Source organism: Cyprinus carpio, chromosome A17, assembly GCF_018340385.1.
Source record: "Cyprinus carpio isolate SPL01 chromosome A17, ASM1834038v1, whole genome shotgun sequence".
Taxonomy (NCBI): domain Eukaryota; kingdom Metazoa; phylum Chordata; class Actinopteri; order Cypriniformes; family Cyprinidae; genus Cyprinus; species Cyprinus carpio.
The window spans coordinates 12,838,270-12,982,448 of NC_056588.1; the positions used below are offsets into that span (position 1 = coordinate 12,838,270).

The 144,179-nt window shown below is 36.6% G+C and overlaps 3 protein-coding genes and 2 pseudogenes across 7 annotated transcripts; 2 read left to right on the forward strand and 3 right to left on the reverse strand.

Annotated features, from left to right (window-relative positions):
• Nucleotides 1-1,114: 1,114 nt before the first annotated feature.
• LOC109088602 lies at nucleotides 1,115-6,222 on the reverse strand (annotated as a pseudogene).
• A 13,260-nt stretch (nucleotides 6,223-19,482) lies between these two features.
• On the forward strand, nucleotides 19,483-62,112 carry LOC122148168 (leucine zipper protein 1-like). The gene is given in 7 exon segments (XM_042774151.1): nucleotides 19,483-19,791; nucleotides 48,403-49,031; nucleotides 49,034-49,137; nucleotides 49,140-49,170; nucleotides 49,173-51,562; nucleotides 56,965-57,148; nucleotides 57,307-62,112. Coding segments are annotated over 5 exon segments (3,090 nt in total). The 5' UTR covers nucleotides 19,483-19,791; nucleotides 48,403-48,622; the 3' UTR covers nucleotides 57,121-57,148; nucleotides 57,307-62,112.
• Nucleotides 62,113-64,367: 2,255 nt separating this feature from the next.
• Nucleotides 64,368-80,047, reverse strand: LOC109081340 (lysine-specific histone demethylase 1A-like). 5 transcript variants are annotated; one of them, XM_042774156.1, is made up of 22 exons: nucleotides 80,007-80,047; nucleotides 79,804-79,909; nucleotides 78,682-78,966; nucleotides 75,075-75,240; nucleotides 74,790-74,923; nucleotides 73,730-73,808; nucleotides 73,470-73,562; nucleotides 73,083-73,189; nucleotides 72,917-72,998; nucleotides 72,699-72,793; nucleotides 72,175-72,192; nucleotides 71,743-71,885; nucleotides 71,531-71,621; nucleotides 70,427-70,561; nucleotides 68,354-68,427; nucleotides 68,131-68,242; nucleotides 67,822-67,954; nucleotides 67,553-67,740; nucleotides 66,412-66,526; nucleotides 65,826-65,953; nucleotides 65,453-65,599; nucleotides 64,368-65,366 (listed from the first exon to the last, which is right to left on the reverse strand). In XM_042774156.1, the coding sequence occupies exons 1-22, from the start codon at nucleotides 80,030-80,032 to the stop codon at nucleotides 65,178-65,180; spliced, it is 2,646 nt and encodes an 881-aa protein (XP_042630090.1). In that variant the 5' UTR covers nucleotides 80,033-80,047; the 3' UTR covers nucleotides 64,368-65,177. The 5 variants fall into 5 exon arrangements, with proteins under 5 accessions (XP_042630090.1, XP_042630088.1, XP_042630089.1 ...); XM_042774154.1 differs by having other exon boundaries at nucleotides 75,063-75,240; XM_042774155.1 differs by having other exon boundaries at nucleotides 75,075-75,243.
• Nucleotides 80,048-80,926: 879 nt separating this feature from the next.
• LOC122134085 lies at nucleotides 80,927-86,338 on the forward strand (annotated as a pseudogene).
• Nucleotides 86,339-119,553: 33,215 nt separating this feature from the next.
• LOC109107853 (5-hydroxytryptamine receptor 1D-like) lies at nucleotides 119,554-121,845 on the reverse strand. Its single transcript, XM_019121016.2, has one exon. It carries the CDS (start codon nucleotides 121,203-121,205, stop codon nucleotides 120,063-120,065), a length of 1,143 nt encoding a protein of 380 aa, XP_018976561.2. The 5' UTR covers nucleotides 121,206-121,845; the 3' UTR covers nucleotides 119,554-120,062.
• Between the last annotated feature and the right edge of the window lie 22,334 nt (nucleotides 121,846-144,179).

Sequence of the window (144,179 nt, forward strand, 5' to 3'; positions counted from 1 at the left end):
TCACCCCAAAATAAACATTTTGTCATCACATTTTGTGTTCCACAGAAGAAGAATAAAAATCATGCATGTTTAGAATAATATGAGGGTGAGTAAATGATGACAGAACTGTCCTTTTTTGGTGAATTATTTCTTTAAGAGACAAAAAGATTTTAATCAATTATGAGGCTGAAAAAGCTTAAAGGGGTCATATGATGCGATTTCAACTTTTCCCTTCTCTTTGGAGTGTTACAAGCTCTTGGTGCATAAAGAAGATCTGTAAAGTTGCAAAGACTAAAGTCTCAAATCCAAAGAGATATTCTTTCTAAAAGTTAAGAGCCAACCACGCCCTCCTAAAACGGCCCATTCTAACATGCCCCCACATGTCTATGTCACAATGTGGGAAGATTTGCATAACGCCGCCCAAATGTTCACGCAAAGAAAGAAAGTGTAACTTTTATTCTCGTTGTTGCCGCCACCGCCATATTGTGGAGACGCTGTGTTTCATTGTGAGAGCAAAACTACTTTGTTTGGCCTTCCCAAAGAGGACAAAACTAGAAATCAGTGGTTAGTTGTATTTACAACACTGTTCTGGAACAGTTCAACCCAAATATTTTCAGAACAATGAGCTTTGTAAAAATAGACGCGTTTCAGAAAGGCGGGGCACAGAGGAGAAACAATAATGTATGGTATGTGGAAAATAATGTGTTTTTTGAAACTTAAACTGCATAAACTGCATTACACCAAAAAATCTTTTTACAACATCATATGACCCCTTTAATAATTCAGTATATAAAGCATTTATCATATGCGTTGAATAATTTGAAGAGTTTCAAATTCTCCCCCGTTTGAATGTAATGTCTGCAAAAGTAGCAATCAACTGAAAATCATGTCAATCATTTGATTACATCAAATGAAAGTTCTGTCATCATTTTTTAGGAATTTTTTTAAATATCTTTAAAAGAGAGAAAGAAAAGTCATACAGGTTTGGAACGGCATGAAGGATAAGTAAATGATGCCAGTATTTAAATTTTTGGATGAAACTATCCCTTTAAGAATCCAAAAGAACCTAAATTAAATCCAGCTAAAATCTGAAACTGGCTGAATAAGATTCTAATTAGAATAAGACGACACCAAGTATTTCTCAGCCTTTTATTTTTTCCTTCAACATTCATAATTCACTCTGATTTCTGATCTTCAGTGACATCATCGTGCTTAATGTGCTGCGTGAGCAGTGTTTTTTATTCTTGACCTTTGTGAAATGATTCTGGATGTACATGCGGAACTTTGTGGTGGCGAAACAATACACCAGCGGGTCCAGAAGGCAGTTGAACCCCATAAGCATGAGGGTGATCTGGTGAGCATCGTTTAAGCTTTGCCGTGTTTCTTTACTCCAATCTTTGTTCAGGTACAGCACTGACAACACCCAGGGACCCTGCACCACATGGTGGGCAGGAAACAGACCACAAAGACGCCTATGACAGCACACAGCATCCTCAAAGCTCTGCGCTTGGTACCACCGGGACGCTTTCCTGTGCTGGCTCGAGGCTGACTGATGGATTGTGACAGAAGAGCTCGAGCGATCGAGATGTTGCAGATGATCACCATCAAGAAAAGAAGAAAGAATAAGCTAATAATGATGAAGTGCGTGATGGCCATTGCATATTTTGTAGAGTCAGGCTCGTTTTGATAACCCTCAAAACAGCGAGAAATGTTGTTATTCTCCGTATTCTTCGGAATTCCATCATCAATGAGAGATTTAACTGATGCTGCTAAAGTAATGACCCAGATGAGTGCTGAGACGATTGCTCCTCGTTTCCAGCAGTCAGAAGAAGCAGCCACCAGCGGCTTGGTAACGGCCCAGTAACGGTTAATGCTGATTATAGTAAGGAAGAGAATAGAGCAGTATGTGTTGATGAAGAACAATGATCCTGTGATACGACAGAGGGCATCTGAGTTCTTCCAGTTACCATGATTCTTGTAGTAGTCAATCCAGAACGGTAGAGCGACCACAAACAGCAGGTCTGCAATGGTCAAGTTGGTCATGTAGATTCGAATCTCATTCATAGCTTTAGACTCTCGCATACGGTGCAGCACATAAAGAGCGTAGCAGTTGGCCAGCAACCCAAAGATAAAGACCAGGCTGTAGAATATAGGAAAGAGAGTGTAGCGAAACTCTGAGTCAACGAATTGGTTGAAATTACTGTTATTTCCAGTGGTGGGAGGAGTCAATGCGGTGGGAGGAGTCACCATCTTGTGCATCTGAGAACAAAAAATGACTGAAAAGACAATATACAATTAAATTTGGTTCCTTCCAATATACTTTAAAGTAGCCATCTAAAATGGAGGAGGAGTTATTCCCCTGTTTGTTTATAATGGTTAAAATTTATTAAACACACTAGTTTTAAGGTAAGTGTTGCGCCAAAAGTAAAGTGTTTAATTTCTGCTCCATTTCATGAAACTGAAATTGTTTGAAACTGTTTTCAAACAGGTTTCCCAAACACCTGAACTCCCTACTGCTACTGGCTGGCCAAATGAACAGTCCTGCCCCAAACTCAGACACTGGTTGGACAATGTTTTGATACTCTCACAAAACATGATGTTTACGCCTTCACCCCTCAAATGGCTTTCTTTTAGGCCATTCACACAGAACACCTTTTTGCACTGGAAAAATGCAAGCAGTGGAACGAGAAAAAAAATGCTTTTAGAACACCATGTCATGCCCAAGACACTGCAGAAGACTTTAAAAAACTGAGAAACTGAGAACAGAGGCGGTTGGTTGCCTAGGACACATTTGAAGGGTGTCATGCCAGTGGCAGGCTTCTGGAGGGAATTTTGTGCATACTCCGCCCACATTAAGAACTTGCTCCAATCCGTTTGGTTTTGGTGCAGATCACACAGCACACGTACAATACTAATGACAATATTTCCATTACATGCACTGTAGCATACATGTAAAAACTTTAAATATAGGCCTACTTTGGGCTTTAGAGTTGTCTCTGCAGTCTGCATTTTAAATAGGATAAGTAAAAATGGCACACGTCACTTTTAAGTATTTTTTTTAACCAGAAATGTGGGAGGGCAGCTTTGAGAGTGGTAACAACTATTTCTCATGATTACATGTTCTGGAAAGCATTTTTGTTTTCCTCTCGTCATTGCATATTTATCTGCAATCTCTTGCTGAGAGCAGGAAATGAATACGTATGTGAAGCCTTTTTGTTTTTAATGAAAAAAAAAAAACCACAGACACCATATTGCATCAAAATGTTTTTTCTTATCAGTAGATTTGCAGGACTTACAATGTCAGATACTATCAAGTAGCCTACTTTTCGTTCAGAATAAAAAAAAATAAAAGTTATTCAGTTTATTATTCTTCAATATATAATGCAGAAATAATGGAGAAACTATCAATAAGACACCTTAAAGTCTTGACCTCAAATCAGCTTGTGAACATCAGGAACTTCACTGACCATGTTTCCCGTTTGTGGCATGCAAAGGAGGCATCCTGCACTACATAGCATATTGTCACACAGTATGTGTAAGTTGTCACAATGGAACCTGCCAGTAAACAGTGGCTTTTCAGCAACAGTAAAAAATAAAAATTTATATATTATACAATGTCAAACAATAAAACGGTGACAACATTATATAGTAGACATTTATCCTTAATATATGCTTTTTTAGTGTGGTTATTCGATATACAACCCCTGTGACAACTAGCCCTGGTCTCCTCTATAACTGATTACAATAGAAATTAAAAAAAAAAATGCGTAATTGTAACCATAAACACACACAATATAGTATTGCTTATCTGCATTACATCACAATGTTTGCAGTACACTAATAATAATAAACTGTTCATTTGTACATATAAGTTAGGGTAGAGTGGGGCACAAAGTAACACTTTTTGACTTTCTCAGTTTGTGTACATCCACATGGGGTTCAGAATATATATATATTTTTTTATCCACAGTAATTTTACACTTAGTATAAATATGTAGCTTTGTTTAATAATTACAGTGTATACTGTTTTCTTTAAACATGGAAGTGAAATGTGACAACATGCCCTGTAGGTGGGGTACATTGTAACATCTGAGGGGCACTTTGTAACAAACTAAAATATTTTGTTAATAAAATAATAACAATGCCTTGGAACCACCCACGTAAATGAGCAAAAATTTTTACATGTCTTGAAATAATAATTTCTAAACATTAAAAATGGACTGTCAGTCTTTTATTCACCTGTTTCTCTTGTGTTTTCATTAAAATTAATTAAAGTAAATTGTTTTCTCATTAAAATTAATTAAAGTAAATTACATCGCTAATATCATAGAATGGCACATTGTAACGCAGTGTTACAACCTATAGTCTATGGTTACAACGTGTCCCATCTGCGCAACTGGAATTTAAAACTGGTAAGTGTCTTCTGCTAGTTATCAAACCATTAAAAGCTGATAAATAACAGATTGGAGTTTAAAATAATAGCATATTTGTCTATGAAAAAAAAAAAAAAAAAAAAAAACTGAGATGAAAAATTTAGTTAAGCCAGAATTTTAATTATACTATGGTAAAATAAATGTTCAGCGATATCTTCAAAGGATTTTTTAATTTTGGCGCACATTTATTTTATATATATATATACACACTACCGGTCAAAAGTTTGGGATCAGAATGATTTTTTATATTTTTTACAGGAGTTTCTTATGCTCATCAAGGCTGCATTTATTTGAACAAAAATACAGGGAAAATATGTAATATTGTCAAATATTATTATGATGTAAAATAACTTTTTTCTATTTTAATATATATTCAAATCTAATTTTTTCCTATGATGCAAAGCTGAATTTTCAGCATCATTACTCCAGTCTTCAGTGTCATATGATCCTTCAGAAATCATTCTAATATGCTGATTTATTATCAGTGCTGGAAACTGTTGTGCTGCTTCATTTTTTTTTTTTTTTTTTTTTTTGGAACCTATGATACTTTTATTCAGGGATTCTTTGATGAATACAAAGTAAAAAGAAGAGCATTTATTTAAAATAGAAATATTTCTAACAATATACACTACCATTCAAAAGTTTTGGGGTCATGTTAAATTTTTATTCTTTTTTTTTTTAAGAAATTAAAACTTTTATTCAGCAAGTATGTGTTAAATTGTTGAGAAGTAATAGCAAAGGTTTATATTTTTAGAAAAGATTTCTATTTTGAATGAATGCTGTTCTTTTTTAACTTTTATTCATCAAAAAATCCTGAAAAAAGTAATCACAGTTTCCCAAAAAATATTTGGCAGCACAACTGATGCCAACATTGATAATTCTAATAATAAATCAGCATATTAAAATGATTTCTTAAGGATCATGTGACACTGAAGACTGTAGTAATGGCTGATGGAAATTCAGTTTTGCATCACAGAAATAAATTATATTTTAAAGGATATTAAAATAGAAAGCATTATTTTATATTGTAATAACATTTTGCAAGATCACAGTTTTTTTTCTGTATTTTTGATCAAATAAATGCAGCCTTGATGAGCAGAAGAGACTTCTTTAAAAAACATTACAAGCCTTACTGATCCCAAACTTTTGACCGGTAGTGTGTGTGTGTGTATATAATGTTGATATGGTAACTAATAAATACTGTGTGGAAATATTCAAACCACGTGTGTTACAAATAACCCCGCGTTACTCTAATTATTGGACTGTATGACACATTTTTATTGCATATGAACCATGCAGTGGGCTTTTCCAGTATTACATGTGTCAATATTTCATCCTCACCAAACCGTGGGGATTTTTGTCTTCTTACAACGTCAACGACATGTTTCGCAAGCTGAACAAACGACATAAAAATATTGTAGTCGATACTGAAACATCAACAAACTGTTGAGTTTTACATAACAATAATGCTGCTGCTCTTGGTTTGTATCTTACACAAGTTTTGTGTATACAGAAGATAACTATAAAGATAACACGCGGTCTATACTGCGCGCAACGCCAAAATTATCTATCATCTAGTCTGTTGCACATGAATAAACAAACGGTTATGTGCTTTCCTTCGTCGCGTTACTAACTTGCAGCATAGACACAGTGTGAATAGCTTTTAAATGAGCAAAAAATTATGTTTATTTTCTAACCTACCTTGTAATTCCAGTGAATGTGATGGTCCAGCACTGCGCTCTGGGCGTTCACGCTTGTAGAGTTCAGCTTTTCACACATAGTCACACCTCCGTAGTCACTTCCTATTTTTTTTCTTTTTCTTTTTTTTTCTTCTCAGAGAACTTTGTGACAAGTCTTTGGATTCACTATGAATAAAAAAAAAAAAACACCACATAACACCACCTCATCATACAACAAATCATAAAAAACTAATAAAAAAATGAACAACAATATTTGAACCAACTATTAATAACAACTTTTGCCTCAATAAACTCATGAATTGTTGGTTAGAAAGGTAGTTGTTAAGTTTAGGTGTAGGATAGGATAAGGGATCTAAAATATGGTCATGCAGAATAAGGCATTCATATGTGCTTTATAAATGCTTCAATACACTGTAGTTTTCATTTCCACAAAGCTATGTTTCTAAGGTTGTCTATCCTGATTTGTTTGTTGCTGTTTTGTCACATCTGTATGTCAGTATATTTCCAATAGTGTGATGTATTTTAAGTGCTTAAACCATCAAGACAATCCGCAGGAAGTGCAGGAAATGCTTTTTCCATGTCCTGTGATCAGTGGACTGTGAAACACATTTGAACACTTCTGAACGTAAAGGAACAAGACCCACCCTTATTATTTTGAAATCAAGTACAGGCCTGGAAATGACTAAACAATTATAGATTCCCAGAATCCCTTTATTGTTCAGTGGTTTCCTAATGGAGGATGCAGCACATCGACATTAACCACAGCAAGAGATGACTGCAGATCCTTTCTCCTATGTGCTTTTGCCTCTTGGATCAAGGAACTATGGTGTTTAATTTCATTTGTATGCTATCTGCTGACTGTTGACTTAGGCAAACTGTCATTTGAAATCCTGTCATGAATATATATAACTATTTTCTGAGTAGCTTATCTCTGAAGATTCTCTTAATCAGAACATGACATTTCCAAAACTGTGAGACCAATGGTTCAATTGTGTCTGTTTATAGAAGCCCAAAGTTGAAATCAGTCACTGAGCTCACTTATTTTTCCTCCAGCAAAAACAGTGCATGTTGGATCAAGGTATTCAATAAAAACCTGGCAGATGAATAAAGGTGAAAAAGGTTCTGCTTGTATTTACTGTTTATTTAATGAGATGAATGAAATATGCATATCAGTTCTCTTTAACAATAACTCATAGTCGATCTTGTAACATGCAAATGATGTCTACAGCAGAGATGCACCTAAAAATCTCTAAATGAATATGTACAATCTGCTGATGAGAACCCAAAAACAAGTTTTACATATGTTCACAGTTATTTGGGTATGTGAAAGGCAAGCCTTGTCATGTCATGCAGATTATCAAGTTAAAACATGCAGTAATGGGTTCACCACATGACATTTCTGAAAAACTAATTTTTTTGCTGTTAGAGTTTAGTTTCAAATGGAGATAGCTGATGGCAAAAACCTCCATAATTACTCGTATGACGTGTCCTCTTTCAAATAAAGAGAACGGATATTATGTGATAATTAGACCTCTAATGCAGTGGTTCTCAAATCTCACATTTTGTGCAGAGCTGGGGGTACTTCATGGAGAGGTTTGAAAACCACTGCTCTAATGGGTCTTTAATGACTCACACAAGGGCCAGTGAAATTATCATCATCTATGCAATGCATCATTAATGGTTTGAACACACAATATACTCACAGACCTACTCTATCCCGAATGTCAGTTCTAAACATTATGCTTGAAATACAATTACTTCACCTTCTGATGGGCACACCCAGACAAACAACAACAACAACAACAACAAAGTTTTTATTAGCACATCTTTATCATTGTTGTAAAGATGAGTCAGAGGAGTGAAGATCCATCTGCAGCTTTATTATCACAGTCATAAATATAGTACAAAGGCAACAATTCAGAAGAGGTAGAGAATTCACCGTCCAGATAACAGGTGAGAGGTGGCAAAGTTTGCCGAGGATTACCGAAAATTCTTTTATTAAATTACATTTTGTTAAGCGAAATCAAGGCATTTATAAGACTGGTTTATTCATTCTTTATACTGTAGACATGTAGAACATATCCGCATTTGTGCATCAATGTCTGTAATGTGTGCTGTAGGTGTGGAAATTTTAGGAATCTTATCCAAGTTGTAGGCTAGTCAATATTGGGCAAGTCGTATCTGACAAACATAAAGGATCCGCGAATGAAACTGTGACCACAAACAACATTTACTTAAGTGAATTACATGGTAATAATCAACAATATGCTTTCACGCAAATTTGAATGTGTTTTGAATGTGTCTTTATTTGTTGACACATATGACTTATTTGAATTTTTCATTGATACAACATTGCCCTGAGATGTTAGAAAAGAAATGCATAGAGTCATTGCTTAATGACGTCAGGAACCAATGAATCTGCTTTTTGAATCGGTTCAATGAGCCGATCTGTCCTGAAAGAACTGGTTCGCAGAAATGAATCAGACTTTGCATCACTATAACAGGAAGAGGGTCGAGGCAGGCTGAAAAGATCAGACACGAGAATACAGTCCAGGTTTAAACACAGAGAAGGTAATGCACAGAGGAACGCTCAGAAATAACCACCATAGCAAATCAACCCTTCGCAATGAGAGTGTGAGTGAGCAGTGCTTAAATGCGTGTAGCGCAATCAGTCCTAAGAATGAAGGCTGATGGGAATTGAAGTCCGAATCAAAACAGTCAATACTCAGGTGAAGAGGCAATACGGGGGCCACACTTAGTAACAATTGTACACTGTACTGTAATACTGTATACTTCCTGTAATGTTTCATATTATAGTAATCCACTTGCATTTTACATTATACAGTAAATATACTTTGTAAAGATATACACACACACACACACACACACACACATACACACAGTGCTTTACTGGTTTACTATCGTTGTGGGGACTTTCCATAGGCTCAATGGTTTTTATACTGTACAATCCATATATTATATCACCCTACACCAACCCTACACCTAAACCTACTCTTCACAGAAAACTTTCTGCAGTTTCACACTCTAAAACACACACACACACACACACACACACACACACACACACACACACACACACACACACACACACACAAAACATTCTGTATGATTTATAAACTTGTCTCCCCATGGAGACCTCAATTTAGTATATATATATACAGTACAGGTCAAAAGTTTGGAAACATTACTATGTTTTTGAAAGAAGTTTCTTCTGCTCATCAAGCCTGCATTTATTTGATCAAAAATACAGAAGAAAAAAATTGTAATATTGTGATATATTATTACAATTTAAAATAATTGTTTTTAAATTTATTATACTTTAAATTATCATTTATTTCTGTTATGCAATGCTGAATTTTTAGGATCATTATCAAAAAAAACTAAAAATATCATTCTAATATGATGATTCATTATCAAAGTTGGAAACAGTTCTGCTGCTTAATATTTTTTCAGAACATGTGATACTTTTTTAGGATACTTTGATGAATAAAAAGTAAAAAAAAAAAAAAAAAAAAAAAAAAAAAAAAGAAGCTATGTTTTTAAAATATAAATATTTTGTAATAACAATATACACTACTGGTCAGTAATTTGGGGTCAGTAATTTTCTTTTTTTTTCTTTCAAGGATGTGTTAAATTGATAAAAAGTTATAGTAAAGAAAATATATTATTAGAATATATATTATTAGAATTTTTTTTTTATGCAGTTCTTTTTAACCTTTTATTCATCAAATATATTAGACAGCAGAACTGTTTCCAACACTCATAATAAATCAGAATATTAGAATGATTTCTAAATGATCATTTGATAGACTGGATGTTACATGTGACACTGAATGCTGGAGTAATCATGCTGAAAATTCAGCTTTGCATCACAGGAATAAATTTTTTTTTTTTAAAGTATATTCAAATAGAAAACTATTATTTTAAGTTGTAATAATATTTCACAATATTACTGTATTTTCTGTATTTTTGATCAAATAAATGCAGGCCTTGATGAGCAGAAGAAACTTCTTTCAAAAACATTAAAAATAGTAATGTTTCCAAACTTTTGACCTGTACTGTGTATATATATATATATATATATATATATATATATATATTATATATATTTATATATATAGTCATGTGAAAATGAAAGCACACCCTATTGACTTCCATGGTTTTCTGTATCAGGGAATATTAATAGTAATGAAAAAAATAATAATAATTAAAAAAGATTCTGGTCCTAACTTTTGGAAAATAAAACCTCAGATGAACAGCAACACACGGCATATTGCACCGTGTCATTATTTATTTAACCAAAACAAAGCCAAAATGGAAAAGCCATGTGTGACAAAGTTAGGACACCCTTACTATTAACATAGGAATAAAGAGGTTAAGTAACGGTCAGACACTGCTAATCAAATGCCAGTTTGATTATCTGATCATCAGCTAGTGTGAGCACCTCCATAAAAGCAAACATTTTGGCAGTTTGCTGGACTAGAACCTTCAGGTGTGTTAACACAATGAGGAAAGATATCAGCAATGATCTTAGAGAAGCAGTTGTTGCTGCTATCAATCTGGGAAGAGTAATACGAGCATTTCCAAATAACTGAAGTCCATCATTCCACAGTGAGGAAGTTTAAGTGGAAGTGATTCAAAACAGACAACAATCCTCCCAGGAGTGGATGTCCCAGCAAATTCACCCAAAGATCAGACCGTGTAACACTCAGAGAAATGGCAGACACCCCAAGAACTTCACCGCAGACTCTACAGGCCTCAGTTAACAGGTTAAATGATAAAGTTCATGACAGTACAGTTAGAGAAATATGGGACAAGTATGGCATGTTTGTAAGGGTTGTCAGAAGAAAGTCTCTTCTCTCTAAAAAGAACACGGCGAGAAAGCTTAGGTTTGCAAAGTTGCATCTGAACAAACTATAAGACTTCTGGAACAGCACTCTTTGAACAGACGAAACCAAAGTGGAGATGTTTGGCCATAATGCACAGTGCCATGTTTGGTGAAAACTTAAAGAGCATATCAGCACAAGCACTTCATACCAAAAGTCACAAATGCTGGTGGAGGGCTGATGATTTTGGGCTTGTTTTGTAGCCACAGGTCCTGAGCACCTCAGCAACGTGGGCCAAAATTCCTTCAGAAGGATATGAGAGACTGATAAAGTCATACAGGAAATGATTGCTTACAAAGTTATTGCTGCTAAAAGTGGATCTACAGGCAACTGAATCATAGAGTGTCCTAACTTTGTCACACATGGCTTTTCCATTTAGGCTTTATTTTTGTTACATAAATAATGAAACGGTGTGATATGTCATGTGTTGTTGTTCATCTGAGGTTTTATTTTCCAATTTTTAAAACCTACCAAGGACTAATTTTTTTTTATTATTATTATTATGTCCTGATATAGAAAACCATGGAATTCAATAGGGTGTTCTAACTTTTTCACATGAATGTATGTATGTGTGTATATATATCTATATGTCTTGAAAATCGTAGTCATAGTTTACATCAGGAAATGCAGAGTACACTGTTACATTAACAACATGAAACACTGGAACTAAGGATTTTGATCAAGTTACAGGCTTTTGCAGGTAATCCACTGTGTGGTGCTGTTTGTACATATTGTTTAATTTGAAAAAATGCACATACTGGTTTGCAGATGATAATGGTGATTTGAGAAACATACAAAGTGTGCGTTTCCAGGAAGTTCCGTCTTTATCAACTGAGTTTATTTGCGACCACAGCTGGCTGATGATGCTTTTGGGAAACGCAACACAAGTGACTGAGAAAAACTATAATGCATTTGACAGAAGTTATTTGTTAAATGTTTGAAATGAAAGATAAATCGGATTACTGAACTAAATAAATGATTATTTAAAAAACGTTTTATGCTTAAAAGCAAAATATATTTTCACAAATATGAGTGAATCAATCAATCTTACATCAAACTAACTTGCTATAAATACACACATGTTTAAAAAAAAAAATACTTTTGGCATGTAGTTGATTCCATCTGTTTTTCTATTTTTTTCTAAAGCTTTTTTTTAAATTTAGGAAGTATGCCTGGTTTTGACAAATTACCCAAAACACGTTTATTTCACAATATCCTGAATGATGACTGTAAATATGATGAAGCATTTTAAAGTGCACCCAGATGCGTTGAAAAATAAATAAATAACAGGATGTCTTAACTCAAATTGTGCCTTTAAAAATCAGTTGAGGGGCCTGTTAAAGGGTTAAGTAGAGTAGAAGCATGCAATCACGCATTGGCCACCGCACCAATAATTAAGGTCTCTAATCTCTGTCTCTCTTTTCAATTTATAGATCTCATAGTGGCCACATGGAGGCACCAATGAATCAACAATATTGTCTCATGTATTTAGTTCTGCACTGATTTCAAATGTTTCTCTTGTTTCCCCCAGGACTGTAGAAAGCCATTAGTATAGGCCTCCTTGTTATATTTTTTAAATTAGTATGATATTTATATTTTTGAGCCTAAAAAATTATAAAACCCAAAAAGCGAAATGTTCCCAATTATAGGATCCCATCTAGGGTGAGCCCACGGCATCAGTTACAATATTCCATTTTTTAAAAGACTATTTCATACTACAAGTGGAGTGCATGTAAAACAAGCAAGAACACACTACGACACACTATGGCAAATATTAGCATAAAAAGTTCAGCTATGGCTATACAACAGAAAATCAGATACACAGCAGAGCTGCAGCTACTCCCCCTTCAGGCACAACAAGACAGAGATCAATCCAGAATAAACCAGTATTTGGAAGATGAAGAGACATGCAAAAGACTAGGACAACAACATATTCACAAAATTATGCAACTTTCCTTTGTTTAAAGAAGCTCATAAATATAATAAAAACAGATGGGTGGAAAAATACTTGAGTTTATGGTTAAAGTGAGTTGCCTCATGCAATGCTACTTTAGTTTTAATAGATAACTTTAACAAATAACACACAGCCCTATTCCTGATGGAGCCAAAGGCTAAATCCTGGATTAAGGTTAACGATAGTCTTTAACCAAACTGCTGTTATAATGGGTAGCACTCCTTGCAACAGAGATGAGAAACATACTGATGGAGCAGAACAAACCACAGGGCACAATAAAAACACACTCCACACTCTTATCTATGAGCCATCTATTTGAAACGTTCTCACTGTGTTTTTTAGAGTCTCTGAAATTATTATTATTATTTTTTTAATGTTAAGAACTTTACACATTGGTGGCACAGAATCAGAATAACAAAAGGGTGTCTTATATGTAGTTTTATGGCATTTCAGCAAGTGAGGGATTTTTGTCCTATTGAATAAATGTAGGCCTGTATGCATGTAAAGTTCTCTAAATGACATTGTTTCCTATAAAGTTCATAATCATAACTCACATCTGTCTGCCACCGTTTCAACCCTGCTGATAGTCCAACCACAGGTTACATTGTTACACCGGAAGCTGGTGACTGTCTTTATGAGTGAGTCACTGAATCATTCATTGAATCGATCGAAAACTCTGATTCATTCTGGAATGAAACCAGTACTGCGCATTGCTCTGAGATGCATAAAGTTTATTCTGCTGTGGTTTTGTATAGAACCATTTTTGTTCACAAACTTAACCGGAAATAGTGTGTCTAAAATGGCAAGTCACATTTATTTAGGTAACACTTTATATAGTACAGATTATTTCAAAGCAGCATCACATTAATAATAAAAAAATAAAAACAGTGTAAAATAAAAACTTCAGATGTAAAGCAACTCTACAGAAGACAGTGTCATTATTCAGTTACGCTCAGTTTAGTTCAATGTTAATGTTGCAAAGTTTACCAATTATGAAACAAGTTCATTTCAGCTATGAGCAACTTCACAAAAGGCAACAGTGTAATTTTTTCAAATTCAAATTCAATTTTGATTCAAAAAGTTAATGCAAGTTACTCAATAAAAATTGGAATTCCACATAACTCAGGAACTATGTCACTTTTGAGTGATTACTTTTAAAATGCACTCTGTCTGGGCAATACACCATCATTTTCATCGCATTTCTTAAAATTTCTTAAAACTTCAATCATTCCTTACAGAGGGCAGGTCCTGCAGATGGAATCTGGGAAAGAGATGGGGCAAATGCACCCATAAGGAATGTTGGCCTGCAGCCCAAAAGGATAGACTGAGCCACATACCAAAAGAAGCTGAAACACCTTTCACTGCATACTGTTCATCCCCTTAGTTAGATGACATAACAACATGGTTTGCTTATGTCTCTGGACTGCGCCTTTGACAATAAAGAAAGTCATAAAGAGTCGTTAGATTCTAATTAGCAGAGAGTGTTAATACGCCTAGAGCCTTCTCCGAGTTTTCAGGTATTAAGGATTATTCACAACTTGCACTAAAGATAAAACTATTTGTATAAGTGCCTAAGTAAAAAAAAAAAAAAAAAAAAAAATTAGATGAAGCATGATTATATTCTGCTCAATATAAATCTTTTCTCCTAGCATCTGCAACCCCGCATTTGAATGTGGGAGAGACTGAAAAATATACCAGCACAAGAGAAAGAGACAGAATACTCAAAACCTCCTTGTCGTGTTGTGACACACTGATACCTGGGCATGTCCCAGCATGCCATGCTTTTGTAGCACGCATTTCACATGACTGAGGCTGTTCTTTTCAATTATTTAACATCAGAATGATCGAACAGATTTTTTGGGATACAAATGAATGCACAATTATGTAAAAAAAAAAAAAAAAAAAAAGAAAAAAACCTGAACGAAAATATATTTTGTTTGTGATATCCATACATCTTTAATTTTATTTATACAAAGTAATTCCACCTTGCAAACAAAGCATAAAACATACTAACTGTGTATATTCTTCTGTGCAAGACAATAACCTAAATAACTGGGGTGGTCATGAAAAAGTGTCTAGAATGTTATATAAGAGCATATTTTCCCATATTTTATTTAGCTCACTGTTTCGCTAAACATTGTGAGCTTGTGATGTTCTCCCCACCTACAGCTTTTCCTGCTGTGACATGCAGTGGCCTTATATGAAAGTAATTAAAGAGTGAAGGACTTTGTTTTGATTTAACCAATGACAGCTTGTGTAGGAGTGAGAGATCTGAAAGCCACTTGTGCTTTTTTCCTTGACATTCAAACTCATAACAAAAAATAAAGGTGTTCAGATGTGCAGATGAAAAAAGCAATAGAAAATATTGCTATATTATCTTCATAGATACATATTTTGCTAGTAATTTATTTCAAACTTAGTTCAAACCTTTCTGAAGTAGTCATCACTGAGTATTGTTGTATCCTATATGGCATCCCTGCGAACCTAATGTCTGATGCTTGCAACATGAAAGTGAAAAGTGAAGTGACATACGGCCAAGTATGGTGACCCATACTCAAAATTTGTGCTCTGCATTTAACCCATCCAAAGTGCACACACACAGCAGTGAACACACACACACCGTGAACACACACCCGGAGCAGTGGGCAGCCATTTATGCTGCGGCACCTGGGAAGCAGTTGGGAGTTTGGTGCCTTGCTCAAGGGCACCTCAGTCGTGGTATTGCAGGCCTGAGACTTGAACCCACAACCTTAGGGTTAGGAGTCAAACTCTCTAACTATTAGGCCACGGCTTCCCCAAGTAAATTCAATATTCAATAAAATATAGATATAAAAGGCTGTTATTTGACAAAGAGGCTAATAAAATACAACATAATTTTCCTAAAACAGGCAAATCAAAGTCGATGAAGATTATTCTTCACTACGGCAGGTGTAACTATTGGCTGGTCACACTTCAGCCACTCTGAGGCCACTAGGCTATTTTTAGAATTTTATTCCTGCCATGTGCTTATTCAGGATCACTGCCACTGGAGAAAGAGTCATTTTAACTGCCACGAACAGAGTATATATGAAGCTTGGACTGTAATGAAGTGAGCCATGGTTCATTGATGTCTACTGACTTGATACATAAACATTTGACATGACTGGAGTGACTCTTATCTTATTTCAAAGAATCAAAATGAAAGAAACAAAGAAATAAAGAAACAAACCTATTCATTAGTTTAGTTGTCAGTCCATTTAGGCTACAGTACATGGACCTATAAATTCCAGCCATGACAGCTTAGAGTCTGTTTGTGGACTACATGATGAAGTTGTTTGCCCTTCCATGGTGGGCAGCTTTTACTGTTTTTTATACACTTTTCATGTTATAATAATACTAAATGTGCCTGGTTCACTGAGTTCACCGAGTACTTAAATAGTAAATTACAGAACTAAGATAAAACTTGGCCACCACACTAACATACTGTTGCTCTCAGAATTGTTGAAAATGTTTTCCGTGCTTTTTGGACCAAAAACAGGACCGTTTGCATTTGGAGAGGATATAAATGTTACCATTGAAAATAACACTGTCACTCCTCTCATCTTAACATCTACCAAAAAAGTTGGTTTTCTAATGAGAAACCGCAATGCATTGCTTTGAAATTACTCTAATGAAGAGTAAAAAGAATGCAACCTAAAACAGTGTTGGTGTTAAAATTATAAGGGTGTTTGTGATTTGGTGGTAGCTTGCGGGCTGAGGCTGTAAACCAGCAATCAGATGCTGGTTCATATCCTGCTTAGGAATCCCAAATAAAGCCAACATTCTACTGGACTGCTGCTTTTTCAGCAGCACTTGAACCATTTCTGACCACTACTTTTGTAAAAGTGTTTAATTGAGACATCTAATATCATGCCATTCTATACTGTTTATGGAAATATGTTTATTTTAGCCCTGTACTGCACTGTTGCCTAACAAATACATTTTCTTTTCTTTGCAAGCACAAATTATACATAAATACATATACATAAAACATATACATATATTTTAACACATATATTACGATATGTTTGCAGTAAAGTTGGATATGAAAATTTTAGCATTAATATTAATTTGTGTATTTACACTACAAAATGAAAAAAAACATAACATCATTAAAACTTTGAATTGAATAAAACATCACACACTACACAATAACACACACTACACAAGTAACACTTTTTCTAAACAAAAACATCACATCTTCCGTTTAGACACAGAAGAGCGTACGTAGTTTGCGTCAGCGGATATTCTCCAAAACAAAACGGTGATGCGGAGAGACGCAGAGGAGACGAATTGTTGAATAAAGTCATTATTTTTGTTTTCTTCACGTACAAAAAGTCGCTGGAACATGGCAGATGCTTTGCCGATGTGGCAGATGACATCTTGTTCTGCATCCCCATTTGAGGAGACGACACTGCCAAGATAAGTGAAGTTTGCAAATTCCTCCACTTTTTTCCCATCAGTTGTAATCAGTACTCTCGAGTTTACATAACCAGTGCGAATGAATTTGGTCTTCTGTCCATTAATTCGGAGTCCTGTGCTGGCCGCTTGATTTTCTAGGGCCAGATAGAGCACCCATAGTCAAGCCAATAACAACAAAATAATAACAAAATCATATACAAACAAGAGAACAACAAACAGACCAACAAATGCCAAAGTTAAGCCAATCAATGTAGTTGATCAATCAACTAACGGGCAACGAAGTCGATGACAAGGATGAATAACTTTGGTGAAAGCACACAACCTTGTTGTACGCCAGTTTCAATCTCTAACAAATCAGTTATTCCTTCTTTCATCCATACACAGAATCGAGAGCCTCGGTAAAGGTTGCAAAAGATGTCTACAAATCGAGATGGATTCTTGTATCACAGAGACAAACCACTTAATTCAAAGGCCTTGACAAAGTCAATAAAGTTCAGTGATATCCATTGTTGGTATTCCAGCGATTGTTCAATCACTTGTCGCAGAACATAAATCTGCTCAATGCAGGATCGGTCACTTCGGAAGCCTGCTTCTTAATCTCTAAGGCAAGCATCGACAGCTTGTCAGATTAGAAGGACAATAGAAAATACCTTTCCAGGTACTGATTGAAGGGTAATACTCCGCCAGTTATCACATTTGGAGAGAGCGCCTTTTTTTGGGAGCGTGATGTTTATACCTCATTTCCATTCCTCGGGGACTGCTGAGGTTGCCCAGCAAGCATTGAGCAAATCTGTTAGGGCTTCGACAAGGCACTGGCCACCGTATTTAAGTAGTTTAGGATCTCATCCAAGCCTGTAGCCTTGGCATTCCTGAGTGCCCAGATCGCATTTTTTGTTTCGGCTGCTGTGATCGTGTCTAGGTTTACTTGCAGATCGGGTATAGGATTTAGGAGGCTGGGATCGTATGATGAACGAAATTTGCGGCTTCCTGTGCCTCGGTCGCTTTCTGATCAACCCATTCACGCTTGTCACACCTGCAACTTTGCTTTACTTGTCGATCCATGTCCCTATACTTCATCTCCACAACTTTCTGTTCCATATCTATGCTTGCTTGAGTGCAAGTCATCATAGAAATAGTCCTTATCTGCTTCGGAGGCATCTTCTGTTGGTGCATAGACCTGAACAAAGGTCAGCTTCACATGTATGCCTTGCAGCTGTACGGAAATTATTCTGTCTGAGACAGGTCGCCAACAGAATAGGCACGATGCGGCTCGGCGGGACAGGACAATCCCCACACCGTGGACAGGCCATGGTCGTGGCCGAAGTATATGAAGGTCTTATCATAATTTATCAACTTACCACTGGCCATCCAACGGGCCTCACCAATGCAAAGGATGTCAAGATGGTAGCGATCAAATTCTCCCAGGAGTTGTGCCAATTTTTTCCGGTTTGGTATAATGTACGGATGTTCCAGGTAGCAAATCAAATTGATGATTTGCCATTGAGGAACTTGCCATGCATCAGGGGTCAGACCTTCAAATTACTTTGTTCCAACACCGTCATCCATGGTCATCTCCACCATCAAAAGCACAAAAGAGGTCACTTCTTCTCATTTCTGTAGCAACAGAGGTCTTTACGGCGTGGGTTCATTGGCCCCATGCCCCAACCCTCCCCATTGTTTGCAGAGTTTATATTCATGTAATTATTATTTATAATTTTTAGTGAAAAAAAAAAAGTTTAAATAATTAAGAACCACATAAACTACTTGTATGCTACACGAAACTTAAATGCTTTTGTTATTAATGCTTATTTTTATTGCCTGACAGTGGAATGGATTATTGCTCAACTTTGCAATGAAGTCACATTAATTATAGGCTACATAATTTTTTATACAAATTTTTACCTTAACTATAAATTTTAATCGATTTTTTTACATTTTTTAAGTTTAATGTTTTAACACCTTTATTAATTGTTGTGCAAAAAAAAAATGTCCTGCTCTACATGTGAACTGGGTTTCCCGTTATTCTTCAAGCTTCCTCTAGAGCTCAGCGCTTGTCTGACCCGTCGCTCTTTCCCTAATCGGGGCGGGACCGTTTTGCCGTGCAGGGCGTTCTTTCTGCGGTCACAGGCGGAGTAGTCGTTCTAGGGGTGGGTCTTTCTTGGCAAAGGAAAACCCACCTTTTTCATTGTTTGGTTCTCGAGAAGGAATGTAATGGTTTGATCTTGCGGTGCAAGGGACGGGGCTGAGAGAAGGAACTAGCGAGGACCCTGCTGAGAGCTGCTCTGTTCATCCTCGAAAAGTCAAACGCGACTGAGTAGTTAGCCCTTCCAGAGAGCTACCAACGAAAAATTGTCACCGTTCTTCTCCCGTTGTTCAAGGTAAGAGAAACCCGAAGCGGGGCTAATTTAGTGGAATGGGAGCTTAATGCTGGATTCTTGCCACCTAGACACAACTCCAAACTGCGGCAACTTTGCCACCCTCCTCCCCCTCCTGTTCGCTGCAGCGGAGACGCTCGATAAGCAGGACAGCGGCGATTTTAGTCATGCTATATTTTGTGGCAGATGTAAGAATGATAGCGTCGTAGAGATGCGGGAGAAAACTTAACCGGGAGTTTCCAAACGGCGGATGTTTAGTAGCCCAGCGGTAACTAAAACATAATTTTTAGGAGGCTGAACCAGAGATTGCCTCTGTATTCTGATTGAGACGTTCTACTACAGCAGCATCACACCATGTAGCGAAATAAAGTATACGTTTACAGTATTTAAGCTCGAATTGCACTTTATTTGTTGCGCGCGAGCATCGAAATGTCAAACCGATTTCAATTCCTCGCCACGTACACCAGACGTACCCAAGAATTTTGTGTTTTCAAACAGGAAAAGTCGCTTTCTCTGAGAACAATACAGCAGACTCCGTGGGAATTTGGCTCGGTTAACTTACAAGCCAGAGTCTAAATAGTTTCATTCTTACAGAAAGCAGTTTTTTGTACTTAACCTTGAAAACATTTTCCCCCCCTTGCACGTTTCTGCCGAATAAGCACGCAAGAAAGCAATCGTTAAGGGCTTCTGTTATGAAGCTCATGTTCGCCTTTCAGATATCCCGTGTTAGATTTGGATTTCTGTATCGTAACGTGTAACTTAGCTTTTTTGACGCAGTGTGTGTCCCGACCTGTATCACTGTCGGTCTGGACGCGAATAGAATATGTATTTCAAGCCGTGGCTATTAATGTTGACAGCTGCTATTAGAGAAGTGAGGTGCGTTCACACACGGTGACAGACACAATTAAACGCGTTTGATGTCTTTAAACCATGCATGGCTCATATTTAGGCTTATATTAGAAATTGAAAGTCTGTTTTTGCCTTGGCTTAAAAATATGGTGTTTATTTTTGACTTGCGTGCTGTAAGGAAACAGTTGGATGTCGAGTAGAGGTCAGGAAGACTGATGCTTTCCTCATGTGTTTTGGCAGTCTGTGCATAATAGTGTATGTTCATGTCCCAATCGAGAATACACACACAAGCACATTTGTTTCATCTCAGTGATTTGAATTCTTTCACAAAAGGTTTGTTCTGATTTGTTCAGTGACTCTTTGTGCATGTTACATCTTTCCGCCAGTAGGTGGCGAGAAGTGAGTCCCCGCTTCTCTACTAGGCCAACATAATATGCAAAAAGTAGTTGAATGGCTGAATATTTGTGAAACAAAAATACTTTACTTGCCAAAAAACACTTTACTGCTTAAACATGGCAATTACTCCCCTATCCCATCATGCTACAGGGGGCTGAGAAGTCATCAGATTTAAAGAATGTAAAAAAGATTGATTTGTTCACAAACTAATTCAAAAAATAGTTAAATTGGTTGATCATAAAACAAACATTCCCCAGTTTTTTTTTTTTTTTTTTTTTTTTTACTTTATGAATTTTATGTCCCGGATTATTCAGTTTGTTCAGAAATATAATGTTCCAGTTTATTTAATTGTAAATGGAAATTAAATGTCTTGTTCAGTGTTTTAAATTTAGGTGTGTTTAAAATTTCTTAATTATGCACTATTCATTGTTGCTTTGTCGTTTAAGTAGTGCAGGTAGCATGTTCACACTGAAAATTCCAATAAGAAAATACTTTAAACACTTAACACTTCACACACTTAATTAGACATGTACTGTATAGTATGGGTTAGGGTTAAAAAAGGGTTCATAGCCCATACTCAGATGCTATTTGTTTGCACTATAGTTTGTATAACCAATAGGCTGGAAATCAGTTGTAAGCTTCAAAAAAAAAAAAAAAGAAGACTTCAGTAAATGAAATAAATAATTAAAAACCCTGATTCATTCATGGAAAAGAACACTGCTACCATATATACACATCAGTATTCATTTGTCAGGTAAGCAGCATTGGTTATGGTTGGGGGGGTTGGGGAGCTGACAGAAAAATGAAACACTAAGCACAGGGAGAACAGCAACCCCCATACAAGCTCCATTACATTAGGCAGGTGGGGCCCATAAAGCAAGAGAGAGAGGGAAGAAGCGTACAGAGAGGACCTGCCATGACCTGTTCCAGACTCAAATGCAGAGCATTGACAGATTTCCAGTAAGGCTCCAGAACACTTGTCTGTGTGTGTTTTAGTATGAACAGTAAACTTACCCACTCTACTAAACAGTTTACTGGCACTAGATAGTCTATAGGATTCCTTATATCTGGCTCTAGCCGTCTTTGTGTTGATACAGGAATTTTATGGAGTCAGTATTAAATATTTGCACTTTCTTGTGAGTTGCTTTGATAAAGCAGTTTCTGTGCGTCAGTGCGTTCATTTGAGTTGCATTCAGTGACTGATTAGATAAGACAAGACAGAGAGACAGAATTGGTGTTGATTCTGAATAGAAGTCGACGGGATTGTATTAAACCAAGGGGAGATTCTGTACTGTCTGGAGTTAAAGCTCATGAAAATGCAATTTAGGCTATGTTTACACGACAAAAATGAAGTCAAAAACGGAAAAGTTTTTCCCTTGCATTTTTGAAAAGTATCACGTATACACAACAACGTTTTCAATGATTCACATTTACACATATCTGTGAAAACGGGCAAAAATGCTTTATTACGTATGCCAGGCCAGTAGTTGGCACTGTCACCTTGTTAGTAAACAGTACCTGTAGGGAAGTGACAATTATATGTTGTATATGATGCCTCTCTGCTGTTGTAATATTGGTGAAGTAAATCCACACTTTGCTGAAGAAGCGTTAGCAAACTCTTGAGCAGCAACAACAGTACCATGTACTCTGCCATTGTTGTATATTTTTGTTTACGCTTGCCTTTAAAATCGACACGTACTGCGCATGTCTACATACCTAACACGTACTACGCACGTGCATGACATCACCGTTTTCAAAGATTCCCGTATTGGGTGTTTACACGGAAACGATAACGGTGGTATTTTCAAAAACTTGCACTTTGAAACCCATTTTCAAAAATATGCGTTTTCAGTCCCCAAAATGCTGTTGTCGTGTAAACGAACAGTCAAAACACATAAAAAGTTTCCAGTTTTTGGCTGAAAACGTTGTCATGTAAACAGCCCCTTAAAGTAGTTGAATACAGTTTCTAGAGCAGTGGAGCACTGCTGGTTTTAAACCCCAAAAATTGGGTAACACAGTGTTCTGATAAGGTAATGTAAATGTAAAAATCTTTACTGTCACTGCGTTCTTGCTGAATGAGAGTATTAATTACCAATACTGAAGGGTTGTTTGAGATGCCATCATCCTCAAAAACATCAACAAAACTACATAGGGTCAAAGAAACTATGACCCTGTCCCTGACTGCATTAAGCATTAAATATAGCTACTGTGTTTGGTTGGCACTTGTAAAATCTGGTTCCTGAAGCAAAACTAGCTGAGAGAGATCCACTCTACTAGAGTATGTTCAGCTGGAGATCTGCACTGCATTCTAGCCGGATGTATTTGCTTTTTGCCAAAAGCCGGCCGACACTCTTGTGTTGTTCTTTGTCTGTTTCTATTGTAGCTTATCTCTCTCTCTCTGTCTCTCATGTGTTTCATGACCTGCTCTGCCTTTTCGCATGTCTCTCACCTTAGACGGGCAAAGGTTGATATGTGATGAGCTGTTATTGTTGGTTATACAACAGTACATGTGAACTTTGTCAGCTGAAACAGGATGGGTGGGAGTGAAGGCAGGGGCAGTTCTCATTCAAGAGAAAATTAGAAGACAGTTTGCACAACGATCAAGCGATGAATGCTGGTGCACTGTAATTCCTGCCCTCTCTCTCCACTTTTCTTTATGAGCATGCCCTGCTTCTGGTTTTGCCAGTCTGCTGATTGCTTTTCCACTTGGAGGAAGCATGCAGCAAAACGCTTGTGATAGTTATCCGTGTCCAATAAGAGTAATTACCAGACTTAGCACCAGACCCGAGGATTATGGAGAGGCTAAATGACTAGTTTGAGGTTTAAATTGAATATTGCGGTTCACTCCTGGTGTTCCCTCTCTTAATCTTTTCTTTTTCTTTCTTTCTCACGCAAATGAACTGACAGATTCTGACACCACATTGTCAGTAGGTCTTCATTCTGTTACAAAATCGTAGTTTTACAGGAACATTATGGGACAGTTTCGTACTTTACATGACATCATTGTTCTTCTTTTTCTGTGAGAATAAGGCTGAGATTTGACACTTCTCCTTAAATGCAAAAGGAAGTGAAATTTGTTGTGGGTTTTGCCACATAGATGTATTTCTTGCATGTCAAATGGTAAGGTTGTTGTAAACGTCATTGGCAGATTAGCTTTTGGCACTCAGCAAACTTATTCCCAGCACTGCTCTTGACATTAACAACCAGTTGTTTTAACTTATCTTGAAAATGGCAGTGGAATAGTATACATGATCTTGAAAAAATGATTAAACTCTTTCAGTAATTATTTGTGTTCCTGTGAACTCTGACCTATAGTGCGGTGTTCATGGGTAAAGATGACCAGATCTGATGCACAGCTGAGTGTCTCTTCAGTTTTGTGCTGTCAGGGAGTGGGAGAGCTTGCTGACAGACATCTAGCTTGAGGAAGAGGCGTTAAAGTGTGAACAGCTCCTCCCACACACAAACATACACTGAACCAATCCAGTTGTCCCAGTCTGCCCTGAGGACTGATCTTCACACAGTACCAACAAGACTCTTCCGTAGCCCCTTTCACACTGCACGTTGGACCCTGAAAATTGCCAGAACATTGCCGGGTTGCCTTCTGTGTGAACGCATGCAAACACGTCCCTGGATTGATTCCGGGATTGATCCTGGTTTGGGGACCTAGTAACATTGCCGGGTTCAGTCCTGGAACGAGCTCTGTGTGAACAAAAGCCAGAACTAATGGCGTAAAGGGTGTGTCATAGTGATGACGCGCGTTATCGCGCAACTCTTTTAACGGGTGTTTTGAAGGCAGATCAACGTTTGCGACGAAAAAAATATGTGCAAACTGTAACGAAGCAGAGATCAGGTAGTTCCTCACTTTCCGCGCTGAAGCTGAGATCGTTCACCAGCTTAAGTGAAAGTTAACATGCCTAGCGTTTTCGACTCGTACATTGCACGTCACACCCTGATGTCACATGTCTTTACGGGACCTTTACGGGTTGTGTGTGCACGCACATATTCCGGGTAATCACTGGCAGTGTGAAAGGGGCAAAATCTAGCGACCCGGGAACAATTGCCGGGACACATTACCCGTGTATTTTCCGGAATTGCAGTGTGAAAGGGGCTCATGACTGTTTACTCCTGGTTTTAAAGGGATTATGAAAATTCAGTCATTTATTCTTCCTTATATCGTTTCAGACCTGTATAATGCAAAGAAAGGTATTTTTGTTGGACTCCATTGACTTTCTGTGTGCAGACAATTGTTTTACAAAATAGGTTCTTAAAATTTCTAGATTCTGATCTGGAAAGCCATCTGATCATAAGTGTGCTAAATTCAGGTATAAAAATGGTCCAGAATGTTTTGTGATCAAGTCGAAAAAATATATGTGATCAAATCACATGCATTTTAGCAGGCATCATCTGTTCATTTCAAAAGGGATCCAAGCGATCGGGAATTTTGTGTGGGAGGTAAAATATTTGTCCACTCAGATTTTTGGATTCAGGTTGGTCACACAGATTCACAGAAAGTGACTTCTGCTGTTCTTCATAAATCACTTCACTATTGACAATAGACACTGGACCCTTTTTATCTGCAAATTTTAGCCAAAAGTTCACTAATATGACCACACCTGTCTTTCCATTTGATAGAGGTGTATTAATACCAGCTGTAAACTGCATTTGAATTACCCAAACAATGCCTGCAGAATTTGTTTAAACGAGTACAAAGACATTTTTATCTGACAGTCGACTAAGACAAACCTTTATAGAGCGCATGACAGTATCGACAGCCTACATGTAATGCATGTTATCAAATGGAGTATACTTAGAAAAAAGGCTATGCATTCGACTGGACAAATACACTAGTGTACACGTATGAAAATGAAGTATACTTTGGCCTTAAGGGAGAAATAATTACTGGAAAGAGAAAGTGTGTATTTTTGGTCTGTAATCCAGGTTAATGTCTAGTTGATGTAATTGATGTCTTTGGAGTTGTTATTTGTTTGGCGTATGGTGTTCCAGGCAAACATTGCCATCATTCTGTCTGGTGATATATATATATATAGCATGCGCTGCATGTCATTGCATGCGCTGCATGTCAATATGTTTTAAATGGGTGTTCATTGACATGATGCAGTTTTGTTTATCTGCATCTGGGATTGCTGATGTGCTTGGATCTGCTCAGACCTGCTCCTTCTGTGATGTTTTTACATCATGAAAAATACTTGTGAGATGAACTCATGAGATTCTCCAATTCTAAGCACTCAAAGTCATCTATAAAACGCCCCACCCTTTCACTTTCTCACCTGCGAACAAACACGCCCGTGTTTACATTTGAGCATGTGTACAGAATACAGAAGATTTAGTGTGCGTTAAAGAGCGGGTGTGTATTTTTATGGTATTTTTACACCTGGTATTAGGATCCATGTCAGTGACCAGATTGCAAGTGGTCAGCCGAGACAGATCGCTGTTCACACCTGGTATTAACGTGCATCTCAAATGCTTGTCAGTCAGCAAATGATTCCTCATTGATCTTTGACCCTGTTTTTTTCTCCCCTTCATGACAGTATCAATGCTGCTGTTGAGGAGTGTGGGTGCGAGAGTGAGAGTGTGTTAGAAATATCTCTAAGGTCTCCTGAAATAGCTCAGTGGAACTGGAGTGATGCACACACAGCAGCCCACATGCTCTGTGATGGTGTAATGTTCGCTCTGTATCCGGGAATGGCATGCCGGACACAGCTGCAGCACTCTGCCGCTGCAGAACCAAATGGTTATATCTAAGTTCATTAGCTTCTGTGCGTGTTTGTGTTGGGTGGAGACAGGGAATTCCATCAGGGATCTGGCTGATGGCTCTCAAGCACTATCCTTATTTCCTTCTCCTGTGTTGTAAAGTCTAGTGTGCTACAGAGGGCTAATAGGCCTCTTACAGAGTTTTTTCCACCTTCAGTCTTTGAATCACTAGGACTGGATGAGATACTGGGTATTCACAATATACTTGCATTGATTTGTGTTGCTATATACAATTAAATAGTGATTCAAATAAATTTTTTATGGACATTAAGAAAGAAACCTAATGGATTTTAATTAAGAAAGGTAATGTCCAGATAAAAATGTTAGACTGGTTTTGCAATTCTTTCTTGTCTCTGGACATTTGTTATTAACAATGTGAATCTGTTCCAACTGCTCAAACAATTTGTCATTTGTGTTGTCACTCAAAAATATTCACTTCTCTGAATGTTAAAATAGTATTAAAATAGTTGTTTATCACCATGTATTGTTATATTGATGCATATAAATGGAAATTATTAAATATCATTTTTTCCTCAATTTGTCAATTTAGTGAAAGCCCATTTCTCAACTATTTTAACTAATCATTATTATTATTATCATTAAATAATTAATTAATTCATTTTAATTAAAAAAAAATTCAATTGAATTGCCTATAGCTGTTTGGTCAAGATGATGGCTCCTCTGATTTACGATAAAATCACTTTTTTTTTTTAACAATTTCATAGCAAATGCATGAATAAATGCATGAAAGGCTGAAAAAGACTGAGAAATATTTAGATATTATTATTTTTTTCTGTATTATACTCTTTACTTTTATAGTAATATCACCTACCCCTACAAATCACATGGTTTCAGGACTTACTTTCATGGCTGTTGTTTTTTTTTAATTCTTCACTGCACTGCCTATTTTTGCCCTCCACATGGAAACACAACCAGAGATTCTCGGGTCCAGCACTGACCTGATTTCCAGTCTAGCAGAGGGGTTCAGGCATGGGCAGGGAAAGAGGATGTGCCCTTCCTCCCTCTGCACTATTTCTCACAGATGCACGAATTCTAGTTTTAACTGACGTTATAGCCACGTTGCTGTCTACACACAGTACTATAACGTTCAGAGTGAGTGTTACTGAACAAACACTGAATGGACCCATCTGTCAGACATCTGACAGTTTAAAGATTTTTTGGAGAGTGAGCCGTTGCTTTCGTAATACTTTTGTTTACTGCAATCGGTGAGTAATGCAGCAAGGAGAATTTAGGAGAATCAGATTTTGCTTTATCTTGAACATCTGCCATCACCATTATGTGTTCATGCTCTATAGAGGATAGCAACATGTGCCTCCAAAGTCCACACTGATATAATGCTGGTTAGTAGTCTAGGTTAGTATTGGTCCTTGGCCATTACGACAACCTCAAGTTCACTCCAAGTTCACCATTTTGGACATTGTTTGTATGTGAGATGGAGTAATGTAATTAAACCAGGGTCATTTGACATGAATACTGCTTTTTTGTTAGTATCAGATCAGATATAAAAACAATTTTTTCCACCTTTTTCTGTTTTAGTGGCTGAAATTTCAGTACACCAGTTGCCTACTCTTGGTAACCATTTATATTTTATAGCAGTTATTAAAATAAATGCATTTTCTCTATAGGATATTTATTTTAAAGTTATTCTGCTACTTCACTTTTGCACGGCATGTGCAATCTAAGTGTTTTCCATCCTACACACATTCTCACAACAGCCGCAAGCTTATTTTTGTAATCAACTACTTGCAAACCCATAATCTGTTTAAAAATGAAGGGGCCTAAAACATTGCCCAGAGGGACACCACATATCAAGCTAATGGGAACATGTTAGCATTTGATTGGCATTTTGAAGTACTGCTTAGAATAACAGGGGTAAAAGATAGAGAACTATATCAGCTGCATCCATTTACTGGTCATGATTCAGCATCATACTGTGAAACCGTATAGGCTGAACAATTTTTTTTGAGGAACAACATAACATGTCCTTTTCTCATTCTTGACTTTTGCACTTACAGATACACCAGAGCTAAAAGCAAGGTGCCTCTAGTGTGCTTTATCCGGGGACAGTGGAACTGCATTATCTTTTATTAGAGACAGGATAGCTGTGACCTGTGAACTGTGCAAACATATTGAGAAAGTTAAACTGAGGCTGATACATGTTTGGTCTGCCCTGGTTCGTGGCCTATTCTCCCTTATCTCTGATAGAAAACATGTTTCTACTGTGACACTTGATTGTAAACATTTTCCTGAGTTCTGTAATGGCTTACATATGGTTGGGAATTTTTGCTGTTAAAAGGGCATTTCAAGTCTAAAGCTTGAAAATTCTGCCCTGCATGTCCCTTCTTGTCCTTCATACATGGTAAAACTTACCCTGCTTTTACTTTTACACCTGTAAAGCGATGGAAAAAAATACAGTTACAGTTATTAGTTCTGTAGACCTTTTTCTGTCAAAAAGATTTTATGTATGAAACCTCACAAAAAGCAATGTAATATTTCAAAACCAACTTTTTGTTTCTTAGTGTACTACAAAAACTCTTTTAAGGCAAAACAAAATAGAAATTACCTCTAGGAATGGCACACATTGTGTGCTAATGTTCAGACTATTGTTTTCCCTTTTCTGAAGAACATTTATTTGAGAAATGGACGAAATGTGAACATTAGGAATAATGTGTGACTGGATGGAACAAGACTTCCTTTGTTCACAGTCAAAATATATTATTTTCTCCATCCGGATTGGTTTATTTATGATTAATTGAACACTAAGTCTCACTAGTACATCTCTCAGATGTTTGCTCTTAAAAAACAGCTTAAAGAAGATTCTTAGGCATAAAGTGGACAAGATGGCAAAACGTGAGAATTCAAAACATTTAAAAAAGTTCAACAGTATCGCTCCCAGGCAGTAATCATTATAATTGAGCTTTACGTACTTTTAAGTAACTGAAAATTGAAAAGTATTGAAAAGTAATAACACTTAGAATACACAGGTTTTGTGAATAGAAAAGGTCTGGGGGGCCTTGCAGTATTAATTCGGAGAGGAGGGGGGCTTTGGAGTAAAAAGGGTTGAGAACCACAGCTCTAGACCATCTCATATACAGTATTTATGTCTAAGGCCTCTGAGGGTTTCTGTCAGGTCTGTCCAAATCTGTAAGGGCTGTTCTCTCTCTCTTTTTACAGTCATCAAAGCCACGAGTCAGCTCAAACTGGGCAGTGCAATGATTTCTCTTCCCTTCTCTTGTTCTCTGTGTTCTTGAGGTATTTTTGGAACTTAATGAAAAGAGAAATCTGAACTGTTTGGCCTTAAAAGGGATGTCTGGGTCAGCTGAGTGGAAAGTTGTTATTAATGCGTTTGACCGTCTCTCTTTTTTTTTTAAAGGGGCTAGAGAACACAGGAATGCTCAGGGTTGGATGGTTAAGTTGGGCTGGACTCAATCTTTGGAAAACTTGGGAAAAGGGGCATAGTTAGCATTTTTTAGAAGCCTTTCCAGCTTGCTTCAAGGTCCACTTTTTGCCCACTGGGACATGCTATGGAAGAGGCTTGTGTAACACTCAGAATCCTGTTCTGTACTGAGGACTTGAAAGTAATTTAAAAGAGCTTTTACTAGAGAAAAACGGCATGAGTTTTGCCCATTAAATGAATCTCTCTGTCTCAGCAGAAACTTTGGGTTTTAACAGCTCATCATGTGGATACTGCTCTCTTTCTTGTGTCTATCCCATGTATGATCCCGTAGAGATTATTCTGGAAATTGTACTCAGTTCATAAAGAAGTATTTTGACTATGGGTGACTGTGTTACAGTCCATTTACATGCTTATTAAAAGAATGGATTAAAGAAAAGATTGTTGTTGAGATTGGAGCATATTGGTGGTTTTCCATGATTATTATCTATAATTGTGATGAATTTACAGTATGGGAGCTGCAGAAATGAGTCTGTTTTTTGAAACACAACCGTGTACTTTGACATGTACTCTTTGTATTCCAAAAATTTTCATATAGTTTAAAAAAATGTTTGACCTTTTTCAAAACAAGTTTAAATTTAATGATGCCAAAAATGTGGTGTAACATCAAATAAAATTATATTTGGATTACATATTTTTTTCTTTTACCTTGAGTGTACACAATTATTGCTTTTATTTTAATTTTTCAAAGGAAAAAGTATAAAATATCATATGATATCATTCATTCATAAATATCAGTTGTTTTTGAGGAGTCGCAATACATTACATATTTTAAAATCAGAACTAAACTTGCCTTGGCCAAATTATCATTTTAAGAGACTTATTGACTCAGTCAAGACAAGGGCACCAAATGAATCTGATCTGGCAGTCAATATCTTTCAAATGTTGATAAGCAGTGAAGCAGTTTTGTAATTTCATTCAGAAGTTAGAAACTTCGTAACAGAGGTGTTTTCATCATATTGTATTTTTTTTTTTTTTTTTTTTTTATAAATGAAAACATCTGGAAAATTGACCCTCATGCCACTGACTAATTTAGTGTTAGTAGTTTAGTGAATGTTCTGCTGTGTAGTTCAGATGCTGTGTTCTACTGTTTAGTAAATGTCTCGCCGTCGCCATGCATCACTGCAACAAGACTGTTCTTATCTCACTGAAACAGGAGCGGCCGCTGCTGCTGCCACTGAATAAAATTATTTAAAAAAAAAGCGATCACTGATGTCATGGTCACCCTGACAACACACAGGATCAGACCAAGCTCTCAGAGCCCTTGTCCATGTCTGGTGACCTGAATTTCCATAGGAGTGGTTGGCGTACGTATTCTGATTATCCCACTTCCTGTCAATTGGTGACAAGGTGAGTGGGTCAAATCAAATGGATATGAGGTGAAATGGGATGAAGTAGGATTAAATGGGTAGAAAGAGGTTAAAGAGCGTCTGGATGTATGTGAGAGAGGGAGAAATAGGGGCAGCGCATGCACCAGTATCAACATCCTGAAGCTGACTTTCATAAATCCTGTGCTGTTGTTGGTAGGATAGATTGAGAGGGAGGGGGGTACCAGTAGAGACACACTGAGACAGGAAGCAGCGCATAAGCGGAACACATGGGAAAATTAAATGAAACATGCTTTAGTAGCTATGTGTCTAACAACAAAGAGACAGAGCAAGAAAGAAAGAGTGAATATAAATGTAAAGAGGAAAAATAAAGCAATGGGTTAAAATAAAAAAAGAGAAATCAGAGCTGAAACTTGTCCGGAGTTTTTCTCAGTGTTTGGATTCCAGCACTGCTGTCAGGCCTTGTTATGTCATCATCCATCATCAACTCTCAGTCCAAGAGTGGGACAATAACACCATGCCTGTTTCTCACGTCCAACTTTCCATCTGTCAACGGTTGCTCTTTGATTAAAAACCTCATTAGACACACAATGTTCAGCCGATTTGTTTTGATTCGCCTGATTGAGTGTCAGCAGCGCTTTTGTCAAGTATTTCAGCATTTGTTAACATGTATAGAGCAACATGTTCACATTGATTTAAGAACTTATTGACTTCATGATTAATTGTAAGCAGAGCTGGAGGCACCTGTGCATATGTTCGCCACCAAAATAAGAGCTTTTTGTCACTCTCATACTCCAGTTTCACCAACACACAAGAAAAAAAGTGGCCCTTGGCTCTGTTAAAATGAATTGGCTTTGTTCTGGCCTCTTATACATGCTCAAACCAAAAATGTTGGAAAACTTAAGAGGTGTGAATTCACCATACATGAGAAAACCATCATCATAATCTAACCCACTCAAATCTTTTGTCTATAGCCTGGCCTTGTACAGTGAGGTCTATATTGTAAACTTGGAAATAAATAAAATTGTGCTATGCTGGATAACATCAGGTTTTACATACTATATTTGGAGTTATTGATTACAAAAGATAAACCAAATGCTAAAACATTCCTAAATTCACTTATTGTTAATGTATATTTATTTTATTTTATTTAAAAAATGCAAAATAGATAAATTAGTCTCATATGCTCAGATGTACTCTATATTATTGCCATCTTCATATTTCTCGTATAGTAGAAAAGCTCTGGTTTGGTTTGCTTTGAGGTTCTTGGAGGTGAGGGGACTGATGCTTATGTGTGCCTGAAAGACCCATAATTTTTCTTCTTCTTCTGTTTCTCTCTTTCCTTGAATGCGATCTCATGGCCCTTCTGTGCTGTTTTTTTTTCTTTCTGTGATCAGTGAAAATATCCATTTTCTTAGAGAGAGGAATGTACAGGCTAACATGTACAGGTATTCTGCCTCTTTTCTTTTTTTTTCTCTGATTCTCTCTGAAGTATAAAGCAGCATGGAGTTAGCAGACCTTCTACCCCCCCCCCATTTCCAGTCTGATAAATGTGGTGGTTTAGGCCCTTGTGACGAGGCATTTGGTTTGTGAATAGTTTTAGGGGCTTTTTTGGCACCGCTGATGATTCAAAAAGAGGGATGTTGTTGATTTTGGCTTGCGTTAAGTGAGGTTTGCTGTGTCTGCACACACACCGACTCATAAACACATGTGAATCTTCATGGTCTGACCATCTGGATGACGAGGCATCTTGCTTTCCACATTCCTCTTCCTCTGTTATGCACTCATTCTTTATCAGTCTCCTTCTCTCCCCCATACACACTCATCATTTCCTCTTCATTCCTTTTTATGACTGTTTTCTCAATCCATTTAAAGTAGTTAATTAATTTTCTTTATGCCTGACGTCACTGTGGCTAAATCTAAGTCTGTCTTGTCTAGCTGATTAAAAGTGTTCGACGTCCTCTTCCCTGTCATTAGTTGCTTCTTGATATTTATAACCAAAAAAATACCTGTGTTTAGTTGGTAGAATTCCTTACCGCATTATGTCATTTAGAACTCTGGAACGTCGTTAATCTGTCGGAATAACGGCTTGTAATTCTTCTAAAACGAAAATAAATATAATTATCTATACATATACATATCATTTTGATAATATATTACATATGTCTTTATTAATTAGAAACAAACATGCAATTCAATTATGTGTTATTCAAAAAAAGAAGTATGGAAGCTTGACATCTAAATTTATTGAAATGGAATTTGAACAATTTCCTATTGCTTATTTACTTACCCTGTTCCAAACACGTATGACTTGCATTCTTCTGTGGAACACAAATGGAGATTTTTCAGACCATTCTTTTCCATATAATGAATGTGAATAAGGACATCGGCTGTCAAACTCTAAATTGATAAAAAAAAATTTAAAAAAATAAAATAAAAGTACGTCTTGTGTGATGTATTCTAAGCCTTCTGAAGTCATACGATAGCTTTGTGCGAGGAATTTCCTTAAAAACCTGCCCTTCCTGTGAGCTGTTAACAGCTATGGATCGTTGAGGAGAAGTGAAAACTTGGATCAGTCCAATTTTTGGATGATTCAGACTGTTTTTGAATTGTTTATGAATATGTGTCTGCTGATGTATTAAAGGTCTGACTCTGAGAAAAGAACAATTCATTCACTAAATGGCATCTCAGGAATGCTAATAAACCTGCTATGGAGAGTTTGGGCAAATGGCGAGATTTTCAGTGAACAGTGATTTAAATTAAAATCTGTTCCTCATAAAAAGATGTTGTATGACTATAAGACTTGGAATTTAGCACATGTTTTGTTTGACCACTTTTATAACACATTTAGCATGCCTTTCTGACATTTTGGACTTTGACAGTCCTTGTCCTCTAATGGAGAGAGTAAATAATGAAAAGAATGTGTGATTCTTAAGAATTTTTGTTGTATTTTGTACAGACACAAGACTCGCTCTGTATCATCATGTCAAACTCTGGTCATATGACAAATAGAGCAGTCATCAGTCTCCCATAAATGGTGCAATCAGTCAGTTAACGATTATTATTTCAGTTTCTACCCGCGGCCCCAAAGCTGTCAGTCTGTCAGCCGTGCTGCCTGGAACTATGTCAACATGACTCTGACCTGACTCATTCCCACCTATAATAGGATATGGACACGGCCTCCTGCTGCGGCATCAGTGCCTTATGCAGAAGCCTCTGTCTTTGTCCTGCAAAACACACAGAGACACAGACACACACACACACACTGATATTTTTCACAAGTGTTTGAATAGTATACAGATTCTTTCACTTTGATAAACAGAATCAGGAATTCTTTAGGAGCGCGAAGCAGCCCAAGTCCTGATGGATATCAGAATTCCCAGACTGTTTCCAAATGTCCAGTAACTTCACAAGATGATGAGGTAGTTCTCTGCACAGGAATCCCCTTCATCTGCAGGTTGTAGTTTGTGATTAGTGTTACCATGTCAATAAAGTTGTCAAACTTTTTGTTGTGAAAGCTGTTTTGCTCATTTTTTTTCTTTAACTCTATTCCACACTGAATATGCTCTCCTAATTAGTGTTAGGGGTAACGCATTACAAGTAACGCGAGTTACACATAATCAGATTACTTTTTTCAAGTAATTAGTAAAGTAACGCATTACTTTTAAATTTACAATGAAACATCTGAGTTACTTTTTCAAATAAGTAATGCAAGTCACTTAGTTTTCCAATTTATTCACTGACACCTCTCCTGTTCCACATTGAGAGAAATTGGGAGCGAGGTGCAGAGGCACTTCCTTCAGCCTGAGTCTTATTAATTTTATTTTTCTTGTGAAAGGGACTTCCCAGTTGCCAAAAGTATTACTTTTGAGATTGTTTGTTATTTGTTAAGCAAGCCCAGCCCAGGGGCCCGTTCTTCGTACGTGGATTACTCAGTTAGCTGGATTTTATTGTTGACAATTTGACATGATCCAGGATCGTTAGGTTCTTCGAAGCTCATCCCAGAGCGGCTGTCATGGCAACAGGTCCATTAGCTCAAACCTGCTCAGGAGAAGGCTTATTTCACATAAACAGGATTAGATTGTATAATTTTAAGTGAAGATGATGCTGAAAGTCTGTCCCAGCCACTGCTAATTTCTTACAAGTGTACCTTATTAAACCAGGAAAATTTATTTTAAAAGATGATAATTTAAAATAATTAAAATGTTGAGTATCTATAGACACAAGCTGTTTTACTTATTGAGCGATTTATTTAAGAAGGAATAGTTATCTCATCATTTTATTGCAGTCATGCACACATTCTTGTTTGAAGAACCAAATTAGCCAGAGATCAGTTATCAGGATTAAAAGATCTGGGATCTGGGATCTGTCAAATTAACTAATTATAATTTAACAAATTAAGCGAGGTACGAAGAACAGACCCCAGGTGACAAAAAATTACATAATGCATTACTTTGCTTGAAAAGTAACTAAGTAATGCAGTTAGTTGCTTTTTTTTATGGAGTAACACAATACTGAATTACTTTTAAAAGTAACTTTCCCCAACACTGCTCCTTAAGTGTGCGCGCGCATGTGTGTGTGCATGTTTTCAGTGTGTGTGTGTGTGTGTCCACCCAATTATTGAGGGCAGTTTGGAGAGCTTTGTACAAACATACCACACATACAAGCCATTCTTTTTTCTGTTCATTTGCTTTCCGTCTGTTTTGTACCCCAAAGTCAAGACAGAAAACGGTGCCAAAGGTCAAGCATATTAAACACCCACTCACTTTGATATATTCATCTCTCTCTCTCTCTCTCTCTCTCTCTCTCTCTCTCTCTCTCTCTCTCTCTCTCTCTCTCTCTCTCTCTCTCCTGCTCTGGAGAATGCTGTGTAAAAGATGTTGTTTTATCATTTTGGGCTTCTGGTATTGTGTTTATAGGTCATGCCAACCAGATGGATTTAGAAGGAAAGGGCTTTTTATTCAGGCCTTATAAGGACATGAAGTCAAATCTCACATTTACCATTTGCACTTGGCATCTCTCTTTCTCTCTCATTTTATCCACTCTCCCTCCACAGCCAGGCACTTCACATGGATTATAGAAGCCTGCCTGACACTATTCCTGGTTTTATTTGGAGAAAAAAAAATTAAAGCATGTGCCAAGTTCTTAGCAATGTACTCCCAGAATTCCTGTTGGTTTCATATGCTTTTGAAAAACATTTTTTTTCCTAACACCTTGAATATTTGGGAGTGCACACATCTTAATCATCATAATCAAAATACTACTTAAGAATTTCTTAAAAAAACAAAAAAAACATTCTTCTGATTAGGCTTTTTCTTAATTATGATATCAGGACAGTTGTATTACCTTGATGTTTTTTACAATATTCCCACCATATGCAAAAAACCAAAAAAAAACAACAACGACAAAGTGACAGTGAACAGTGACGTGACATACAGCCAAGTATGGTGACCCATACTCAGAATTCGTGCTCTGCATTTAACCCATCCAAAGTGCAAACACACAGCAGTGAACACACACACACCGTGAACACACACCCGGAGCAGTGGGCAGCCATTTATGCTGCGGCACCCGGGGAGCAGTTGGGGGTTCGTGCCTTGCTCAAGGGCACCTCAGTTGTGGTATTGCCGGCCCGAGACTCAAATCCACAACCTTAGTCAAACTCTCTAACCACTATAACAATAATTCCACCACTTCCCAAATGACTGTCATGTCTTTGACCCAAGCTTTTGTTTTGTTTTACTTCACTTTCATCAGTCTTCTGTAATTGCTCATCCAGTTGTGAATGCAGCCTGTCATTTAAAATCACACTCAGGTTAATTCCTCGGGAGGTGGGTGTGAGTGTTTTGCATGCTGCACAGAATGTGTGTGTGTGTAATAGCACATTGGAGAACACGTTCTTCAGGTCGGACTCAGGCGTTTTATTCAACATTCCTGTCTGTCAGAAAATACGAACATGAATAGAAAACATTCAGCTGCCAGCCTAATGTGCCAGTAGACAATAAAAAATGGATTCCAAAGATGTTACAAGTTTTTTTTCTTTTCTTCTCTTTAATCACCCATCCACTCACTCTTCCCTCCCCCCTTAATTCTCTTGCACTCTTTCTTTCTCTCTCCTTCGCTCTCTCTCTCACGCACACTCTGTTGTTCGTGCCATCTTTTGAACCACGTACCTCTTTGGGCGTCCTGAATTCCATGTGTTTAATTCGGGCATTCCTTCCCTTCACTCGCAGACAAAACAACAACAACAAAGAGAGAAAATTCTCTAGACCGTGAGCTCCCCCCTTCTAATCACTCCCAGGAAATGGGTTCCTGTAAAGCATGAGAGAAAGAAGGCAAAACAAACTTTGGATATATCGTGTGGTGCTTCTGAGTACATGGAGGTCATGATTGTTTGTGCTCCGGTAGGTTTGCTTTAAAGTTTCTGTTAGTGTGTATTTTAGTTTAGCTTGTGTAGTTTTTGCAACTGGTTTCAGAATGTGATTCCTAGTAGTTGTTCCTGATAGGTTGGTTTTTGTTCCAATCAGCTCACTTGTTGTTGGCACACTAAGCTGGGTTTGGTCGTATCTGCACGTCCATAATCTGCTTTTAGGCTTCTAGTTCCTATCCAGATGGACACATTACTGAACAGATAGTAATGAAAGTCGTCGGCTAAATTATTTTTCTGGTTCAAATATGAGTGGTTTTTGCAATGCTTATGGAAATGAAATGAAAACATGATACAGCAAGAGAAAGAAAGAAAATAAAGCAGCACAAGTGCTCTGAGTCTGTGTGTGTGTGTGTGTGTGTGTATGTGTATGTGTCTGGCAGACCTGTGTTTACCTTGGCCAACATCTTACAAACTGTTTACTCACGTAAATATGAGGGAACGCAAAACTACCAAACACACAGACTTATATGGAGATCTAAATAAGGACATGCCATATATTTATTTCTTTTTCAAATAAAAGCTAATTATAAATACATTATTACATTTAATACAATATATAAAAAAAATATACATACAAATACATGCATATACTACCGTTCAAAAGACAGTCTTTTTTTTTTTTTAAAGAAATTAATTTAGGAAAGACTTAATCAGAATCTGTGAATGAATCAGAAGTTGCAGTAATGAAATTTATAATATTATAATGATATACAACAACAACAACAACAAAAATCTAATAAATTATATTCTTTTGAACTTTCTATTAATCAGAAAACCTGGAAAAATTATTAGTATATTAGAAAAATCAATTGAAAAAGTTACATTTTAAAATATATCAAATTATGTTATTGTTTGAATGGTTTTGTCACATTTAACTTCTGGAGATAAAATTCTCCTAAATGTATTGCTAAGCAAACCCACTCCCATGGACATGTTTCTTTTTGTTTGCATACTGACAGTATTAATGATATAGTTTTAATTGTATCAGCCTAATTAAAGTCATGGACATTGAGTCAGTTGACTTTTGTAGCACAGCAGGTTGTGATGACTGATGATAATAAGGTGATTCACTAATTTTTTGGTGTGTCTGAAAGGAAGAGAAGAGCACAAATTGAAATGTGTGAAAAAATTAAAATGAGTGAGACACACCAAAGCTTGAACTCAATACTTCATAGCTTCATGTAGAGGGAAGGAACAGTGGCGCCGGGTTTAAAGGAAGTCACTCACAAAGGCTTTAGATGGACTCTGAGACCATATACACACTAACAAACCATTTCCTCCTCACAAACGTACACACATTGTGAACATATTAACCGATTACACTAGCCATGAACCTGTGGTTATCTGGACATCAAAGTAAAAGAATGAAATGCACACACAGTTTCGGAGATTGCATCCTTTTCCGAGTGTGTCAGTAAGGATGATTTAGTTATTAGTACTGTAGATCTGTAAACACACACACACATAACAAACAAGATAATGAAGAAACACATCACCATCATCACCATCAACAGTCTTTCTCTCGGTTTCTCTGTGGACAGTAACCTTTGAACTTTGACTCAGGGACGCTCAGGATTGTTTTGTTTTGCATTGTTGGCATAACATTTCTTGTATCTTGTTCAAAACAATCTCATACTTCCCAAGTGATTGTATGAGTGGCACGAAACTACAATGCCATGTTTTGTGGCATTTTTTTGTTGCTAGGTTGTGTTCTTTGAGTCTGTACTTTGTTCAGGTGCTTCTCCATGGCATCTGAGGCAGTCATAACTGACATGAGTCTTTTAGTCTTTTGGGGTTAATAAATATTAGTGAACCTCATGGACTAAAACTCAGAACCCGGATGAGATCTATAGATCTTTAAAGTAATAGCTGTGGTTTTATTTAGGCAGTTCTGCTGTATTATATCCCGCTGTGCTGTAATCCACAAGCAGCAAAAGCAGGTCACCTAAACAGAGCAGATGTTTAATTTCTGTGTCATCCAGAGTGGAATCAGGAAATGTGAAGTGGATACGATTTCACATTGACTATCCATTTCAGAAGTTTGGGATTTTTTTTTTTTAAGTCTCTTATGCTCACAAAACCGGCATTTATTTGATAAAAATACAGTAAAAACCATAATATTGTGGTGTGTGTGTGTATGTATGTATATATAATTTTGTTTTGTTTTGTTTTGTTTGTGACTTTAGTGATAATATTAGCCTCCCATTCTGTCATTCCCTGCTTTATCACAGCCCAACCTTTAAACCTTACGTCATTGTTACACCTGTGTGCTAAGCACAATGAAATGCACACATTTCCATTTCCTTGACTGATTTGATCATCACTGTACCACTTTATGTTTTTATTAATTTTGTATTTTGGAAAAACAGAAGGTGTCTGCATGTATTTGTGAAAAAGGCATTCAATTGGTGTCATATTACAGTTGTTCAATTTTCCTGTGAGTGATTTATGAGTTATTATCGACAGGTTTTGCTTCAGGGGCCAGATTTTATATTTGATGCTTATTGTACAAGAGTGTACAAGAACATCCTTTCACTCAAGCACTGAAATTCATTGTTAAATATTTATTAAAGGACTCATATTCATATATATATTTATTGTTTTTACATTTTTAGAAGTTTTGTTCATGTTTTATGGGAAGGACAGCCTTTGATATTAACAACAAAAGCCTGTTATTTTACTATTTAAACTATGCACGCATATGTGGTTAGTTGCTTTTAATTATAAGCATTTTTCCCCGCTGTCCATAGTCCTATCAGAACAGGTCCATTTTCAGGTCATGACCTACCAGTTGAAAACCACTAGTTAATGATATAACAGACATTGTTTTATTCAGTTCCTTTCCTTTCCTTTCCTTTTCCTGTTCACATTGCCAAAACTAATAATGAGAAACAATTAATCTCTCTGATGTCATAATATTTTTTTTTAAAGAGGCAGACCTTCTCTTACAGCTGTTATATGGCACAGAAACGTATTATATAGACTCACAGGTTTGTAGCCCTTTGGTTGATTGTAAACTGCAATTATGCATGGTTTTCAGTATTATGACAAATGTAGGGCCCTATGATTTCCACGATGCTGAAAACACGGACGGAATCGCGGAATCCAGTCATAAAAACGGAATTTACAGTTTAACGCGGAATGTCATGGAATTTGTCAAATTTTGAATGAATTAATCAAAAGTAGGTATTACACTTAAATCAAATCGCGATATGGATTAATATCTGTAAATATTAAGCCGGAAAAGTCGATTTTAAATATGAATCCTGCATGTTCTGCATGTCTCTGTTAATGAATGCCGCAGGAGCGCGGTTGAGTTTATTACACACATATGGAAGCCCGCGTGACACTCGTGGTGATTTCAGCGTCTGCCGTCTCATTAAATGAGGACGTAAACACATGAACAACATCTCCAGTACTGCTCTGAGAGTCACTTCATGAGAATTTGACCGTTTGATTTGAGTAAAACTAGCATCATATCACATAAACAGAACTGTAAAGGTATTCAAAGCAACCCGTTAAAGTATTTGCCAGAAATGTATTACTATTGTTCAGCAGAATGTACATAGCCAACTACTACTACTACTGCTAAAAAGAAACAAACATTATTTTTTAATGAATAATCACACATTTCTTCGATGTTTTAATTTTAATAGTAAATCAGCTTTGTTTACCAAAAAATAAAATTTGCTTAATTTTCAATAATTAAGAGATACATTTAAATTAATGTTTTATGCCTTCATTTGATAACCAGAAAAATGTAAATACCCAACAGAATTTCTGAAAAAAAAAAAAATAATAATTTTTTTAAGGCTATTTTAAGAAAAAAAAAATGAAGTTGTTTTTATGCATTTGAATAATTAGACATGCTAAAACAGAATTAGGTAACATTAAAACATGGTGAAGAAAAAATAAAACATTTCATAGGGCCCTAAACATGTAATTTTTGTTAAAGTTTTAATAAATTGATGTGAAAAGTTAATTAATGAAAATTTTTTGATAATTAGAAATGCTAATTTGATTAATAAAATTCGAGATTTAAAACAGAAAAAAAAAATAAAAAAAAATAAAACAGAATTTGGGAAAAAATAAAACAGATTTAATAGAAAAAATAAAACAGAATTTGGGAAAAAATAAAACAGATTTAATAGGGCCCTACAAATGCTTTAGAGTTTAGCTTAGCATCTTGAAATACACTGACACAGCATGCAGCGCTTCAGAAACGCCAGTGGAATTTTGTATCCTTGCTTTATAGGGACCTAAACTGGTATTCTCAGAAATGCACACTTAATTAAAAGACAATTGCAAACATACACACAGTGAGTGAGTCTAGACCTCACTCGAAATCTCCACAGAAACTCAAATAACAGCATAAATTCTGCTCAAGTACCTGAGTTTATAACAAACATATGTGGCTGATCTCTCTCCCTCTCTTGCTCTCTTCAGCCTTTCCTGTTTAAGTGTGTTTGTTGTGCTGAAATCGGTTCTGGAGTTGTGCTTTGTTTGTGTCTGGGGGGGTCAGCGACCGGTGGGATGGATTTGTCTCTTTACTAAATCAAAATTGACGAATAAATGTTTGCTTGCTGTGAGTCAGGAGATATAAACCTCAAAATACTGAGGTAAATAACAAGAATGTTTGTTGTTCAATCTATCTGTCCCAGTTGTCTAGGAGATGGAGGTAGGGATGAACCAGTGAGGCCTGTTCTAACCCCTCACACACTTCTGAGCTTTCATGTTTAGTGTATTTGATGTGCACTTCTGTAACTATCACTCATTAATTTATTGTTTACTCTTATCTGCAGTCAGACTATCTGAGACGTTGTTGTTATAAAGTGTCGCTGTGGGTTGCATCTTGCTTTGGATTTGACTGATAGACTGGCCTTCTGACACCCCGAGCATCATGCTTTCATCATGCTTTCCCGACTTTTTTCCCTTTATGTTGCAGTTAATCTACTTATTGTACATATAAAATACAAGACGTTCATATTAGTAGTCACTAGTCACATATTCATGATTGTGACCACATTCCGTTTACAATGTCTACCATTGTAGCATGTTTACATCTACACTGTCTTTATACAGTGTGTGCATACACACATAGAGAGAAAGCATATCTTACACACACACACACACACACACACACACACACACACACACACACACACACACAAGATATGGTCACAGCTTTGATGTTGCTGAGCTGGTTTTATCATTCTGCCAGTAATTCAAAATCTGTACCCTTAATTATCTCTCTATCTCTATCTCTTTCTATGTCTTGCATTTCTCATGTAGATATTTTAGCATTTTCTCATTAAAGTTGTAGTTAGTAAGAAAAAAGTTTTGAATTTTTACATTTATGATTTGAAATGTCAAAGTTTGCAGTGTTTCATTTATTAAAAAATAGTGTAACAATGTAACAAAAATGACATGTTGTGTTGTACTAGACCCCAAATGTATTTATTTAGACACTAAAGTTACAATAAAAAATGTAGGCCCTATGTCTTTGTAACAAAATCTAAAATCAAAGTAGTCTAAAGAAAGAAAGCACAGCAATATTTTTCAAGCAGAACATTTATCAAGTAGTATAGCTTGTTAGATATAAAATGGTAAAATACAGAACAGTTAGTTCTGAGAAAAGCTTTAGCATCACTTGTTTGCAGATGTCACTTGGTTTGATATGTTTTTATCTAAAGCAATAACATTCAGATAATTTTAAATGTGTTTTAATGTGATACTTTTTGAACCGACTGAATATTTATATTCAATAAAATTGGGTAATCTTTTTTTCTTATTTAGACCGAAGATGTTGGTATTTTGGCATTATAAAGCTGATGCAAAAACCAAATTGTCTTTAAGTTAGTATGCTGAAGGGTTTGTTTGCTTGTATAGTGATTTGTGTCTTTCTTTGGTCTGATGGTGCTTAAAGGAGCCTTGTGTTTTTTTTTTTTATATATATTTTTTTATCTTTGACTCTTGTGAAAGACCAAACAAATCTGAATTTAACATGTCTTTATTTTAAACACTAGACTGTTCTTTTCTCACCAGAGTCTTTTTGTAGCCCTGCTGTCTGCTTGGCAGTTCTGAAGTACAGCCCCACAAACATCAGGCTTCCTCTCCTTACTTTTCCATTTCTCCAAATGCGGTAAGGCGAGGGAGAAGAAAATGACATGACTGCACAGGAAACAACAAACTGAACATTATAGACTGGTTTTTGCTTTCATGGAAAAATGTAAAAAATTGCTGCTTCAAGATTCAGGTTGCCACTATTTTGTGGTTTGTCAGTTTCTGCCAGAACTGCACGAGTTCAGAGGAGGCCAAACACACACTCATCATCATCTCTCTTCCTTGCTCTCTCGCTCTTTTCAATTCAGTGTGCTGTCTTGGCAATACTTTTAACCCTGCAATATTGACAAAGCATTCAATCAATACAGGATCACCATTGTTAATGCATAACACTGATGTGTAGCAGAGAAATTAGCCATTTAAGGTGTCAAGAGCGGCCATGACAGTTAGCGATCTGATGTTAAGAAAAGTTGATGTGATGCAATGACTTTCATCAAAAGTGAAGATACACATGGTCCACATATGATCTGCGTCCTTTCAGATAATGTAGTCAGTTTCTGAAGAAATTCATGTGAATATAAATCATTTAACTGTTGTGTGTGGTTTCTGCCCACATACAGAAACAAACTACTGCAAACTATTTAAAAACACTTGAATTTTCTTTTAGCTGCAAATTAATTTAATCCTTTTGAAAGTAGAATGATGTTTTTTTTTAACAATAGAACAACATTTTATTTTTACGTTATGTATCTACAATTAATCTTTTTTTTTTTGCTTGTATCTTGACATTTGTCTCAGTTGGGGTAGTGTGGCTTTAAACCTCACCTTGTAGTGATCACAAATAATTTTTCATCTGGAAGCCATGTTTATAAAACGTGCACTCCCTCTGTCTCTTGTTGGTTGTGATTGGCATGATTTCTGGGATTGAGGGATTATTAAGGGATGTTAATTAAGAATAAAGAGCTTCAGGCTGGCCAAACTGATGTCAAGTGCAGGGGAAAGTCTTTTCCCCCCTTTCCTCCGGGGGAACAGAATGTTCAGGAGGCCAAAAAATCGCTTTGCGTGGCTAGGACTAATGATATGGTGCATGATTGCATGTGTGGTGCTCTTGAGGAAGAAAGAGAAAGTGTGCGTATGAGACTAGAAGCTAAGAAGTAAGAGAAAGAAGTATTTCCTTTGCATTTAGGTACTTTACCATGCCTTTAGTTTCTGTGCTGTTTTTTCTTATGGGTCTTTTTCATTTCTTTCTCACCACTATACTGCCCTACAAAGGCAAAAGACCTGAACTCGCTAGAGTGTGTAACTGAGAAAAACGACTTTAAAGTTTTTTACTTGTCCAGCCAAATTAATTGTAGGTAGGACACTGGGAATTTAACAATTAGATGTTTTAGTAATGAAAATTATCTACATTTAAAGAATTGTGAGCTCAAACTTGATTTTTATTTTTTATTTTGAAGTTAATGTACTCTGTCTTTACATTGTCTGCAAAACGTGAGAAGTCACACCAAGGCAGTAAGACTGTAGGATATGGATTTAATTGCGAACTGTTTGTAGGCTACTGATTTTATGATTAATCATGCTAGCTACGGCATTTGAATTCACACGCATCCAACTAGAAGTGATAGCCTGATGAATAATCTGCATTACAAAAAGAAAAAGAAAAATCTTTAAAACTTATTCACGATTACGTATTGCTGCCAAGGTATCTAGTCTTTACAGTGCTTTGTTATTTGGAGCTGTTTGGTAGATCGCGATCTATCTAATTCGTTTGTCTACACCGTAATTAAAATTCGGCAGACTTTAATGGACAGTAAAACAAAGGCAGAACACTGTATAACTCCAAACTGGTACCGTAACTGCATATTAACGCGTGGCTAAACAAAGGCAGAATGCTGTAATTCAATTTGAGCATTCCAAACAAAGTGAAAGAGTGGTAACTGGTGTTATACAGTGCTCTGCCTTGGTTTCTCCAGGGCTTTTCGAAGTTACGGTTGAGACGACCCATTATTTTCTCTGAAAAACAATGAAATTGACTCAAGATACTTATACACATGATAAAGGATGTCTTTAATGTCCCAAAAATATCAATAACTAATTTTCGACAAATATTGAAGTTACTGTCTTTTGCCTTTGCACGGCAGTATAGTTGCCTTGAGAAATTTGAGGACTTTTACTTGTCATGCAAAATGTCTTCTCATGTATTCTAGATTGAGGTCTAAAGACATTACATGATGAGACATTAGATTTTATTCTCATTGTTTGCACCTCAATCTCTGGTGCAAGGCAAACCTCTGAGTCTGATTTAAGAGTATAGCAAAATTTTAGCCCAGTTGTTGATCCACTATAAGTACAGTATAATAAATAAGTTCTTTCAATATGATTTTTCTTCATGTTTGCCTGATTAGGTGAAATCATGTTTGTGCATTTTCAGCATTTTCAAGGGGAGCGAGTGTCTTATCACGTTTAGGTTTAAGGACCAAGTCATAATTTCCTGACACGTTTTTTTTTTTTTTTTTTTTGCTAGTCTCTACACTTAATTTCACATTCTCATTCATTTTTGCAAAACTTTGTTTGATTGTCTTACAATTCACATTTCACAATTCATCTCATTTTTATTCTGACTGCTGTTAGTCACATGTTTTGCTTCTATCTGTTAGATTCTCAGCATCTAGGTTTTCTGTGATAACCGCCTCTCACTCGCACATCACCACTATTGATTTTAGTGTCCTTCATTACATAGTTAAAAATGGGGCCAAAGGTTAAGTCATAAACTTAACCCATACTATGCATGCCTTAAAGTGTTAACCCTCACTTCGTGTGTCCTGCGCCCTTGTGTAGAGTGCTCCGTTTATTTATAATGAGAAAGAATTACTGTTGTGGCACATTCGTAACAACTGTATTAAAAGTTGTAACAATAAATTACAAATTTGTTACTGACTGGATAGGGATTTCGCCATTGATGGACAGTTTGAAACCGGCCCATGAGCCTGTAGTTTGAGACCCATTTTGTAGATTCATACTGTGCAAGTTTGTTTGCATGTGTCCTTGAATCGTTATCCATGGTAGGTAGTCATTATAGATGTGCATATGTTAGTTTGCTCTTGTGTGCTTGTGAATCATTGTGTGTGTGATCCTGACCTTAGAAGCCCCTTCACTGAGGGATCTTGCCAGAGTGATTATGAATGTCATGTGTCATGGAAATCTGCCTTAGATGTGCTGGATCTCCTTCCTGCTTGGCTGGTACATTTACTGGATGACTCGTTTCCTGTCTAAACCCCGAAATACTGCTGCCTGTGCCTCGCACACCATAAAATTATGGGATTATGAAAGTATTATGACAGAATTCCTGCAATCCACACACAGCAGCTCATTCATTTGGGCCCGTCTCCATCTTGGTGGGCCTGCCAGTTGAACTGTCATACCGAAACTCACTTTAGATTAAGTTGTATAAAAAGCTCTACTACCTCTGGACCCGCTGTTACTGTGAACTGATGACTAAACTGACAACTGCTATTAAGACATTTTGCATTAGAATTAATGTTATTTGATGTACATGAATGTAATTTAAATGTACATGAGATTTTAATTGGTAAATTAAAATTAAAAGCAGTAAATTAGTAAGGGGTAGTGGTTCACAGCATCAAATTTATAATAAAAAATGGCTACACCATTTTTATTTTTAGTTTGAGAAGCACTGTCCTTTAGGCTACTTATAGTGTGCGTTGCTGTGGCCAGAACTGTCCTTGGGGTGTTAAACATTCTAAATCTTGCTCAGCATCTTGAGGGCATGATTAGGGGTGGCTGTCACTATGAATGTTGCCATAGAGACAGGCACATGGACAGAGGGCAATATCAGAGAGTTGTGCTGCTGTCAGCAAAAGTTCAGCAAGAAATCGATGCTGCAATTAGCATAGGTTGTTATGAGGGCCAACAAAGCAGTGTATGTCCCTTCTCCTTTGTCATCCTTTTCCCCTTCCAAGGTCTTCTTTAGCTTAGTGGCTTAGCTTTCCTTAGTTAATGTGTGCTCTGATATTAAAAAAAAAAAAAAAAAAAATGGTTAAGTTGAAGGCTAAAACTGAAGGTTTATGAATGTAAAATCATGCACAGATGTAGTATGCATTCAGGTTTGGTTGATGTGGTTACGCAAACCATAGTTTAACTTGTTAAATTATTCAGATGGTGTAAACTTTGCAAACAACTTAGCAATTACAGACATTTCTCAATTTTTTTTTCATAAATATGCTTGTATTTGTTTAACAACAGGTATTCAAGCTTTATGTTCTTTTCTTTTTGTCTTGCAGGTGATCAAAACTCGGACACGAACTTGGATCACCATTGATAGCGGAGACAAGGCTGAAATAAAAAGTATTCGAAACTTCCTCCTAAAGGTAGGAGGAAATCATAGGGACCTATCCTATTTGAAGTACCCGGAACCATTTAGAAAACACCACCATACAAATGTGTACCCCTCCATCAAACAATCATAAAGACCTCACAGTAGATTAGCATTAGAAAGAAAAAATGACAGACACAACAAATCGCCATCTGAGACACAAGTTGCAGAGCTTCGGACGACGTCTGGATGAGCTTGAAGAGGCCAGAGGCAAATTACAGAAAGCTGAAGATGAACTTCTTGACATTCAGGACAAAATCATTCAGGCTGAAGGGAGTAATTCCTCACTGCTCTCCGATGTGGAGACAATGCGAAAAAGATTGCTCAAAATTGAAGGCAAAGATGAAGAGGTCAGGAAAGCGGAGGATCTTTGTCGTGAGGTTAGAGAGAAATTAGATCAGGAAGAGACAATTACCAAGGATCTCAAAGTAGAGATTGAGCGTCTTCAGCGCAGAATGACTGAACTTGAGAAGCTTGAAGAGGCATTTGGTAAAAGCAAGTCAGACTGTACGCAGTTGTGCCTTAGTCTTAATGAGGAGAAAACCTGACCAAAAAGCTTGCAGCAGAGCTTGATGCCTTGAAGGCCCGTGTCAAGGAAGTGGATACCTCTGAAGCTCGACTAGACATGGCAGAAAAATCCCTTCTACTGCAGAGATGGAGAAACTAAAGAGTCTCACTCAGACATTGTGACTGAACGCAAAAGACTTCTGGAAAGGCAGAGAGAGGATGAAAAAATCATTCTCAAGCTGACTGAGAAGCTTGAACGTCAGAAAAACAAACTAGGCCCAGCAGACCACAGCCGATTTGATTCTAGAGATCTTCGAATTGAGGATGAGTTCTCAGATGGCCTTACGTCCAAACTGGCCAGGAAGAAGAGTTTTGACTACTTGAAGCATCCAGATGACCTAGATTTGAGAAATGAGTCAGAGAATGAGAAAAATAGCTTTGAGGGGCAAGAAGATAATAAGGTTAAAGACCTCAGCCAGGAAGTGGAAAGATTGAAGAATCGTTTGAAGCAGATGGAGTTAGTGGAGGAGGACTTGAAAAACATGGAATCCAAGAATGCTGAACTGACAGAAAAGTACCAGCAGGAGAGGAACCACAGTCAAGCTCTCCATGACCAGGTTGAGCAGATGAAAATGCAGCTCAATGGTTGCAGCAGTAGTAATGGAAACTCTGCACTTACCAGCACTACAAAGGTCCTGGAGAATGGCAAGGCAGAAAATGAAGAGATCCATGTACGAAGCTTCCGACAGGAGAAACCTAAATTACTGAACAAAAGTCCTGCTGCTTCTGAACCAGTCACCTCAAAGTACAAAAGCAGAGAGGCATCTCCTCAGCAGAGGCGAGAAACTAAGCAGAGGAACAAAGACCTTTGTCACTCTGCAGAAAGCTCCCCAAAGACTGTACGAAGGACTCTTAGTCCAGCACATAATGTTAGAAAAGGTATAAAGACTGGTGCTTTCAGTACTATTTCTGATAATGGGACAAAAGATGGAAAGAAAGATGAAAAAATTGGAAGTGCCTTAAGTGCTCTCAATGAAAGCAAGAAAGTTTCAGTCCTTAGCCGCTATCCTCCAGCTGCTTATGACCAAAAGTCTTGGAAGCAACCGGTCAAGCAAAATGACAGTGATAGCAATAATAGTCGAACAGAGAAGTTGTCCAAGTACCCTGGAATTGATAGTAAATCAAACAACTCTGATGGGTCACTCATAAATTCAGCCAGTGCTGCTATCATTGCTTCACTTGAGAAAGGACTAACCGAACCTGAGAATTTAGATCAGGATGCTTCTGCAATGTTGAGTCTGTCCAAGGCAAATGGATCCTATACTGCTTACAGATCCCATGTATCTTCATCTGTTCCGAGTGATCATGGTTCTGATGGTCACTCCTCAGCCTCTGAAACCGAATCCATTGGTTCCAGACGATTGGCAGGTGGGCAAAATGACCCCCTGATGTCAAGCACAAGTGGAAGAACATCATCAAAGTACACTAGATACTCACGGCTGCAAGAATCTTACTCTGATGATTCCTCAAAGGGCCCTTTCAGTGAGGAGCAACACAGGCCTCTTACAAAGGAAGGTGATACCCAGGAAACGATGCATACTACCTCAGGTATTGAAGTCCGCAGAGTATGCAGCCCTCGTGAAGCCCTCCAGTCAAAAGCTGTCATCAAGCAAGCCATTGTTGAGATTGACAGAAAGGAAGTGATGTCAGGGGGAATCACAGAGCCTTTGACCACTAGTGGGAAACCCAAGATCTCCACTAAGCCAGTATTGACTAACAAGATGACCAGCAGTATCACCTTCTATCCCAATGACCCCAGCTCCTCTCGAACAAGCAGTCGGAGCAGTAGTTTATCAAGCGAGCCCCCTTCCAAGGAAAGGCACACTTCCACAAGTAACATTGTGATCAGTCCCAGTAGTGAGCACAGAGGTAGCATCTCTATACCTTACGAAATATCCATCCCTAAGAGTGAGATCACTCTACGTCAAGGTGAGACTGATACTGACTTCTCTGAAACTCACAGTTACCTTGAGACTGCTCCCGTGGAGGTAGCCCTCCTATCTCAAAGCAGTTTCAGCCTCCAGTCTTCAGAAGCTTCAGACTTGAACAATGACATTGAGTCTGGGTTTGAGAGCAGAAGTAGCAGCACCACCGTGACCAACTGGAAAAGCCACCACAACCACCACTCATATGATGACAGTTTGCCAGAAATAAGAAACGTCACTGTCAGGAGCACTTGGAGCAGCAGTGGGGCAGCTTCTGTGGATGAATCTGCTCGAGCACTCAGGCAAGATGGCTCAGAGGATGAGGGTGAGTCTGCAACCACCTGGAGAGCATATAGGGCAACTACAGTGTTGGACACTACATCAAATTCCAGCACTGTTGCTAAATGTGGAAGTAAACCCAGTCCAGGGGAAGTATATATGCATAGAATCAACAATGCAGCACCATCGGCCCATGATCTGGGACGACGGAACAAGAAGACTCCTTCACCAGAGAGAGCTATTGCACATGAGCCTGTCAGTGCACAGCTTCTACAAAGATGCCGTAAACAGCCCATGGTGAGTACTGACTTTTTATTTTTGACCATATTCAATAAAAATATGAAGATTCCATTCACAGACTGGACAAGTTTAGCCATGCTAACTTTATTAAAAAAAAAAGAGATAATTTTATAAACGTATTTAACCTTTAAATGTTTCTTTAGACATTTATGTAACCTTTTACAGGGCTCCAGACTGCTAAAACGGTTGCATTTGTGACCAAAAATACTCATTTGCGAATTATATTTTTGCTGAGATTGCCACTGGTAAATTTTAAATTGACATGCTATGACAAAAATTTGCATTTAATGCCTTTTTTCCTACTTGTTTTTATGATCACATCTTTTGTTATGTTGATGTAATAACGACATCTTTCAAAAAGTCCTCATCTCTGCCGAACGCCAGCGCTGATGGCACACCTGCTAAAAGCAGCTCCAATTTTCCTGCACGAGAGAGATTGAATATGACGGTGACATACGAAGTAAAAGTGCAGAAAAGCAGTGTCTATTTTGTGCACAACTTGAGCAAACTACAAAAGGAAAGCCTGTGTAGCTGTGTGTGGACATATCGATAACAATTCTCGTTTACAATATTTTTAACAATTCTAATTTATAATCGATACTATGGCTTCTTGTTATCAAGATCTTTAGTCTATATGCTTGGTTCTGTTAATGTGTGGGCTTCATATTATTTGTAGTGCACTTGCTGTCAAATCGCAATAAGCAATTTCTATAAACAAAGTAAAAGCTTTAAAAATATGCCAAATTCATAACGAAATTCAAACAATAAATGCCGTTTTGTCACTCTTTAAAGTGGCGTGAGTGATCTTTTTAGCACCTCGTATTTTTCTCTTTACTAATATAGTACAAAATAAACATGAATGGGCACCAAAAGGTATTTTATAAGAGAGCCCACAGTACAACTTGCTGAAATGTCTCATGTTATTGCACATTCAGTGTTTCAAACTGTGGAAAGCATGTAAAGCTTGTAAACAATGCCACCCCAGGCTCAGAATAACCATTTGGTGTCCATAAGCTCATTAGTCAGCTAAAAAAAAAAAAAAAAAAAATAAAGAGGATAAATATATGCACTATATTACCTATTCATATTTTACTTAACCCGTTGTCTACATGATAAGAAAGCAAGAAGCTAAAGATACAATTCAACACAGATGTAATTTCATGTTACTTACTAAAAAAGACAAACAGACTGGATGTGTGCATGCATATGACAACATTTATAGGATGCATTGAGGAGGAGGCCAAACTACAATTTACTTATGTTCAGCACTTCTTTTTTTTTTTTTTTTGAGCTCTCTTTTAATGTTCAGCATAGGTTCAGGTTTATTTTGAATTCTCATCATGATATTTGCTAGTTTGTTAGTATGAATGCATTTCTTGCAAATTGTAACCTTTTTACTGTATGAGATTTGCTCAGTCCACTGATGGTCGTTTTTCACCGTGGTCAGTTCTGATCAATGAAGATAAAGATAATCAGGAGCTAGTTATTGCTAGCTAATATTTCTGTGTAAGATATTGATAGATGTAAAGGGTGTTGAAAGGACAGGTCAGAGGTCATGCCTTTGTTTTTAGCAAAGCTGTTAGTCAGGTCAACTGGCAGTTTTTGTCTCAGCAGCTTAACCAAATTGATTGTGGGGTCACCCCAGCAGTCAAAACAAAACAGGGAAAGCAGGCCCTTTTCACTAACTTTCACCCTTTTTCATTTACCGAGAGTACAAGTAAGAGAATAGAGCTGTATCCTATCAGTGCACCAATTACCATCATCCTTTCATTAAACATCTCAAACAGCCCAGCCCACAAATTTACCCACAAAGACCTAATTAAATCACTGAGATGGCCTTCAAACATGGCCCCTTCCTGGCACACGACTTCAAAAACAAAAACTGCCCCTTTTTCTTCAATCTCTCTTTCTCACGTTCTATTTCATGCCATGTTTGTTTTCTTTGTCTATTGCTCTGATGGATGGCAAATGCCTGTTCGTTTATCTGAGAAAGCTGGAAGATTTATGCACAAGTGAATTCTAGCACTTTCATAACCAGAGGTCAGATCATTTGTCTTACTCTCTTCTCCCTATCACTCAGTGAAGGTTAGCTTTCTGTGTATTACAGATGGTTCTTCATGCTGTCATTGCAGCTGTAAGTTAATATACTACTATTGTGATCACACAATCATTCATTCGCTCTTATTTCTCTCTGTCGGGGATTCTCTGTCATTAATCTTTTATCTCTTTCAGCTTTAAAGCGTCTTTCCATCTGTAGAAGTAAATGTGATTTGTACCATAAACCGTTAAAACTGAACGGTTTTGTGAGTAAAGATATGTATGAGCATGACCTTTTCTTCAGTTGTGTGTATTTTTTGACTTGTGGACATGTAAAAAATGACCTCAGTCAAAACACTCTCTCAGTAGTTTTATTTTTCTGCTGTTTCCAACAGTTATACTTATACGTCTCTGAAGAATTCTCTGTTTAGTCGTTTTCATTTCCACTACAGGGTAATTTCTGCCATGATGATGGGAATGTTGTTTTTAACATTTTTAGAATAAAATGACTCACTCCTTTGTCTTGCTAAGGGTATTTTCATAGCTAGCATTTTACACAGAATAATATACTTTTTTTGTGTAAAGATTGACTTTTTTTTTTTTTTTTTTTAACATACCATACTGTAAATGTCACTCTGTTTTAGGTACAGTAAAAAAAAAAGATATATTTTATAGTTTAAGTTTGAAAGTTTGTGACAAGACTAAAACAATAAAAAATCTATACATTAAATTAATGAGAATAGTAGCATAAATAGGCAAAAAATGAAATATTATTTCTAATGCAAATCAATTCCTGGGACATAAAAAATGCCTATAGTCAAAGAAGCACCTACATGTTCTCAGTCTAGCAGGCTTCAACAACTGACTGAAAGCAATCTCCATCCATTCCCACTCAATCTGGAGTCCATTAGCAAGGATTTATCTAATCAGCCATGGTCAGGCATGCATTCAACTTTATCTCCAACTCATGTGATTATTTTTTTTTTTTTTAACCCTGAATTTAAGACTAGTCATCTCAATAAATACCTCAAACTCAGGGCTATCACTATGATTGTGACAAACACAACATAATCAACTTTTAAATGAAGAAACTGAGAATTTTGTCTGTTTTTCAGCTGTTTGTAAATCATTACGTGTTGCATTGTAAAACTCCTCCGACTTTAATTGCGGTCACAGCTGTGGATGCAGTATTGAATTGGTGATTCCATTATTTCTATTCATTTCTTTGTATCACATTGCATGGCTCTTTTTTATCCCAGTGTATCTACAGTGGAATAGCTTGACTGATGTCTTTATTTAAACATTCAGATGGATTTCCAGCCTGTGTCTTATATAAGATCAATAGCACAGTGATTAGAGGGAGATTCAATCTGTCCATCAATGATGTGGTGTCATTGTGCTGACAGGGACAGGTTTTATCTCCTTCACATGTACATGTCCAGGAGTGTCCTCACAGATCATGGTCATCTGTTTCATGTCTCTGACACAAAGCCTATGTGAGTCAAATATATGTGCTAAAGTCATTAATACTCCTGCTGAGAAGAGCAGTATGAAGTAGTCCTGGTTGACCAGATGTCGTGTTATGTTTAGAGCTAGTATGACTTTTCTTCCCTGCGTATAAAAATACACAAATCTGGAGAGATTTATGGAGGAATTTTGATCACAGGTTTATATATATTTTTTTTCTCTTGAAGTTAATATGGGACAATTGTGCTTAGACCGACAACCATAGCTGCTTATTAATATAACACTTTGCTTATATTATAGCACTTTGGTTAATGGCATCGATGTAGTGTGATTTTTAAAATAATTTAACAGCTTGTCTGGACAAAATCACCTTGTCATTTTTTGGGCTTGATTCTGTGATTCCTTCACTTTGGGTGTGCTTCCGCTTGTTTAATGTTTCTTAATGAAGACACTTCCAGCTAAGTGGAAAAAAAGTAACACTTAAAGATTTGGTTATTCATTTGTAATATTTTCACAGATTTAATGTGGCAGTACTACTGTATACAGTAAGCATATCAGAAGGTAATACTATAGTACTCTGATATGCAGGGTGTCATGGTTTTGAATAATATGTAACTCACATAAGCACAGATTACACATACTTGAATCACATAAATCACACTTGATATAAAATAATGGAATTGATTTCATTAGCTTTTTTTTTAAAGCTAGCATTTCAAAATGTTTTGTTATAGGCCACATGATTGGTACTAAGTACACTTGATCTATGTTAGTAAATTTTTTAATAATAATAATAAAAAAGAAATCTAGACATTTTTCCATTTCAGAACAATCACTACTAATATTCATATAATGTGCTTTTGGACTTCCTGTACCGTGGATTTACATGGAACCCATTCCGTCATGACATCTTTCTGTAAGATTGTGCTTGGGTCATTTCCACCCGTTGCCCCTTCCTGAGTGACACAGGAAGTTGCAAGGTTGCGCCTGCCCATTTGGCAGCCAATGCATCGTAACTGGTTTCCTGTACACCCACATCTTGTATCCCAGCAGTTCTCAAGCCCTATTATGGACAATTAGCATCTGTCTGCTGTGTAAGAAATTCCACAGCAGTGTGTGGTATATCCTGCTGCCTCATTTGAGAACTTTTTATAACTGACGTCATAAACCATTTGGTTGGCTGTGTAAAGTCTCCACCTCCATGGTAAAGAAAAGAGACAATAGTCGTTCTATATTAGGACTTGTTCTGCAGTCCGAGAAATTTCTCTCCTCTGACGTGTTTGATAAGTGTTTGGTCTGTACAAAAATGAAGAATTCTTATACTTCTTTGGAACTGACAATAAAGATTTTAATTAAACATCTAGGACTGTTTAAATGTAATGTTTAAAATAGTTATCCTTGCCTGGCTTTTTTTTTTTTTTTTTTTTTTGGAACCCAGCAAACTTGAAGGATATATACGTGTGTTCCTAATATCAGGGAATTAAAATAAAAAAATTGCAATTACCAATATATTAAAAAGTCATACAAAAATCTGGGAAATTTCTTATTTTATCCCCTTGAAAATGCTCTTTGTTATTCTGTGAGTCTCTATAAAATTAATCTTGCAATAATCACAATTGAGTAGAAAAGTCATTGGTCAAAAAGTATTATATATTACTAACTAATTCGTGGCATTTCAATATCTGCTTTAAATGGCAGTTACATATTGCCATTTAAATAAAGGAATTTTATGTACACAATATTCACCAATTAGTCATATTGCATATAATAGATTTAATTATGTGACTGTGACAGGCCTCTGAACCTTTAGAGAACATGGTAGAATTTGGTGGATAAATCAGTTGAAATTATTAGTAAACTGTATCACATTTGTTGTATGTTTATTCTCCTCCCAGTCTGCAGATGATCGAGAAAGTGCTCCGTCCTCATGGCGAAGGCAGCCTGGGGGTGATGTGGAGTACGATAGGTCTGGGAGTCGTGGGGCGTGGTCTAGCAGGAACCGCACAGCTGATGGAAGCCGGTCTTGGTCAGATCGCCATCTGGACAATTGACCCAGATTACCCACATTTCTAACAAGAGGTACGTGTTTTCTTATAACCTTTTTCAGCTAAACTTATCTAAAGCTACACCCCATAGAGGATTCTGGGTTATGCTTAATTAAAGCATGCTAGAAGCTAATTACTCAAATGTTAATGAGTCCTAACCTAAAGTATCCTCGTGTGTTTTTATTGCCTTAGCTCTTACATCTCAAAGTGGCTCTTGTGCACAGGGAATGAAGCTCATCTCCTCTCTTCAGTTGCATCATATCTTTAAAAACCCATCAGATTACCAGGCAGTGACTCCCTGGAACCTCCTCGTCGTACTTTTACATCAACCACACCTGTATGAATTCACTATCTTCCAGCTGTCGCTTTGGGAACAGAAGTCACATATTCCTACAGCGATGAATCCTCTTCTGCTCCTTGTAGTTTATTGAAGTCGTCAGATGTGACAAGGGAGAGGCTCAGACTTGTGACTGTCTTGCTGTTGGGAGGATGTAAAGGGGGCTTTGGGACATTTATCACCATTTTGAGAACCCCACACAGACCTCTCTAGTTCCACAGGTCCTGGTAGATGTCCAAATTTGAGTTTCATGTGTTATTCTCACAAGGAGCAAGTTACAGCGTGTGGCTTTCCAAGTAGTTTGACAATCTCACTTTTTTTTCTGGATGGTGGTTAATTCAGGAATTCTTTGGGATTATTGCACACAACTAAAATTCATTGATTGTCCAGGTGTTCACAGGTAGAGCCAGTAGACAACTACATGCTTAGAGTATATGCCAAGTCTTCAGTATGCATTCATGTAATTAAGCCCAGTTTTTCACCCTTAAAGCTCCTGGTGTCCAAGTTTTTTTTTTTTTTTTTCTCATTTGTAATCTGATCATGTTCATTGAACTGTATTCTGTGACTAGTTTGTTTAATTCCTTCATCTTCTCTTTAACTGAATTTGATGGTTGCACAACCAGCATAGCGAATGCACAGGACCACCAACACTAAAATCTGGGAAACGCATCTGCATGGTGACCCTTTCCCGCCTCAGTAGCTCTGAAGGGATTTTGGCTTTGGATTCCAAACCAGCTGGAGAAGAATCCAATCATCTAGAGCTCATCTCGATGTGACCTCGTCCATCTGGGTAGCTAACCGGGATTAACCCAAATGCTGGACATTTCTGGAGGATTTTAAGAGCGGTCTCCTCACAGCCGCTTTGTAACTTTATTCGCAAACTTTGCACAGAAAGACACTGATCCAAACTCTCAGTGTGTCACAGGAAACCAGTGTTAGGGATTCTGCTGGTCCGAGTCAGTCCCTAGATGGGTCGTGTTTTCAGTTATTTCAGCCGTAGAGCTTGTTGAGCCTTGAGGGTGGCTAGCATGATACAACAGAGGATCCAGAATGCTTAAGTTAGAAATGCTTGTATCTGGATAAACGGCCTCACCATTGAAAAGCATCGGAATGCCCATCACTTTGTCCTCATGCGGTTAGTACTTGTTGAAATATTATTGAATAGAGCTGCTGCAGTTGAAATGTCTTGTACTGTTTCTATTAGGTTTTTAAACTCCAGTGCCGCCAATGATTCATTTTCTCATTCAGGCTCAGATTCCTCTTGTCCTTAAAACCTACGCTGAAGTATCTGTGTGTATTGATATCGCTCTTATCCAATTCCATGTCTCGATTGAACCCGACGATGAGAACGAAGGGTCCATTGTCCCTCGGCCCGCCAGATGATCTCAGTCTCCAATGTCACTGGAATTTGGGATGTTTTATTTTTCTGTTTCAATCTAATGCTGTACATATAATTTTCTGGGAGCTGATGTTCAGGTGGGCAGTTTGCTTTCTTTGCAGCACCTTACTTGGTTATTACAGCTTTAAAAAGATCCATGCCTCACCATCGCGGTCGGTTTTGCTTCGTTCTGGTTTCATGTGCTTCTGTGTCCTGTATAGTCTCTGCCCTCTGCTTGGGCTGGATGGAGTCTTTGAAACACAAGTGGAAATTTCTTTTTGTCTATTGGTTTATCCATTTAAAGTCATTCTAATGAATTTATAATTGCACTTAAATCATCATTAAAACAGACTTATGAAGTAAAAAAACAAAACAAACAAAAAACAGACTATATCCGTCTGAAAATGTCATTTCTGATGTATAAATAATGTTTTCAGAGCTTTGGTTTGGATTATACCTCAGAAATGGAGACACTACACATAATTGACGTGGCTTAACAGCAAAAATATTTAATGTGTAATGAATAATATAAGGAATTTACCATCCAATTTAAAACGGATATAATTTTCTAAAGCTGCCCATATAGCATTTATAGCATATATATTATTATTATTATTATTATTATTTTTTTTTTTTTTTAATTTATGAAAGTTTCTCAGTAACTCATTTGACTTCGGCCAGTGGTTTGGCTTTGTACTTCACAAATTTTGGTTTGTGCTTTTTTCTGCACAGTAAAACCATTGTGTTTTTCCAAATGCCTTCCCCAGACTTCACCTCTACTTCCTGTTCAGGGGTCTTGGGCTGAAGCGAACATGCTGGTTCCTCTATCTCATGCCCTTGCTTTCCCAGAATACCTTAGTGCTCTAGGCTGCTGTAATCCAAGCTGCCGATTCCTAAAGCCATTTTATTAGCTGGCTAAAGCAGTGGCAGCAGGCCTGAAATACGGCCCCAGGGTTGGCTTGCAGGTCGGAGGTTAGTGCTTCATTTGATGGGCTAACTTCTGAGGGAGGAAGTGAGACAAGCTGGCAGCAAAAAAAAGCAAAAGAGGAAGCAGAGAGGGTGAACGGCCAGCTAGCTGGGATGGTGTCCATGCGTGGTACCAAGAAGAACAAGGAGGTTCACCCTGGATTCTGTAGAGTTAGCAGTTTCTCAACTTCCACAAATAGTTTAAGGCATTATGAATTGTAAATCCTTCTATAATAAATTTGTGCCTCTCAAAGCTTGAAAACATGATCCTAAAACTGCAGCATGACCCAAATCGATGTGATGATATAGTGCGAGTCTACCAGCAGAAAATACCAGCAGACTCTTCCCTCCCAACCCCCCGGCCAGGCAAAGGTCTCTCGGTTGCTTCAACGCGCAACCGCAGCTGTCAGGAACCGTAGTTTTTATATGCTCTGAAAGTTTCTGAAAGCTGTCTTTTTAAACCGCAATTCTCAAGGAATTCTTCCTCATTTGTCCACCCCATTTACTAATGTGTCAGTGTGCCGTTCGCCCTCAGTAGTCATTGAACATGTCTCTGATTTTCATTTCTCTAATTCTGTTTTTAGCAATAATGGCTGTGAGATTTGATTACATGTCTCAGGACGAATCAATGGTTATAGTTTCACATATTGTACGTTTGAAAGAACTAACATAAAAATAATATATCTTCCTACATCAAGGTTTTCCCATCTACATCTCTTTTGTGTACATTTAGGAGGTCAACCTTAACCTAGCTGTGACACAAGTCAGTAAGCATTACCATGTTTAACTTCTGTCAGTTGGTGATGACTCAGAATGGTTTTTAATCATTGTTGGTGACAATTTTCTAAGCCTTATTGAGGAAAGTAGTTGTAATTATTTTCTAAATGTCATTTATAAGCAATAAAGTAATATTGAATGTACAGAAGAGACATTTTGAAGGCTGTGTTATACCCGCATTGTGTGCCAGCATTGGCCCTGAAAGGTCAAAAATAGTTCACTGTGTCATGAAAAATCACTCCAGAATTGCACTTAACCAGCACTTAACTTAAATGACTCTTTTGACCTTTTCCTTAACATTTATGGATTTCATTTTCTAATGAAATTCTACCCCCCCACCACCCCCACCCCCATTTTTGTATCACTTTCCCCTTATTAAGTGAATGTACAGCCATCAAAGATGTGTATATATATACGTGTGTTTGTGCACTGGCCAGAATGACAATAATTCACCTGCAGCAACTGTGAGACAGATCTTATATTTTTGGGGGTTGAGACATGGACTGTCCACATTATTTTTAAAGACAGCAAAGTGTTTTATTTTCATTTGTGACATTATTCTTTTTTCTGTAAGGCCAAGTGCTCTGTATTGTCTGTTTCAGTTGATACGTAATGTGCCAAAAATCATTCCAAGATATTTTTGTAGTTTACAAGGAAACGAAAAGCTTCTTAAGCATTATTGAAATTAAAAGGGTAAATATTTCTGTTGTCAAGCTTTTCCTTTATCTGCTTCTTTTTTTCAAACTACAATCGGATAGGTTTTATTTAAAAGTATCTTGTAATTTTGTAAAGTGGGCCATGTTAATTTTTTTTTTTGTTCGTTGTGTAGATGTGTACCTTATTGGGCTCCTGGAGAGTGTTTTATGGATGATTAATCTCAGTGTTCTATTTTATTCATAATTTGTATCAACTATTAAAGTTAGCAGACTCAGTTAAGTGTGTTAATTCACCAGCTTTTCGCTTTTTTTCTCCTTTCATTCTAAGGGAAGTGTTAGGGTAAGTAAGATGGACCTGTTGAGCCAGGGGCTCAGAATGGTTCAGTTCTGTACTGTTCTCATCTTTTATTAACCGCTCAGACTGTGGGTTTCCCTTCTGTTCATTCATCTCCTGTGCCGTATTAAAAGCGCTGCCAAAGACAGATTTCAGGCCTTAAACACACATACACAAACATGCTGTAACACACAGTCACTGAATTAAAGTTTACTGATATTTGCTTACACTGCACATATAACTACAGGCCTGCATCGTTAAAGAAGGGAGACAAAAATTGAGAGTGTCTATGTGGTGATTTCTCTCTCTGATCAAGCAGATGTTGGTATTGCGTGAACCTGCAGTGAGGACACAGGTGAACATGCTCATTGTATTCAGCCTCTCAGTGTCACCAATAACACTGTTTCAGTCTTCCACCTTTGTACTGTAATATTTGTGCATGTTTCAGCTTAACATGTTTCACCAGTGTGCATGGAGCTTGATATCTCTTTAGGCTGAACTGCAGACTCTATGTATTCCAGCTAATATAATAAAAGCAACTTGTTTGTAACAGGTTTGGTTTTGTGTTTTTTTCGAGTGGATAAATTTCTTGGATAATCCGCTGGCAGATGGTTACTAGACATGACTGATGGACTCAACGTACATTCCAAGAAGCTCTGCTGTCATTTAATAGATTTATTGGTGATAACAGTCTAATAAAAACACAAACCAAAGGAATTTGATATTCAGTATTTTTGACACTGAAACCCCTTTGGTTTCAACTGGCGGAACACACTCTTTGTGTGATGCCAGATAGATCAATCTAAATACAACTCTTCAATTAGAATAAGCAACACTCATGAGGCATTTTAGGCATGTGGGTTTTCCCATTGGAAATTTTATTTTTTTTGTACGGTAAGTACAAAGAGAATAGTTAAGTCCACGCCACAACTATACTGATAATGACACACAGCAGCAACATTGATGGAATCACCTTTTGAGAACATTTGAAGTGGATCAAAACCTTTCATCAAAGTTGTCGTAAAACCAAAATGCATTCTTTTCTTAGGACAACTTTGATAAACTTTAAATGCTGACTGCTGTATATAGATAGATAGACAGACAGACCGATCGATCGGTCGGTGGTGTGGACACGCTTTTTGGTGTGAACTAAGAAAGTCATGAAGTTTGTAATAACACAAGGGTGAGTAAATGACTTGAGAATTGTTCCTTTATTTAAAAGCATAAGTACATATTAAACGTATGGTCGGCATTTTTTGGCTTGGTACTAATAATAAGCAATACTGACAGCGAGTTCATAACATAGCAATGTGCCCTTCAACACAGATTTTAAGTCGTTGTAGTGTGTGGGTGATTAAGAGTAACATCTGCCTGTAAACAGGATGAGTCATGCTCGAGTTCTGACACGCTCATGTACCCATTACTGCAAAGCGCGTGCATAAAAAAATACCCCTCCTAGTTGACATACTCCGAGTCTAACGCAATGAAATATTGATCAGAGATCCCAGAAGGCATCCAGGTGTCTTTGAGAATATTACAGCACGTCAAATGTGTTAAAATACAAGTTGAATTGTCAAGGAGATCAAATCAATTTTAATATTATGCAATCAGATTATGGAGTCTGTCCTGAGGGGGTGCAGCTCGCATCATTTCCTGCTACCGGCTAACGTTGTGACTCTAGGAAAGTCAATAAATCTAGAGGAACTGGTCTTGAAGTTGTCTGCAGTTAACAGTTCAACATAAAAGCATCCACAAAATACCATATCATCTAATAGACGTGATTTGATGGCGATTCAGCCCTGCGGTCAGTGAACCGAATGTACTCACATTATCAAAACCACTGGACAACTGCAGGATTATGAATTAAAGTATGGTTGTGGCATCGTGGTGCAGGCTGCTCAAGGCTCTAATCATGAACCAAACTGCTGGGGCCAATATCAGCTAAGGTCCCTCAGCACTCCCACAATGCAGTGCAGCTGCCAGGGCCCACACCACACAAACTGGGGCTGTGGCCAGAGGCCTGGAGGGGTTATAGCAAGAACAGAGAGCGGGAGAGAGAGAGTGGCCAAGAAAGCCTCTGGGCAGCATGGCATGGGAAGAGACTGGATAAACTAAGAATAAAAAAGCAAAGCAGACAAAAATGGGAAGGAAATGGCCACAACCAAAAGAAGATTAAAAATGAGACCATGAAAAGAGGCTAAAGAAACTTAAGAGTGCCTGACCAAAATAAGTAAAATTGACAAAAAGCTGTTCACTCCAAACAGCAAGACACATAAATAAAGTTGTGACTTATTATAAAATCTGCTTGGGAACATCCTTTTGCCCTCAGATAAAATCCAGACAGTGTGGATTCCTAGAGAAATTAGCTAGATCTGAATGCATGCTTGAGGCAGATTTTAAGAAAGGATCGTGGTTTAAGCAGACTAAATGATTGGAGTTGTCCAGCAGAGGGAAGGCTGTCATTTCACTGGAAGATCGAGTTATGACATTTTGATTAAAAATGGTAAAATATATAAATAAATGAATGGTTTCACAAGATCAGGAACATGCATTCAGAACTTCTATTATATGGCAACTTTAACTTGACTTGCGGAAGCACTCATGAGAGAGTAATGGTGGAACACAAACACGTTTTGTATGAAACAGAACTAAGCAGGCAAACTTGAATACCAACACAAACAGTGTGAGAAATAGCACTGATGAATGGAAAAGAACAGTAGGTTCTCAACATGTTTTACAGGACAATGTGAAAATGTACATAAATATATCCACAAAGAACCATAAACTACCAGAAAGCTGGGGGTATGAAGCAGACTTCATATTTATTTTTACTACAAAAAAAACAAAAACACAAATATAAAAAAGATTGCAATGACCATAATTAAACAAATAAAAAAACTTCAGAAAACCATGAACTGCTCAAAAAAGATACAAAGCTATAACTGATATTCTATTTTAACAGACCTATTAGCAACACAATGTGAATTTCAGATAATAAGCAATTTTTCCTAACCAAAACATTCAAACTACATAGAAAAGTCATGACATTTGCTTTTGATTTCCTTTTTATTATTATTATTATTATTATGAAAAAATAAAAATGAATGGGTTGGGTAGGCAGTTGGATTTCAACTAATGCATCCATATCCATCTCCTATCTGGTTTTTAGAATTGAAATTTTAATGCTCTGCCTTGAAACATCTGATCCTTTGTGATTGAAGTCTTTGCATGAGTTGCGTTGTGTGTGAATAACAGCCCCTGTCCTCTGCGGGGAACAAACCATTCCAGGTAAATTCCGACATACCTAGGAATTCTTCTGGAACCATCCACCTGTCCTTTCAGATGACTTGAAAGTTAGCCAGTAAAGCTGCTACAGCAGAAGGCAAATGAGTGAAGGGTTGTTTTAAATCTCCAGCTCCCAGATTAGTGAATTATTTCCCTAAAGGCATGTTCTTAAATGCAGACAAACTCTCACATAAACACACATTCCCAGTCTAAGGAGTCACCCGTCGTCCTTACTTGACCTGCCCGCTCTTTATCTAACAAGGCATTCTTTCACTGAATATCCCCAACTCACATTCTCTCTCTGTGCACATCATGAGTGGGTTTAGACGTTTATTGGATGCTGGGGGAGGGCTGTGGGTTTGGATTGGCAGTGGCTTGGCGTGGCATAGTGTACATGGCTCCCAGGAACTGATCAGCGATCCTTCCTGCCTCCCTCAGCCCACTCAGCAGAGCACCATGGACCGTTGCGGGATAGTTTCTGATTGTGTGTTCACCCGCGAAGAACAGACGTGGAACAGGCTGCAAAATGCACACAATCAGCATAACGTCTGCTTCTGGTGACACAAGCATCTTGTGGAAATGAGCAATAAGCTTATGACACTCACCTGTGAGGCTCCAGGTATGGCAGGACCAGGTGTGATGGGCTGGGCCATGAGATCATAGTCATTACCAGATGAACCGGCCGCTACATACGAGTAAGACCCACGAGCCCAAGGGTCGGCTCGCCAGCGACTCACCACCGTCTCCTTTGGCTGCCATGACGACAGAAACAACACACAGTCAGTTTGTTGTTGTTGGAGCAGAGCCAGACGCTTCATACCACAGGAATGAGCCCCAGAGTCTCAGTGTGTGATATATTATAGACATGAATTCTTTTCATTAGATTTAAGTTGACGTTTCCGCTCTACTCACACAAGCTTTTGTTGCACAGTGCGGAACTACAAATTAAATAAATTTCTCTAGCGCATCCAAGTTCACCTGAGGTACTGCACTGCTTCCAAAGATGCCCTTGAGGATTGCCAAACAACGGCCAACGATGACATCATCACTGATATTCTCCATAATGCCTGCAGCCTCTCCCGCCATCAGAGCCAGCAGTATGGGAGCTGAGAAGACACAAAAGGTCAGATTCAAAGTGAGCTCTGAATGACAATTATGCAACTATAATTATCTGAGAGAATTTTTCAACCAATATATTTACTACTGATATATGGTCAATATTGGAAACTTCATTGTGCAAACTCATTTATGCCTATTTTTTTATTTATTTTTTTAACCACCAACACTTAGCGCTTAAATACACAAATAGTTAAATAGCAGGGTAAGACGTAATCTTCAGCAGATCTCATAATGACTATTGAATGAATTAATGTTTTTATATATATATATATATATATATATATATATATATATATATATATATATATATATATATATATATATATCTATCTATATATATATTGTTTTTTTATTTCATACATTATCACCCATAATATCAAAATAATTAACAACTTGATAGCCAGGTGTTTAATATGGAAGCATCCCTAAACTGAAGGATGATTACCTTTGTAGAGATTCCAGAAGAGAAACAGTTCCCCTCGACTGGCCGTAGTACTTCCCACATGTCCAAAGAGGTTAACACTGGGGTCCCAGAATACTCTATCGAAACACAACACGACCTAGAACAAGGACAACAATGATTAGGACAGAATGGGCCTTTTCAAGTGCAGCTGACTGAGTTTCTTCTGTGGAACAGTATATTTCTGGACAAATTTCTCTTTTTTTTGCCCATTCAATGGAAGTCAATGGGCACCAAAACTGTTTGGTTACCAATAGTCTTCAAAATATCTTCTGTGTTCCACAAAAGAAAGTCAGTCATACAGGTTTGGAATGGCATGAGGGTGAGTAAATTGACAGAATTTAACAAACCCTTTAATTAAGCCCCATTAAATGTCCAGTCCAATGCCGCATCATCATAATTCAAAGGTATTCAAGTCCACTTACGAGCCTCTATAAATTACACCATGATAATGCAGTTTTTTTTTTTTTTTTTAAATTGCATGCACATATTTTAGCAGATGCTTACGAAGCAAAATAACTTACAGTACAGTGCACAATGCCACAAAAAAACCAAAAGCTATTACAGAGATTATTTTTGTCACTAAAATGATAAAAATAAAAAAGCACATGCAATCTTAAAAAAAAAAAAAAAAAAATAGCTGATGCTTGCTTTCAATGAAGTCAATGAAAATGCATTTCCGTGAACATTTCTGACATCCTGCAGTGTATGCAGTCAGCTGTTTCTGATATAGCAGCACTATGAATGAATCCGGTACCACACTGTGCCCTCTTGTGACAAAAACAGAAATGGTGCAGGACAATTGCATAATACTGCAGTATTTTTCTGCTGCAGCTGAGGAAGTGAGGGGAGAGAGAGAGTGCAGAGGAGGAGGAGGATGATGATGCATCCTGGACACTCAATATGTGTAGGGGTAAATTCGTTGAAGACTCATTGCGCACACGCCTATATCAATCATATTAAATATGATTTGACCTAACCAGTCCAACCTTAGCTTCACTCTTTATTAGCCAAAGTGGATTTGTTTGATATACACACATAAAATGTCCCATGCTGATACAGACCAGCATTGTCATGACATCAACACCCTCCCGTCTGTGAAGGAATAAACTGAAATTATCCACACCTTGTTGAGGTTCCCAAAGCCCATTCTCTGGACGGCAGCCGTCTTCCATTCTGGCAGGGGAGGCACAAACTGCACGGCTGGTGGCTGCTGCTTCAGCACTCCCAAAGGAAGAGTACATAACACGGCGTCACACTTATAAATGAACGTCTGGGTAGTGGAGCGAGTATTCACCGCAATCACCTCACAACCTGTGATAGGGAGGAAATGATGGTCATAAATGTACATACACAAACACACCAAAACAGCAGGAGCTGGTCTGACTGACTCACCAGATGATGTGTATCGGACTTGTCTCACTGCAGTGTTGAGTTTGATATCCAAACCCTCTGCAAGTGCCACTGGAACGCATGAGTATCCGTTCCGCACCGTTAGGTGACTGCCCGTGAACTCAAAATCATCATCCTGCTCAAACACAGAAAGAAAAGGGACAGGCTGCAGAAGCAAGCTTTGTTTTCTTTCTTTATGCATTTGACTGGGAATGACATTTCCATAGTGAGCACTATTCTCTACAAGTTGAGTTACACAAACACTATTCAGACAAGAAAGGTGATTTGCAAAACAAAGTGCCCGTGCAGTACCTGATCCCAGTGTTTGAGTGAGAGTGTTGAAAGAGGTGTAGCGTTGGCAAACTCAAGGTTTGCAAAGTGCCAGTCAAGAATCTGTCGGTCTCTCGAAGACAGATAAACATCACTGAAAAAGAGATCCACGATGACATTACTTGGACAGTATTTGGAAGGACAGACAGGTATGTTAATGCGACCTCAGTGGGTCTGATTATTTGCATGGGTTGTATTTGATTACCTGGGTGGGTTGGCCTCCAGCTCTTGCAGTCTCTCCTCTAATTTTACCTGCATCTCCACCAGCTCATCATACTCCTGCAGCCCAAAGACAGGATCACAAATCAGCACACGTGGGTTTTTAAATGAAAGATGGTAATACCAGTATCTAGAGAGCACGGTGGCCAGTGGCTGTCAGAATACATATTATAGTAATGCAATTTAAAGATAGCATATGTGGCAATTAAATGCACGCTTTTTACACAGTTAAATGAAAAAAAAAATTGGTTTGACCACAAGTTTATTCTTAACAGTGAACACAGAAGAGTTCAAAATAAGACCTTCCTCTCTCCACAGCACCTGAGTGTGAGGTTTTCGGATGTGTAAACTCATTGCTGAGATCAGCAGTGGTTTCATCCCAGAGGGCAGAGTCATCCCCCTCCAAGAGGGCCAGCCGTTCACCCATCTAACCAGCACGGGAATATTTAAAGAAAACCCTTCCCCTAAACCACATCACACAACTCTGAAATATCCTGCTATAGTTTCTCTGTGTGTCAGTCTGTTACAGTCTACAAGAATGTGTTTTTAGTTGCAAGAAATCCACAAGCACACTGGCTAGTATTATTCTCTACAAGGTGAAAGCACATTCACTAGCATGTGCTGTGCACTAGCTATCTTACAGGCATAGGTACACATTTCTGTTACTCTCGTGACTTTTTACAGGCATATATACACTACTGTTCAAAAGTTTGGGGTGAGTATGATTTTATTTATTTTTTAAGAAATTAAGAAATTAATAGTTTTATTTAGCAAGGATGTATTTAATCAAAAGTGACAGTAAAGACATTTATAAAGTTATAATAAATGTCTGTTTCAAATAAATGCTGTTCTTCTTAACTTTAAATATTAAGCAGCACAATGGTTTTCAACATTGATAAGAAGAAATGTTTCTTGAGCAGCAAATCAGCATATTAGAATGAATTCTGAAAGATCATGTGACACTGAAGACTGCAGTAATAGCTGCAATTCAAAACAGTTATTTTAAATTGCAATATTATTTCACAATATTTCTGTTTTTACTGTTTTTGATCAAACAACTGCTGCCTTGTTAAGCATAAAAGACTTTTTAAAATCTAACAACCCTAAACTTTTGAACAGTAGTGCATATCATAGAAAAAAAGATTTTTTTTGGCCTCTTTAACGACTAATAAGCCTAGACATATTGATTTGTAAAAGGTAACATTTCCCTCTGAATTTGTTTTTATTGAGTATATGAAAATGTGAATAACAGTTTTAATTTTTGCATATCTGAAAGCCAAGGCTTATGGCTACATCTAGACAAGAGTCGTGCACTAAAAGTATACGTTTTAAAATGAAGTCTAACACCAGTGTGAGCAAGCAGGCGTCGAAATTCATGTTTCAACCGTAAATGGTTAGAACACCTCTAATGGGCTACAATTGAGAGTGATTATGTGAATTAACATGCTAAAAACTCACCAGTGAAGACCGTTTAAGTTAGGAATTTCACTTTTTGGTCTGTGGGTGCTTAAGAGAGTACAACCGTGTTAGGCTGTGGTTTGGAATAAGTACTAAAACAAGCCAACTGAAACAGCAGGCTGAAATGGTATTATGCGCCATTACCAAGCGCAGAGGTGTTTGGCATGGCTGGAAAACACGGCTGTGCAGTAAAAAGATATTAAGATTGAGCATGATGGATCCATAGCTGTCAGCAGTCACTAGCAGAGGAGATGCTTGGCTGCTGAATGTGCGATCAGCATTGTTGGAGAGTTAGTCGGCTTCTAGGACAACAAATAAGTTCGAACCTTAGTTTGATTAGACTTCGACTTTAATTTGACAAAAGGGATGGGCTGAAAGGGACAGAAATACAATTTTCCCAACCCATGTTTACCAGTTTTTTGGCCACTGGAATGGAACTTGGGAAATTAACCAAGCCAGAATCTTTTGCAACAAATTGAATTTGTCATTGACATGGTTTCCTATCAGAATTCCTATCTGTGTTAGCGTGCACAATGTTTATATGGTCAGTGTGGGGTGAGGTCATGTGGATTCGGTCAATGTGGGGAGTTTGGTCTACTACCTTGCAGAGTGCTGTGAGGTCTCTGTGTTTGCTCTTCACCAGGAACTCAGCTGTGATGTCTCTGGGTGGCTTTACCTCACTGGCCTCTTTATACTGCTGATGCAGCTCCTTCACTTTCTCCTTAGTAGCCACCATCTGAACAAGAGCAGACACAATCAAATTAATAGGGATATAATGATTAACCGCGAGCTGGTTGAAAATCGATTCAAATATGTGATGATTCAGATCAGTTGAGATTCTAAACAAATCGCTATTCATTCATAGTTTATATGAATGCATGTCTGAGGGGAACTTACTGTCTTTAGAATTAAGATGGTATTTTTTCTTATTATCTTGCCTCTATATAATGCATATTAAAGTTCAAAAGTGCAGCGCTGGAATTGTTTACAGCGGAAACCAAGGAAACGATTTAAGCGCCACCTGCTGGCAGAGAGTGAATCTGCGTCTCATTCAGCTTGTCTGCTGTTTCATGCAAATATTTTTATGCATAGTTTAAAAAAAACTGAAGTCAAACCATTGTGTTTTTGCTTCAAATTTCGAAATTATATAATCTAATTTAGACGAAAAACTGCTCGTGTTGCATGTATGCAGCATCTTTGTTTGGATCATGATTAAAATGCAGTGGTTGCCTCTAATTTTAAATGGAAAGAGCACAGACAAAGCCTTATTTTGTTTATATGAAGAGATTTATTTTATTTGATTTTGGGCTTGTTTTAAAATTTCAATGTAGTTTTGTTATTTACATTTACATTAAATTAAAATTTTGCTATTGTCATTGTTGTTTTTATCCAAAGCGACTTACAAATTAGGACAATAGAAGCAATCAAACCAACAACAGAGCAATAATATGCAAGCGCTATATTAGTATAATATTATAGTGTTATATTTCAATTTCACAATGAAATGTGCAGCATTTTGTCCAAGCAATAATAAAAGGACACATTTAATTTTTAATTTGTCTTAAATCTCATTTTGTATGTGAATCGAATCGTGAAATCAAAATCGTGAATCGAATCGTGAGTTGAGTGAATCGTTACATCCCTACAAATTAATTTTGTGTGATGAGTATGCTGTAACTGATGGAAGTGTAAATGCATGTCTTACCTTGTTAAGAAGGTCCTTAAGCTCCTCTTGAGTCTTCACAATCTTCTTCCAGTGTTCAATCTGCTCATCTTTCACATGTTTCTCCTGCAGCCTGAACACAAATGAGTGACATGTCAAAGCCTACTTTTAATGACAAGAACAACTTTTATTCTGATGCTTAATTTTCAACACTCAGAAACAAAATCTGAAGCAAATAAACAGCGCTCACTCACTGTATAACTACTTCAAGTGCTTGTCCCAGAGACACAGGTTTGTTGTTAAGAAAGTTGAAGTCGAGCTGGTGGCTGAGGTATGACGTTGCCTCTAACAGACGATTGAACTCTTGCTCTACCATCTCATCCTTCTCTTTAGGGACCTTCAGCAGAGTTACAACCATGTAACTTGATATTATGGACGATGATTTATCCACATATACATTGTCACAGTATTAATATGTAATGCGTATATATACATAAATGTGCCAGGTGTTCATTTTTATCAAGTTTTCGGGTAGCAAACTATACTGAACAGGAAGGTGTTCATAAATCATAAACCTGTATTGAATATGCAGTTATCATTGGGTGTTGCTGAGTGTGTAAATAAATCCATTAGAACAGTTCCTCTAATTACATATGTGGTATGATATTATAAACAGAAATACTTACACTCGTGCAGCGCTCTCCCTGTATAACCAGGACAATCCATCAGTTTAAGAAATGAAAATGTTGTGAAAGCGAGTGAGATAAAAAAAGGAAGGGATGTAGCAAAGAGAAAATGTTTAGAGGTTAAGAGGGGGCAGAGAGTGAGAGAGAGAAAAATACCGTTAGATTGTTCTTTTCTCTAAATAGAGTCTGAGTGCTTGACTTTAAACATGGTTAAGATGCCAATCAGAAGAGAATGGGAGGAGCACTGACTTTTCATGTCTGATTTAAAAAAAGTTAACTGGTCTGAAAAACAACTGCATAACATTGTAAACAGAGTGAGGTCTTAAGGGATGCCAAACAGTATCATGAAGATCAAATTGTGACAGTTTTTACATTATATCCTTATTTTAATACATTACTTTTTCTTTTAATATATTACTTCATACTAATATTTCTACATATGATCAGAATATTAGCATATATGTATATTAGCGTATGAACCCTAAAATGATGTGCATCTGTTTATATGTTTCAAGATCACTCACAGCTTGTCCATTGGCCTCATAGAGTGGACACTTCTGTTTGATTTTAGCCAGCTCCATGTTGACCTGTTTGCTGACTACGGCCATAGGGTTTCCGCCAAAGACATACACATCAGTTTCAAACTGTTGCAAAAGCTTCAAGAACGCTGCCAGAACATGTGACTCTCTTTCATGGTCAATAGTGCCACCTCCTGGAGAGATGAGTATCTGATATTTCTTACCCAGTCCAGTCACCACCATAGCACCCAGGTCAGCTACATAGTTCCCTTTCCTGAAAGTGGCTACTCGCCCTCCCACACGATCCTACCAAGAAAAATCAAGCATTGTAAAATAAAAAAAACTCTTCTCAGCTCTACTGGAGAGAGTATCAGAGCTGCATGTACTTACTCTTGATTCCAGAACAGTTACATCCATCCCAAAACTCTGCAGCTGTCTTGCTGCTGCCAGCCCTGACACCCCACCTCCAATCACTATAACTTTTCCAGTTTTCTTTGCTACGAGAACATAAGAGAGTATCATTTGAACAACACTGGAGAACAGAGTGCTTTCTGCATTGTGGTTTGTTACTCTGTCTTTGCATTAGTACCATTTGTCTGTTTAAATGACTGCTGCAAACAAGCTGTTATATATTAATGAAAATACAATACATCAGAATCTATTCTACACCAGACAAATGAAACGCAAGTGTGGTAAAAGCCTTGTAATGCTGTCATCCTGTTTGTTTGACATTAATATCTCTAGATCTGCTCTGTAGTAACATCGAGTCTCAATTACTTGGCAGAGGCTTTACTCTCTTGTAGACACCAAAGTTGATGAACCCATGTCTCTCCAGGTAGCTGTGTATCCGGTGCACTAGGACAGCATCACCTGCAGAGAAGAACCACCGCAGACCAGTTAAAAATATACACATGCATATTTAAACAAATACAACTAAGTCTATACATTTGGTAAAGTGTATACATTTCTTAAGATTAAATAAAATTCTCAGAGAAAGGATTTTGGAATCAGAGCAGTGTCAGGTGAAATAGACTCACTGTTGTATGGAGCTTCTAGCTGCTGCACGGTTGCCTCAAAGGTCAGCTGAATTTTGGGGTTGTCCAACCACAGTTGAAGTTAACAGTCGAGAAAAGACATTTTCACAACTGACTGGAAAACACATGATTCTTGTTGATTCTGAAACATTTTTGTTGAATCAACTTTGAATACAACCTACCCTATCATTAAAAACTTTGGGGTCAGTAAGACTGTTTAATGTTTCTGAAAGAAGTGTCTTTTGCTCACCGAGGCTGCTTTTTTTTAATCAAAAATACAGTAAAAACAGACATCTTGTGAAATATTACAAATTAAAAGAACTGCTTTCTATTTTAATATTTTAAAATGTAATTCATTTCTTTGATGTCAAAGCTGAATTTTCAGCAGTCATGTATTATTATCATCAGGGTTTAAAAAAAAGTTGTGCTTAATATTTTGGAGGGAAAAAAAAAACATGATACATTATACAATTTTTTTCACCATCTTTAATGAATTGAAAGTTCAAAAGAACAACATTTATTTGAAATAGAAAACTTTTGTAACATTATAAATGCCTTTAGTGTCACTTTTGACCAATTTAATGCATGCTTGCTGAATAAAAGTTTTAATTAAAAAACTACAGCTGAAAAATAAATAAATTCCATCAGGTGTGTGATTTCACACAGAGCAGCTTTTACTACACAGAGCCGTTGTTAACTGACAAGCTGCGCAAATCCATGCTGATAATGAATGTTGATTTGCACAGCTTGTCAGTTAACAACGGCTCTGTGTAGTAACAGCTGCTCTGTGTGAAATCACGCACCTGATGGAATTTACTGCTGATTAGAGAACCGGCTTTACTGACGAGATGCACATTAATTATCAGCTGATATTTATCGTGCACCCCTGTAAAAAACTAATGACCTCAAACTTTAAAACAGCATAATATTAGCCAATAAGACTTCTAATAGAGTTTCTACCATAATAACAATGTCTATTTGGCTCCTGTTTATCAGCTTTAAAAAACTAAATTCAAACGCTTTAAATATGATGTCAAAATGATGTCTCCAGCTGCAAACTCACCGTTCGGTTCCGGATGTACAAGAACACTTTCTGAGTATGCTGTGGTCCACTGATAATGTCAGGGAAGCATGCAGCTTCCTGTGATGTCATACGGTCATGTGGGAGACGGCTCTGGAAGGCTGCTCCCTCTACACCTAAGAAGTCACAACATACATTAACACACAACTATTAGTACCACCATTTTCTCCACTTCTATAAGCAAGATAAAATAATAAAGTATTTCAAAGTATTTTAAAGTTCTGTAGAAGGTGCAAATATTTAGATTAGTCCAACCTCTGACTATACCTGACGGTTCCTCAGGTTCGCTGTCATTCTCCTCCTCTATTGGTGGGGCTGGTGGAGGAATTACCTGTTTCCTTTCTTTCTCAGCTTTAGCGTTCCTCTCTTCCTCCGAATAATACTCATCCTCCGACAGATTAGCGAGACTCTCGTCCATCTCCCTGTACTCCACCTGCAGCAGGAGGCACAATAAAAGCTTCATTAAAACCTTGTTCTGCTTCAGCTGGGGTGAAACATGACGATCACAACTGTTTGTGTGTGTGTTTGTAGTAATGGTCTATCCAGATTTTATGTTGGATTTTTTTTAATCTAAAATTACTATGTAGTATGTATTACTGCTGGTTAAAAAATATTGATTTCTCGATTTTAATAGATTCTCTTTTTTATGAAACTATATCAATCAGAATCAATTAGTCTAGCCTGTCAGATAATGAACGGAACATTGCAGCATGCTATGGAAGCATATGGGTAACAAAATTCATTTTGAAATGTAATATGGAAAATGACTATGCAATATGTAAAACAGCGATGTGTTTCAGTATTTAAATTTACATTTTCCAATACATATGTGCAAAATTTAGTGCAAAATGAAAATTAAATTATTTAATTTACATTAGCCATTTCCTACACTAGTTTTAATATGTAAATTAAAACCATTTTAACGCTCTATAAGTTGCAGACTTAAAATAAAACTGTATTACCCAAATTGATTTGATATGTTTAACATGACCAAGCAAAAACTGTAGCAAAATTATAATTTAAATGCCATTTTGAGGCAGGTAAAACGCGTTTGGTCAATGGTGAATACTGACCTATTGTGCGTCCTGTGGCTGAGTCCTGCCTTGATATAATGATTGACAGGTTGGGGGCGTGATTGGCTTGGAATGCATTTTCAAATCCACATTGACTAGTCTACACTGATTGCAGGGTATTTAATGAAAATGCAATTCAAACCTCTTAAGTATAAGTGTCAATGCATTTAAGAAAAATAACAGACATTTAAATCACCATTTTTGCTACCCTTTTGCTGTACATTTGGCTCAGAATGCATTTTGAAATTAACATTGCAATTTGCTACAATTATCACATGGTATCACGATGAAAATGCAATCCTAATTAAAGTGTCCTACCCATAAGTCTAAATGCATTTAGGAAAAATGGCATTTAAATTATAATTTTGCTACAGTTTTTGCTTGAACATGTTAAACATCTACTTAATTTGGGTAATACATTTTAATTTTGCAACTTATACAGCATTAAAATATGTTTTTAATTTACAAATTAAAACTAGTATAGGAAATGACAAATGTAAATTATATAATTGAATTTTCATTTTCATTTTGCACTTAATGTTGCACATATGTATGGGAAAATATTAACCTAAACATACAATTCCATAGCCACCTTCCCATAAAATAAAATAATTTTGCATATTACATTTCAAAATCAATTTTCCTACCCATATGCTTCCATAGCGTGCCTCCCTTCCAATAAATTGCAATAACCTTTGTGATTGGTTACTTTTTGATATGAAACCGTCCCAGATTTCAAATTCTGTCCATTTTATAACAATATTCAAATATTAAATGGCATTTTGGTGCTGTTTAATGTGGAGTGACAGATCACTGTAGCGCCTCGGGTAGAAGCAGCAGCATGAACTGATCGTCTCCTCCGCTTTAACACCAGCTACAGAACCAAATAAACATGAATGAACATCTGAAGGTATGTTAAAAGAAAGAGTACAACTTACCGAAATCTGTATCCTGTCTCATGTAATCACTCAATCGGTGTTTCAACCGCGAGAAGACGACAACAGCTTGTAAACAATGTCACGTAACATCACATTTACCACAAAAGAACACATTCGACAATGATCTCATTAGTCAGCTAGAAAAAATTTACTCTAGAGAGGAGCATTTTGCTAAATATAGGCACCATATAACATATTCATTTAATTTAGTTTTTTACTGTTCTTCAATATTTAATTTTGTTTGAAAAAATCCGTCAAGTTTTTGTGACAGCCACCATTTAAATGTTTAATAAAAAAAATTGGAGTACAAATATAATTTTGCAATTTAAAAGTTAAAGGCTAAAGAGTTTTTTTTTTATTAAAATATCCAAAAACCACTAGAACAGTGTTATATATTTTGCTGACTTGTGTACTTACATTACCCCAAATGAAGAGTTTAGCCCCTTTCACACATACAGGCTTTACTGGTAAATTACGGCAAGTTACCATTAAGAGATCATGTGTGAACGGGACCTTTTCAAAAAACCCGGTAAATTTGTTCTGGCAAACATATCGTTCTTATGGAGATGACATGATTACTCTGAGCTGTTTACAAAGCTCCGCTATTTTTTTTATTAGATTTCTTATATAAATATGTGTTAGATGGACATCTTTGACCATTCGGGCCTCGTAGCTTTTTCAACGTGTTGCGCTTCTCCATTCATCAGGGCTGTGACTCTGCAACTGGATACTATTATGCACGTCTCGTACTTATGAGCAAAACATTTTGATTGACTAGTGATGTTAGTTTGGCTGAGAGTGAAAGGTTTTTTTTTTTTCACAGCCAAACACTGCATGCCGGAGATCCAGCACTGTGCTGGAGAACTTTAAGCACTGATATATTTTAAGTGTTTGTTTACAAATCAGCAAATTTTAACCTTACATATTACTGATTCTCAGGTATATTTTACAGCACTAGTTGAGAGATTTTACTACTTGAGAAAATTTGTAATTACCTGTACCTGATATATATCCAAAATAATCGATACTGAATCGAATCAAAATCAAATCAGAAGCTTGTGAAGGATTATTGAATCGAATTGTGAAATTTGTGTCAAATCCCAGCCCTACTATGTATTCAGATTAGTAATTAGAACAAGTTAAAATTTCAGAGTAGTGGTCGACTGATATTGGTTTTTTGACAGCCGATGCTGATGCCGATATCTTGGAAAGCAGGAGGGCCGATAGCCGATATATTTATTATAATTTTTGTTTTTTTTTATATTTAAGAAATTTGAAATCATTTGACAATGGATAAAAAAATAAATGTGTAAAATAAACTTACTTATACTTTAGACAACAAAGTATTTTTCACAAATAAATAAATATTTAATAAAAATATAATTAAAAAGGAAGTAAACACTGTAACCAAGTATTCTGGGAAGTTTGTGTGCATTGGGAATCATATTTTTCAAATAAAGCCAGGGTAACACTCATTTTACTTACAGCACACAGAGAAAATGACAGAATATGACAATGGGCAAATGCATAAAGAACAGCATAATTTGAAATCACGAGTTTAAGAGGGAGAGTGTGCTCAGGCGCTGCTGTTGTCAGCTCCGTCAAAATAAAAGTCCTCGAACACATCTGCCAAGCAGAAAAACTTATCTGCCGATGCCATTATTTGAAAAGTGCCAAATATCAGCCTTGGCGATATATTGGTCGACCACTATTTCAGAGCAATAAAAAATAACGTATTAATTAGTGCCAATAAATTATTTCACTTCACTCAGTTTTTCCTGTCTCAGTTGACTTAGCTAAATATATAGGCCTGACTCAATTATCCCTGTTCACAGAACAGGAAAAGTTCATAGAGATGTTTACCTTTGCTCTTTTACGGCGACTGGTCCTGCGTCCCTCTGCAGAATCTTGATCAACCCCTCCTGGTCCAGGAGGGTGCAAAAGAGGAGGTCCACCTGGTTCTCCACTTGGAGAAGCTCTCTCTTTCTTTTTCACATCTGCTGAACCTGGGCCAGAGGGGCCGGCCGGACCAGCTTGAGGAGCAGAGAGGGTTTCAGGAGCACGGTCTCCACCATTACCCCCTGAGGAAGAGGAGGAACCTGGGTCTAACTTCTTATTGGACAGCATTACAGATGAAAGAAGCCTTTCCTGAAATGAGGAAACAATTGCTGAAGGTAGGTGTACAAACAAAAGGTGATCAGAACATATAAACAGAAAGAATCCAAAATGCTCTCCATTTATACATCTGTGGATCCCTGTCATAACTCATAAATGTTTAAAGATGAATAATGATCAACTTAGATTCCTTCCACACAGTTTGGTCCTATAACTAACATAACGAATGTACCGTTTTCTATCACAGAGCACATGTACCAATGGCTGTGAAAGCTCAAAACAACATGAGGTTTGCAGAACCTCACTTGTGCACCTGCTCTGAACCAGCAGGCATTGTTGGAGAGACCCAAGCTTGCTAAACTTACGAATTTTTTGCATTATTTCTCTGCTCAATAGACCGTGAGCATACCGTTATCAAAACATGATCACAAATCCAGCAGTACCAAACCTAATTAAAGCTGTATTTGAAGCAAACTGACTCTTTTTATCAGAAACCAACGCAATAAATAACCGGCTTGGATATAATTAAAGTTTAGCGTTGTTAATAGAGCTAGCAGATAAACGATTTAACGTTACTGCACATATTTAGAAAATGTAAAACGTATTTTATCAAACGGTCACAATTATTATTTTTTAAACTAAAAGAAATGGGACAATTACTGTTGTGCTCATGCACTGGTTAGCTAATATGCTATTGCTAGCGACACGAGCTGTTCTCTCTGCTTATCAAACTGCAAAAAAAAAACTCAATTCTTCATTACCATTCTTTACAATTATGACATAAAATATTAAACATTTATACATCTTATGCGTTAGTCTTATTTACCGTCTTGCGATCTGTTTATTAAAAAAAATATTATTCATATTTACCTCCTCGCGGCTATGGGGAGTGTAGCACAAAGAAAGAAACAGACGGCTGTCCCTACCGGAAGCGCACAACCAATCCGGGTAGGCGACGAGGGTACAGAGGCGGGATCTAAATTGCCCAGTGTTGTAATAGGATAAAAGAGCAATCGATCAAATGTTTCAGAAAGTCAGGTTTATTTTATGCATATTTGGCATCCAACGTTCACCTGTATGCAAACTTAAAAGGTTCCATGCATTCAATTGACTCAAGTGGATCAGGGGCCCTCAGGGCTCACTACTAGGACCTCTGTAAATTTGCAAGGGAGACACAGATTGTCTTAAATTTATTTAAAATAAAGCTCATCATAATTATATAATTCGACAATGCTAAACAATTTATAAGTTCAACATGGACATAATTTATCATGCCACTCTGTAAAAAACTGTGAAAATATTTTAATAGAAACGAGTTGTAGCCTAAATAGTTTTTTTAACAACAAAGCTATATTTATGAATATTAAATTTAGTAAATAACAACGTTTAATACTTACAAACAACATATTTATATATTTTTCTATGATAAACCATCATAATCCACCGGACAGAAGTGGAACTGGGAGGAGTCGTTAACGGATCCCACAGGAATTTGCATTACATCTAGCAGACGCTTTTATCCAAAGCGACTTACAAAAGAGGACAATAAGAGCAGTCAAAACTAACAAAATAGGAGCAATATATTAGTGCAAATGTAGATAGAATAGAAAAAATAGTAAGCTAGTGTTTTTTTTTCTCTCTCCTTTTAAATTAAAAAAAAAAAAAGGGAAAGGAATGAATGGGAAGTGCCATAAGCTGAATCCCACCTGTCGCAAAAAGTCAGTGACTTCTCTTATAAAACAGCTTTTTTTCGTGGTAAACTCTAAAAATAGTTCAATCCAAAAGTATTACTTAGCGTAAAACATGTTGAAGATTAGCTTATAGGCTGTCGTTTCATTAAATGATAAGCTGTTCCTCTAAAAGCTGTTTATTCAGAGTAGTGAAGCATCTCTTCCATTGACATCCATTCAAAAAACCTGCCTCTGGTCTCCTTTCCCGCGTACTTCCAGACCGGAAGCGTTAGCCGTTACGTTTTATCGTTTAATGGTCGCAGGGCTTGCCTTGTAGTGGCTTTGGTGCGTATTACGCAAAGCGGAAAGGCTGGTCCAGACAGGTAAAACAGGTACGGTACTGTGTGAAACTGTGTGTCTTCGGTCGATGTACAATTTTCCCGGTTTTATAAAGCAAGCACCTATAATAAGAAAAACTGACCGCGCTGATATTTGTCTAAAGGTGAGTTTTGATCTGATATAAACCTTTAACGTTTCTACTCTCGGAGTGAGTGATTGTGATCGACATTCTGCTGGTTTCCTGCGACGTCACCTGTTGTTGTTGTAGTTTCATTAATGTTTTTCATCTTTTTTTTCTTTTTCTTTTTACATCTGAATATTTCTCATTGTATTTTTCTGATTTATGACAATAATTAATAATAATAATAATAGTAAATCTTACAAACATCCTTTTTTGTTTTTATCATGTTAACAAAACTTTTTATCTGTTTTATATCCATGGGCATAAACTGAGAATTAATGGATTTATGAGGGTCCATAACAATTTCAAACACTTTCTAATATCTTTAGACTATTTACTTGTCTTCATTGTACAGTTAATATACATTGTCAGTAGACATGTTTCAAAGAATTATTGTATTTTTTAAGTAATCTTCACCACATCGCAAATCATGTATCAGTTATCAGTTTTTTTTATAAGAAATTTAAGTTTTTTATTTTATTTTATTTTTATTTTGTCATGTCATATTTGATCTCAAGCATGCTGTATTGCACTGTGAGGTATAAAAATGTGTATGAATAATTTTCACACAATAAATCTTAAAATGGTTTACAGTAGTAGATAGTTAGCATTAATTCATCTTTTTATATTGAATTTTCATATTTTAAAATTTTAGGACAAAGCTAAAATAATACAGTACAATACAATGATCCATAAAAAGTCCTTCAAAAAGCCACCAATGGCGAAGGCATCATAAAAATAGATTCCAATACAGCTTTAAATGTAACCTACATATAACAAAAAGATAAAGGGAAAAATCTGTTCTTTTTAATTAAATATAAACTCCTGGGTTATAAAAGTTCCCAAAGATGAAGAAACATCCAGTGTTTTATGTATTATTTGTTGCATTGCACTTGATATTTTTTCCATTGGGCTTATAAAAGAGTATCATTATTTTATCTATGAAATATAGGTGCACACAGTAAGCTTGTCTTTCCTTTCAGAGGACATCAGGATGAAGAACGAGGGAAAATCAGCTCAGCGGCCTGACAACACGGCATTCACGCAGCAACGGCTTCCAGCATGGCAGCCCATACTCTCAGCTGGCATCGTCATTCCCGGCTTTCTAATCATTGGTTTGGCTTTCATAGGCATCGGAATTGGCCTCTTTCTGACCTCACAGACCATCCAAGTGCAGGAGGTAAGCAATAGCATTTACTGTGGGACAACACCAGAGAACAGTTCTCTGGGTGGATGACATGGGATTGTACTGTAGAGTTTGTTCATCCTTTGATCAAGTAGCATATCTATTAGCTCAAACAAATGTACTGAGGTCTGTTATTGGTTGTTTGTTAAAGGATAGACATCACAGTTTAAACATTTAAGTCTGTTTTATAGTTAATGAACCCCTGGCTCTACGTTAGCGCCTAGTAGCTGAGTTAGTTTGAAGGTGATGTCATGCCGTGGTCTTTTGTGCAAGGTGACAGACATTAATTAAAGATTAATGCTCTGTTTTCTCACCATGTCACAGATGGATTACACAGGCGTTGAGAAGGATTCGCCCTGTTTCCGCTGTACGATCCCGAGTAACCTAAACTGCACCTGTGAAGTCACATTCTCCCTCAGCACATTATTTACGGTAAACTTTGTTTTGAAGCGTGACTTTTCTTTCTCTCTCAGTTAGAAAGTGACTGATAATGTCTGTGGTGTTTTCAGGGCCCCGTCTTCTTTTACTATGGCCTGTCTAATTACTACCAGAACTTCAGAAGATATGGTGTGTCAAAAGACTATAATCAGCTCACTGGCGATACACGATATTTCAAGGTTTGCATTTGGCATGAACGATCTTTTAAATGATGTTTTAACTTTTGGATCTTACTTTTTGTGTAATGAGTCCTACTCTCCTTGTATTTATTTTCATCTGACTTTAGTCTAGAAGCCCAGAAGAAGATTGCTCTCCATATTCGTATGACTCCAATAATAACCCCATTGTCCCATGTGGAGCTATAGCGAATAGCATTTTCAATGGTATCGTTTCAGATTTGTAGATTAACTTTATGAATGAATTTAGCTCTGAAATAGAGAACTGATAATTTGTTTATTTGTTTCTGCAAAGACACATTTGAGCTCTACCAAATAATCAATGGAACGAAGAAGCAGGTGCCATTAGATGGTAGAGGAATCTCCTGGTGGACTGATTACAACATAAAGTACAGGAATCCTTCACCTGTGAATGGCTCCTTGGCAAAAGCTTTCGATGGTACTTTGCCCTAAAGTTTTTAGCTTTGTAAAAGTAGCTACGAGATTTGATTTGAGACTTGGAATAGAACTGAAATTCTTTATCTTTATTAATGCTGATTGACAGGTACAGTGAAGCCCATAAACTGGCCCAGGCCAGCATATGAGCTGGACCTCACAGACCCAAATAACAACGGTTGCCTGAACCAGGACTTTCTTGTGTGGATGAGGAGAGCTGCACTTCCTCAGTTCAGGAAGCTGTACCGGCGAATCACAGATGGTGATTATGCCGCGGGGCTCCCTGCTGGAAACTACTCTCTGACAGTGCATTACAGTATCCTTCTCATAAAAGTCAGAACTCACTCAAGACATAGGGATTAATAATAGGATTCTCATGTTTTTATTCATTTTACCCAAGTTCTTAAATTTGTAGGACTTAAAGCCTCATCATGCCTACAATCAGGAAGTCTCAGGACTGCATATGTCATCATTCCTTTTTCACGGATGTCTTTTAAACCATGTTTGCCTGTGATCCAGGAAAACAGGTTTTGCAGGTTGGGTGTGGCTTTTAGCTGGTCCAGTGTAGAATGTAGAAGAAACAAACAAGGGTTTCAAATATGTAGACAGTCAAGAAGTTTGTCTTAAAGGTACACGTTTGTACATTTTTTATAAAAAAAATTTTTCTCCTTATACACAGAAGGAAATTAGTTTTTACTTTTGAAAAAACTGTTTAACATCATGTAAACTACCCCCCCAAAAAGTAAGGGTTTGTAAGATTTTTTTTTTTAATGTTTTTAAAAGTAGATATGCTTACCAAGGCATTCATTTGATTAAAAATACAGTAAAAAACAGTAATATTGTAAAATATTATTACAATATAAAGTAAATCTTGTCTATTTTAATTCGTTTTAAAATGTGATGGCAAAGCTGAATTTTTAGCAGCCATTACTCCAGTCTTCAGTGTCACATGATCCTTCAGAAATTCTAATACGCTGATTTGGTGCAACATTTCTTCTTATTATCAAAGTAGAAAACAGTTGCGCTGGTTAATATTTTCATGAAAACCATGATCCATTTTTCCAGGATTCTTTGATGAATAAGAATTTAAAAAAAAAAAAAAAAAAAAATTTAAATGTATTTTGTAACATAATTTTATAACATAAAGTTGTTACTGCCACTTTTGATCAATTTGAATGAAGTATTAAGTTCTTTAAAAAGGGACCACATGACGAAATCTCCTTTATCTTTTTAACCCTCCTGTTATTGTCATTTTTGCTTGTTTAATAAATGATTTATGGCTGATAGTGAATAGAGTATTTCAACAAAGGTATTGGTGACTAAAAACTACCTTTCCTCCAGTTGTCAAATGTGACTGCCTGTGCAACATAAACACCTTTAAGGCAAAGTTTCAGAAGCGCTTGTTGTCTGGGGAAACGTCAGTTTTTAATTTTTTTTTTTTTTTAATGCAATAGAAATGTTCACATGCAGCATAAATGAACCATGTTTGTTTCTTAACCACATAATTTCCAGACTACCCCGTACTGAGTTTTGATGGACGTAAGAAGGTGGTCTTCAGCAACGTGTCTTGGATGGGAGGGAAGAACAACTTCTTGGGCCTTGCTTATTTTAGTAGTTGGCTCTTTGTGGTGTGGTCATGTCAGTGGTTATGCTAGTTGTTTATGCCAAATTCAAATTCTCAGATGATGATGATGCATGATGATGCAAGGTAGCTTTGCTTATAAAAACTATCTCGTACATGCATCAAAAAACAAGAAAGAATAGAAATGAGGTATTCATTAAGATGGAGCCAAATGTTATTTTCAGACAAAAACATCATGGTCTACAGAATCATTTTGCATTCACATGTTAGAAAGTTTTAACTTCAGGTCATTTGTTTATTTTTAATCGGGAATTATTTGTTTACTAAAAGAACTTTAATGTTCTAAGAGTGACATCTTCAAATGAGTTCAAGAATCTGAAGATCATAATTGTTATCCAAGGTCATCTTTCAGGGAATGTTACAGGTTTCTTTTTGTCTACTTTGACTCTCTCAGGTATAAAAGATGAATTAGCCGTTTAATTGGAGATTTTGTTTAGTTTCTGGACAATACAGATCAAAGCTTTTAATGATTTTTAAATTTGTTTAAAAACTTAGACTTCTTGACTTCTCAAGAAATGTTTAACAGATATATGGACAGAGACGATCTCAGGTGCCATATCTACCTGTCAAATTCATAGCTTGGTTAAAGCGTTGCGTATGTTTAATATATGGAGAATTAAAATGTGTTGCTGCTTGTATATGTTCTGTAATAGACTTAAAATGCTGTTTTATAATATTAAAACGTTTACACAAGCATTTTATTGCTTTCTTATAATATTAAGCCATAACAGCAGCATTGATTTTTTGTGAGCTTTTAACAGTTTCAGGCATGAAAGATTTTATTTCCAAGCAAGGGAAATGGTGTGCTTTTACAGTGCCATTTGTACTGGACAAGTTAAATGAAAGTGAAGGGCGAATCTTGACTTCGTTTGCACGCATCGGTGATATTGATCCCTGTTAGTGAAGGAGCTCTTATTTGGGAGCAGTATTCTGTGCAGGGTTTAGCTCTAATTCCACACTTTGGTTAAGTGTCTTTTGAAATACACTGTTTGAATAGTGAAGAAGATAGAACAGTATTCAGATTGAATCTGCTCATTATTATCACTTTGACCATATTTTTTACTATTTACAACTTTTTGATTATCTGGAGCTTATTTTTTTTATGTCACTTAAAAAAGGCTATTGTTCGCACATGGGTTTGGCAAGTAAAGATGACATAATTAAGATTTGTGATAAATTCAAATGAAAAATTGGTGAATTACTGAAACCCTATGTATCCTTCATTTAAGATTAGGCTGATTCGGGGGGAACCTATACTATATGCTACCCCCCCCCCCCCCACAAAAAAAAGTTTGGAGTTGGTAACTGGTTAATAAATTTGAACTCTCTTTATGCTCACCATGGTTGTATTTACTTGATCAGAAATATTGTATTATTTTGAAATAATATTACATTTTAAGGCTACTGAAAATTCAGCTATTACTAAGTTTTCATTGTCACATGATCCTTCAGAAATCATGCTAATATGCTGGTGCTTGAGAAACTTTTTTTGAATAAGTGCTGCTTATTATTTTTGTGGAAATCATGATTAATTTTTTTCAGGGCTGTTTGAGGAGTCATTCAAAATAACTGTATTTTATTTGAAAGAAATATTTTGTAACTTTCTATATTTCTTTACGGTCACACATTTTTTTTGGAATAAAAATAACTTTTTTTTTTAAAAATAAAAATATTATTATTAATTTTTTTTTAAATATTACCCCAAACCTTTGAAAGGTATTATAATATAATAGCTGCTATAAATAATAAAGAAGAAAATGATAGAATTTGTAACACTGCTGTATGTGCACTAGATGGCACAGTTGGGTCAGTGTAGTAGCACACATGCTGAATAGATAGGCTACTTCCATCTCTCACTTCTTCTTTTATTCTTTATAAACTTGTAACTGTTGTTTAAATAGCTTAACTATGTAAATAACAATTTACCTTCCGAGCTATATGTTGGAATCCCTTTATTTGGGACTCTAAAATCCTCAACCCCCTCATTTGTTATATTAAAAAACTCAACACTCCATGTAGTTATATTTAATGTGATAGTGCATGTAGTGGAGGTTCTCCCACTGATGACTTTGTCGTCTAAACCGACAGTTTTGGCCGTGCTGCTATCACTATTTTTGTATTATTATCCTGTGATATGGGTGCCTTCATTTCCTGTTCTTTCAGATGGTTGAAGCATGCCTGATATTGGAAAGCCTGAGAGGAGAGAGCAAAAAACAACAAGGCCAGAGGTGCATCTCTCTCTCTTTATCTTTTATTTCTTCGCCTCTCTTTTCTTAATATAGGCATTGCATTATAAGTGGTGATGGTTCGTGTGGTTGTGTTTTTTAACTCTGGAGAGCAAGGGTCTTTATAAACAGAACAGATGTTTATTTAGACATTATCCTACTGGTTCCACCCTTCTGGAAAGCTCCATATATATTGTTTTACTCTTAATAGCCATTTATTTGTCGGACCTCGGCCAATAATGCAAAGCACTGTGTTATTAAAGTGATAAGTGTTGCCATAACAGCACATCCTGTACGTAATGGCCAGTTTCATGGCCGTTTTTATTTCCGAGCGAGGTAGAGCAGAAAGTTCCGCTACTGGACAGCTTGAGTCGAATCTTTACTGACTCACAGGACTTATAGCGCATGTCGGTGGTATTAATGCTGTAAGTGAGTGGAGGGAATTTTAGCGAGTAGCTATGCATTGTACCCCCCTATGTTCTGCATAGTGATTCATTCCCGCAGTGTTTGCAAAATATTGATAAACAAACATCAGTTGTAAAGGATTCGGAACTCTCGCCGCACATCCTGCGACAACACCCTTATTTAAATAAGTGCAAACTTCACTCAGGCTCTAATAATAGATTGATTCCACACTATCAAGCAATGACAAACCCGTGTTATGGTTTCTGAGGATTCGGCATCACAGAATGCAGAATGTCGAACAATTAGACAGCCAACGTGACTGCAAGCATTTTATGTAAAACAGACGCGATCAAATGAATTCAGTGATGGTCTGTGTGTCTGGATAAGCACCCATCAGTTTTACACAGCATGCTCTTTTTTACTGTTTAGATATAAGATATATGTATATATATTATATAAAGCATTACATATATTATATATATATACTTACATATATATACATATAAATATACATATATATAAAGCATATATAGGCCTAATTATATAAAATTATTATATACATAAACATACAACAGTATACATAGCCTACATAAACGCCTTTAATAAAAAAACATTGTAGGTTACGTTAGGCCTAATAATTGTAATGATTTTCATTTCCACGGTTATTCAAAACAACGAATAAATTATAAAGAGAAAGGAGCTTTTGAAACTCCGAATTAGTTAAACCATCTCGTCGCAAAAATAATTCACTGTTTCGAAGCGCTCCAATCGGATCGCGTATCATGAATCATTTCGTTTTCAGATCGGGACGTCGGAAGCGGGTTCGCGGGGATATTTTATCCCCGCCACAGCCTGGGCCACAGAAAATAATTCAGCAGAGAGGCATTGTTAACAATGATCAATGTCAGATTATTAGCAGAGAAACAACAACACTCATCTTAAAATGTGGGTATTAACAGGACTGTCGGTCAGAAACTGCAAAAAAATAAATAAAAAAAATAAATAAAAATAATTCTATAAAATCTTCTACAAATTTTTTGAATGACAGTTATAGCTTTAAAAAAAAGACGAAAAAGGCCATATACATTGCCTTTCTCGTTTGAACAAGTTGAAAACTTTATTGCATTTTGTGCAATTGCAAAATGTAAATATAAACCAAAAATGTGTAAAAAAACTCTAAAAATTATTTATTCATGAATTTGGATTATTGTGGCATTCCATTTAGCATTGATTAAAATGCCATGTCATGTTCGATGCTGATTTATAGCTTCAAAAGGACAATCACTTGTAAAGTGAAGTTACCAAAAAATGATAAATACCTAAACGTATGCATAATACCCTGAAGTATTTAAAGATGTCCTCTTAAATGGCTGTCAATTAATATGAAATGAACTGTCTGAGAACTGGCGCCCTGACGGTGAGTTTTGCAAGTATCCTCATCTGACGTTAATTAGAAAAAGATTCCCACACAATGGGACGCTGGTCTTCAATCTCTCTGGCCACCTTCATTTAGGAACTGAAACTCCTGTCTTCTGTCATCCTATTTTGGGGGGGGAGACATTTTCATAACTCACTCATTAAAATCATTCTAAAAGGTAATCTATTAATAGATAATAATATATATCTATATATATATATATATATAATATTACATATGTGCCCCTTGTGATATATATATATATATATATATATATATAGATAGAGTTACTATATCAAGGTCCTTCTCAACAACATTAGCAATTGTGAAAAAGTTCATTAGTTTCCATTATGAATGATTAAAACATTAAAACTTTCATATATTTAGATTCAGTGCACACCAACTGAAATATTTCAGGTCTTTTATTTTTTGTAATACCTGGATGATTTTGGACATCGACGCTTCTATGAAACGCGAGAAATTACCGATCTCAATAAAATTAGACATATCATGGAAAAGGTTCTCTAAGAACGAGCTAATTAACCTAATCATCTGAATCAACTCCAATTAACTCTAAAAAACACCCTCGCAAAGCTTCCTGCCAGGCTTTTAAAAAACTTCCAGCCTGTGTGCATTACTCAAAAACCGCAAATCATGGTAAGGACTGCCGACCCTGACTGCTGGGCCAGAAGGCCCATCCTGACACTCAAGCGTAGTATGGTTAGTGAGGGTAGACAACAGAAATGAAATTCTGTCTGATGGACTAGGCTGTCCCTCGCGAGTGCTGTATTACAGGCACTTCTACAGTGGGGAAGTCTGTGGGAATACCAGGATAAACAAACGTTGTTTCTGCAAAAAAACGCTGCACGTGCGCGGAACGAGAAGATGGTGATCTGGACCTGAGGAAAGATTGTGGGAGAAAGGATCCGATTTCCAAGACCTTGGGTGGGAGCCTGCTGGATTAGCAATTGGACTGAGTCTGGAGTAGAAACAGCCAGAGGCCACCGTGTGCACAGGCAGGCGCTCGAGATGCTTTGAACCAGAAACCGCGGGCCGAGAAAGCGCTGCCTGGCTCTACAGAGACAGAAGCAGCACCGGACTCTTGGATCAGTGGTGCCAAAGTACTTTTATCGGAATTGAAAAGCAAATTTTGAGACATGTCATTCCCGGACAAATCCACAGGGTGCCAGAGGTCTGGAGGAAGAACTGGGGAGAAGGATAAATGCCAAAATGCCTGAACACCCTGCCTGTAACAGGTCCAGTGTCACTGTACCCACAGTCAGTGATGTCTGCGGTGCCATGTCCAGATGGCTGGTGTTGGTCGCCACTGTGTTTAATCAAGGGCTAGGGTCAATGGCAGGCTAAGCTATCACGGAGACTTTTGGAGCACTTCATTCTGTCAATCGCGCCTGAAAAGCTTTATGCGAGATGAAAGATTTGATCATCGTCAATCGTGTTATCAGCTCGAGTCACGCGCTGGCACGCGGTCACAGTGCCAAAACCACTGTCACATGGTTACTGACCATGGTACTTACTGTCGCTCAATTGTTCCCTTACTGCCAATCTCCTGACCTGAACCCCCATAGAGGAATCTGTGGCTGATATTGTGAAGAGAAAGTTTGAGAGACGCAAGAGCCCCAACATCTGGATGAGCTTAAGGCTGTAACTACGAATAGCCATCATGGGCCCCTACGCAATAACCAAATCACCAGTCCCTCAGCAGTGCACACATGCGGCGAATTGCCTCCCATGCCACGCCGCCATGAAGCAGTCATTTCTGCACAAGGATTCTCGCGAAGTAATTGACGTGCAGACATGGAACAAAACTTATTTGCAAGGTTGCCGCATTAGTAACTGAACATTCACTTTCATTATTGGTCGGTTGCACTTTTTTTTGTATGTAAGAAACGGGGGGGCCTTTATTTGGTTTTCGGGAGCTGTCTGCCAACATGCTAATTTTTTGAAGACAATAAAAGCCTTGCGAAAATATTTCAGTTGGTGGTGCAATTGGAATCTATAATAAAGAAAGTTTAATTTTTATATATTACATTGTTACAATAAGGTCTCATTTGAAAAATACTGCTGTTTGTTACCTTCTATTTTTATCAAAGAAACTTAAATAATAATAATAATACTAGCTACTAATAATACATTTTTCTATAAAAATATTACACCACAACAGTTTTTAATAATTTAACTACATTAGTAATAAGTAAAAGATTTTATAATTATTTCTGAAGCGACAATTAATTTTAAAATATATTCAAATTGAAAACGGTTTGGTAAATGTTAGTACATTTACAGTACCTGTTTTTACTGTCTTTTTGGTCCATAAATGAACCTTAGAACTAATCACACTTCATTCAAAAACCCTATAAAATCTTCTACAAAATTTTTGAATGACAGTGTAAGCTTAAAATAAGAAAAGGTCATATACATTGTCTTTCTGTTTGAACTAGTTTGAAAAAAGTATTGCATTTTGTGCATATAATGTAAATATAAACCAAAAATGTGTAAATAAACTCAGTTTATTAATGAATTGGATTATTGTGGCATTCCATTTAGCATTGATTCAAATGCATGTCATGTTCGATGCTGATTTATAGCTTCAAAAGGACAATCACTTTGCAAAAGTGAAGTTACAAAATGATAAATACCTAACGTATGCATAATACCCTGAAGTATTTAAAAAGATTCCTCTTAAATGGCTTTTCAATTAATATGAAATGAAATGTCTGAGAACACTAAGCCCTGCGGTTGGAGTTTTTGCAAGTGATCATCAATCTTGGCGTTAATTAGAAAAAGATTCCCACACAAGTGGACGCTGGTCTTCAATCTCTCTGGCCACCTTCATTTAGGAATGAACTCCTGTCTCTGGTCATCCATTTTGGGGGAGACATTTTCATAACCTCATAAAACACTATAAAAGTAAAAAAAAAAAAAAAAAAACAAATATATATATATATATATATATATATATATATATATATATATATATATATATATATATAATTGAAGTTTCTTAATTGCCAAACATCATCTCTATAACAAAAGTAGCAAAATTTATGATGTAATGATATCTGGAAGAGATGTGATGGGTAGGAACAAAGGGTTTAAATTGGGAGAGTGATAATACATTTCAAGCAGTAGGAATGAGAAAGATTGAGAGTCTTGACCTCCAAGCGTCACTTTAAGCAGGTCTGGATACAGTCTTAAATTTGCATTAACATTCACGATTTGTATCATCTTTCTACATTGTCTCTCTCATTAAACCCTGATTTGCCTCTAATTAGAAGTAAATGGCTGGCAGTTCAGTGCTAATCACTGTAATTGTTGTCTCATTTGGTGTGCTTGATAACTGGCCTGTTCTGACTTCATCAGCCACCCAAATGCAGAGGAGGGGTTGAATTATATTCAGTTTGTTTTTCAAATAAATGCTGATTTAAAGCAGGGGACAATTCATGTGTTTTACAACACCCCTATCAGACAGATTCAGAGGGGCATCGTGGGAAAGCACTGCCACAGTGCTGTAGTGGCCCCTAAATTCAGTTATAAATTTGGGCTTGTGTTTGTATGTTGAGTTGCTTAATATGAATTTGTTATTTTTTTTTCTCCCAAGTGAATCTGTGAAGTAAACCTACACAACAGATTTGAGGAAGTGTCTTGTTGCGTTGCTCTGTGTGACGGTAATGAGAATTGTCATCTTTATTTTGGATCCTTGTGAGAACCCACCGGTTACCCCTCATTGCATGACTGAGGGACACAAAGTTTGTTCTAAAAATAAGGGACTGATTGTTGTGTTTGACTGTCTGTTTGTGTTCTGCTTCTTTCATGTCACATAGAGCCAGAGAGATGGGCTGAGTCTATGCAAAGCAGGGTGTTAGTAGCGAGTCCGCATGGATAAATTTAGCTTCTTTGTGTCACCTCACTGTCATTCGATATAGGACATAAACTCACTGGCTGAGTTTGGGATTCAGGCCATTGTGGTTTCTAGGTTACCTTGTGAGGATTTTGTCTGTTTTTGTGGCAGTCCTCCTGAGATTTTCTGCTGTTTTTATGCACTTATCAAATCTATAAAGATAACTGATATGCAACTATGTATAAGTTGTTTTCATGATGTACTTTGCTTTCCATTCTCAGTTTGTACTGATAATCATGTGCTTAAAAAAATCATGTTATGGTGTCAATTAGGCCACAGTACAAAATTGTCACAATCCTCACCATTCCATTCAATGCTGCATATTTATAAAATTGCATTGGAAATGTAACTTTTAGTTATTACTTACTCAGTGGTCATTATTATATATGATGCAATGTCATCATTTTTTGTTTGTTTGTTAGTTTGTTTCTTTTTCAGACCTGAAAATTACTGCAGTTCATGAGTTTACAATGCATTGTTGTGGAAACAAATTAGCTAGTCACGACTGTTTCTCAAACACGGTCCCATCGCCATCATTTGAACCACATTGATTCAACATTATAAGGCCATTGTTAATGACTCAACCGCGCATGTGGTGGAGTAATAACGTCTGCTAATTAATTGATTCGAGATCTCTGAGATGCTGATGTGTTGAACATGGCACCTTGGGGCCAGCTGCATAAAAGGTTTAGACTATTATACAAGTTAGTCATCTAATTTTTTACATTTGGTTACATAAAAATGTAGATTAGTTTAAGTTGAATCCAAAAAAAAAGACTGATTACCCTTTGGCTAACCACATGTTCTTAAGACACTGTCTTAACATAGAGGCTAAGTTTATGCAGCTGACCACTGATGACCAATTACAACTTTTCTCTGGTCATTTTGCTTTATTTGATGTTTGATTCATCGCAGGTTCCCTTTCTACGTCATACTCCAGGGTTTTTTTATGCACATGCACACTTTTCAAAAACTGCACTTATTGAGGATGCACAAAAATACATAGATTAAAATGCATATATTTAGATAGAATGGAATTTATAGATTGTACTGCACATTAGCTTGCTTATTGTGCCCAAGAGTATCATTTATTTAAGTCTATATATCTTACTAACAAGAAACTATGCTTCTAACCACAAGTCGAGAGCTGTAGTTCCAACCATGTAAGTTTGCGATGCTGTTTGCGAATGTCATTTTTGGCTGTTCCTCCCAAGGTTTTTTTTTTTTTTCTGGCACTTCTAGTCTTTTTTTATTGCAGTGACCTTGTGTTAGGTCACTTGATGACTTTCATGATTTCTAAAGATGTCTGCTTTGTTGAAAAATCTATTTGTTGAAAGACCAATTTACGCAAGTTGAATGTTAATTAGAAAATCCATTTCTGGCCAGATTGATCTTCATTGAATTAATACTCACTGTTTCCAATGCTGCTTCTCTGTGAATGCATAGAATAAGTACTTTGTTGACCTTACATGTCTGAGTTTTCTTCTTCTGTACTGTGACAGCAGTATCTGTTATGTGCATTTCTCCTCTACATTCACACGGCTTTTAATCTACTACAGATTGTTATCTCACGCTCGGCCGCTGTCTATGTCTATAGGTCCCAGTAAGTGTTTTTGATAACATCGGTAAGACTTCACGTCTACTAAGTTTTTATGAACACAAACAGAAAGATACTTGGCTAAAGTGTTTTCATTGTTTGAATCTTTATTTGTGCATCTCAGCTTCCCACACTCTGAAAGGTCCAAAACTTGGGCTTTTGAAAAACTTTTCTTTTAGAAAAGTTTTTTGTTTGTTTGTTTGTTGATTTGTTTTTCCAAAAAGGACAACTTTGTCCCTTCTTAGGTACTATATGTACACTAGTACTATATGTATTTTGAAGGACCCTGTAGGGAGAGAGTGTATGGAGAAATTTTTACTCTTGCAAATGCTCAGGTATTTGTAAAGAAGGTATCTGGATCTCTCCAATAAAGTGTTTTCTTGTTGTGTTTTTAGGATGGAGGTTTCAATCTAAATAGAGCAATATAATGCAAAATAACATGTCAAAGCTTTAGCAAAAAGGGAGATTTTTATGTGAATTTTGATGGCCCAATCCTCACAAAACCTACCATATGCTTTAAATATAGTCATCCAGTTTTTATGGCCTACTTTGTTCCTTCTTAGAGCATGACAACCATGACCACAAATGACTTGTGCTTGTGGACAAGAACCCAAATGTCTCCTTTTGTGCTCCACAGAAAATAAAAAATAAAAAATATAATAAATAAAAACGCATTCAAGTGATAGAAATTTGGGTGAACTATTGAAAAGTTTCTCTTGATTCGTCCTGCTTTTGAAGTCATTGCTGTCTAGGAGAAACTATTGAGATATTACAGAGGTCTCATTTGGGATTTTTCTTTCTTATGTGATGCAACAACCTTGAATAGATGTCGCTCCATCCTTTCCATACTTGTTTTTTTCACAATTTCACACCTTTCATGTATTCCTGAGCCTCATAAGCGTAGATTCTATATGTGTCAGTGTTTGATGGTGTGCAGCATGGAAACGCTGAACAGGAAAGTGCTGTTTCACACTGCCACATTTACTCAGAGCTGAACAGAGATCACTGCCCTTCACACACTCTGTCTTCCTCGGCCCATCAACCCTGAGGCTGTATCGCTCTCAAACAGTCCCCGTTGGATTGACGGAGCAGTTGGCATGTTGTTGCATTGTGGAGACTGACTGGAGAGATCTAGGCAGGCAGCGACAGGAAAAAGAGAAATGCTGTGACATCATCACATCAAATGTGTGACTCTATGAAACCACATCGGTTGGCATTGAAAGAAAGTTGTATTTGAGGGATTAATTCTCCTGAAACTAAAATTCTGTCATCATTTATTCACCCTCATGATTTAGAATATAATGTGCTGGGCATTCCTTCTGTGAAATTGCAACTGAATGGAGAGTTTGAAACATAAATCTATCATAAAAATGAAAATTACCCCATGCTTTGCTCCAGTGAGAATAGTCTTGCGAAAACAAAGTTTCAGCAAAGGAAAACCAGTCTCCTCTTGACTTATTTCGAAGTAAATTTTTTTTTTTTTAATAATTATTATTATATTTTTTTTTTTTACAAATCCTTTTAATAGTATTTACAAATACTTTAATTTGTGACCAGTGTTTTGTTTTGCTCTCTCGTGAATGTGCGCGTATGACAGTTAGCGAAAGCTAGAAGATTACCATTTATAAAGTTTTAAATATGTGTTATTTTTCTTACCCAAAACGCATCGATTCACTTCAGAATGCCTTCATTTAACCCCCGGAGCCATGTGGAACACTTTTACGATGGATGGATGCACTTTATTTTGCTTCAAAATCCTCGACCCCCATTCACTGCTATTATAAAACTTGGAAGAGCCAGGACATTTTTAAACTATCCCTTTAAAGCATTTTCAGCCCAAAGCTTTTGATGAACCCACCAGTGTCTGTTTACATGAGCCTGAAGATCTGTCCAACTGTTTTTCTGTGGGTAGCAGGTGTATTGCCTTCTACTCCTTTTTGTTACATAAAAGATCTTCCTCTCTACACTTAAAAAATGCATGCAGTGTTCTTTTGTTTTTGTTATATTGTAATATTAAGTTTTATTTTTTTTGCATGGGATCATGTACACACCTGTAAAATTGGTGTGAACTTCAGCTTTTGCCTTTGGCAGATTGCTTCTATAACAGAATAGTGGCTTTTAATAATACAGATATTTCAAAGTTTGGACCAACAATGTAGTTTATAACCTAACACCATATTCAAACTGACAGGAATACACAACAAGCGAAAAATTGGTAACATGTCTTACATATACACTACCACTGAAAAGTTTGTGGTCAGAAAAAAGTCTATTATGCTCACCAAGGCTGCATTTATTTGATCAAGAAATTGAAAATCTAAAATGTAATTCATTCCTGTGAAGGCAAAGCTAATTTTTCAGCATTCATTACTAAAGTCTTTAATGTCAGATGATCCTTTAAATTATTATTTTTATTATTAATTTTGAAAACAGTTGTGCTGCTTATATTTTTTTGTATAAACCATTATACATTTTTTCCAGGACCCTTTGATGAATAGAAAGTTCAAAGAACAGCATTTATTGAAAAATAACCCTGTTTTGGACATTATAAATGTCTTTACTTTCACTTTTTATCAGTTGAATACATCCTTGCTGAATAAAAGTATTCGTTTATTTAAAAAAAAAAAAAAATTGAACAGTAGTGTAAATCTACAGCACTATACATCTTTATGTCCTAAGTTACCACAGTCATGACAATTATTTTCTATGATGTCATGCTGAGAAGCCCATTTAATTTTTCAAATATATTCAGATTGACTGTGACTATAAGTACATTTACTGTACATACACATCAATTCAGTTTTAAGTCAAACTAAAGCAATAACTAATTTCTTAAATGTGGTGTAAGTGCTTTCATCAGACTGAAATCATTGTAGCCACACGCATTATTTTGTGCACAATGTTATTTAATTTTTCAAATATTTGATTGTGCATTGTGTCATGTATATTTAGACATGTGAAATCCCAGTGCATGTACTCTGTGTCATGCAATAGTTTTGCATTCGGTGTGTGCATAGACAAATTGCTTGTCACTGGAAATGTATCACGCCTGGGAAGGGCATGAAGTAACATTCAAATTTTTGTACCCAAGAGCCTCTGTGGATTGTGGCACATACCTACTGACCAGTAGACATAGGTAAGGAGGCCCCAGCTACCTTGGATAATGCTGAGTGGTGTGTGTTGCATTTCTGAAGTACCCAAGGCTTTGACCTGTTTTCACATGCATCTACACATCATGTAAAATTCTCAGCAGTCCATGTAACTCCTGTCTGCCATGCAAATGCTGGACCGCTGTGAGAGGAGTGCTGGACAGCTGTATTTCTTCCATGCTGACAGCAGTGTCACAGAGGTCAGGCTTTCCCTCATTCTGGTTAAGGGCTTGGATCTGGCAGGAGCGTGACATCAGTCTTTTATTAGCGTTATGACAGCTCCTCTTCTTTACTGGGTAAGAACTGTCAAGCATCAATCCCCTGGAATCCCAAGCAGGAAGGTGTGCATATGTGTCTTACTCACTCTTCTAGGACTCCATCTTTATTCACCTTTCACAACGAAGACCTGAAAGAGAGAGAAATAGAGAATCCCAGGTATATTGGTACATTGTGCTCAGTTTGAGCTTAGAAGAGAGAGAGAGAGAGAGAGAGAGAGAGAGAGAGAGAGAGAGAGAGAGAGAGAGAAAGATATCTAAATAAAACTAAAAAACTAAATAATATAAATATAGGTAGAATAGCTAAATAAATAGGCTTATTGTAATTCACTGTCCACTGCTTGGTAACACATTATTATAACTTTCATTAATATATCATTAAAAAATATTAAATATTGCTTAACAGATCATTAGCTATTTTATATTCACATAGCTAGAAATATGAGATAATGTGCTTTTTAATATTTACTAATAAACTTATTAAAGATTACCTAATGATTAACAGATCCTTATTTCAGATAATTTTATATGCTGACAAATGTCATTAAACTTTCAATTCTTATGAGCATGCACTGCAGACTTTTCTTGAAAATTTGTTTTCTCCTGTTGATGTAGGAACGATATAAGGGTTGAGGCAATAAAACATGTTTTGCACCCTAATTACAATGTGTTATTTCTTTAGCAAGCATTTAAAACTCTGAACTTTAGATTGGTATGGCAAAACATTATCAAATGATTAATAAATGTTAAGATGTGTAAATAATAGAACATAACAAAAGACCAAATATATGAGCTTTACAGACTGTGATAAGTTAATGAATAATACGTTAACATGAATAGTTTATGAAGTGCTTAAAATTACGAATTATTTTTTTTCCACATTATTTGTAAATGTAAAAAGAATTAGGTAATATGTGAACTAAATTTAATGACATATGTTAGCATTCAAAAGTGCATTAACAAGCAAGCTTTTAATCATTTCTGTTAAAATCATAGTTAAAAAGTGTATGAATTAGTTTAATCATATTTGTAAGCATTAACTAATTATCCATTGAGCATTGTATAATGTCTGTTAGTGATTTATTAATGAAGCTTTCAATCATTGTAAACCATTTATCAAAATAATTTGTAGACCTTAAAGAAGTGCATGCTCATATGAATAGATAGTTTAATGTAGTTTGTAAGCATATTCATTTATATGAAATAATCTGTTAATCATTAGGTAGTTTAATAAATACTTTAGTGAACATTAACAAACACATTAGGCTATCTCATATTTCTAGCTATTTGAATTTATATTAACAAAAGATCTGTTAAGCATTATAAAATGTTTGTTAATGATTTATGAATGAAAGTTAATATAAAGTGTTACCCGAACGTCTCTGGAGGACTTAGATGCACAATGAGTATTACTTCAGCATTGTTGCAGTGGTGTTGCTCGGACAATTGCTTTGTACATTTTAAAGAACATTGTCTTTTCTTACTGCAAGCTTAAAGATAATATACAGGCAATACAATTTCAACCCAAATCAATATTTCATGCCCACATATTTATTTATTTGCTAAGAAGCCATGTGATAAATGGGAAAATATGGTATTATTGCAAAATAAATCTCACCATCTCAACTAAAATCTCAATCTTAATCACGACTTTCAAAAGAAAGAGCATAAGGTATGACCAGTCCAGGACTATATTATATGTGTTCACTTGCACCAAGAATGAACATGGTTTGTGCTGACCAAGTGTTTTGTTTGGCTGCAAGGGCATAAAGTTTTAAATTCAATTGGCTTTTAAACATTAAAGAATGTTTTTATAAAATTGTCACTTTCCCTGTTCAGCCATGCTAATCATTGTGGCAGAGTGTTGGGTCTGAGCAGTTCAGTGTATATTAATACATTTTAATGTCTGATTTTGGTATTTAGATGGATTTAATACAGAGTACATTTTCTTTGCCCTCAGTTATGGAACAACTTCATATTAAATAGGATGGTTGTCAACAGTACACAGTATGTGTTTGTGGTCCTATATATTTCCAGGTTGTTTTGATCACAGTTGGAGTGGAAATAGCGGAATGGATTTCTCTCCATTTCGTCTTCGCTGTGAAGTTCTCTACACTCTGAGTCCAAATAAAGTTCATACACTATAAAGTGCTGCCCACATGCCCTCTCCCTCCTCTGATCTGTGTAATGGTCCATCTCCTTATCCCTCTGTCATTTGAGCTTCCATTTAGACTTTCTTGGTCTTTCTCCTTCATCTCTCCACTTTCAATCTGTCCTGCCATCTCATTGTCCTTCTCCCCTTTCCTCTCGTTTTCGTGTTTATTCAGTCCCTTTCTTTAATTCACCATTTCTTTCTGTCTCTCTTCTGTCGTTTTGAGTTTCATCACACGGTCATTGGCTCTTGGCCGATAGAGCTCTCAGGCTCTGAGATTTAGTGGCTGTCTGGCCTAATCTGAGTTGTGCAGCAAGCTATGAAGTTCAGTTTGAAGCAATGGCCAGCCTTTCAAAAGAGATAAGAGGCAGACGGAAGATTGGAAGTGTGGAGTGTGGTATTTGACCTATAAACAGAAATGATAACCAGCCAGGACACAAAAATATCTTGAGTGTCTTCTTGGGTGTGATTCAGTATGGTTGCTACAATGTGTTGAATAAACACACTACCTCCATTTTAAATCCTATTCTGGCAATTAACTAGCTAAAGTAGCTTAGCTGGTTTAAAGTGGTTTTACTGGTTTACCTACATGGCCAGCTGATCTCTTGGATGGACGAGCTAAAAAGTGCCCCAAACCCCCTTGTGAGACCTGGGAGATTTTAGGCTGACTAAAATGTATTTGCCAGCAAGGAAGATGCAGATGCCTCACTAGTTTAGTAGCATTGTATGAACACATACATAATAAATGTGTACTTCTAAGATATCCACTCTTTCTAAAGCATTTGGAAGTCTGATTCATTTTAGTGAATTGATTCATGTGAAATGAGCCAGTTCATAAATGATTCACAGATTTCATTTGAGTCCCTGAAGAGATAACTACATGGTGTTTAGTTTTCTTTTTTGTAGCGGTATACAAAATGTTTTAGTATTTACTAAAAGTTAGATATACTTACTACAAAATACTTTCTACAAAATGCTAATACTTAAAATATGTAGTTAAATGCTATTTAATTAGTTAAAAACTATTTTTTCAAAAGGGTTTCTTGATGGTAGTTTAACTACTGTACTTTTACGTACAGTTGTAGCTTTCCAACACCGGTTTATTTTCTACATAAAAAAAGCTACACAGGTAGCATCAGTTTGCTACATATATAGTGCTCCTCACATTGTATGAGGGACTTAGCACATTTTTGTTTACTGAGACCAGGTCTTCACCGTTCGTGTCAACAGATTCTGACATTAGCCTATTGCTAAGCTAACACTTGACTCAATACTTGTTCAAACTAGCCAAAGATAACAAATTGATCATTATAAATTTAGCTAATATAGAATATTGAGAAACATGATTGAAACATGTAGAAACCTACGTGGTTAACTTTTGTTGGAATTTGGCATTTGTTGACATTTTGTATAAGCCTCTATATACACACAAATAAGTACACAAATATTTTGTTCAGGGTGTTTTTTTGGAATTTCTTCATTACTGAATGTGCTTGCATTAATGTCTATTTTCATGAATTTATAATAGCTTTGTCATAAGGCATATTCTCCAAATGCTTTATCCATGAAGTACAGATGCAATACCATCTTAGATGCTGCCTTATTTGGATGCGTACCTTCAGGTGGTGGCTGGGAATGGAGCCTCTTTCTCTCCTGCAGGGTCCTTTGACAGATGCATTCTTTACACTTTTCCCTAAATGCAAAGCGAATAAGAGGCAGATGAATATTTAGCCTGCATGAAGTTTGCTAAGCAACTCTGAGGCTTGTAACCAATTAATGTTGATTTGTTGCACTCAGATGCCATTAGGGAGGCTTGAGGAAAAGGAAAGTTGAAAATACTTTAGGTAACTTCCACTAGACTCTACACAGATTTTCTCAAGCTCTGTGATCACTATTCAGGAGGATTCCCAGAGTGTTTTGTACATGAAACACTTGCCTTTCCCAGTAGATCTGGCTGTGGTTGAACATGAGCTTAGTGCATAAATCCTTTCTGTCTCTCTCTGGACCTTCAGGTTGAGTCCTACTCTAAATGATGGAGTGTTGTTGTTTGACAGAGTGCCAGTGTTCAACGATTGCACTGACTTTGAGAGGGTGAATGGAAGTAAATGAGCAGGATAATCAAACTGTAACAAACGAGTCTCTGTTTCGCTGTAATTAATCCCATCATGCTCTATGGCAGGCTATCAGAATTCCATGGCAATTATGCTGATGGAAACAGGAAGTTGAGGTTTTTTTTTTCATGGTGAGGATGAGTTAAGTTTGTGAGTGTCTCTGTCTCCACATGAATGCTCATCTGTGACGCCATAATGGAAGCTGTATCTTCAGCATGCCTCATTTCCTGTTTGTGCAGGTGAGCGATAACATGCATGTAAGTAGGGTAAGGCTTCTGTAATTTCCTCTCATGCCAGCAGCTCTCTGCTGGGGAGATATGTTCAACATTTTTACTATAGTCTAGAAAAAAATTGCACTCTCTTTGCCCTTAACAGACAAGATGAGAATGATTCACCAGATGCAACCTCACTCTTCATGATGCATTATCGCAAAACATGTTAGTTCTTTTTACCTTCAGGTTAGATATTCCCATAGTTAACTGCTTCCGTATGCAGCATTTTGATGTATCATTGGCACACTTCTAACAAGAAGCCTGTTCCAGTTGTAGTGTTAGATTGTGTTGACATCCTGTCGACCAAAAATGTTAGATCAGATCTCCACACCAGGAACACTGGATACAGTCTCTTCACCAGATCCTGTCAGATTGTCTGTCAGACAGAGTCTTCTGATACCCAAATCAATTAATCAGTTGTGAGTTGATTCTTAACTTCACTTCCTTTAAGGAGTGTGAGTGCTTTTTGTATGGGGTTCATGGTTATGTAGAGTGTTTTAAATCAATCACTAATGGGTTCCATTTCATGCAGTCATATAGGCAGCTTCCTATTTAAGCAGTAAAGCAGCTCAATAGGTTTAGGAACAGAGCTAATGTTTCAGTAAATTAATTAGTGAGATTTATTTTTATAGATATGAACTCAGTGTATTCAAAAGGAATCCATATATAGTAAAAGACAACTTTACATTTATGTTTAGTTCAGAATTATCCATTCTTGATCAGTCTGCAGTGCAGTGTTTGTTCAATAGCTGTGTCTTGTGTACAGACAAAAAAAAAAAAAACATAATTTATTCATAGTTATGTAGTCACAGGGCTGATGCTTAAAATCACAAGGCTTGGGGCACACTGAAAAGATTTTAGTAAACCATGAGGAAAAAAATGCATTTGTCCTATTTTAAATAACTGCTTTTATTTTTCTTGTCATACTATTGCATTGGGTAGGCCTGCTCATCAATTTCATTGCCTGATCGTGAATGCTTTAAGCTATAAAATGAAGATAAATATGCAGAAATACATAGATAAACATACACATACAAACAAAGTGATGTAAACATATAGAAAATCAAATACATAAAGAGAAAAAAAAAAAGGTTTTGCTTTTTTTCTCCGCATCGCAAGTCATAGCAGCCTAACGGCTATATTGGAGCGAGTTGCAGTTCAGTTAGTGAGTCATATGTTAAGTTGCTGTGATAGACTTGAAAAGTTTATTTAGTGCAGGATTTATGAAACTTATTTGAACTGGTAACTCCTACGTGTTTGTGAGTCTTTTGAACAATTCCTTAAATGAACCAATTCACAATTCATAAGAGGTGTATATTTGTGAACTGGTCTGTAGGTTAGTTTTTCCATGTGCTGGAAACACTGCTGTGATCTGCAACACACTTGTGGTGTGTGATGCCAGAAATATATAAATACAAGTTATTCCCACTAACAATTTGTTAATTTAAATAGAGAACTATTTTTTCATATTTCTGATAATAACCTAACTCTAAATAAAATTCCCAGTTTTCCCCCATGATGACTTGAGTCATGTCATTATGTGTACAACTTGTCACAGTTTGACAAAGATTTGGAATCCTGATTTGAAACTACACTGAGTTCAAGTGAAGCTTTAGAGATTATTCAGCTTTTGTCTGGAGTAATATGGACACAAAGGAGCACAGATTTCTCCAATCAGCCCAACATCAAGCTAAGTTTGACAACAGATGGCTGCAGTTCATTCATTATTGAGACTGGTAGTTTTGATGAAGGGATTGTCAGACGTTGCTTTATCCAGAGCAGACCACAGCTCAGATGGATGGCTGGCCAATACAAAAGCATTTATAAGTAATACTGTTGCTCCCTAAACTCATCCATTACCAAACTGAGTTCATATGGATTAACCTGAGCTCTGGACCATGTGTTTCTCATCAAGATCTATTATACAGATATTACTTTGTGTATTCTTTCTCTCAATCTGTCTCTGTCAATCTTGATCTTCAACTCTCCACCTCCATTCAGTTGCAGCATAATTCATATTATCTTCATAATAACTTTGTTCCTGCAGGGTTAAGCATTAAATCAGTTTAACAACAGAAATATAAATAGCAAGTGCAGTGACTGCAAAGTTCATTTTGTTCACTTTTCACTGTGCAATATGATATTTAAATATTACATATTAAATGCTTACTGTATATTCTGTAAACATCTGCTATTTCATTAGCATTTTTTATTTTAAGCACTTTTGTTTATAGATATACAGTATAGATGATGGATGGATGATGGATGGATGGATGGATGGACTGATGGATGGAGGGAGGGAAGGATGAACGAATGAACAGAGATAAAGGGAGGGATGGAGGGAGGGATAGATGGATAAATGGATGGATGGATGGATGAATTAAATAAAAAAAGACATATATATATACATAGATAGATAGATAGATAGATAAGGATGAATGGATGATAGATAGATAGATAGATAGATAGATAGATAGATAGATAGATAGATAGATAGATAGATAGATAGATAGATAGATAGATAGATAGATAGATAGATAGATAGAATGGATGGATGGACAGATAGATGTCATGTGACCGCTGTAGTTTAGTTTGTTTTGACCACTGTTTAATCAACTAAATGTATATTTAGACCCTTAGCTTGACCGTCACTGATTGTTCGTCTTAGCAGCTCTGTGTGGCTTGTGCAAATCTCTTTTGCTGGAAGACTTGGAATGGAAAGGAGAACTTAGACTATGGAATCAATAGTATAAAGCCTGTAATTACAAATGTGAGCTCAGTAATGCCTGCGGTATCCTACACTCTGTTTTTCTCCTAATTTTCTTTCGTCTATGCTGCACGTCTTTCCACACAGCAGATAAGAGCAGAACAACTCTCCACTGCTCTCCATGCATACCAATGTTTAAACCTACCCACAGGCAGAGAGAGTGAGACACACACACACACACACACACACACACACACACACACACACACACACACACACACACACACACACAAACAAAAACAAACACACACACACACACACACATAGAGAGAGAGATGATCACTGACAGGAAACCAGGCCAGGGAGAGAATACTGGGAATTTTACAGCCTGACAGCAGCCTAATGATGGAACCTCTTTCTAAGTGATTAATTATCTTCATGTGCAGAGATGTACTGTATAACAGCTGATACAATAATTCATTTTGAGATTTCTATGCTGAAAGACAATATTTATGCATGGAAGAAGTGTTTTGGTTTTAGTTTTATTAGGATGAAGTGACAAAAACTCAATATTGATGATCCTTTTATTTTGCATTGTGTGACTGTGTATGTGTGTGTGTGTGTGTGTGTGTGTGTGTGTGTGTGTTTTATTTATTTTTTATGTGTATGTGTGTGTGTGTGTGCTTCGATACTTGTTTCAAGTGTATAATATTCCACTGTGTGTAGTGTTAAGATTTATTCAGTTATTTATTTATTTATTTTTTATATTCTAACTATCTTTAATCTAATAACCACATTTGGAATAACAATCGCTGGTGTCAAAACATAATTACCCATGAATTCTTTTATGATCACACTTTGTGTTGTGAGATTTTATTGTATCAAACAAAACTTCACTGATCACAAGCTATTTATTATTATGTACTTGTGGCTTTAGCTCCTCGTTTCTGGACCCCCATTAAGAACAGTGAGATAATTCTTTCATAGAAATTATTATGCAAATACATTTCTAATCACTTTGTTATGTCTAAGACTTTCTACTATTCTTTGACTGTAATTAATTCTGATTTTCACTCCTAAACTCCTAAGTGCAGTACAAATATGTTAAGAACTGTAGTCATTTTTTTAACTGATTACACTATGCTGCCACTAAAATGCATTTAGTCTCCAAAACTTTTTAAAATGTATTAAAATGTATTACATTTATGCATTTGGCACACACTTCTACACACTTCTAAAGTGACTTACAATGCATTCAAGGTATTCATTCCACTTTATGCATCCCCTGGGAATCGAACCTTTTGTGGTTGCTGTATTACTATAATACAGTATTGCAAGGGGAATAGTGCAGTTAGATACCTGTGTAGTCAAGCATGTGAATAATATTATTAATGTTGTACCAATAAATTTAATGCACAGTAAGAAACTTTGAAAACAAACTAAATTTGCAACTTTTGGGTTTGTTGTAAAATGTCTGTAGCATTATATCACCCACTTGCTCTTGGATCCTCTGTAGTGAATGAGTGCCATCAGAGTCCAAACAGCTGATAAAAACATCACAAAATAATCTATAAGTAATCCAGTCATTCAAATTAATATCTTGTAAAGTGAAAAGATGCATGTTTTTATAAACAAATCCATCAAGATGAAAGCAAACAATTGCTTTTAGTTTAAATACAAGTCCTCTATTCATAATATTGCTAACTCCAATTAAAAAAGTTGTCTCGTCTGAATCAGGAGAGAAATATGCATAGATGTAGCACTACTTTTTACAAGCAAAACAGTCCTAAACCGTTCTAAACAAAATACCATTGATTATTGTAACACTCTTTTTTTCTGGTTTACCAGCTCACTCCGTCTCTCGTTTGCAGTTCATTCAAAATTCTGCTGCCAGACTATTAACTTCCATAAAAAATCTGCTCACATCACTCCTATTCTATTTAATCTACACTGGTTGACTGTATCTTTCCACTGGTTGACTGTATCTTTAAATTCCAGCGAATTTAAATCAAAGCTTAAAACATACTTGTTTAATAAACACTATCAAAAAATTGCATTGTGTATTTGTCCCATATGTGTGATTATTATTATGATTATTACTCAATTTGTGTTAAATGCAACTGCATTATCTGTGACTGGATTGGGCAAATGTCCAATGTCCACTTAATTGTTATTTTGTTGTATTTGGTGTACCTTGTAAAGTGTCCTTGAGCCTGGGAAAGATGCTATATAAATTAAACAATATTATTATTATAAAAATGGTGGTGGGCTTTGATGTGAGAGGACAACAGGGGATAGACTTTTTCAGTGGAAGAAGTGCATATTATGGATAATACACTTGTATTTGGAAACACAAGCAACAGTTTAAAGTTAAAATGCCTTAAAAATAGATTTGTTTCTTACAAATGCGAAGCTTTTTGCTTCACAAGATGTTAATTAATGGACTAGAGTCGTGTGGATTATTGTGATGTTTTTATCAACTGGACTCTCTTTCTGACGGCACCCATTCATTGCAGAGGGTCCACTGGTCAACAAGTGATATAATTCTAAATTTCTCCAAATCTGTTCAGATGAAGAAACAAGCTCATCTACATCTTGCATGGCTTGAGTGAAACACATTTCGAGGGAAATAAAGTAAATTTGTAGCAAATTTTCATTTTTGTGTAAACTATTCCTTTAACCCTGACCTTTATAATCCTTCATATTCTTATTTATGCACCCTTAACTTGTTTATTTTCTTCAGAATTTTTTTTGTTACAAACATAAGGCGCCAAGTGTCTTTTCAAACAATCTACACACATTCTCCTCAGGTGCCACAGCAGAGGAAATTCAGCACTGATGTTCTAATCTGTCCAACAAAAGCTCTTCTATTGCTTAAAAAACTTTGCACTTTTAGCTCCTCATGCTTTCATGAGCTTAAATCAATGCATTACGCCACACTGTTTTTCCATTTCACTCAGTTTTACGGTTTGATATAAGCTACCTCATATATAATGGAATTCACACAGCATTAAAGCAAGCACAGCAGGAGTCCTCAAGCACGCATTCAGCTTGTTTGTGCTTCAAATCAGCTTTTTATGCAGTGCGGTGTGCCTTGGGATCTATACGAAAACATGACCATGATATGGAGTCTCTTGAACACAAATGCAAGTGTGACTGGATTGAAAATGTTGCACATACTGTAAAAACCACAGTGCAGAAAAATCCAGGATGATTAATTCATGAGCAGCTGAATCCAAAGTGATTTGGTGCAGGTGTGTCCGGTGTGAAGAATGACATATTCTGTAAAGGTCTAAGCACAGCATGGTTGATTTATGAATAGTTGGCTCTAAAGCAATTTGGATTTGTGTTTTTAGGAAACATTATTGTACAGAGTAGACACAGTTGTAGATCCCAGCCATTTTATATGTTTAACAGAGAAGAATGGTACTTAAATGGCACTTTAACATGTAACGGAATATAGTTATAGGGGGTCTTGTAAAGGTTTATGCAATCTCCAAAGTTTTCACCCATCTTCTTTACGAGAGAGATGCAGATTTGAAGTGTTCAGTTCAGACGAGGCTCTGCTAAATGGAAAGGTGTTGAGTCCAGGTGAGACAGTGGTCAGGATTCAGGAGAGAGATGTGCCGTTGTGGGTTTTTAAAGCACCTTTAATAGCTTTTGTGGCCTTCTCTAAAAGCTTCAGTATGATGGAATGTCTTCAAGATCAATTTTAAAACATCCATTGTGTGTACATTTATTATATATCTCAGAGAGTGTGTCTGGGAGAGTGAATGCCTGTGTCTGATTTCTCCAATAAGAATATTTCCCTGTCAGGATTATCACACACAAACCTCATCGAGATTGAGAACACTGAGATTTCAGCTATTAAATTGTCAAGTTTGTTAAGCCTTAAATTGCTGGAGGTCTGGTCAAATTTGTCATGAGGTAAGTCTATCAGGTTTTTTTTTTAAACAGCTTTTGTTTCTTGAGCATTTAAATAGCATCCAAATGATTTCTGAAGGATCATGTGACAGTGAAGACTGGAGTAATGGCTAGTGAAGATTTAGCTTTGCAATCCAAGGAATAAATTACATTTTATCTACAGTTTGGTTTCAGTATTTGTGTTGGTTGTGCATTTATGCTTTAAATCTTCAGCCACATTTTCAGCCAAAGATTCCCAGTAAGACTGAGGTCGTGTGACTGTAAAAGGCTTCTGAAATACACTGAAATCATCATATTTAAATTATTCTGCTTGAGTAGCCATTAGTGGCCATAAAGGCATGCACATGGTCAGCAACAATATTCAGTCAGGCAGGGTTTTTTAAATAACGCTCAACACCTATATACATCTCGCAATTCTGATATCCTTTTCTCAGAATTGCAAGACATATAGTTAGAATTGAGATAAAAAAAAAGTACTTTTTTAATCCTGTGTCAGAGGCAAGCTTTCATAACCGCCAGATTAAGCTAGGTTTCATGGTTTATGTCAACCGTAAATTAAGACCAGTCAGGCTTCTGTCCAGTTTCTGTAGCCTCAGGTGTGCTCTTCTGCTGCTGTAGGTCATACACATTAAGGTTTAGTGTGTTCAAAGATGTTCGTCTGAACAGTTCTGCTGAAACGTGGTTATTTTAGTCGTCTTACAGTTAGCTTGAACCAATTTGCCCATTCATCTATGACCTCTTACTAACAAGGTGTTTTTGTCCACAGAAAACTGCCACTCACTAGATGTTTTTGTATTTCAAGCCGTTCTCACTTTTCTGTGTTAGAATCCCAAGAGTTCAAAATAAATACATTTTATTAAAATACAGTACATACTGCACATGTACAAACACGATTCCAAAAAAGTTGGGACACTGTACAAATTGTGAATAAAAACAGAATGCAATGATGTGGAAGTTTCAAGTTTGAATATTTTATTCAGAATACAAAATAGATGACATATCAAATGTTTAAACTGAGAAAATGTATAATTTTAAGGGATCAAGATTTCAAAATATATACATTTTATTAAAATACACTATGCACTGCACATGTAAAATATCAAGATAAATAAATGGTGTTCTTCAACTGATTTTTATTTTTCTTTCCTTTATTTCTTTCTTTTAAAACTGCCGTGTTAGTGCTGTATAGGTACCATATGACTACCAGAAATGCAGTCAGTTCCCAGTCTTTCTGGGTCAAGCCCCTTTGATCCTGCCCAGTGGGGCAGCAGCCTCTGAAATGATCAGAATCTCCACACTTTACCTGTTAATCCAGTACCCAAAGCCTTCTCTCACAGGGTGCTTTTGATGTAAAGGTAGATGTTTCTGCACAGAATTACATTATTTTATGATATGCAGTAAAATTCATTGCAGGTTGCTTTCTAACTTGCTGATGACATTCTTTTATAAAGGACAAAGCACAAGACCAAAGCAGATCAACTGAGGCGGTTCAAACACATCAACCTCCCAAAGGACCATAATGAAACACCAATTGAGATCCAAATTAATGAAGACATGCTGTGATTTTCTGCAGTACGTGACCACTCCGATGCGGCAATGCCCAGTGGGAATAACACAATTCACATGTTGTTTTGCTATGTGGATTTAGCCATTATTGTGTGAGGGATGTTTAATTGTTCTGACATTTTAGATGTTCTGGCCATTTAACATTCACTTTACCTTATGTTATTGAATTGAATTAGTCTCAAGGACTATTTCAGGTGAAGTAAATGTTGGGTATTATTGACTGCACATGTATGCAATAGGCTATTTTGATTTACGGCTGATGAAGAAAACTAAAAGGCTGAGACCAGATATCAATAAAGAAATCAATTAAGGATATTTGGGGATTTGAAATTGCAAGAAAAGTCCATGTGAAGTTCGTAATGGCCAAGAATGAATTAATACATTGTAACAGTAATCTCAAAATGTTCAACATGCATGGTACGCCAGCCCAATTATCTCAGAGATCCACTCAAAAGCATCCAGTGTGCAAAATAATGATATTATGCAAAGGTCAGCTGGTGTTGTGAGAAGTGATGAAAAAAAAAAAAAAAAAAAAAAACAAACAAACAGAAAAGCAGTATTTGTATGAAAGTACATTCTCAAAATTGCCCATGGCAGTACTTCTGAATACATATCATGAAATTTCTTGATTATGGCAATAACAAAGAGTCCTTTGACTCCTGAATGTTTCCTTTTAGTCAAGCAAGTCACCTATTTTTATGTCCCTTTTTACAACAGGGATTCACAGAATTACAGAGAGCAGGTTCACAGTATTTAACAAGAAAGTAACAGAATCAATGATGCAAACTTCTAAAATGAGGTAAATCCAAATTCAGCTGTAGCAAGACAATTAAGAGTCATTATTCAGCTCCAGTCAGTTTATTGTTGCATGGTTCAGATCAAGTCTAGTTTTAGCAGCCACTATCCAGTAATTTTAGTAATTTATTTAGTAATTTATAGTAATTTTCATCGAGAGCCCTGTTAAATTAGTCTGGTGCCCTTTAGAATAACCTCAGTGCAGTAGTGGAGAAAATTTAGTTGTTGTTTACCTTTCGAGGAAAATTATTATTGATGCTATAAGTCATGCTGAGGTGGAATATGTTTAAAGGTATAGTTCACCCAAAAATGAAAATGGTGTCATTTACTCACCTTAAGTGCATAATACGGTGGCCGAGAGAGCTCAGTGTGCTGCAACTTCAAAAAACACATACAAATAGAAAAAGCACCAGCAAATCAAGAAAACTTCTTCATCAGTTTGACAACACGAGCTGCAAATGCTCACAACACAAACAAATAAAGAAACGCATTGCAAATGCTCACAACATAACCAAATAAAGAATTTTATTTGCAGCGTGTTTCTTTGTTCTTTGTCAAATTGATGAAGTGTTTTTTTTTCTATTTGCAACATGTTGAGCTGTCTCGGCTACCGTAGCATAAGACTTTATTTGCAAAACACAAATTAAGATATTTTTATTTAAAACCTAAAAGGTTTTTGTCACTCAGTTGGACAGTAACCAAAACTTAAAAGATCCTAAAGGCCATAAAGACATTGTTCAAATGAATCCAAATTAACTAAGTGGTTTAATCACTAAATATAGAATAAATTAAATCTGTTTATATAAAACAACATGAGGGCACATAAATGATGACAGAATTTTCATTTTTGGGTGAACTATATGCCTTTAAGGGAGTGAGTACTGATTTTACTGGTTTATTTGTTGGCTGCATGTCCTGATATGCAAATTTTTTTAATGCAAAATTATGCTGTATTCTAAAAATTATTCTTTGTTATACATTTTATTTTTGAGTGTGTAGTAATACTACATTTATCATAAAATGCATTTTGGTACCATCCTTATTGCATAATGCTTGCATTTGTATGCAAACATTAGCATCAAGCTTTAATTAATTAATAATTAATATAGGTTAATATTTATAAACGGGCATGTACTACAATTAATATAATATAATATAATATAATATAATATAATATAATACAATAGTTATTATATCCGAGTTGTCTGGACCGCAGCATTAGGTTAATATTTATAAACGGGCATGTACTACAATTACGAACCATTCTATAAGGTGACATTTCAGCACTTGACAAACGGATAGCGACTCCTAAGTACCACTTAAAGCACAGCTACGTGTGATTGTGTTAAGTGCATTTTTGGGTAACGCATGTGAAACAATAACGAACGATCGTAAAATGACTCGTAGAAAATGCTCTTAAGTGCTAATATCAATTGTTATATCGAGAAACGCAGCCCTGATGAGTCTCAGCACTATAGTCATTTTCAGTGATTCATTCGCATGGATGGCGGTCATATATCAATGTTTGACTGACCCACTAAGGCAGGTCATTGCAGAAAATCCTGTTATCTTAGAATGATTGTATGGATTACACGTCCAACGTTATGAAAAGGGTCAGCAAAAATTTACAGCAAAGGTCCTTCAACTCAAAGAAAATATCACTTATGCCTTACAGACAGTAGCTACAGATCTGGGTGAATGGTGGGCTGGCTGCCTACATGACATGATCCTGTATAGCAGGTATTGTCATGGCAACCCTGAGGACTGCTTGTTTCCATAATTTAACAAATGCACATCACTCATCACTTCATAACATTGTTTTCGTAGTGGCTGTACATGCTCCCAGACATCATTCACTTGTACTGTGCATCTTGTACTACACAAGTAAATGAAGTAAATGAGCTATGTAAATAACAATCGTTTAGTGGGTAATTCCATAATTGCAGGTACATTTGGTGTCCAAAGTCATTATTTCTTTTCTGCTTTTTTCAAATAGTTATATATTTTTCATTATTTTAATAATTTGTTACTCATTGTCATAGATTACAAGATGTTACAGGCCACAACAATATAATATTTTTTGTAAAAAGTGTCTTATATTGCGAATTGTTTAATGCTATTCAATCATTGCACTCAGTCATGCAGGATACAACTCGTTTAAGATCAATATTGTTATTTTTTAATAATCATCTATAGGCTGGAAATATTCTTTATTTGAACATCTTTAATTTGATGTAGTTATTGAAGATTGCATTGTAAAGTAAGAATGTGAGCATTATTGTTTAGTACAAAAAAAATTCCCCAAACCGTTAATTTAATCATCAAAACAGTCTTTAGTCGTAATTAATATTTTAAGCTTTGGCTTACTGAAATGCTCTTTTATGTGATATGCTGTTTGCTTTCTTGCAGTTCTGTAATTGAATAAGGTGGTCATGGCTTGCACGCTCCCCTCTAAGTCACGAAATTGGTTTCCTTGGTTTGACAATACTCAATCAATGATTTTAAATTAATTTTGGTGTCTTTAGAAGAAGTATCTGTGCTGAAGCAATCCCCTGCTGTGGGCACAGCCACTGAAAGCCACTGCAGCGGAAGTTTTTTTACACTACTATTTGAAACTTCCGCTCTTTGAACACGAAAGTGTGAAAAAGGCCTGTTGTTCAGAAGTCCTTTTTCTGATGCTTTTAAGACCATTTTTAACCCATAGTAAATTTGTTTTTATAGCATGGAAAAGCAGCAAAAAATCATGGAAGAAAGTCATACAAGTTTGAAATAACATGAGGAGTTTTGATTGAACTATTCCTTAAAATAATTCTCACAATGGATGCTCTTTAAAGGAATTATAAAAAGCAGAGGAAATGAAAGCAAATGAAGAATATTGAATAAGCACCAGCTGAAGCCGCATGGATCACGTCAAACTTTTTTCCGTATGGTAATAACTACTAACCTCCTCTTCCCAAGAGGGAATTACCCTTTTCATGATGCAACAATGTGATAGTGACAGAAGCCTTTGTTAATGTCAGACTTTCATAACCTTTTGTTCTATAATTATCATTATCTCTGAATCAGTGGCTACTGATCTTCATCGGGTTCTCCCACTCAATTCTGCGTGCTGGCGCAATATTTCTGCTCTCTTTAGAAGCTCCTCTTTCATCTGTTGCAGATTTGCTTTCTAGTCAAGTCATTTGTCAAGACAACACCACCAGGCTCATGTGGTGTCCCCTGATTGTTTGTAATAACTGGGAATGAGAGGGAGTCTTATTAGAAGCAGCCCCAACTGAGAGCCTCCCGTCTGTTAGCAAACCTTCCTCAGCCAGATCACTCTCTGCTGTGATGGATTTCAGACAACACCATCAACACTGATCATTTCTGCTGTCATGCTTCACAATTAGCTGTTGTTTTTAGAGATGCTTTTCGGGAAAAGGCTTCTATTGTCTCAGTCAAAATCTTTTTCCACTTTGAATCACAAGTTGAATGAAAACAATGGGACTCATAATAAAGCTATGAAAAATGATTAAAAATTATACTATATTATATTACTGTTCAAAAGCTTGAGGTTGGTACATTTTTTGGTACATTTTAGACACTTAAGCTCACCAAGGCTGCTTTTATTTGTAAAACAGTATTAGTCTGAAATTATTACAGTTAAAAGAAGTGTTTAAATTGAACAGTTCTTAAATTTAAGTTTTAGATTTAAAAGAAAAAGAAAAAATATAATTAAAAAATATTTAATAAAAAAAAAAAATTATTAAGTAAGCATTAAATAAATCAAAACAAAAATTAAAAAAAAATATAATATAACAAAACAAAATACTAAATTAAAGAAATATTGTAAAAAATTATAGCAATTTTCTTATATTTGAAATGCATTTTGTTGGAAAATTTATTTCTGTTGGGTTCAGTTATCAGTTATTATTGGTGCTCAATTATTAATAATGGCTATTATTATGAATGTTGTGCTGCTTAATATTTTGTGGAAACTGTGATACAGTTTTTTTTTTTTCATGATATTTTAATATAAAGTTCAAAAGAACAGTATTTAAATTTTCACTGCATTTTTTATTAAATAAATGCAACCTTGGTGACTGCTGAGCACAAGAGACTTCTTTCAAAAAGATAAAACATTGAAGTAATTCAAAACTTTTGACCAGTAATGATATACAGCATAATGCACACTTATTTAAATGTTATTGTATTTTTAAAATGTGCATTTACAAAGGTAAAACTGACTCCAAACAGAAGCAGAAGTTTGCAAAAGTCTGTCAAATGGCAAACTTTTTAAAGTAATTTGAAGTAAATAATAGGTTAATTAGAAAAATCTTGAATCACTGGGGTCTTAGACACCAAAAGCAATAAAATCAGTCCGAAAAGAAAAAGAGGGATCTCTTCTTGATTCATGTTCACATCGTTCTCCAGCTTGCTTGTGTCTCTCCCCAACAGCAGTTCTTGAGGCAGTAGTTATGTCTCTCAGAGGGAGACGTCTCATCGATGTGCACTCAAAGGGCAAACTCTGTTTATTTTCTTGGCTGTCCTTTTTCCTCCTGTCTGTGTGTTTGTGTTTGGTGCTCTCTGTGCAAGCGAGTGTTTGGTAATGTTCAATGTTGTCCTCATTTAAACCTCATATCTCTCCTCTGTGATTTTGTGCATTTTATTTGTTACTTGTCTCTTTCTTTCTCCATATCTCTGTTTCCACTAAGTGCGAACAGACAGACACCACCCAGCAAAGTTAAATGGATGCTGACCCTCTCCATCCTGTTTCATTGCAAATTATCTAAAACTCTTTGCATATTTTCCTTTAAAGTGACGTGGCAGACCTTCTCTCCCCCCAACCATAATGCCTGTTTGTAATTTACATTTACATTTGTTTTAAATTGATTCAGTGATGCTGTCGATTTAAAAGCTTCCTGAAGCTGAAATCAGGAGATATCTAGCTAACTGTGTTTAAGAGCTGATGCTGATGCTGAACATGACGCGGATCTAACACGCATTGTATTTTCTCACAACCCTTTACCTTTTCTGACCCACCTCAGGACTTGAAGTCTCTATAATGAGCTGACGAGTTGAATCAGGTGTGTTAGATGAGGGCTGCTGCAGGACAGTTTTGAAAACCACTGCATTTCAGAGACATTATCTTAAATGTGACTCATATATAAAAAATACTTACATGCATGCATGTTTTAAGGCAGCTTTAATTGTCAGTTTGGTAACTTCATGACTTACCTTAAGACACTGCATGCTCGAAGTTTCTTTTGCACTTAAATATGAAATGATATAGGCTACCTTGCGCTTATATTTCATGTTCGTTTGACTAGCTGAGGCGAAATTGGAATGTGCATCTGAAAAGTCTCCTGTTTGATGAGGTTAACATCAAACATAGTTAACATAAGTAAAATATGTCAATGAAATATAGCATTTATCATCCTTGTTTCTTATAGACAGCAATAAAGTGCAAAATGATTTTCTCCCTTAAGTGTTCTCCTTGGAGATTTTCAGTCACAATAGTCACAAAAAAAATGAGCTTAAATATTAAATTCTTCAAGACCAAATAATGTGAGCTATGTTATCCACATTAATTGTAAAGCTCAATAGTCTTGCAGTATGTCAATAATGGTCTCATTTCTGTCTATTTGTCTTTCTCCTTAGGAATTCTGAAGATCTCAGACAACGTTAATACTTAAAGGGGTCATATGATGTTGCTAAAAAGAACATTATTTTGTGTATTTTAAGTAAAAAAAAACACATACGCGGTTTAAGGTTAAAAAAACACATTCTTTTCCACATACTGTACATTATTGTTTTTCCTCTATGCCCCGCCTTTCTGAAACGCATCGTTTTTTACAAAGCTCATCGTTCTGAAAAGCAAGGTGTGCTCTAATTGGCCAGCTATACAGTGCATTGTGACTGGCTGAATACCTCAAGCGTGTGACGGAAATGTTACGCCCCTTGCCATACTGTGATGCATGTCCCGGTCAGAACACCGGTGTGACAAGACAATACCAATAAAACCCATTACAAATGAGGCATTTGTTGCATCCAGTGGGGACATAATTACAGATTTTAATAACTTATACTGTGTTTTTATGTGTTGCATTGTGCAAACATAAAACCATGTCTGTATTTTTGATCGGAGAAACGACAAACAACAAGAGCTACTCTACACCAGCGGTTCTCAATTCCAGTCCTTGCGCACCCCAGCTCTGAATTTTTTGCATGTCTCTCTTTGTTAACACACCTGATTCAGATAATCAGCTCGTTAGAAGTGAGCTCCGTGCATGAGCTGTGTTCCCATTGACATGGTCCCTACACAGTGTCCAATGCTCCCTACTCCCTGAGCAGGGGAAATCTGTTGAAGTTTACTTGCATCAGAACATTCATTCACGGATTTGCACTTCGCAACGTCTTCACACATGGACAAGTGTGACATCATATACCTCTGTAAATAAATACAATTTAAATTCATGTCTCACACACTTCAACGTCTGAAGCCATAAGAGAAACATATAAAATGTGCAGAGCAGAGGGGTGCGAGGACTAGAATTGAGAACCACTGCTCTACACTGCTCAGAACTCGTGTTTGAATCATCAGTGGCAAATCCTTTACATATGTAAACGTACTTATAAACTGTGAGTCAGAACAGCCGGCATAGTCTTCTCTCCCAGGATCAGGAAACAATCCTCCATAAAATGTGCTGCACAATCTGAATATTTAGCTTGAACTGTTCTGGAACAGTGTTGTAAATACAACGTTACCATTGATTTCTAATTGTGTCCTCTTTTGGAAGGCCAAACAAAGTATTTTCGCTTTCATAACGAAACAGCATCTCCACGCCATGGCGGTGGTAGCAACAGCAAAAATCAAAGGTTACACCTTCTTTCTTTGCGTGAACATTTGGCCGGCATTTTGCAAATCTTCCCACATCGTGACATAGACATGTGGGGGTGTGTTTAAAGGAGGCATTTTAGGGAGAGCGTGGACAAGTCTTAACTTTTATAAAGAATATCTCTGTGTGTTTGAGACTTTAGTCTTTGCAACTTTACAGATCTTCTTTATGCAAGAGCTTGTAACACTCCAAAGAGAAAGGAAAACTTGAAATTGCATCATATGATAATATAATAATTGAGAACTTTTTTTCTCTCTCTCTCTCTCAGGCTGTACCTCCTCTACATCACACAAATCTATTTGTTTGATCTTCTAGTCATTCTCATGATGGCCATATTCTGATAAACATCACACACATCATACATCGTACCTTCATGTACCAAACACATAACAGAATGCTGGCGAACAAATGCATTCATTTTTAGATTTACTGGTGGTTGTGAATGATAATGAGTCTCTAAAGATCTATTTTATGGGGTGTGACCTCATCCTTGCTGTTAGGATGAGTGAGAGGGAGCCTTTTTCTGTTGATATACTGACTGTGAATATACAGATCATCTATCTTGACCGAACAGGCCACCACAGCTTTACCCTGCACTCTCAAATGCTGCTTGAGAGCCTGTGGGCAGTGTGTTCGGGAGATATGGCTCATTATTCCTGTCTGACTCAGATCTACAGTCTCTTATTGCTGTGTTTTCTTATCAAAAAACCTTTTGAACCAACACAACTGACCTTCATCATAAGAAAGAGTGATGGGAGGGCAAAGTTTGCCAATTTCCTGGATGCCATTATTCATATATATACGACTGCAGTCAGAGGTGCTTCTCTCTCCACAAAATGCGTTATTGTGATATTTGATGAAATAATGACCTTCACATCATAAAACTCCTTCAGCAGCACTTTTTTTTCTAAAATGAGCCAAAGCTGCACCTTGTGTCAAAGCACATCGTTCTCTCTCATCAGGTACATCCAGAATTTGAACTTTTTATCATTTTGATCACTTTTCTTCTGCTGCATCATGTCCTGAAATGAGCCATGCCACCTGAAGCTTGTTTTTCATCTTCATGATTATAAAACTCCTCAAACTCTGACATCATAATAAAAGAGGAAACTGATAACAAACTTCTTTCACACAAAAATGCAAAACCACAAAACATAAAGCTTTGTTTAATCTTGTAAAATGAACATTTTTATTTAGGGAGTCTATATTAAAGTTCATGAACTTAAGCACTTTCCTCAGATGAGCCATGTCTGTGTTCCTATGGGAACAGGAACCTTTATTTATTTGTGTTCTTTTTAAATAAAGTGTCTTTCATATTAATATCAGTCCATTTCTGTTAAATAAGGCAGTTTATAGACAGCTACTGATTACAGAGACAGTAAAACATTGCTCTCTAATGAAGGATTCATAATCTTTGCATGCATTCATAAACTACAAGGAAGCATCAACAATATGGCAAAATATTTTACAAGCTGTCTCAAGAGAACAGTAATATTATACATCGACCAGACACTATGTGCGCATTTAGGAGGTTGCTGAAAAACAAACGGCAGGGTACATTGGGTCCTCCAAGCATATGAACGATGAATGTTCACAGGATTCAGATATTTTACGCAGACATCCGCTAGTTACATCAAGAGCATGTCAAAACACAAGAGAGGCGTGTAACATCAGTAGCATCGTTTAAACTTGATGAGTTTGTGGAAGGCTTGTTTGAAGTCATCATTGAAGACAGTGTAGATGACTGGATTGATGAGCGAGTTGAGGTACCCCAGCCAAGTGAACACATCAAAGAGCACAGGATGAAACCAGCACTTTTTACAGACCCCCATCACCAGCGTGAACACAAAGAACGGGAGCCAGCACACTATAAACGCACCCAGGATAATCCCAAGAGTCTTGGTGGCCTTCTTCTCACGAGCAGCACAAAGACGCTTTCTTTCCAGCACGCTATCGGCCAGCTTCACTTTCACACTGTCTGTGAAAAGAGGAGATCCTCCTCCCCCACCTCCTCCTCCTCCAGGATGAAGATGTCCCTCCTGATTAGAGGTGGAGTTCAGCGAGCAGAGTGAGGAGCCCGCTGAGTTCTGGATGAGCTTAGCAGCGGTGAACCGTTTTCCACTTGTCACCGGCGTTTTGAAGATCCTGGAGCGAGCCGCCACGTAGATCCGCCCGTAGAGAATCATCAAGAGAACCGTGGGAACATAAAACGCGCCAAATGTGGAATAGAGTGTGTAGGAGATCTGGTCAGTGTTGACCAAGCACTCCTTGAGCTCCTCGTGAGCCTTAGCTTGCCGCCAGAACAGAGGAGGCAAGGAGATGGAGACCGAGATCACCCACACTACGCCGATCATCAGTGCTGCTCGCCGCATGGTTCGCCGCTTTGAGTATTCCAGGGCATCGGTAATGGCCCAGTATCGATCGAGTGCAATCACGCACAGGTGCAGAATGGAAGCCGTGCAAAACGTTATGTCAGATGATAGCCAGATATCACACACGATCTGACCTAGAGTCCAAGTTTTACTTACTGTGTACACGATGCTGATGGGCATGACTAAAATGGACACCAGGAGGTCTGTCGCTGCGAGAGAGCCGATCAAGAAGTTGGCGGGGGTGTGAAGCTTGCGTGTGAGGAAAATGGTGGCCATCACAAAAGCGTTGGACAGAGCGGTGGCCAAAGTGACGATGGCTAACATGGCGGAGATGGAGATCTGAAGGCTGAGGAGTGTAGCGTCATCCCAGGACTCCAGGGTTGTGGGACTGACTGAGGCGTTGTTGAGGAAGAACTCATCTGAGCTGTTCACCAGATCCATGTTGCATGGTTCACCAGTGCTTCATATCATCTATGCATGATTCTTAGCATTAAAGATCAATTAATCCACAAAAACATCTTGTGTTGAAAAATTTTAGTTTGGTAGTTGCAGATATTGGTGATGCTTTGCCTTTGTGAATGTCATGGCTGATAAATGTGAGCAGTAATTCATGGCTGAAGATACTGTGACTGTTTCTAAGGTTTTTTATTTTTTTTATTTTTTGTGCAGTATGTTGACGTGCACAGAAATTTAAATGCCACAGAATAAACAAGGAACAGGTATTAACCTTCACACCTGACTGAGTTATAAAAATATTCCTTTAGCCCTTAGCCCTCACTGTTCATTACTTTCTTTATGGTTTCTTATTCTACCATGAGAACTGAAGATCCTTTAATTTTGGCTCTTTTGAACTGCTGGAAGACTTTTTAATTTATTCTCCTGTTGGTCTGCAAGTGCGTTGCTGTTTCAGACTAATGGGACAGAATATTCCTCCATTCCGTGTAGATCCACTGATGGCTGCAAATGGTTTATAGAAAGGTGATATTGCAGTTTCCCAGAACACCACAAGCTGTACAAGTTCTCGTTTTGATTATTGTCTTTGTGAAGGCGTTAGTCCAGATGACAGAATTTAATCCAAGTGAAGATCTGGAAGAATGAAAAAGAATGAAGAATGAGAACTTCAGAGAAAATATCATGATTTTGCAAAAAAACTAATTCTTGCAAAAGTATCTCTAAAAGTGAATTAACTGTTGTCTTAGAGTTTCATGTATAATTAAACTGACTGTATAAAAATTGTATAAAAACTGCAAAAAATTATATTTATATGTAAAATGTATAATACACAGTAATATATAAAAAATAGTAAAACACGTAAAAATGATACATTTAAAATTAGAAAATGACCAAACAGATAGAACCCTTAGAATTAGAAATTATAATTAGAATTATATAGATTAGAAATACGGTATAAGATGTTGTCAATCAGAAGTTCACTGTACTATTTACTGTAGTTATTATGTAGTTATGTATTTGAATTAGTGAATTAGTTATCTAGCAGCAGGGAACAGCTTTTTTACTTTCCAGAGCCTCTTAATCTTCCTACACGCTATTTTGCAGGATTACATGAGAAAGCCTGAAGTACTTAAAAATATTAAAAGGTAATATTCAGATTTTTATTCTTGCACAAACCAACCCACCATAATAACACCCATTGTGCATGCACAAATCAAGATACTTGCTTGCAAATGGAATTCATTATTTTTTCTGATGTCTTCATTAAAAACTTGTACGTAAGTTTTGCCTCCATTAACATATATATTTACCCTAGGCTCTGCTTTTCAGACTCAAGCTTTGATTGATGAGTATCTACAGTACTATGTCTCAAGGGGAAACCTGTCACCATGGAGCTTCCAGAGCTCCTGTGTCTGACTAACAATGTGCCATGACACCTGCAAGCGTTCCGGTTCTGGCCTGGTGGGAAAAAAGATGCCAAACCGTGGAGCTCACTTTACTGCCGTCAGGTCACACACATCAGTCACATCACCTGCCAACATCTACACTTAAACATTAGCAGTTCCCAGTGTGCCTGCAGCACACTCACATTTCTTTTTCTTTATAGTTAGATACACGCGTGTAGGGATATACATATCTGAATATTTATAGAAAAGCCTTTTGCAAATCATATCATGTCATGTCATGCCTCCATACATGTCAAACTAAGTTAAAAAAATATTGTGGTGCAAATTATATTCTATGTGATGCTTTTAAGTGCCAAGCATTCAGATTTGAAATTGAAATTCTACAAAGAAAACATGTCCACTGCCCTTCATGTATAAAACATGCAATTTCCGTACTTGTAATTGAAATCATAAAGGTCATACATCCCAACAGGACCCAACACATTTCCTTTTAGATGGTGCTGGGGTACCTAGAAGCCAGGATGAACACATAGCATCTCAGCAATGGCACTGCAGGTTAACCCAATAAATGGCACAAAAATATGTATAAAGTGGCTATTCTAGGTTCAGCACAAGTTAAGCTCAAATGACACAATTTGTGGCATAACGTTAACTGCATGCCACAGAAATTAATTTCCACTTGACCCCCACAGAAATTAATTTCCACTTGACCCTCACTTTCTTTAAAAAAAAGAATAATAATAAATCTGGGTTTAAGTGTTGTGGATCTTATATATATATATATATATATATATATATATATATATATATTAGAAATATAAGATGTATATATATTGGGATCTTACGGATTCCAAGCTTTTAAAATACTGTTTACTTTGGTGTAAAACGATATGAAATGTAGCCAACAAGTGAGAATTGGGCAAAGACTTCTAAATGTGAGTTTCAGATGTAAAACGGGATTTAAAATGTAGTGCTGTTGCTGTGGCTTGTATCTCTGTAAAACAGTGTTATCATTAGCATATACTTCATGTGAGACGGCAGGACACAACAGCGGATTATCTCCACACCAGCAGATCCAAAGGCCTGCACGCTAATGAGGCCAACCCGAGGGTATTACCATGCTCCAAATGTTGGCCCAACGTTTTCTCTACTTTTGTTTGGTTCTGTGTAATTGGTGAAAGTCAAAATAACAAAATAAAAAAAACAAGGTCAATATATCAGAAAGGACGGAGACTTTGAGACTGTTAAGTTAATTTAACAAATGCTCAGACAACACAAAATATCTTGCCACCTATTATTGCCAGTACTGTCCGAATCCATGTTTTTGTACTTTGTAATTGTCACCTTGTATTTGTCAGTTTTCCAGTTGGATTTTGGCGCGTTTGACTTGACTGCACAAACAAAAAGAAAAAATAGCGTATAGTGCCAAACAGAATAAAAAGGTAAACGCCTTCAGGTGCATATAGATCCAAAAACAAGTCAAAATATAACAAATTTGCACACATAGGCCAAAAGCTCACATCAATTTATTATACAAAGACCAAAAAAAAAAAAAAAAAAACTAATGTGCGAACGTGCAAAGTGCAGAAAAACACTGTTTTACAGCACTAAACTTTGCACTTTTTCCTCTTTCTGTGTTCTGATGTTAGTTCTTAAAAAAAAGTGTTATTTATTTATTTATACAATGGAAGTCAGTGCGGTCCAATGTTGTTTCAACTGTCACTGTATAACAGTTGAAACATTGTTCAAAATATTTTCCTTTCTTGTTCTGCAGAAGAATGTCATACAGCTTTTGTACAGCATGAAGGTATGTAAATTCTGATAATATTCTGATTAATATTTTGGTTATTCTGATTAATATTCTGAAATATATTTTATAATAACTGTCCCTTTAATAGTAAAAATAAAGAAAGCAGAGCTGATACTTCTGCATTGCAGGCAGGTACAATGACAAGTCAACTAAAAGTTACATATTAAAATCTGCCCATGTGATGCTAATAAAAAATCACAGAACAAATACAGTTATAGTGCTACTTAATGGAGTGAGAGAATTGTTTGTTCTGTGAGTGGAAAATGGTTAGAGATGAGGGTTTTTTTATTTTTTATTTTATTTTTTTAATACTCAATCTGCCAGTGGTTATAAAATGAAACAGACTGCTGCCATGGTAACAGAGCAGATCTGGATGTTATTGAATGATGTCAGTCTTGTGTGTTTTTGAGATGTGCATCAGTGGAGTGTTTGAGTGGAATATCCTTGTAATTCTGTGTCAGTAATTTGTGTAACAAATAACTCTAACCTAAACTCAAGCTCTACTGATGGATTACAATCTCTCACACAAAGTTTTCATATCTTCACTCATATCTGAGTCTGGCTGGAGAATAAGTCTTGCTTCCTAACTCCATCCGTAATCAGTTAAATCTAAGTGTTGTGACAGATGGATGAACTGGGGACCCTTTAGTCAATGTGCCATATTTTTGTTTAGAAGGTTTAGGAGTGAAAGCTCTTTTGCACCCTTTTCAATTACAGCTGCAGATAGCAAGCCAACATGACTCAAACAACAGATTATGTTTTGAAAAAGAGCCAATCCATCCTCCAATCTGCTGAAAAGGGTTTAACAAAATGTGACAAAAAGTTGGAAATAAATACATTTATAAAACAACATTTTTAGTAACATTATCTGATCCTTCATAAATCTAACTTCAATTTGAATGACTTAAAAAGACCCTTGTATCAGCTTTGATATGTGAGCAGAACTGAGGTCTTGAAATCTCCTCAAAATGCATTTATATGGGACATGATTTAGTGGAGGCAATGCGACTATGATGCATACATTATAAATGTTTTCTGTCTTCTCAGCTCAGATGTGTAGGAGGAACACTTGTCCAGAGTTAACAAAAACCATTGTGCCTCTTCCACCACTGTGGATGATTCACCAGGTAAGTACCACAATTTCACACATTTTCTATTAAGAAGCACCTTTTTGGGGCATTTGATAACAGAACTACTAGGCACCGTAGGAGGTTGTGATGTACTGGAAAGAAAAGTACATTCAAAGTTGCACTAAAGCTTTTGAATTTGGTAGTTTGGTGTAAAAGCATGTGTGATCTGATGGGATTTTGGGATGTACCCTATTGAGTTAATACATTCAGACACTTTCTAAACTTCAAAAACAGTGTGTTCTTTTTGAAGATCATGCTGTTGTGGGCACAACTGTGGCCTGAGGGCAGAGGGACTGTCATTGTCAATTTAATGAGGTGAGTTGGGTTGGGAAGTAGTGCAAAGGCTGCATAAAGAGTAACATCTCAGCCAAATTCAGCTTCACAGGTGTCTAAACTGAACCTTCATGATTATATTACCTATGAACTGACAAAACATTATAAAAAGCACTTGAGAGTCTTTGGAGGCAAAGAGTTTGAATTTTTTCTTATGTTTCTCAAAGAAGTCTCTTATGTTTCTGAAAGAATGCTCACCAAGGCTTAATTCTCAAAGAAGTCTCTTATGTTTCTGAAAGAATGCTCACCAAGGCTTAATCAAAGAAAAAAAAAAGTAAAAAACTATTATTAAAATTTTAAATTTAAAACTCTTTTTCTATTTGAATTTTTAACATTTAATTTATTCCTGTGATGGCAAAGCTGAATTTTCAGCAGCCATTACTATAGTCTTCAGTGTGAACAGAGAGTTCAAAAGAATAGCATTTATTTTAAATAGAATTCATTTCTGTCTCCAAACTTCTTCCAAAAAATAATCTTCCGAAAATCATTCAAAGTTTTGTTGAAGGGTGTCTATATTCATTTAATGCAAAAGCAAATGTGTGGTCTGAATGTGGCACATTGGAAAATGGTTGCCCAAGGTGACTTTGTCCTGTATCCCCAAGATGACTAGACACATCAGTAGGTATTTCCTTCACAATACTCACACATTTCCAATAAAATAAGTTACAATCATTTCACATTCTCACACTTCTTAAATTACATATGTCTTTTTTTTCACTTTCTTCCACTTGTTATTTTATTTTATTTTGTGTGTGTGTGTGTGTGTGTGTGTGTGTGTGTGTGTGTGTGTGTGTGTGTGTGTGTGTGTGTGTGAAATAAACTATTTTAATAGTAGGTGCTTTTGTATGAAAGCCTTTGCCTAGGACATATTTGTAAATTTAAATGTAAAAATGTCTGTGTCCAACAAGTAGGTCAAAAAATTTAATATAAATCTACCCAGAGCCCAACTGAGAGATTCTCTGACCTTTCTCCTCTCCTGTCAAGTCTGATAAGTGTCCCATTTGCACCAAAAAAACACTGGAAAAAAACTTGGTGCGAAGTATGCCGGCAGGCTTCACATGTCTCTTTGATACCGTTTGACCTCCTCCATTTCTGCCTTTCAACAACATCTCCTCCCACTCTTGCCCTTGTATTTTGTGTTTGTGCTTTGGCTCTGAACTTTGTGAAGTTTTGAACAGTGATGAGTGGACAAGTGGTATTATTCAGGGTGTTTATGTGTGTAAAAGCCTACCAATGTAGAAATGGAGACTTGAATTAAACAGCTTCCTGTGAGTTACTAGACTCAAAGTTGCAAGGGCAATGAGGTGGACCAGGACACAGTAAGAGAATTTTGGCTATTATATAGAAAATTGTTTGTAATATTCATTATTACAATTCATCAAAAGTTGAAAATTCTCTCATATTTTACTTCATATTCATAACAATGACTTTGTACACTGTACAAATAAACAAAAATAAACAAACTTTTTTTTTTTAGAAATATTTTTTGTGTGTGTTAATGTAAGGGTTAGTAAATGACAGAATCTTATTTTTTTTTCTCTTCAAAGGTTAAATACAAAATAAAAAGATGTATTCTTTATTATATAAAATTATATATTTTATTTTCTGGGACAAATTTTTAACAAATAGTATTTTTGATTTAAAAATGATTATTCAAGTTATTGGGAAGGTAAGTGCAAATCAGAACTATTTGTTTTCAGACACATATACATTGTTGCTAAAGATAAAGTAATTTTTTTAATCAATAATATAACTTAAACCATTAAAAAAACTGATAACTGATAATATTGGCAGGGCAAGTGCAAATCTGAATTACCAGCAGAAAAAAGCATTATTGTTGATCCCTGTAAGGTAATGAATGTGGGTGAAAATACAAATCAGAAACAGACAGCAGCAATCAAGTTGCGGTCTGGTATTGTAATTGACACAAGCACAGAGACTACACTGTCAAACAGCTCAGTGCATTTCTGCACTTGTGTATGGAGCCAGTCAAATAGATTTTTCAGTTCTAGTTGTCTTCACTGAAGGATTACGATTCTAGCAAGCTCCAAGGACCAGTTCAATATTGGTGATTTTAATTTGTAGAGCTCTATGCAGTAATATTGAGTTTCCAACAGGGTAAACTTCCATTCAGTAGTAAGGTATATGGTCACACAAATTGTATTCAAATAGAGCTTTAAAGAAGAGCCAATAAATGCAAGATGTAATATAGTTATCTGATCAGTTTCTCTTCTCTTTTACATAGAGCAGAGGTTTTATGTCTGATAATGCAGGCCATGAACCCTAGATTGCTCCAGAGGACTGGCGCTATAATTACTGCACCGTAGGTCACATTGGATTGAAAAGCATCTGGTAGATAACAACCGATTGAACTGATATAGAACTCTTTCCTAAGAAAACAACGCTTCGACTCTTACTGCAGTGTTATCACGTCCCTGTGGTCTTTCCAATCAAATAAGTACTCAGCCCTGCAAACATATTTTCTCGCCCCTTCGACCTTTTCACTCTTGATGTGAATGTCCTGTAGATGCAATTCATCAGAGCTTTATGGACCCTGCCATTAACGGAGGACAAGAATGATAAGTGTGAAGGTGTTTTGTTGAGGCAGGATGGCTGTTTGCTTTTCTGAATTAAATATTGAAGGCCAGGTGAAGTGTGTGGCTTGAGTTTGAAACCTGGGATTTGGTCCAAGCACCACAGACTCCGGGCAACGTGAGCTGCATTTGAATTATAGATTCAAGATCAAGATGATCACAGGTCAAATATCGTCAGAGTGACATGCAGAGTCTATGAATATCAATAAACAGAAGAGTCTAAACACACTTGCTCATTTGATCAATGTATCTGGGAACAATCAATATCAATGTAAACTAAGGCTGATTTAAATCTCTGTAACTTCGCTCATTGAGTGGCTGTGATTGAATGGTGATAGGACCTTGCAGAAGAACAATCTTGCAATTATCTCCAGGAAAAGCAAATCATATTTTACAAACGGAATGATCATGCTCAGTACAGAGTCTGAATTCTGTTCATCAAAAATATGCAAATAATGAAAGACATTTTCTTTTATAGTTAGAATGAATGTGTCAGATACAAGGAATGTACTCTGTTTTGATCTGTTCATGGAAACGTTCTCAATCACCTCAAATCTGGAACCTTGCTGTGCTGAACAGAAGATGCTTGTTGACTCACTCTCTACGACTCCATAGAATCCAACAAGGAATGAAGATCCACAAACATGAGGAAAAAAGCGAAATTGCAAAGATTTTAGTTCTGCAATGTAGTTTGGCATCTAAGTTAAACCAGCTAAGCCGCAAAAGAGCCTAAGCCTCACAGCGTTCTTGTGATTTTTATCTGTTGCCTTCCTAAACCTTCACTAATCATGTAAACCTCTGACTGAATTACACTCCAGAACTCAGAATCCCAGGCTAAATAGTTAGCTCTCCTAAAATAGCTCTAGCAGATAAGCCTTGATTGTTTCAATCATAAAACGACTTTGGTTGTTTGTAGAGATGAAGTTTTGAAGTAGAGTTAAAAAACTTAAAGAAACAGTTCACCTGTCATCATTTACTCACCTTCCTGTTGTTCCAAACCTGCAGGACTTATTTACAGGCTTCAAGTTTTTCTCAAACCATGCAATAGAGTTATGTGAGGAGGAACACACTGAAATTTAGGTCATTATTTACAATAATCAGCTGTGTACGTGTCACGTCAGGTTTGATTGACATTGTCAATAAGTCAATGACAACTTATATTTTGGTTTTTGTTTCTCCCAAAAAGATATCGAATGGCTTTAAAAGATTTGAAATAATGCACAAGTCAAATGGACTACCTTCTTAATAGCAGGGGATGCACCGATATTAAAATTCTGGTGTATACCAATTAGCTGGTAAAGCTGACTAAATAAATAAATACAAATAAATGGCACCACCTAGCACCACCTAGTGGTCCAATCAGCTGTACTACCAGTATAGTCTGTTTTAGATGTGGTTGGAATATTGTGGCTGGTCTGTTGTATGAAAAATGGGTATTCATTTTAAGATTTGCTAAAGATTACATTTAAAATTGTTTTAAGTAGTAAGTGTTAGATAATGGAAAGGCTTATCTAAATAAAAAAAATTAAAAAAAAAATAAAAAAAGGAAAAATTAACATGACCAATTAAACATCCGATGTCTGACAATATATATCCAATAAGTTATATTAAAAAAAATTGGCCAATAACTTATATGGTACAAATATATATTGTGCATCCTCACTTGACTGCCCGAGACCCTAGTACAGTTTTCAACAATTTCCATTCAAAGAATAGAAAAGAATGTCAGGCTTGTAATGCATGAGGGTGAGTAAATGTTGATGAAAAAAAAAACATATTTGGGTGACCAATTTCTTTAAGCCTCTCTGCACTGTTCTCCTCCCAAGCATTGAAACTCTGGGTGAATCATGAAACTGTGGACCAATCTAGGAAGGTGAAGAGATAATCTGTACCATCTGCGGTAAGAAAATTCAGAACAGAGATCCGAACAAGGTAAGGCTGACTTTATTTGTCAAATGAACTCACAGCATTTGTTTCTTTGATGCTATCTATGTTTCAATGCCATGTTACAATCTTCAATGTGTAGCACATGTGTAAAAAAAAAACAACCACTGACTTCTCTGAGTCAACATTTAAAAAAAAAAATAATAAAAATTGGGATACCATGTTTTAGCCAAGAAGCTTTAAAACACAGCTCTGAATGCATGATGAACGTCTTGAGTTTCTCCACCACATCAGGCTCCACAGAACACAAAGACTGCAGTGACATGGTGGAACCTGGGAAGTGATGAATTTTTTAATAGATCAGAAGAACAGCATTCAATCATCTCTGCTGAGAGCTTGGCCAGCACAAGATCACCTGTCTTTTTAAAAAAAATTAATTCAGCTGGACTTGACTTGAGTTTAAATTAAGCCACTTATGAAGGTCAAGACTTGTTCCAAACTTGAACAGCTCAGATTGGTGAAGATACAGCACTGTTGGATTTTCTCCTTAAGACTAACTCTTTCTGTATATAACAATCTGGAACTTAGTGAGAAAAACCTTTTAGCTGTTACTCCACCAAGATGTCCTATTATTTCTACCCTGCAAGGGAGTGATGGACAGAAACTTGTAGAGGGTAATTAAATTTATTTATTTATTAATTTATTGTCTATATAACACACACACACATGCAGATAAGTATTCAAAGATATCCTCAAAGATATCCCGCTTACGCAAAGCATCTTGAAGTAACATCAGATGTGTTGAAAGAGAGCTAGAATTAAAGAATACCTTGTTACAGCAGAAGTGTTATATATTTAATTATGTAAGTGAACAGTAAAGTGAGACAATCCTTGATGCTTAACACTATGCACATGCCATTATGCATGCCTCAGCACTGCACACATTATTCATTATTCACAGACTGTCTTTTATAAGCAACTTTGTGTGTTATTGTGACTTTGAGCCCCCCACAGTTACAAGAGTGGAATCCACTGTCATAAAGTGTGGATGGCTGTACATGTGCATTTGTTGCCCCTTTATCTGCCCTTTTCACAAAATTTTATACCACTCACCAAACTTACATACTTCCTGAATAGGAGGAGTGTGAGAAAAAATAGAAGTAATTAATTTTATTAAAAGTCAGTAAATAACTAATACATACAGTACATGATACATACAACTAAAAATAAACTCACTATCGCATACATTTACTACAAGTCAAAAGTCTGGACAGTCTGACTTCTTCTTTATTAGTAGTATTTTCCATATTTATAATAATAAAGCCATCAAATCCATGACACAATTTATAACACCAATGGAAATCCAGCTTTGTACACTTGGCATTCTCTCAATAATATTCATGAGGTGCCATTTGAGCAATTGTTGGCTTCTTTTACTTCACTCTCTGGTCCAACTCATCCAACATTATTATTATTATTATTATTATATTTATTATATATATTATTATTATATATATTACTTTTTAGGAAACCATTCATAATGCACTCAAAACTAATTTCAAGTATTTTCAGAACCCTTTAAATGTTTTTTTTTTTTTTTTTTTTTTTTTTTTTTTTTTAATCATTAGGAACATAGATTTAGTCAAGTATGTTTAAACCTGACAGTAGTAAACTTCAGCAGAACACATCAAATAAGCAGAGCTGTCAAGGCAGACTTTTAAAAATCTTTTTTATGCCATATTTGCCTCATGGGTAGAAACTGACTGGCCAGAAATAGAACAGAGAGGCAGTAAATGCTAATGATCTGGAGGTAGTTATAGATATTATGTAATCATCCATTACAGAGTAATCAACTCAAGCACTGGGGAAAACAATTATAAAATATGGCTGACACAGAGAGAACAAACCACATCCACAAATATGAGTTCTGAAGAGAGAAGGTGAAAAATTGAAATTAGAGTACTTTAAAGTTAATATTAAAAAAATAAAAAATACAGCTGTAAGGCAAGTGAGAAATAGAAACTTTCAGAAGTTTTGTGTAAATATGTCAAACTAAAGAGCTTCAACTGACAAATATTAAGAGGGAATATTGAATATGCCTCGTCAGTACATTCTTGCTCCACAAAATCCCTGATTAAGATGATCTTAATGGGATTACATTTTTTTTAGTGTTGTTCAATGTGTAGGACTCCAGAATTACCTCGACTAAGACACAAAAGCTTTGAGATATACTGTTGATGAATTAAAAAAAAAAAAAAGATTAGATTTGTTTAATTTGTCCTACATACAGAAAATACAGATGCATAAAATATACTTGCTGTTCCCTGCTCTATGTCTAGGATATTACATATCTAGTCTATAACAGTCAATATTTTTAATATATGCAAAGGAAATTCATCATACACACATAGACTATATGAAATGCTCTCCTAAACACAAACACAGCTAAATAAATATACAGTCATATATGCATCCTTATATATAATATATATATAAATATATATATAGCTATATATATATATTTGACATGTAAAATGCATACATTTGCTAACGTTATTCAAAAAAATTCATGCTAAATAAATATACAGTCATAAATGCACCCCCAAAAACAAACACAAACAAACAAATATAAAAAAAAAAAAAAAAAAAAAAAAACATGTATTGCTGACAGTGTCTTTTGTTAATTTACAGAGTGAAGACAAGCTCAACCCCTCTATACGAAATCGAGGTTGAATTGGGTTCAGTGTGGGATTCAACATGTTATCTTATCTTATAGCAAAAGAAAAACTGTGTATATTCAGAAAAAAAATCTTATCTTATAGCAAAAGAAAAACTGTGTATATTCAGAAAAAAAACAACATTATACTAGACTTGATTAAGCTCTACTTTTATGAATCACCAAAACAAATTATAAAATATATTATTAAAATATATTATTATCTAAAATCTACAGAAATTATGCTTACTACAAACCCCAAAAACCATATAATTATGAAATAAAACAAACCCCCTATAAACTATAATAATTATGAAATGAAAAGGTGTATATAAAATCCCCATCTACCTGCCATGACTAGTTATCTACTAAAGTGAAGACCTGAATTGCTTTGATTCTCCAGAGATGTTGCCACGGTTACACAAATGCAACATTCCACCGCTTGTGAGCAGATACTGAAAGACACAGACTTGTGTTTCAAGCAAAAAAAAAAAAAAAAAAAAAAAAACAAAAAGCCAGGTGCTCTCCTCCCTTCTCTAGTATCTCTCTGCTTTCTACCTTTAATCTCAGAATAATGTATCTCTTTCATTGATTTCATATAGATATCCTTAGAGAATACCTATGTGGAACATATGTGTGGAGGGTCAGGTTTTTACCCTTACTGTGAAAACCAAATGTCACTACAAGATTGTAAAACCTAGAACCTAGAATATGGAGAGTAATGGCGTGCAAAAGAAAAAACGTCTTAATGCATAAACTAAATGTATTAATATTAGTGCTGTCAAAATTATAGCACATTACCGCAGGCGATTAATTTATTTATTTTTTTTTTTCAGTTTAATGTGTTAAAAATATTTAATGCAGGGGTGGAGCTAGGGTTGGCCACCCCACTCACAACTGCTGCTTCTGTCTCTTTTTTTTTCTGGACAAGAATTGCATTTATTTAGACACAGAACATCTTTACGATTCCATCAAAAAGGAGACTTTTCAGATGGGCACTCCAACTTCACCTCAATGCCAGGTGCTAGTCAAACGAGTGCGGAAAAGGTACAGGTGATGAGGGAGCTTCAGTAGAACAACACTGAACTGAGATGTTCTACTGAAAGATGTTGTCAGGCCATAATCAGTAAAAATTGAGTTTTTCCTGTTCTGTCAGCCATTATACTATGCTCTTAGTGTGTGCTTTCTTCAACTGCATGCACAAAATGCAGCACACACTGTATCATATTAAAGCACTAATTATAGAGACTTTAAGAGCTGAAGTGGGTCAGAAATGGTAAAGAGTTAATGTCAGTGTGTCAGATCCCACGTCATGTTTCAGCAGCAGCAGCTGTTAAAGTAATAGCAGCCAAAAAAATCGAATAACCCAGCTGCTGTGATGTCTGTTAAACAAAGAACAAAAGAAAAAAGAGGAAATCAATAACTTTTGTAGCTTTAAGGATTCATCTATATTTAATTTAGTTTTTCATAACTTTACTAATTTCTGTATATTTTATTTCCTACTTGCTGAAGGGCACAGGTAGCTAAATATGCCATTTTTTATAATGGGTTTATGTGACGATTGCCTTTAAGTTCACCTTAAATTAGAAGTTATTTTTTGTTATGTCCTAACAAATGTTAAAGTTAATAAGCTCTCAATTATACTGTGATGTTTTGAATGGCTATAGGCAATCCTGAAATATTAGGGGGAAAAAACAACTTTCTAGAGACATCAGTAGTATTGGTATCAGTGACACTCACCTTCACTCATAAAAAAAAAATGTATTAAACAAATATTAAAAATATAATGTCTGTTGGTTATTTCTACATAATTTGAAGACTGAATGTGAAATTATTGCAATATAAAAGTATATTTAAAAACTTAAAACTAAAAAGGTAAAAAAAAAAGATACTTTAATGACTCACCAAATTAAACTAACATGTCTGTGTATTTCCCATTGGATCAGGCCTACAAAGCATCATGTTTCAGAATCCCTATATGCAATTATTTCTCACATTTATACATCAGGTCTGGTCATTCAGGCAGGTCACCAGCTATCTACTGACGATTCCCGCTGAGCTTTCAAAGAGCCAACACATCTGCTTTCCCTTTCACACCAGCTATCTGTCCATCTCCACACACTGCAGTTGTGCTGTGTGTTGCATGAGAGTCAGACAAGGGAGGGTGACAAAGCAGAAGGATGGAGGCGAGAGAAAGGCAAAAAGTGAGAGAGGAGAAAGAGCAATTATGTGCATAAGTAATTGAACGACGTTGCCACGTTCTGTGAGTTACAGTGACCATAGTGCTCTGCCCTTCATATATTATCACACCCACCACTTGTGAGAGTTTATACATCCTGATAGACTGTAAATCTAAAACACACATTGATGCTGATCATGCCCATGACCTTTAACAATGGTCATCCATGCCAGGCGCGATGCTATGTAGACATTCTAAAACTCATCCTGAAGGATTGAGCATCACACTGTAAGGGTAATCAACATGGTTAATTAACACCCACAGTGGACTTCCTTTATTTAAAAAAAAAAATGTTGGTGGGGTTTTAGGAAAGAAAAACAGAAAAAAAAATATGGTCTGACTCTGTGCTTTAAGTTTTACGTATCAACCGTGCTAAGAAACAATTTAAACTACCCGAAAAATTAACCGCAAACACAATATTAAACCAGCAATCCACTTTCATTTGTGTTTTCGGCAGGGAATGCATCCATTAAAAAATCTTATTTATTGTGCATTATGAGTTTCTCATTCTGATGTTTCCCTACCTGCTGTTTATTCTCAGGTTTGCATTAACTTGTAATATAAATCATGATAGACATTTCTGCTGGAAATTCCAGCATAAGATGCTACCTGTGTTTGAAACATGATACCTGTTTCTACCTGGTAGCAAGCTTGAAGACAAATCTCACACCAAACAAAAAAAAAGCAAACATGTTCTAAAACAGCTATTTTTCAACAGGGTTCAGGACAGAGAGGAAACATACAGCCTCTCATGTCATTCATTCACTTTCAGCTTTTACTCCAAACAACAAGCTTTCAATTATAGTTTTTGTTAAAAAAATGAACGTAGGCTAATAAAAATTGAACGTTTTAACTGACCTACTGACACGCATATACTGTTGCCCTTGAGATTTTAAAAGTTATCAGAATGTATCCCTACACTACAGAGTCACTGCATTCTGAGCACACACTCAGACTGAGACTGAGTAATATATCGTCAGGGTGTTTCAAGAACTTACCAAGCTGAAGTTGCAGTTTTTGGTCAAACCATTTTCATCACGCGGGAGACTTCAATTCAAAGTCACCAGTCCGTTTCAGTCGAGTATCCAAAATAACTTTTATTTTTAAATCGGTCACTTAACGCTTTGCATACTGTGAGTTTTGCGCCTTTTTTTTTTTCGCCTCAGTGTAATATGGTTAAAGATCTTGCATAGTTACATGAGACTTCCAAAGCTAGATGAGTAACACACTTTATAGCGCATATCACTTAAAAAATTCACACAAAGCTTTGATCAATATTATCATACCTGAGAATAAAATATCTATTATTTTATTTACAGTTAGTGCGGAGCAACGACTACGCTGTCCCTTTTCGTGCTGCTGTCTTCTCTGCTCTCCTCTTTCATTCTCTCTCTCCATCTCTATCTCTCGTTCTCTTCTGTCTCACTCACGCACACACACACACACACACACACACACACGCACACACACCCCACTCCCTCTTTCTCTGTTTCTGAAGTCCTGCCGCAGCGCTCTTTCTTCGTTCTCTGAGGTTCCGTCAGTAAATGTCACAAGGTATTTTGAATTTCTTTGAAAGCCTTTCTTTCTAACGATCTAATTAAACAATTAGAATTTTAAACGTTCGCGCTCTTTTCCTCTGAGACGCCGCAATGAGAGAACACTTGAATTAGTTTTTACTTAACCTGACAAAAATGCGTTCATTAAAACGGCAGACAACACTTGAAACATAAGGCTATTGTGTAAATACTATTGTTTCAAAACATTTAAAACGAGAATGTCTTATTGGCCCAATCTTTTTGCATATATAACCCGTCTTCCCACCGTTTCGCTCTAACGGTTCTAAGGAGCGGAATGGTTTGCAGTTTATATTTTGCAGTTTTGTTTGCGTGCTTTAAATGACTAAAAAACGGTCTCGGCCCAGAATTATCTGCAATGGTTTAGCTAACTGTGCTGAACTGTGTAATGCGTGTATAACCTGTTTGTTTATAGTTTCTCTCTGTAATTAAGCAAGTGTGCTATTTGATCAAATAAAACCCAAATTCTGAGTATCATCCTCCATAGACGTGGTAGCTCTCATACTGTCTGTAGACACTTGCATTTCCACCCAAGGCACGCGACTGACGCATTTGCCTTATGAGTCTTTTCTGAACGAGCTTAGTGAATTCAACAGTGGTACCGCGTGACAGGATCGCCACCTTTGCAATCAAGTCAGTTGGTGAAATTTCTTCAAATTAGATATTCCCACAGTCAACGGTAAAGTGGGTATTGGAAGTGGAAGCGTCTGGAACAGCAGCAAATCAGGCCATGAAGGCGAAGACCATGTGACACTCACAGAGCGGGGTTACTGAGTGTTGAGGCGAATGCCTGGGTCCGTAAAAGTTGCATGAATGGGTTTCCATGACCAAGCAGCTGTGAGCAAGCTTCACATCACAATTGCAAATGCCACGTGATATATGGGAAGTCCGCCGGCACTCTGACTCTGGAGTAGGGGAAAATGTTGTTCTTGTAGCATGAACAGATCATGCTTCTCTCTTTACAGTGCCGGGGGTGTCTGGGTTTTGGAGGATGCCGGACATACACAATGCCTGTCTGCACTGTGCCACCTGTAAAGTCTGGTGGAGAGTGGATAATTGTATAGGTCATTTTTTCAGGGGTTGGGCTTAGCCCTCTTACTTCCAGTGAAGAGAATCCCCTTTAGCAAAACCAAATCATTTTGGAAAACTGGTCTCATAAAACCTACGTACCTCTGTGTACTTTTTGCAACAAGGACACCGTTTTTAACTACCACCTTCCTGCGTGTTTCGCCACAGTTTCAAAAAAAGAAATGTCCACTGAGTGGTGCTAAAACAAGGTTCAATACTTGAACCCTGGCACGTTTTTAAGTTACATTGATATAGGTACGTATTGCTGTTTTTATTAGTTGCTTCTGGTACGTACTGCGGTGGTTCAAGAATTCAAATATCCGTGTTACTGACGCTAAAAGTGTTAATGCTCTATCATGTTGAAAATACCGCCTACCCCAACCCAACCCTAAACCTACCCGATAGTGTTTAACAATTGGCAAAACTGATATAAACACACACATTTGTTGATGCAACCGTGCCATTTCAACCTTATATGCAGCCTATTACTTGTTTTGTCAATCTGTGGTTACATGGGTTTGAACCGGAGCTCCTCGTCTCTCAAGAGCTACCGCACAAAACTACCATCTAGTGGAAACCCATAGATATGAATCTGGATATGTGTGATGCTAACGTTCCAAAGCAATCAGTTCTCAATCTCCCAGAAAGACTATATTGTTTTGAAGTCATAACATGATATTCTTCAAGTAATTGTGTGAAAATTATGCTTAATTATTTAATCGAAACTCTGTAAATTTGTGTGAAAGAGAAAAGGTGTCAGAGTTTTTTACTGCTATACTTTCACCTTTTTGGGAACATTTTGAGGAAGGACCCTTTTCTTTTCCGTCATTGACTGTGCCCAAACAAAGCAGGGTCCATAAAGACATGGTTGGATGTAGTGGCTGTGCAAGAACTTGACTGGCCTGCACAACCCCATCGAACACCTTGAGGATGAACTGAACAGAGATGGGGAGCTACTGTAGGCTTTCCTCAATCCAAAACCAGTGCCTGTCCTTACAAATTCTGTGCTACAGTGGTTTTCATACTATTTTGTTTTATTTTTATATTGACATGACCCTATACAACCATTTAGTATTTACATGCATCAAGTCAAGCATATAGATATACATAGATATAGATATAGATATAGATAGATAAATAGACCTGCCGGGAAGCGGGCAATCAGTCAGGGCCATTGAAGTGAATGTTAATGAGTGACACTGCGCTAACAGACTGATCTTGGAGTCCCATCGGAGGAGCTGTGGAAGTTTCGGGCTCCTGTTCCAGAATCAAATCACCTTGAGTGCTCCTGAAATTAGTGAAGGTTCTTTAGCCTTTATGCACATCTTGACATATATTTGGTCCAGTCCATTGTTATTTTTATCACTATGTCATGTTGGTCCTGAAAAACAAAACTTTTATTCAAATTCTGAATGGATTATATACATTATAGCCAAGAAAGTCCATAAAGTGCACTCCCTTTATAATCAACGAAAAGCCATCACTTGATCATTTCAGTTTATTGGCAATTTCAGAAAATTCCACTAATACTCAATTATCTCTCTACACTACACAGTTCATCTCCGTATTTATATCTACACTTTGTTCCTATAATGAGAGGAGGTACGTTTTATGTTTACTGGTTCCCGCGCTCCAACGTCCCTTGGTGTAAATGGGTCAGGTGTCCCAATACTTTTGTCCATATAGTGTGTATTTCAATGTCCATGCGGCATAAAAAAATGAATGTGCGGGGTCTAAATAATAAAGCTTAATATGCTGTACCCGCCTTTCACACTGACATGTGTAGGCCATGTAAAATAAGCTGAAGTCCATCAATTCAAAGCGCTTCATGTACTCCTTAGGTGATCAATGTGTGTACACGGCTTATCACATTATTTGAAGATGATCTAAAGTAGAGTCTACGGCCTTCAAACTTTGTGCAAGGCGCATTTAATTAAGATCTATTATGTGATCAGTCAGTTTCTAGCTTGAAATCAGCAACATGAATCTGGATCATCCGCTCTGAGAAAACCTGACTCACCTTTGACAGGCTGTTTTGCTAAAGATGATGATCCACCTAAGAGTGGAAACCCACAAATTGGTTTGGAATGGGCGGGTTCACACTTCCCGGAATCATTATCAGTGGCCAATGATAACATTAAAAACCCCACGTGATTCTTATTTTGCTGCTCGTGCAAGGAAAAAAACAACTGCTATGTGGTTGGCTACGTGTGACACCGGGTCTATAAATCAAACAGATGTGGGACAAATACCCAGAACCACTGTGTATAAAGCCCCAGCCTTGAGCGATAAAACACAACTCATTCTGAGGATAATTTCCATTTAGGTTACCGGAACGTGCAGAATACTGCATAGGAAAAGCTGCTGAGCGCAAAAAGTATTTGTTTCGATATTTTGAAGTCGGAAGACAGGAATGTAAGCCGATATTGATGCTGTCACACATCATAAATAGATCACTTGACAGATCCCTTGGGACTGCTAATCACATAGGGTGCTTTCTATGGTATGTGAGTGATATGTGAATGAAAGGGTGGCTTTGTATTACGCTGTATTTTGACTGAATTGGCCACTAAAAATTTGGAAATCGTTTCCCACTCAGCTCGGTGGCTGGCTGTCTGCAGCTAGAATAGATTATGTCTATGTCTATGATCATCACCACACACCAATAACGTCTCTTCGCCATTGTACGGTTGGCATGAATCATTTATGTTGTAGTCTATTGGAATGTGATTTGGGTACAGATTGAAGGTCTACCAAAGTTAAAAAAAAGACTATGAGTAATCCCTACCATATTTCGAGCTAACAGTACTCAGATTATTAAACACAAATAATAATAAATGACCAGTAGCCTGTGCCGACCGTGTCCATTTGTAAAATGAAAGAATTGATTTTCCTTTTATCCCAAAACAGCAACTTATGCAGACACACATTTGCAGTAAACTAGATGTACTGGACTAGTTCATCATTAGGTATCACCAGTCCCACTCCCACTTACACCGATGATGCAGCGTATGCTTGTGTTGACGTTCTGCTCTCAGGCCATCCTAAGGCACACACCTGTGCAATACTCATGCTGTCCCTATAATCAGCGTCTTGATGAATGCCACACATGTGAAAAACACAAGTGTTTGCGTGTTATAAAATTTTGTTCATGTAACTTTTCTAAATGTAAACTTACAAAAAATAAAATTATTAGTTTTAAAATGCTACACAGCAAATGTGTGAGCATCACAACAATATAATGTTTAGTGTGAGAACCATTTAAGGTTTTGTTACAGATTACATTCATTATTTATGCATACATTTCTTTGCTACTTTTAAAGATTTGACTTTAAATGAGCATAGAGTGACGACAAATTTTCAAAATAGACGCTAACATGATCAAGCCCAATTAAATCCCACTAAGCCGATGATAATACCAAGAAACCGTCCCCTACACCTTTGGTCTACACCAATAACTATTACATTACCAATTCTGATTAGTTTCTGAACTATTAGACCATTGCAGTCCTGAGCTATTTGACTTGGATTGGTTATTGAAAGAAAATTACTTTCCTTGTAGAATGGTAGTTTTAAACACACGACACGGACACACACCACACACACATTGGCAGGACATGGCTAGAACTGCCACCGTTCTGAATGTAAAGAACACATAGTTCATCCACATAGAATGCATAGCATGTCCCACACTTTTTCCAGTATGTTCCTGTGAGGCCCCGCAAGAGAAATAATCTGTGAATCTGTTTAGGCTCTGGATGAGTATATGCACAAGAATTCACACCGAACATCTTGCTCTCCCCCTCATCACACACATCCTCTAGCATCAACACACATCAACAACAGCACATCACCATTCTCATGCCATGAGTGTATCTCTCAGGCCGGTTCTATTCTAAGAAAGCAAGGCATCAGAGAGTATTTGTCACTGACTAGGTGCAGTGCCTGTTAGAAACACTGTGTATGTGCGGTTTGGAGGGGAGTGTCGTTGGAGATTGTGAAGGTTGCTTAGTCCCGATAAGCTTCTTATTTGGTCTAAGTTTGTCTCTTCTCCTGTCTCACACTTGGCTTGGTTCTATAGTGGGCCCAAGTTCGACAACAAAAAAAAAGAAACAAACCCAAACAATATTCCCATTTTATCCTCTAGAGGTGTTATTAGAATAATGATCTCATCACCAAGTTTATTGATAATGGTGACAAGCCATGATTGCGCTTGTCTGGTTAATTAGGGCGTTTTTTCAACACCGCAAACAAAGGAAAAAATCAACACCTTCTTAAAGCCATGCCGGCTGATTTTATTCAGGCCTCCTTTTGGAATGATCCCACAAGGAGAATGTGCTTGCTGATATCTCAGCAAGTTAAAATATATTACCGCCGTAGGAACCATAACCAAATCATAGGTCCGCGTGTAAGTATCTATGGTGTCCCGATTTTACTTCTCAAAGACCACACTGGCACAGAAATGAATAGAAATCGCACAGGGCTTTGGACATTTATTTGTACCAGTTTATCTGTATTTAACTTACTGGACATCTCCCGTAGGTGCGGGTCCAAGGCATAAACTCCTGACAGCCCCAGATTGTAATCCGATTTCAATACCAATGGAGTGTTTAACTTTCATTTAATGTTAGGGCAGTCTCGTGAGTTACGTACGACCTATTTTTGCTCTTTCAGAGGAACTGGAATAACACTGATAGGATTAATGGTAGCATCTAACCGGACAATGGAACATCAAGCCTAAATATGACAGGCAGCTCCCCGGGTTAAGCGAGTAACATGCCTGAGAATATGAGCCTCAATTGATTCCAGTGTGATGTCCTGGCTGCTTTAATTCCCCATTCATACACCCTGCCTCTTTCTTATTCTCATTCATGACGGCGCTATTGTGGTGATCTCCGCATGACAGAATCTGAATCTGTAAGACCGGTATATATCTCGGATCCCTGCACTCCAAACGCCTTATAGGAACAACCATGGAGGTCCACACGGGTTTGTGTCTTACAGTTGGTTTCTTTTTGTTTTTGTGCACCTGATATAATCATCAGATGTGTTTATATTCATTCTGACCTTTACAGGGCATCCTATGAATATGAGTCATTTAAAAGAGTTAGTTCACCCAAAAATGAAATTAGCCATAACCGTTACTCACTCCTCAAGTAATCCTAGGCCATATTTGACTTCCTCTTTCAGATGAATACAGTCGAGTTATATTCACATTTGCAGGTGGTGCATGCATCCGGGGGCGTCCCAAAAAGTGAAAAAAAAAAAAGCGCCCATACTCGTAAAAAAAAATAAGACTACAACCACGGGGGTAAACAAAGTCCTCCCTGTAAATCAAATATCATGCATTTTTTTGTCAGAAAAAAATTAACCATAATTTAAACACTTAATAATAAATTTAATCTGGCTTGCGCTCACTGTTTGTACACGCCAGCAGTTCGCGGGCGGATGAACGTAGGAGTTAAAATAAAGTTTACATTAAAGTGATTATTTAAATTTTAAATCTGTATATTCTTTCTTACAAAAGGCTCACTCAGATTTCACTACAGGAGGCCTTTGTTCACCCCCCGGAGCCATGTGAGACCCTTTTTTATGGATGGGCACTTTTGTTTCTTTAAAATTTAACTTATTTTGGATTGATGCTCTGCAACACCCGGTGAGTGGCATTAAACAACTTGAAAGATCAAAAACTATTTTTAATATAACTCTGACTGGATTCGTCTGGAAGAAGAAGGTGATGTGAATATACCCCTAGGATACTTGATGGGGATGTAATTTATGGGGCTAATTTTTCATTTTTGTGGGTGAGGAAGGCAAAAGTCTTGAAGTCCTCAGCATTCAAATGGTGTGTTTGTGCTGTTCCTGTCATGTTCTAACTTGAAGATATTGACACGTGGAAGGACTAACTCAAGAGGTATTATAGTGGAAAGTTTCCAATATCGATTTAATGTTCATTTAGTTTTAGTACAGTTTAGTTTTTTATTTTTTTTCATTAGTGTTAATTTGATTTGCATTTGTTCAGTTTAATTTATTTAGTTTCTCATTTTAGTGGTAGCAATTTTAACCACTTGACTATTAAAAAAAATGCATATTCTTTCAGTTCAGGTGAAACATCAACATCAGTTCCGGAATGAATAGAAAGGTTTTGTACAGCACTGTAGAGAGCATAGAGGGATACATTTCATTCTACCTCTACCTTTTACCCTCT

Excerpts from the sequence above, each read along its gene's own strand:
- LOC109107853 (XM_019121016.2), bottom strand. The coding sequence starts at position 121,205 with ATGGATCTGGTGAACAGCTCAGATGAGTTCTTCCTCAACAACGCCTCA.
- LOC109081340 (XM_042774153.1), bottom strand. The coding sequence starts at position 80,032 with ATGGAACCTTTTAAGTTTGCATACAG. Across the intron at positions 75,244-78,681 it reads GTCGCCGTAAAAGAGCAAAG|CAGGTGGAGTACAGGGAGAT; the intron begins GTAAACATCTCT and ends TGCCTCCTGCTG. Across the intron at positions 73,190-73,469 it reads GAGAGTAAAGCCTCTGCCAA|CAAAGAAAACTGGAAAAGTT; the intron begins GTAATTGAGACT and ends ATGTTCTCGTAG.